The 117,863-nt window shown below is 43.5% G+C and overlaps 1 protein-coding gene across 3 annotated transcripts; it reads left to right on the top strand.

The window, feature by feature from the left end:
* The first annotated feature begins 21,520 nt into the window (after window positions 1–21,520).
* SHROOM1 (shroom family member 1) lies at window positions 21,521–101,619 on the top strand. Of its 3 annotated transcripts, XM_073651229.1 has the most exons (9): window positions 21,522–21,759; window positions 63,377–63,488; window positions 74,894–77,419; window positions 86,559–86,626; window positions 91,175–91,771; window positions 94,314–94,820; window positions 96,617–96,725; window positions 97,300–97,572; window positions 101,027–101,619. In XM_073651229.1, exons 3-9 carry the CDS (start codon window positions 74,990–74,992, stop codon window positions 101,279–101,281), a joined length of 4,239 nt encoding a protein of 1,412 aa, XP_073507330.1. In that variant the 5' UTR covers window positions 21,522–21,759; window positions 63,377–63,488; window positions 74,894–74,989; the 3' UTR covers window positions 101,282–101,619. The 3 variants fall into 3 exon arrangements, with proteins under 3 accessions (XP_073507331.1, XP_073507330.1, XP_073507329.1); XM_073651230.1 differs by lacking the exon at window positions 63,377–63,488 and having other exon boundaries at window positions 21,521–21,759; window positions 94,314–94,793; XM_073651228.1 differs by lacking the exon at window positions 63,377–63,488.
* Window positions 101,620–117,863: the final 16,244 nt, after the last annotated feature.

Genomic DNA, 117,863 nt, shown 5'->3' on the forward strand with positions numbered 1-117,863 from the left:
ATAACCCCCAACGGGAGGGGTATAGCCTCAGAGGGGACAGGTGCAGAGGATGGGGGTTGTGGTGGTGTAGTGCAGACGGCAGTGAAGACAGAGTCGGGTTGTGCAGTTAAGGGTGTTTACTTACTGCAGATGTTGTACTGGTCACTCCAGCTGCGAGTGACCACCCGAGCCGTGCTGCGTCCACCAGGTCCTGGATCCAGCCAACCCCCAAACAAGTCCGGAGCGTGGCCCTGAGCTCTCTTTCTGTCCCGTACTCTGGCCGTCCCCACCAGTAATCCACCTAGGTCCAGCTCCCTCGGGCCTTCTGTTGGGACACCCTTGGCCCTGGGTTCCCTGACCCTTCATGTGGTGTGCCTTCGGGGTGGATGTGATGGGTGACCGTGGCAAACGCTGCCCACGGTCTCCGGTCTCTGGCTGGGGAATGTTTTTACCCCCACCAGCTTGGGTTCCGGTACCCTGATGCCGACTCTTCACCCGGGGATTTTAGTTGGGATCTCAGAGTCCTTTTCTTCTTCTGTGCCTCTGGGTCTCTCTCTTTTCTCCTCTCTCACTCTGGGTCTTTCTTCTCTCCTCTGCTCCTGACTTGTTCTCTGCAACTGACTGACCCTGATCTAAGTTGGTGCCCACCTTATATACACCCTCTATGTGTGAGCTCAGGTGACCAGCACCCAATGAGCTCCTATCTTTACCCAGGCTGCTCCCCCTATCTGCCCCTACACTACATGGGATGTACCACCCCCCTCCCACTCCAGCCAGGAACAGACTCGGTCGTACCTGCACATTTCTAAGTGGGAGTACCGTCGGCCTGTTCCTCGGAAATGGGATGTGTGAAGTGCATGCAGCCTACCGAGCTCAGTTCCACACTCCATCCTTACCCGGGAGTGGAATATCACACCTCTGGGTTGAGGTGCAATACCCCTGTAGCAGCCGAATCCTCAGGGTGCTACACATGCACCGCCCCTTGGGAGTGATCATACCTTCACAATATTTCAATCTCCAAGACCTGCTCCTACGCCTGAGATCTCACGCAGACGCTATCATTCCTAGGGGTGGCGCATGTGCATATATATAATTTGACACTCACAACATCATCAAAATGTTACTTTGCATGCGTTGACAACGGAAAATACAGAATTTGAGTGAGATGTTTGACCAGGGGAGCAGGCCATAGAGAAGAGTGATCTGTCAATCACTAGTACAAGGTCAGCGCTGCGAGGAGAATGAGGAAAAGAGGCCGAAGAGCTGTAAATGTGAGCTCATTTGCATAAGATTCACCATTAGATTACGAGACAATGGAAACACAGACTTATAATATAAAGGTATTGAAGTAATCATAACTACAGGTACTTTACTGTAATGACGTTAGTCTGGGGGTGTAAAAAACTACTGACAGGTTCACTTTAAAGGGGTTGCTTAATAAAAAAAAAAAGGCTTCAAAAAGGTAAATAATATGCTATAAATTATATCTGTTCTAGCCCTGTAGTCTGTGTTGAGTTTGACACAGAGTAGTTTATCCAGGGCCATCATCAGTGCTGTGTGAAGGGGACTGGCTCACTGGTTTATTTCAATACCTATGCCTACCATACGTGTATTAACTGTAACAGAAGTAGGCTGGCTTAGCTATTGAATGAGCAGCCAGTCCCCTTTACACACCGTACTTAATGGACATTGTTATAACAGTCCCCATTGGGCCTCACGCTTTCTATGGGTATGTCTTTGAAGAAAAACAGAATACCGAGAGGAAACAAAAAGAAAATGTAGGAAGAACATATGAACTCCTTGCAGATGTTGCCCTTGCTGGGATTTGAACCCAGGATCTGAATTGCAAACTAATGAAGCACTAATACCAGTCTCCCTAAACTCCCTAAATACACCCTAAAAATTGATTATCAAATTGTAGAGACAGGCAGCATTAGAGGGATCAAGTTTCATGCACTTGGGGGTTGAGGAAGAAGCAGCATGCATTAGAGAGCTCGCCTTGACTTTGGAAGTAAGTCTAGGCATGTTTACTTGGACACATAGCTCAGCCAAATTTGGCACTGTGCACCTATGTCTCTCCTCCTTAGCCTGGAATTCCAAATATTTTTCATAGTTTTTAATAAGCAGTTATGGTGCTGTTTTTTATTGGATTACATTTGTAATAAGTGTTTTTGCAGCCTACAGAGAAGTCTAGAAAAAAAAAACAATGTCATGACCTATCCAAAGAGTGCAACTAGCCACCAAATAGCCAACCAAAAGTGTTGCATTTCACAAAAGTTCTATGGGTGAATCCAGCACCCTATAAATACTACATGCAATTTTCAAATGCAGTTGTCAACCACACCTCAACTGCCACATTGCCAAATGGGAATGTTCTGCTTGGCTGGGGTCACATAGAGTTTTTATTAGAAGTTTTTTGGAGTGAATCCACCACAAAAATATTCTTCCTATTTAATTCCACTTTGCTGTTCACAAAATTAGTTTTTTTTGTGCATTTTTTTCCTACAGAGGTTGGAAAAACAAATGGTGGTGTGACGCCTCTTCTCGGAAGCCCTTTTCTTTACCCTGGGAGATGGGGGACTCGGAGTCGGGTCCTATGATGAAGAGATGGGGTGCAGCCGTGGCCCGGACCCGACTCGTGCTCAGGGCCATCACAATTAAAAGGATGGTGTGGGCTTATCCGGGTTGAGTGGCTGGTTACGACTACGCCACCTGTGGCACCTGGTGAATGCCACCAGCGCTGCTGCAGTCCGCTGAGGCCTGGTGTTGGGGCAGCCATTGTTGTTACTACTCCCCACAGGCGGAGCAAGGCCTCAGGGCAGAGGGACAGGATGGAGGGGGTAGTAGTAGAGGAGACCGGGTGCTGCGTCGTGCGGTGTAGCGCAGAATAAACAGTCCGGAGGCCATAGGGGTGAACTTCCAAGGCTTTACTCACATAAGAGATGGCAGAAGGAAGGCGACTCCCTGCTCCCCACGGAGTCCTGCGGTCACCAGCGACGAGGGTCCGACAACCTCTGAGTAAGTCCAGCGTTCAATCAGGACCCCGCACCAGAGTGTTCCTGAACTACAGACCGTAACCTTTCCTGTCCGTGTGTGTGGATAGGCCGGGTCTCCCTCTGAACTCCTCTCAGAAAAAGGGCACGGGTGGCAGCTCCGCTCCTTCCGATACCCGGTGGGATCCTCAGGGCCTACCGGGCTTTCCCGACCAGGACATGGAGTAGCAAGGTCGGGTGTCGGGGGCCGGTACCCCTCTTGCAGCCGGACTCCCTCTGAATATATCAGGTTGGCGAGGACAGGCGGCGTATACCGCTCCGTCTGCATCCTCCCTGGGATCCATTTGCTGTGGAGCTCCTAAGCTCCGGGCCTTCTTGGTCGTGGTCCTTGACCGGGTTGAGACATTCCTTGTCTACAACCTGCCCCTCGCCCCAAGGCCAAGGTACGAGGGCTGTGACTTCATCCGCTGCAGGTCCACACAGGATCCACGTTCAGGGTGGGAGATCACAGTACTTCACAGTTCAAAGACTAAACTAACAAGGACCAAGAACCAAGATGGCTTTTTATTAAATATGAAATTTAAAGTGTCACTAAAATGTGAGTCCTCCACCCTCACCCACTAACTGGTTCCCCTAACTCTTGGTTCCCCAGTCTCCCTGTAACCAGGAGGGCAGCATCTAGTGCATTCTAGCCCCCCTCTGGTGGAGAAATGTGGTGTTGGATGTGGAGGTTGAGTCCTGACTATCACGCTGTTCTTACCTCAGAGGAGGAACACTACACTCCATTAAAGAAGTGCAGCATCCCTGTGGCGGTCGAACCCTCAGGGGCGCCACAGTGGAAAAAACAAAGTAACATATCCTATCGAAATCCACTCCATTCTTGACACATCAAGTCAAAAGGCTGTAATAATTCTTTATGAAAAAAATGTTTAACGAAACTGTCTAAATTGCAGCAAACACTTCAGGAAAAGAAATAACCTTCAAATAAATTCCCAAAGGGCGTCTTTTTCAGAAAGATATGCTCCCTTATCTGCCATAAAAAGCATTAAATAAGCACTAAAAAGAATGAACATATGCATTGTAATGTAAAAACCACTTGCTGTTCATACGTTCAGTCTCTTCGGCTTCTTTTAACCGCTTCAGGTTTCCAAAAAGGCAAAGCGGTTAAAAGAAGTGACTCGACCATTCTTCGGGTGCTCACTAATTTATTCAATACAAGTTGGAAAAAAGCGGGCTACTAAAGAATTTGTTAAAAAACATCAAAAACATGGCAAAGACGCTACAGGACAAAACACCTGAAAAATTCTAAAAGACGTTGTGTGCACTTACCCTAAAAAAAGGAGTGTTTTCAGCTAGAAAAACTTGTCAGTTTTGCTATTGTCCAAAAGTTGTTGCTGAATAGTCGCAGAACTACTAATACATAGACTTGGTTAAATCTAGATAAGTCTTGATTGCTCAGGGGCAAGATTATCTTTCTCAGTGGTTTCTGAATGTAACCCATTAACATTGGTCTCTGTAGTGTTGTAGCCATTAAGATACACAGAGTCCCTACATTTCTGTATGGACCTAAAATTATCTCAAGGTCTTCTGTATGGTATCTCCATGGTGCAAAATAGTCTCCACTAGAAGAAATTCTGCCATTCTTCCCTCTAAGGTAGGGGTGGGGAATCTTTTTTTCTGCCAATGGCCATTGTGATATTTATACCATCCTTCGGGGGCCGTACAAATCACGTGCTAACTCCGACCACAAAGTATGTCCTGATGCTGGTTCTGGTGTCAGGAAGCAATCTTTAATTGCTTGTGCCTGAGCATTCAGTAGTGAACACTGCGTGCGTGTGCTCATACAGCAAGAAGTTCAATAGGCCAGCGGCAGTCAAAATACAGCTGCCGGCCCAAGCACTGCGGTCCCTGGGAGCCTGCCCGGGGGCCAGATGAAAGGTCATCGAGGGCCGTAAACGGCCCACGTGACTGGAGTTCCCCATCCCCTGCTCTACGGGTATGTGCACATGATGTCTCTTAAACGCTGCAGAAGATGCTTTAAGAAATTGTTTTTCTTGAAGCATCATCTTTAGCGTCTCTTCTTTTTACATGGCATATACAAATTAGTGAGTGGCTTCTAAATGGAAGCACTAGGAAGAGTTGATAGGTAATTTTTCTGAGGTTAAGTTCACATGTCCAGTAATCATCTGTTAGAATGGATCCAGCAGCAAACTGCTGATAAAGTTGTACAGATACAACTTTTTTGTCCGGCTTTAAAAAAAAACTGATTTCAACTGCATCCGTTTTCTTGACATTGGAAAGGATCCATTTTTTGCTTACTGGATCTGTTTCAAATGGAAGAAAAAACACCAAGGTTACTTACTAATAGCCGGTTTTTCCTGAGCCCATGAAAGCACACCTTGAGAGAGGGATCCGCCTCATCAAGGACAGGAAACCATCTGAAATAAAAGGGCGGTACCTCTCCCTCGCTTCAGTTGATTACAGAGCATTGAGAGGACCTCCAGAAAAGATTAGACATATAATGTTTTATATACAGTACAGACCAAAAGTTTGGACACGCCTTCTCATTTAAAGATTTTTCTACATTTTCATGACTATGAAAATTAGACATTCACACTGAAGGCATCAAAACTATGAATTAACACATGTGGAATTATATACTTAACAAAAAAGTGTGAAACAACTGAAAATATGTCTTATATTCTAGGTTCTTCAAAGTAGCCACCTTTTGCTTTGATGACTGCTTTGCACACTCTTGGCATTCTCTTGATGAGCTTCAAGAGGTAGTCACCGGAAATGGTCTTCACTTCACAGGTGTGCCCTTGTCAGGTTTAATAAGTGGGATTTCTTGCCTTATAAATGGGGTTGGGACCATCAGTTGTGTTGTGCAGAAGTCAGGTGGATACACAGCTGATAGTCCTACTGAATAGACTGTTAGAATTTGTATTATGGCAATAAAAAAGCAGCTAAGTAAAGAAAAATCAGTGGCCATCATTACTTTAAGAAATGAAGGTCAGTCAGTCCGAAAAATTGGGCAAACTTTGAAAGTGTCCGCAAGTGCAGTTGCAAAAACCATCAAGCGCTACAAAGAAACTTGCTCACGTGAGGACCGCCCCAGGAAAGGAAGACCAAGAGTCACCTCTGCTTCTGAGGATAAGTTTATCCGAGTCACCAGCCTCAGAAATTGCAGGTTAACAGCAGCTCAGATTAGAGACCAGGTCAATGCCACACAGAGTTCTAGCAGCAGACACATCTCTACAACAACTGTTAAGAGGAGACTTTGTGCAGCAGGCCTTCATGGTAAAATAGCTGCTAGGAAACCACTGCTAAGGACAGGCAACAAGCAGAAGAGACTTGTTTGGGCTAAAGAACACAAGGAATGGACATTAGACCAGTGGAAATCTGTGCTTTGGTCTGATGAGTCCAAATTTGAGATCTTTGGTTCCAACGACCGTGTCTTTGTGCGACGCAGAAAAGGTGAACGGATGGATTCTACATGCCTGGTTCCCACCGTGAAGCATGGAGGAGGAGGTGTGATGGTGTGGGGGTGCTTTGCTGGTGACACTGTTGGGGATTTATTTAAAATTGAAGGCATACTGAACCAGCATGGCTACCACAGCATCTTGCAGCGGCATGCTATTACATCCGGTTTCCGTTTAGGTGGACCATCATTTATTTTTCAACACGACAATGACCCCAAACACACCTCCAGGCTGTGTAAGGGCTATTTGACCAAGAAGGAGAGTGATGGGGTGCTACGCCAGATGACTTGGCCTCCACAGTCACCAGACCTGAACCCAATTGAGATGGTTTGGGGTGAGCTGGACCGCAGAGTGAAGGCAAAGGGCCAACAAGTGCTAAGCATCTCTGGGAATTCCTTCAAGATTGTTGGAAGACCATTTCCGGTGACTACCTCTTGAAGCTCATCAAGAGAATGCCAAGAGTGTGCAAAGCAGTCATCAAAGCAAAAGGTGGCTACTTTGAAGAACCTAGAATATAAGACATATTTTCAGTTGTTTCACACTTTTTTGTTAAGTATATAATTCCACATGTGTTAATTCATAGTTTTGATGCCTTCAGTGTGAATGTACAATTTTCATAGTCATGAAAATACAGAAAAATCTTTGAATGAAAAGGTGTGTCCAAACTTTTGGTCTGTACTGTATATATATACACACACATATACTGTATATATATACAGTATATATGTATATATCACCCAAAAAAGTGCACACCAGGGTGAGAGAAATAAAAAACAGGGGGGGGGGGACTACAGTTGCTGTCATGGGTTCAGGAAAAGCCGGCTACCAGTAAGTAACCTTGGTGTATTCCCCTCACCCATGACAGCACACCTTGAGAAAATTTTGGAGAATTATGAGCACCCTAGGGAGGGACCACCGCCTGAAGTACCCTTCTCCCAAAGGTAAGGTCAGAGAAGGACAGATCCAACCGATAGTGCTTATAGAAGGTGGATGGTGTAGACCAAGTAGCAGCTCTACATATCTGACGAATTGAGACGTCTGCCCTCTCCGCCCAGGAGGCTGCTACGGCTCTGGTGGAATGAGCCTTGACATTGTCCGGGACCGGAACTCCTGTGGATGTATATGCTAGACAAATGGCCTCCCTAAGCCACCTGGAAATGGTACCCTTGGACACCCTATGACCTTTCCTACTTCCCTGAAAGGCCATGAACAAGGAATGGTCCTTCCTCCATTCATTAGTCATGTTAATGTTCTGTAGTAGGGATCTCCTAGCATCTAGGTTATGGAATCGAACTTCCCCGGGGTTTTTCGGATTGCTGCAAAACGAGGGTAATACAATCTCCTGGTTACAGTGGAATCTAGACACCACTTTGGGAAGATATAGCGGGTCCGGACGCAAGGTGACCCTATCATCTTGAATTTGTGTGTGTTGCGGGTCCGGGTGGTGGAACTGACTAGCCCAGGGGAATGGGGATGACTCGGGTACCCGGGCCTTTAGCCTTAAGGATGTCGCGGTGGTCGGCTCCCGGGCCCGTACCCTGGGGTCCCTCTTTAAAAGCGTTGATAGATGTTAATTTTATTAAAGTTCGTGACGCCACCTGTGGTTTCTGGTAAGAATCACCAGCGCTGCGGCAGTCCACTGAGGCCGGTGATAAGGCAGCTGGATGGTATAGCTCCCCACAGGTGGAGCTAGGCCTCAGGGCAGCGTACGGACGGGGAATGCAGGACAAACGAGACCCAGCCGGGTCCGAGCAAGAACAGGGACAGACACGATAGTCACTTCAGTACCTTTTACTGATGGAAATTCAGGCACGTCCCGGAGCACGGTAGGGTGAAGGGTGCATATCAGGATCCTCTCCAATGAGCGGGTTTTGGGTCTCCTGTTTCTTGCCTCCGCTTAGTAAGTTTCTGACCTGCCTGGAGCTAGGCCTAACTTTGTCTCTGTCCTGCGCTGGCTGACCTTGTGGTAGGGCCTTCTCTTGGAGTACACGCACCTCTGCTGCGGGCCTATGTGTCTCCTGACTCTGTTACGTATCAGCACTTTAGCGATCCTGGGACTTGTAGTTCCCCAGGGATTCCGGTTATGTCTTACTGGGTCATAGAGATCCCGGTAAACTTCGGACCCGGTGTCCGTTAACTGCTTCGGGGTGAGCTAGTTAAGCTCCTCTGCCCCCTATGTACTAACTCTCCACTCGCCTTCGGCCTACTCGGGCCCTCACTAGGCTACTCACACTAACGGCAGCTTGCCGCGCTTCACTGATCTTATGGCGCCGGCACACCTAAAGCTCACTCCTCTGAGCTACACTGAGTCTTGATCTGGATAAACTCCACTGCAGGATAGCAATTGCAGGAGCTGGAACAGGTTTTTGTCCTCTGAGGTAACTCTTCTCAGACTGCACTGGACTCACTGCTAAACCAGAATAAACTAGACTCTGACTCCAGACTGTAGTCTCAAGACTCAACTAACTGCTGCCTGGCTCCACCTTCCCTTTTATATCCCTAACGGGCTCCCTCTGGTGGTCTGAGGTGGAAGGTGGAGATGTGTGAATGGTTATGGGGGCCTCTTGTGGAGGAATCCTTCAATGCACACTTCCAGGATCTGTGATACCAAGCACAGCTGGGCGTCACATTCCCCCCTAGTTAAGCTCAGCACTCCCGGGCTGAAGTACATTTTATAAAACAGGAACAAAGGGAAACATAAGCAATACAAGAACAATCCTCCCTTTATGGGAGGCACCAATCTTAAATGTTGCGTAACAATAACAAATATGATGTGTCCTCAGAATCCAAGTCTCCTTTGGTGAGGTTCCCAAACGGGATGTCCATCTCACAAGGTAGAGTACTTGGTGGTTTTGCGGGACCTGCCCTAAACCCTCTACGTAGGCCCTGGGGTGGCTGCAGGGCATGAAGATCCCGCGTTGGACCTCCAACAGAGCCACTCCAGACAGGTTTTCCTTCTGAGGTCACCTAAAAGGGGCACTCCAAGGAGTGCAATTATATACACAAGCAGTTTTTGGGCTGCACACAGTCCTCAGCCACGAAGTTCTTAGGGAATAAGAAAGTAATTAATGAGGTAAAGCACAAACTAATAAAGACATACATTTAAGAAAGTACACAATAATACAGTACATTTCAATTTAATACACAATACCCCAGGGGTAACTATCTACATTTTCAGCAATTTTTTTTTTAACTATTTACTGAGTGTACCTAGCAGGGGGTTTACCTCTCGTGCTACGTATTGATCTACGTACTACGATGGTTGATGGGGTGTCAGTGTCTGTATTCTCAGTTACTCTACCAGTTCTACGTGTAACCATGTTGTAAAACTGCCTTAACCTCTCTCTTGGACTGGCAAGTCTACCATTGGCTGGGCCCTCTTGCTCTGGTCCTACCGGGGATCCTTCATCCGGGGATACTTCTTGAGCTGGCTCTTCTGCAGCACTTACAGGTTCAACTTGCTGTGGAGGGTTTTCTGGCTGCTCAGAGAATTGGAGTACTGGAATGATTACTGCACCTCCTATTTGAGGCCAATCCGCTGGGAAGTCTCCTAAGTCAGTGTCGATCACTGTTTCTTTAGATTCTTCCGGGACAGTAAAAGACACTTCTTCTTGAGTTTTTAGTAAGTCTGGACACAACTTTAGGTGGTCCCTGGATACTGTTGTAGACGTTTTTTCTCCATCTCGACTGATCATGCATGTCTTCTTGTTATCAAATCTTGACGGTAACACAGTGTAGGGTTCTTTTTCCCACTGGTCATCAAGTTTGTGGTTGCATCTTTTCCTTTTCAATACTGTTTCACCAGGTGTGAAGGGTTCTGCGGGTGCGTTTTTGTTGTAGTGCATTTCCTGCTTTTCTCTCACCCGAGTAAGACTGTCCTTGACACAAGCTTGTACTCTTCTGTACTGCTCTTGTCTGGTGGTGTCCCAGTCCTCAGTGGTCATATCAGCTTCAGGCTCAACAACACCAAGCTCCAGATCCATGGGCAGCTTTCCTGGCCTTGCCCGCATGAGATATGCCGGAGTGCAATTGGTGGAACTTACTGGTATATGATTATACAGATCCACTAGGTCTGGTAGTAGGTCTGGCCACTGGTTTCTCTCCTCAAGTGGTATGGTCTTTAGCAGGTCGATGATGATGTTGTTCATCTTTTCGCAGAGACCGTTGGTTTGTGGGTGGTACGGTGTAGTTCTGATCTTTTTACAACCGTATAGATGGCAAAACTCTTTGAACAATTCAGCGTCGAAGGCCGGGCCTTGGTCTGTCAGCACCTGCTCAGGATAACCATGGGGGTCTACAGAAATACGCTTGGAACGTCTTCGCTGCTGTCTCTGCCATCAGGTCTTTGACGGGGGCGACCACCAGGAAACGTGAGTAGTGATCCACCATGGTCAGAGCATAAGAGTCCCCTGTCCTGCTAGGGGACAGCTTGACATGGTCCAGGGCCACGATCTCCAGGGGACGAGTCGTCTTGATAGGTAGCCGGGGTGCCTTCTGGCTGCTGAAGTCTTTTCTTCTTAGGCCACAGGGTCCACAGTCCCGGCACCACCTCTCAGTGGAGCTGCGCATTCCTACCCAGTAGAATCGACACTTCAGCAGGGTCTCTAGCTTTTTCCGGCCAAAGTGCCCCGCCTGATCGTGATAAGCCTCTAATACCATCTGGATGTCTGTCTTCGGGACCACTATCTGCCATACCATCTCATGGGTTTTTGGATTAACGTACCTCCGGCACAGCTTCTCACGGTAGATAAACAGCCGGCTCCTCTCGTTCCACAGCTGCTTTGCTTGGAGAGACGCTTCCTTCTCCAGGGAGGCATCTTCATGGGTTATCAGCTCCTTAATACAGCTGACAACCGGGTCGCTGTCCTGGGTCTCTTTCCAGCTGTGGTGAGGCAGGGGGTTTAATGTTTTTCCACGCTGCTTCCTGGAGGCTCGTTGCTCATGGATCATCCCACTCCGATGAAAGGCAGGTAGCTCTATCTCTTCCAGGTCATCCACTTCTTCTTCTGTGTCTGACTGGTGAGGCATCCTAGACAGAGCATCGGCGTTGGCATTCTTACGGCTCGCCCGGTATTTAATTGTAAATTGGTAATTTGACAGCCGAGCCATCCATCGTTGTTCCAGTGCCCCCAACTTAGCTGTTTCAAGATGGGTCAAGGGGTTGTTATCAGTAAAGGCAGTGAACTTACTGGAGGCCAGATAGTGCTTGAACCTTTCAGTGATGGCCCAGACCAAGGCCAGGAACTCCAACTTAAAGCTGCTATAGTTCTCTGGGTTCCTCTCAGTAGGGCGGAGCTTCCTGCTTGCGTATGCGATCACTTTCTCTTGGCCATTCTGCTTCTGACTTAGAACAGCGCCCAGTCCTTCGTTGCTGGCATCTGTATACAGCAGGAACGGTTGGCTGTAGTCAGGGTGGGCTAGGATCTCATCACCTGTCAGGATCTCCTTCATCTCCTGAAACGACTCGGCTTGCTCCTTACCCCAGTGGAATGGGGTATTTCTGCCTTTGGGGGACTGTCCTACCAGGAGGTCTTGCAGAGGAGCTGCTTTCTTAGTGTAGTCTTTTACGAACCTCCGGTAGTATCCTACTAGTCCCAGGAACTGACACACCTCCTTGAGGGTTTTCGGCTCCGGCCACTTCTGGATGGCTGTGACCTTCTCCGGGTCTGGTGCTACCCCTTCCGGACTGACAATGTGCCCCAGGTACTGTGCCTTTCTCTTGAGCAGGTGGCACTTTGAGGGCTTCAACTTCATCCCGTACCGGGACAGTGACTCAAATACCTCTGCCAGGTATTTCAAGTGGTCCTCGTACGTTCTGGAGTACACTATCACATCGTCCAGGTAAAGTAACACAGTCTCGAAGTTGCGGTGTCCCAGGCAGCACTCCATCAATCTCTGGAACGTTCCGGAGGCATTGCAGAGTCCAAATGGCATACTGTTGAACTCGCAGAGTCCCATCGGGGTGGTGAAGGCCGTCTTCTCCCGATCCTCCTCAGCCACAGCTACTTGCCAGTACCCACTAGTGAGGTCAAGGGTGGAAAAGTAATTTGCAGACTTTAAGGCAGCTAGGGACTCCTCCATGCGTGGTAAAGGGTATGCATCTTTATGTGTAATGCGATTTACTTGACGGTAATCTATACACATTCTCATGCTCCCGTCCTTCTTCCTAACTAGTGTGGCGCCCCGAGGGTTCGGTTGCCACAGGGGTATTGCACCTCAACCAGAGGTGTGATATTCCACTCTCAGGTAAGGATGGAGTGTGGACCAGGGCTCAGTTAGCTGCATACATACACTTACACACTTCCCATTTCTGGGGGACAGCTCGACGGTGCTCCCATATAATTGCAGGCACAACTGACCATGTCCCTGGCTGGAGTGGGGAGGGGGGTGAGAACCCAGTGATGTAGGAGCAGTAGGGGACGGTTTCTGGAGCATAGGAAGGAGCTCATTGGGTGCAGGTCACCTGAGCTCAGACACAGTGAAGCAGATAAAAGGTGGGGGCCATCTTAGGAGAGAGGGCAGAGCAGCAGTGAGTCAGAGCAGAAGGGAGAGAGAGCTGACAGGCTCGGCCTGAGCTCAGCTCCATGAGACAGGCCTAGAGAGAAGGCCGAGGCCAGAAAGGAGAAGAGGAGAAGGAGAAGGAAGGAAAGAGGAGAGACAGAGGAGTAGAAAGGCTCCAGAAACAAGAAGGCAGAATGGACCCTAAGAGAGCAGAACGGACAGCAACCGTTGCAAGCCCGCGTGATAACGGGTGAAGGGTCAGGCCGCAGAAGGGTACGAGATTCCCAAGTTGGTGGAGGTAAATTATCCCTCAGCCAAAAACCAGAGGTCGTGATCATCTATTGGTGTGACCCCCTGCTACACCCACTAGGAAGGCACCACATAGGGTCAGGGAAACTGGCGCCAAGTTTCACCACAGAAGGCCCGAGGCAGCTGGACAGAAGTGTGGTCACTGGTGGGGCACGAGAGGCCAGAGAAAGGACAGAAGGGGGTCCTGTGCCATACTCCTGAATTGCCTGGGGGTTGACCGAGCCCCTCACCTGGTGGACGCAGCACGGCTTGGGCAGTCATTGCTGACAGAAGTGACTCGGATAACAACTGTGAGTAAAAGACCCTGGACTGCATTATTGGACTCTTTGTGATTTCTGCTGCGCCTGCACCATCACCCCCAGCATCCTATTACACTGCCCTGAGGCTACACTCTTCCCGTGAGGAGTTATCCCATCCCTGTGCTACACATCAACACCAGCCTCAGCGGTCTGCCCTGCTGCAGCGGTTATCTTTGACCGCAATCCACGGGTGGCGTAGTCAGACATCATAACTCTAAAAATAGACTGCCACACAATTTGGTCTGACCACCCTGAGCCATGGGATCGGGTTGCCACTACTATCCCCAGCATCGCACAGAAGCCCGGTTCCGGGTGCCCCACGGCCCAGGGGGCAAGTCACTAGCACTAGGGGAGCTGCCCAGGGACTACAACTATTTCTTATTACTCCCGCCTTCCTCGTGTCATGCAGCATTTCTTTTGCCTTCTGGTAGTGAGCTGGGGGTATAGGGCTATAACGTTCTTTGATTGGGGAATGGTTGCATGTGGGGATATGATGTTGAAACCCCTTAACCCTCCCGAAGTCAAGTGGATGTTTACTGAACACCTGCGAGTATTCTTGAACCACCCGGTGTACACCCTGTTTTTGATGGGCAGGAGTGGTGTCTGTCCCAACATGGAGCCAATCCTCCACCTGGGTTGCAGGGTCATTATCCTTCACTTCATCTGGTGAAGTTAAGGACTCCGCCTCGTGAATGCAATTGTTATTGACAGCATGTAATTTGGCAACAGTGGCATAACGTGGCAGTTTGACCTCATCTTCCCCTAAGTTGAGAAGACGGACGGGCACCCTCCCATTACGTACATCTACCACTCCCCTGGCGGTTAAGAGCGTGGGTCTGTGCTCGGAGCAAAGGGGTTCTACTACCGCCTGGTAGCTCTGTCCTCTAAGACCTATGGCAGCTCTACACCAGATGAGCATTTCACTCATTGGGGGGATGACAATGGGTATTGGGTCTGTTACCCGCACGTTACCGATGTCACCGTCTGTTAACCTTACTTGCTGTTGATACATTAGGACTCGGATCTCCCTCTGCAGTGCCCTCCTCTGTCTCGGTCTGGCAGTGTCGGCGATCTGTTGGAGCAAGAACACAACTTCTCCCAAACAGTTACCAACAATGTTAGTGCCTAATACCATATATGGATTGGTGTCATCAGGATTAGTCTCTACTACAATTAGTCCCTGGTCCTTCAGCTCCACTCTCCCCACTTTTACAGTCACATTCTTAACCCCGAGTAGGTTAAGGGGGAGTCCATTTTAAGCATATACAGTCAAATTTGGAGCTGGCGGACGTAGGTCGTCCATGGACCAGACCTCTTTTAGAGGACGTCAGGCATGATGGTTGCCTGAGATCCTGTGTCCAGCAGAGCGTGCGTCGGGATCCCGTCCAGTACAATGGACAGGAAAGGTCTTCCTCCGACGAACCTGTTGTACCAGTCTGATGGGCCTGGTGAGTTTACTCCTGGGTGTCAGCCCTCGGACCCAGGGTTTTCTCGTTTAAAGGACAATTCTGGGCGATGTGTCCGGTCTTGCGGCATCGGTAGCAGGTTGGGTCCCTCTGTGGACGGCGTTGGTCACTGGTCCTCGGCGAGGGTGGTGTTGGCCTCCTCCTCCTCCTCATCCAGGGTACATCCTCAGGGCTATCGGCTAACAGGATCTTCCCTCCTTCCTCGGGCTCCATCCGCAGCTGCAGAGCACTCAGCACGGTGGTCAGGGTTTTGCTCAACTGACGCCCTTCGGAGCGCAAACTGTCCAGTTCTTTAGGGGACGTTGCTGGGACCTTGGCTTCCGCAGCCACAGGGGAAAAGGTGGGTGTTGCAGGCTCTGGGGTAGCCCCACCCTGGTAACGTTGGATGGCATTTGTTTCCAGGGGCTGCAGTCCTTTTATAGCCATGTCCTTGAGATTGTCAAAGGTGGCATCTGGATGATCCAGGGACCACCAACACACAGTCCTGCTCTCCTCTGGAGACCTCAGTCCCCGGACAAACTGTTCCTTCAGCATTTTGTTCTCATTCTCGACGCTAGTTGGACTAACCTGGTTCAGAGCCTGCAGGGCCCCCTGTAGACGCCAGGTGTAGTCTCGAACATTGTCCTCCGGCTGTTGGGAGCAGCTGTAGAACCTCATCCGGAGGTCCCCCTCAGTAAGGTCCTCAAAGACAGTCTGTAGTTTTTGGAATATTGTGGACACTGACTCCTGGTCTGCGGCCGACCATGTTTCCACTTCCCGTTCCGCAGCACCAGTCAGTTGTCCTAAAACAACGGCGGCTCTTTGTTTGCCGGTCATAGAGTACATGTCCAAGATACCACATATCTTCCGTTTGAATCCAGACAGGGTATCTGGTTTGCCGTTGTACTGGGGGAGCCACTTTGCTCCAGGAATGTACGGTAAAGTCATAGGAATGACGGGTGTTACAAGCGCTGCTGGTGGAGCGGCGGCTTTGGCCTGCTCATCATCGGGCGCGGGCTGAACTTCAGGGACGTTAGCCGGCATGTCGGTGTTCTGCTGTTCGTCGGACATTGTGGCGCCCCCCTAGTTAACAGTGGCCTACCTTCTGTTTTTTCTTCCGGTAGGCCGCAGCTCCGCAGGTGATGGTCGTCTTCAGGACCTTGCGTCGCTTGTGTCCTACGTCAGCGCGTTCAGCGACGCTCTTTACAGGACCTGGCGCTTCCTGGATTGATGTCGAGGCGTGGGGCGTGTCCGAAGCTTCGCGCTCTTTTGCAGGTACGCCCCTAATTTTCCCGCGATTACGCCCTTCTTCTCGCTCAGCGGCCCAACAATGGCGGCAACCTTCACCACAACTTTACGTACACAGTTCAGAATAAAGGCGCACAGTACCCGGTGTCAACGGGCACAACACTTCGTCGTTGCAGCGGGCACGCAATCCTGTTCGTGACGCCAGGCGAGATGACTAGCCCAGGGGAATGGGGATGACTCGGGTACCCGGGCCTTTAGCCTTAAGGATGTTGCGGTGGTCGGCTCCCGGGCCCGTACCCTGGGGTCCCTCTTTAAAAGCGTTGATAGATGTTAATTTTATTAAAGTTCGTGACGCCACCTGTGGTTTCTGGTGAGAATCACCAGCGCTGTGGCAGTCCATTGAGGCCGGTGATAAGGCAGCTGGATGGTATAGCTCCCCACAGGTGGAGCTAGGCCTCAGTGCAGCGTACGGACGGGGAATGCAGGACAGACGAGACCCAGCCGGGTCCGAGCAAGAACAGGGACAGACACGATAGTCACTTCAGTACCTTTTACTGATGGAAATTTAGGCACGTCCCGGAGCTAGGTAGGGTGAAGGGTGCATATCAGGATCCTCCCCAATGAGCGGGTTTTGGGCCTCCTGTTTCTTGCCTCCGCGTAGTAAGTTTCTGACCTGCCTGGAGCTAGGCCTAACTTTGTCTCTGTCCTGCGCTGGCTGACCTTGTGGTAGGGCCTTCTCTTGGAGTACACGCACCTCTTCTATGGGCCTATGTGTCTCCTGGCTCTGTTACGTATCAGCACTTTAGCGATCCTGGGACTTGTAGTTCCCCAGGGATTCCCGTTATGTCTTACTGGGTCATAGAGATCCCGGTAAACTTCGGACCCGGTGTCCGTTAACTGCTTCGGGGTGAGCTAGTTAAGCTCCTCTGCCCCCTATGTACTAACTCTCCACTCGCCTTCGGCCTACTCGTGCCCTCACTAGGCTACTCACACTAACGGCAGCTTGCCGCGCTTCACCGATCTTATGGCGCCGGCACACCTAAAGCTCACTCCTCTGAGCTACACTGAGTCTTGATCTGGATAAGCTCCACTGCAGGATAGCAATTGCAGGAGCTGGAACAGGCTTTTGTCCTCTGAGGTAACTCTTCTCAGACTGCACTGGACTCACTGCTAAACCAGAATAAACTAGACTCTGACTCCAGACTGTAGTCTCAAGACTCAACTAACTGCTGCCTGGCTCCACCTTCCCTTTTATATCCCTAACGGGCTCCCTCTGGTGGTCTGAGGTGGAAGGTGGAGATGTGTGAATGGTTATGGGGGCCTCTTGTGGAGGAATCCTTCAATGCACACTTCCAGGATCTGTGATACCAAGCACAGCTGGGCGTCACAGAACCTCTGTACTTCGGTGCAAGGAGGGGCCCGAGGGGTGTAACTAAGTGCCTACTCGGACCAACCTAGGTCACACGGCGGCTTAGTCGACTCCGTGAACCAGGGAGGGACCAGGCAGGTGAACCAGGTGCCACTCTGGGACCGACCTTGTGTGAGAGCAGGTGACTCCCATGGGTCAGATGACAGGAGCTGACTGGTACAGCGGATGAGCATGGCAGGAAGGCTGACGGGTGGTCCGGGTAGATTAGCAGGCTGGTAAGGCAGATAGCCAGACAGGTGCTCCGGGTAGGCAAGCAGGCGGGTACTGTGGATAGCCAGACAGGTGGGCACGGCAGGTAACTGTCAGGCGCTCCGGGTAGGCAGGCTGGTTGGCACGGCAGGTTACTGACAGGTATTGGCAGGTGCTCTGGGTAGGCAGGCTGGCGGGCACGGCAGGTTACTGGCAGGTGCTCCAGGTAGGCAGGCTGGCGGGCATGGCAGGTTACTGGCAGGTGCTGCAGGTAAGCAGGCTGGCGGGCACGGCTGTAGACAGACTAGCGGGCAGAACTGTTAGACAGACTGGCGGGCTGGACTGACAGGCAGCAGGACCTGAGGGCTGAGGAAAGTGTTAGCACACAAACATCATCCTTGCACAGGCACTACCATTTTGGAGGAGGTGCCTTATATAGGAGAAGTCCTCAGGCCATTGGCCGGGGACTCTTTAGGACGGCACGCGGGGCACCTTTGAGAGGGAGGGACCGTGCGTGCACCCTAAGCACAGTGCCCGAGAAGCTGCCCTCGGTGTTCGCCACAGCAGCAGCAGGGGAGCATGAAGGCGCCGGACCGGGACCGCGGCGGTGAGGGGAACAGTGTGTATGGAGGATAGACCGAAAGGGCCTGCAGGTCACTCACTCTTGGGACTAATGTTACGGCCACTAAGAGGATAGTTTTAAGGGTTTGGATCTTTGGAGAGAATCCTGTAGGGGCTCGAACGGGTCACTGGTGAGTGCATTCAAGACCAGATTCAGGTCCCAGGAAGGAACTTTAAGAGACCGACCCGGTCTGGCTCTGGCACTAGACTTAATAAATCTAGAGACCTACCTGTTCCCTGCCAAGTTACAATTAGAGAGCGCCCCCAAGGCAAACACTTGAACTTTAAGAGTCCCCATGGCTAGACCCAGGTCACGCCCCTTTTGTAAAAACTCCAGGATTCCCTTGATTGGAGGCCTTTCTGATAATGGGGCATCTATAAAATCTAGGAACTTCCCTCAGATTCGGCTATAAATTTTAGTTGTTATTGATTTCCTACTACCCAATAGGGTAGAGACTAGACCTGGTGAAAACCCCTTGCTACTTAGTAGTGACCTCTCAAATTCCATGCCGCAAGATAGAATCCTCTGGCTTGGACGTGGAATACCAGTCCCTGAATGAGAAGGTCAGGCCTCTCTGGTAGGACCCAGGGATCTGAAACCAACATTAGACGAAGCAGGGAGAACTAGGGTCTCTTTGGCCAAAAAGGAGCTATAAGAATTATCCTTGCCTCATCCTCCCGAATCTTCCTCCCCACTGCAGGAACCATTACTAATGGGGGATAGGCTTTCCTGAACTTCCATGGAATCTGGAGGACATCTACAGCATAGGGTTTTTCTGTTGGGTTCAAGGAACAGAATCTTTCTATCTTCCTGTTTGCTCTTATGGCGAACAGGTCTATGTCTGGTTGCCCCCATAACTGGACAATCTGTCGGAAGACCGACTGGTTTAGGCTCCACTCCCCTTGTCTTAGGGTGTGGGGGCTGAGAAAATCTGCTCTTGAGTTTTCCACCCACCTTATGTGTAGTGCACTGAGGGATGGGAGATGTTGCTCTGCCAGATGTAGGATTCTGTCTGCCACTGTCATCAAGGAGCGTGACCTTGTTCCCACCTGATGATTTACATAGGCTACTGTTGTCTGATTGTCAGACCTGACCTGGACATGGTGACCCTGAATGTGAGGAAGGAAGCTTATCAGGGATTTCTCCACTGCCCAAAGTTCTTTTAAGTTTGAGGATGCCCCCATCTCGTGGTATGTCCAGTGACCCTGTACTGAGAGCTCTGCTAAATGACCCCCCCATCCAGAGCCGCTCGCATCGGTTGTAATCACCCGATCTACTGGTCTGGACCACTGTACGCCTCAGGTCATATTTTCCCTGTTTGTCCACCATGAAAGGGAATCTACAGCTTCTAGGGGAAGAGATAGCTTTCTTTCTAAATGCCCATTGAAGGATCTCTCCAGACAAGTTCCCATCAAGGACAGGAAACCAACTGAAGCGAGGTAGAGGTACCGCCCTTTTATTTCAGACGGTTTCCTGTCCTTGATGGGGCGGATCCCTCTCTCAAGGCGTGCTGTCATGGGTGAGGGGAAAATGGATATGTTAAAAAAACATGGATCCAGTTGAAATCAGTTTTATATAGCGGGACAACGGATTGATTGCTGCTGGATCCATTCTTTCTGATTATTACTGGACATGTGAACTTAGGCTTAGCTGCTTCATGGCTTTGGAAGCCTGATTCAGGTAAAAGAAGCTCAAAAAGACTGAACCTATGCACAGCAAGGCGTTTTGACATTATTATATATGCTAATTCTTTTTAGCATTTTTTAAGTGCTCTTTCAGGTGGAATTTGCCTGAAAAAGATGATAATTATTTCTATGAGCAAAACCACAAAATCACTATAAAATCATATACTATATTTAATTGTAATTGCTCTTTTATCCCACTTTTTTCTGCCTAAGGCCACGGCCCCACTATCAGTATTTGGTCAGTATTCGGTCAGTATTTTTTCTCAGGAGTGAGTGCCAAAACCAGGTGAGGAACAATCAGAGAAAATGTATAGAAACAAGTCACCAATTCTGCATTTATCACCCACTCCTGGTTTTGGCTCCCACTCCCGAGAAAAAATACTGACCGAATACTGATAGTGGGGCCATGGCCTTAGAGCTGTGTTCCCACAATGAGTTTTTGACGCTTATATTTTCACTGTGTCAAGAATGTAGCGTCTATGTTTCCAACAAAGCGGATGGGATTTATAGAGATCTCGTACCCACTGTTTTTTTTTCACTTGGTGTAAACTGACCTGCGGTGCGTGTTTCAAATTCACAACATGGCAATTTCCCTTGCAGATATGCTGAGTTTTATGTTTGCCATTTAGCCTTTAGAAATGCATTAGATGTGGAAAATCTGTTGGTAAAAAAACACATGCTTGATTTTAGTGCGTTTCCACAGCGAAAAACTCACTAGAAGCACATGTAATACGCACATGACTATCAGTGAAGTTTTGTCAAAGCCAAATATCAGGAAGTATCACAATCAGAGCAGCTTTATTTGAAGCTTGGCACACCAAAAAGAGACAAAAACACGAGCAAAACACGAGATTCTATAAATCCCATCCATTTTGCTGGCCACGTTCACACTATCAGTATTTGGTCAGTATTTTACATCAGTATGTGTAAGCCAAAACCAGGTGAGGAACAATCAGAGGAAAAGTATAATAGAAACAAATCACCACTTCTGTATTTATCACCCACTTCTGGTTTTGGCTTACAGATACTGAGGTAAAATACTGACAGTGTGAATGTAGCCGAAGACACTGCGCTTTTTTTCTCCTCAAAAATATGTAGCATCGAAAAACTCCTGGTGGGACCTTAACCTTAGGCTTTTTATTAACCTGTAAGGCGCCAGCTTGTAGCTTCCCTGTGCCATGTGCTCTCTGACAGTAAGGACACTGAGCAGTTATTGGCTGTGCTAGTTTCCTGGTCAGACAGAAGCATTGCTCCCTTTCTCCCCTGCCTCAGGTTAGTGTTTCCAGTGACATCAGAGTTTCAGGTTCACTCTCCCAGTCCCTCCCTCCTCTGTAATTGGATGGCAGCCCGAACCCTGCCAGTTACCTTTATGGTCAGAGCACAGTGTGGGGAGAAGAGGAGAAACTGAGGCAGGGACTGACTGCAACTGTTTAGTTTGGACTGAGCCCAGATGAAGCCATTCCTTCTAGGAGTCAGGGTGCATTGGAGTAAATGTGGCCACCTCTCCAGGCTGTGAACTGCTGCTGCTGCTTTTCCTGGGATTTCAGAGCTTCCAGATGGTGCTTTGCTCCACTACAGGTAAGGAAAGCTGTTGCTAAGATCTGCTGCAAAGGATTTCACTAGATGAGCACAACAAATGGCTGCTGCTTGGAGACAATGTGATTGACTGTGTGGCAGTGCTTTCAGGGGATCTCTCCTTTTGGGGTGGCAGTGCTTTCAGGGGATCTCTCCTTTTGGGGTGGCAGTGCTTTCAGGGGATCTCTCCTTTTGGGGTGGCAGTGCTTTCAGGGGATCTCTCCTTTTGGGGTGGCATTGCTTTCAGGGGATCTCTCCTTTTGGGGTGGCAGTGCTTTCAGGGGATCTCTCCTTTTGGGGTGACACTTTATTGCATGCTTTCTCTGTGATTGACCCTTTATCTGCTGTCTCACAGGCAGGATGGGGTTATAGAAGTGTAATTGATATATACAACATAGCAAACTTGCACCTACAAACTATAATAAAGTGACCCTAAAAGCTGGTCTTCAGGTTCTTTGTTGCCAATAAGTCCTTGTTTGTTTAAATGGTGACCCTGTGGATAAGACATGTATGTACTCATGTACATAGAGCACATATATAATCATGTGGTATGGAAAAGAAATCAGGGAAGGCGTATGGTACTGCATGTGCTTTTATATTTCTCCCAAATACTGTAAGATCCGGCTCCTAGGATATTGTATATTACCATGATGCCTAAAATAATGATAGTGCGCATATTATACCGTGTAATGGATCTATATAGGTAACAAACTGTACTGTAATGTATAGGCATGAAACATATGGAAAGTTTACTACGCTTCTTTTTGCTATTAAGGGGGTATCTATGTAGATAGACAGCAGAAGACATAAGCTGTGGCAGCTCAGGGCTCTTCATAAAGACGTCAATGTACGTTTATATTGGAAATCCTCCCTGATCTATATTGTTCAAAGGCCACAGTGATGTGTCATCTTGTGCCGTCATGTGAGATGACCTAAGTGTGTGACCTCATTAATCAGCACCATAGCCATATGGTATTTTATGTTGATATGTCACATAATCTTCATTCTAACAGAAGACACATGACCCCTTTTTCTGATGATTGGAGGGATCCCCATAAATCAGATATTTCCCATGTTAATAGGTTTTCCACTTTCAGGAAGGTGGACCGCAAACATTTTAAAATATCTAAAATAATGAAGCGAGCAGGTACTCGCCATCAACGGGTTCAGTGGCGACACTTCTAGGGTCACTTCTGTAGCCAATCACTGTGCTCGATGGCTCGTGCCGTATACCTCAGTACAACGATTGGCACATGACACTGCCAATGCAGCGAAAGCACCAAGACGTGACCAGCATCGGGAAGCTTGACCCAAGGAGAGTAAGTATCTGCTCTGTTTTTGTTTTTTTCTGGTTTATTATTTAGAGCGTTTATGGTCCATTTTCCTGAAAGTGGAAAATCCCTTTAAGGCTATGTGCCCACGATGCAGAAATGATGCAGAAAATTTCTGCAGCATTTCTGCATCTCCCTGGCAGAAAAAACGCATGCGGATTGTACATGCGTTTTTCCTGCCAAATATATGCGGATGTGAAGCGTTCTTCACATGCATTTCCGCATGCGGGTGTCAAGCGCTGTCCAAGCGATTTTAGCATCACTTGGAAAGTGCTTGTCAACTTGTTCACACTATATAAATCCATGCAACCGGCATGGATTTATGGTAGTGTGACCAAGTTAGTTAAAAAAAAGAATAAGAATGGTAAAAAATAAAAAAATAAAGATTATACTCACCTTCTGATGTCCTCCCGGTGTTCTCTCTGCCGCGTCCGGTGTGTTGCGCGGCTTGCGGTGGTGTGAAGGACCTGCGGTGACGTCATTGAGCCATAGGTCACATGACTCAGTGACGTCATGGCAGGTCCTTCACATCAGCGCGAGCATTGTAAGACACCGGACAAAACACCGGGAGAACATCAGAAGGGGAGTATAATCTTTTATTTTTTATTTTAAATTCTTTTTTTTTTTTTTTTACAGTTTCTATGGTACCCAGGTCTGGATGAGAGTCTCCTCTCCTCCACACCTGGGTACCATCCGCACATAGAAACGCATATTATCCGTGTGTGCAAATGTGCTGACACGGATAATATGCGTTTCAATGCAAGTCAATGGCGGCTAAAACGCTGCGTGTCCGCAAAATTAATGGACATGCTGCAGATTTTTGAGCGCAGCATAAACGCTGCGGAAAAATCCGCAGCATGGGCATTGACAGTGCGGCTTGTCATTGGGGACCATGGGGGGCGGATTACCAAGTGTTTATGCTGCGGAAAGTAGTAATTTTAGGTCAACTCCTTTGAGCATAAATACATATAGACCAATGAAAGGATGAATTTTGTTCAATATTTCATGCCAGGTTCATCTATCAGCATCTGAAACAGGTGTGCAATAAGTTTTTCATTCCATGAGTGTGTGAAGCATGACATGTGAGACTGCGGACTGACGGGGAATATATCACCGGTCCTCGGGTAGCACTAGGATGAAGCAGTATCTGCCATTACTCCTAGTGGTGTGAAATGGTGCCTAATTTGTAGATGCCAGCTGTCAAGTATGCATTTAGCAATGAGTAAAATCACTTTCGCAATAACTGACCAGCAATTACACAGCCCCAGCTGATACTTTGCAGGCTAATAGGCTTGCTTAAAGGGGTTTTCCCGATTCAGCAAACCCCTGTTCCCTGGAGCTGTTTGTGTAATAATAATCTACTTGCCCTCCCCAGATACAGCGCTGAGTCTCCACCGCTGCTCCCAGTGCCTGTGATTGTCTACAGCGTGGACATCATGGTGAGAGGACTGCAGCCAATAAGGGAGCTCAGTGCTTCTTGAGCCATCTCCTCGGGCCAAGACGCTGAGCTCCAGTTTTGGCTGCAGCGCTATCGATGTGACGTCCGTGCTACAGACCATCATAGACGGCAGTAGCAGGCATAGACTCCGCGCTGGATCCAGGGAGATTCTGTAAAATAAGTTGCGCCTGGGGACGAGTTTCTGAGACCTTAAAAACCCATTAAGGTGTGTTCACACTGATAATTTTGCTTGAAAGACAAGCTGGGCGACGAGTCTCAGTGGGCCCCTTTAACACATACCGCGATTCATTATGCACAGATACCACAGAGAAATATATATATATATATATATATATTATATATTAGTACAAGGCCAAGGATTTCACTTACTACATGACATGAGCGATATCTATTGTAAATTCTACAATAGCTCAGAAACCGGCGAATCCTCACAGCGCACAGTGCAGACCGGACAGTATAGTCCTCCATACAGTATTATGGGCACCACATAGTCCTCCATACAGGATACTGACCCCCTTATAACGCTCCATACAGGATACTGGTCCCCATATAACGCTCCATACAGGATACTGGTCCCCATATAACGCTCCATACAGGATACTGGTCCCCATATAACGCTCCATACAGGATACTGGTCCCCATATAACGCTCCATACAGGATACTGGTCCCCATATAACGCTGCATACAGAATACTGTCCCCCATATAACGCTCCATACAGAATATTGGCCCCCATATAACGCTCCATGCAGGCTGTCCCCCCTCCCCCCCCTTATAATGCCCCATTACACGAGCAATATCTATTGTAAATTCTACAATAGCTCAGAAACCGGCGAATCCTCACAGCGCACAGTGCAGACCGGACAGTATAGTCCTCCATACAGTATTATGAGCACCATATAATGCTCCATACAGGATACTGGTCCCCATATAATGCTCCATACAGGATACTGGTCCCCATATAACGCTCCATACAGAATACTGACCCCCATATAACACTCCATGCAGAATATTGCCCCCCCATGTAACGCTCCATACAGAATATTGCCCTCCATGCAGGCTGTTTCCCCCTTATAATGCCCCATGCAGGATGACACCCCCCTTTTAATGCCCAATGCAGGATGTCACCCCCCCCCCCCATATAATGCCCCTTGCAGGATGTCACTTCCCCCCTTTTCAATGCCCCATGCAGTATGTCAGACCACCCCCTCCCTTATAATGCCCCATGCAGTATGCCACACACCCACCCTCCTTATAATGCCCCATGCAGGATGTCAATTCCCCCCTTCCCCTCTTATAATGCCCCATGCAGTATGTCACCCCCCCCCCATATAATGCCCCATGCAGGATGTCACACCCACTCTCCCCCCACCATATAATGCCCCATGCCCCCATACATAAAAAAAAAAATAAAAAAAAAATCAAATACTCACCTCACTTCTCACCTGATGCTGATCCGGACTCCAGTATCGCCCGCGTCTTCGCGCTGTGACAGCTCAGGAGAGATCGCGCGCGGTGTAAACATGTCACCGCGCCCTCTGACCTGAGATGTCACAGTCAGAGGACGCTGCGGAGGCATGGGGAGGGGTAAGTATTGTGCCGTCGCCGTCACATGACCGGAGATGTCCCTGCGCTCAGCACGGGGCCGGGGGCACATGCTGAGCGCAGGGACATCTCCGGTCATGTGACGGCGGGGGGTCCTGCGGGGGGGCCCCATGAGGAGAAGCACAAGAGGGGGGCCCCGACCGGCCGGGCCCCATGCTGGAGTCAGGGCAGTCATGCCCTGATGGCGGCCCTGCTGGAAGCTGGAGGGGCCCCTTCTCCCTCGGGGGCCCCCGTTCAGTGAACCGGCTGCATCGGCGGTAGGTCCGCCCCTGAGTTACTTTTAGTAAGTTATCAGATACCAAGTGCACACATCTGTATACAGTTCTGGCAAAAGTGTACAATTGCCATGTAGTATACTGCAGAAGATCACATGAACATGCTTGCATAACAAAAGAAAGTCAAAAAGATGTTGCGGGGGAAGGAAAGGATAATGTTTGACCAAATATATTCCTAGCAGAGCTGTGATATTAGATGAGTTATTCACATGAATGGCTAATCATGTAACTAAAGGGTGGGCCAGGTTCACCAGAGCTAAAGTCTTTGTCAGCTGCTTTCCTCTCTCACATACAGGGAGTACTGAACTCAGGACCCTCCACTATACCCCGACACGCATTTTGGAGTCCCTTCATCTGGGGTGGGCAGGCAGGGGGGCGCAGTCGGGTCGCCTAATACGGCAGTCCGATGTATCTCCACCTGGCGGCTGCGTTCTGCCGCCCCCCCGGACCAGGATTCGGCAGTTCTCTGAGCCCGGGTGTCAAGCTGACACCCAACTCACAGAACGTGCAGCTGCTGGCTCCCAGTGTCTTTCAGACACGAGTACAATTGAAGCTCTGACCGGCCGCCGGGTCAGAGCGACTCCAGCAGCGTGATCCGGTCATGTGATCATGCTGTTGACGTCACTCCCTGGCGCTGCAGAGGCGCACATTGGTGGAAAGTGCTCCACACTGGAGCTGAAGACACTAAAGATGTAATGGCGGACACTACTTATGGTATGGCTGGGGGCTGATTTACTATGGGGGAGATTTATTGTATGGCTGGGGGGGGAGATTTAGTGTGGGGACACAGAATGTGGAGACTGGGTGAGTACGCAATATGGGGAGGCGAAGGAGGGGAATGTATGTGGACGCAGTATGGGGAGCGAGGGTGATGTGATGTGTGCAGACACAGTATAGGGAATTGGGGGTGGAGGGGATGTGCGAGGGTAAATATATGAGGAGACAGTATGGTTATCAGGGGGATGTGAGAGAAGACAGTATGAGGAGGGGAGGGGGAAATAATGGGGGGAGAAAAGTGTGAGTGGGCACAGAATAGAGACTGAGTAGTGTTGGGGGTGTAGTATGGGGAGACAGTGTAAGAGCACAGCCAGGAGGGGACAGTAAGCCAAGGAGGCGGAGTGTGATGAGCGGCCACACTGTAGAGACTGGGCCTTATAGGGGGAACACAGTGTGAGAGAACAGTGTGAAGAGGGGGCCCAGTAAGGTAAGGAGGTAGCAGTTTGGAGGGCATGTACCATAAGAGGGACAGCGTGGGATTCATATTTTGTGCAGGGAATATAGTGAGGGGCAATTATTTATTCAGGGACTCGGCATAGGGCAGACATTTTTATTCAGGAGCATCGTGTGGTGAGGTGCTGCAGAAGATGGAAGTCTGCAGAAACGAGCTGTGGATGAGAAAAGTTATCATGGCATCTGGGCAAGATGACTATGAAGAAGAAAAGAATGATGACGTTGTCTCTGGACTCGTTCTCTATCAGGTACCTGGATGTAAATGTTTTTTGTGATACTAATGCTCATATTTTTATTTGTTAGACGCATTACAGGGATTGTCCAAGTTTGTGATGAGTCTGCAGTCATTCTATGTGACTGCAGACTTCTGAATTCTCTCTGCGCACTGCACGCTGTCAGGATTCTCTGGTGCCAGTGATTTGTATACTTGCAATCACATGCTGACTAGACATGCGTGACCTCACTCAATGGCATTGAATTGAGCGAGGCTGGACGTGTCTAGTCTGAATGTGGCCTGAAGTATACAAATCACATACTTGTGCAAGGGCATTCCTAAAAGTGTGCATGTGCTGTGAGAATTCAGAAGCCTGAAGACACAGTGACTGCTGACTTTAATCTCAAACCTGGACGAGCCCTTTAATAATAAAATGAAGCCCTGTAGCAGGTCAATCCTAACAGCATGTAGTATCTTCGCTGTCAGGATTCAGCTCTGCTTGCTGGTTCCAGCAGTCCTCACATGGCCACTTCACTCATATGCTATTTTCATACTTGCGGTCACGTGATAACTAGCTTCTCTTCCTGCTTCTCTGTTTTTCACTGAACATTGAGAGAACTAGGGAGAGCAGCTCATCGGCAGGTGACTAAGGCCACGACCCCACTATCAGTCTTTGGTCAGTGTTTTTTTCTCAGGAGTGAGAGCCAAAACCAGGAGTGGGTGATAAATGCAGAATTGATGACTTGTTTCTATTATACCTTTTCTCTGGTTGTTCCTCACCTGGTTTCTGCTCCTACTCCTGAGAAAAAATACTAACCAAATACTGAGAGTGAGGCTGTGGCCTAAGTGTGCAAATTGCATATCTGCTGGGGGGGAGGGGGGGGGGGTTGGGGAGGCGACAAACTAAATTCTTGCCCCGGGTGCCAGAAAGTCTAGATACACCTCTGGCCTATAGTAAGTAGTGTGCGCTGCAACAGAAATGCTACTCTGATTTTGGACTGGAGTAGCATTTCTGGCATAGAAAACACCAGCAGATTTGACGGTTGGGGGCGTAGCCACGCCCACACAACGATTACTTCCAGCTTTACCCATTTCAGAGGGGTTGATCCAGAGTGACATAAAAATGCCAAAAGTTAATTTTTTTTATACTTTTGTGGCATAAAAGCTTTGATAAATTGGCCTCATAATCTGCAAGCCGTGCAGGCCACATGTAATCAATGATGTTGGTTTGCCAGAACCAGGTCTTGGACAATTCAATGAGGGAGACCACCATTCTTTTTACTGAACGGGAGCTTGATGGGGATTATATACAGTAGATGGCGGGTACACAACTTGATGAATGTTTCCTTTACAATACAGAGCATCTTCACACACAATTTCAATTCCTCTCTTTACTCTCTTAGTCTCTCTCTTCAACGTTCCTCTCCACTTCACCACAACCCAGCTCGCTACTACAGTCCACTTTGTAAGAGTCCTATGCGCAACACGTGGTTCCGCGTCCTTTTCTCCTTAGAGGAGCTACTTTTTCAGTATGGCCTACACTTGGCTATTCTGTCTGTGACGCTCTGGAACTCCTGGCCACGGCACTCTCTTCATCTTATGTACTCTGTCCCGTTTATAACTCCGAGGTAATGTGCCTGAACTCTAGGCTGTACTGCTATGCGTCTGGACCCAGGACCTGTGGCTGATCGATCACACTGTTTCTTCCTTCACTTCTATTCTACTTCTCTGCTCATGGTCTCACTATCCTCTGTCTCTGACTCCTCTCTCGTTAGGGACACCCACGACATGTGGCTCTGCTCACATTGGACCTTAGAGAAAAGTCTATGCACACCGGGCCTTTCCCTTTCTGACAGGAACTATCTCTTGTCCATTCAGCTTACCCCTCCCACTTTGGGCTAGTCCCAGCCATTTAACTCACTGTCCCTACGGTCAAACAACACACATAATCAGCATTACCAATGCAAATCACAATTCGCATTACACATCAAACATTTTTGCAACAATGCACATGTTCTTCAAGGGGGAAATGCGGGCAATATATCCATTTCCTTACAAATATTTGGTTGAACAGCATTGTCCAATAAATGCTATACTTTAACAGTGCACAGTTTATATTAAAGCTGCCCATACACTTTCAATAACTAGAATTTATCCTAACCCCCCCCCCCCCTATACATGCACCTTCAGCTTAACTAAGCATGGAGGAGAAGGTGGTTGCCAGATACCTCCAATACAGAAGGATCAGGCATTGAAACCCAACAGCGCCTTCTCACAAGAGCAGAAACGCCTCCGAGCATACTGTATAAGATAGTCGACTGGTCCTGACAAAATTCTGAGCCTCTACTGTGTACAGGAACCTAAAGACCTCTGATTCTCTCATCTTTCCTTCATAGGCTTCTTGGAATCCAGATTGGTTATATTCTTTGTAACGCTGCTACAATCTCAATACAATTAATCCCTGATTAATGATGCATGTTATCATATCTACCCATACCTATAGTGATCAGGAAATACTCTTTCAGTGCACCAGAGAATGACATGCAGCATAAAATATTTCTTCTCTATATTTTCCAAACTAGTCTGTATTCAAAGTCCACATTGCACAGCAATTCATGTATACATTAGACTAAGCTCACATCACATTGGATCCATACAGCTGAAATATACAGCATAAACAAGGGGACATCAACCTGTGACTTGGTGACCCATAATGTGTGGATTGCGGCTGTCTCCCAGGTTCGTTCATTAGCACCAGGTCTAGCAAAATAGTTCTGAAGAGCGAGTCTTCAGATGGTGATTTTTGTAAGTAGCCTGCAAAATACTGCATATATGGATGTGAGTATACTAGTGCAGGGGAAGAGGGGAAATGGAATGATACTGCCAGTTAGAGAGGTACTTGACGCTGAATAAAATGATACCTTGATATCTGTGATCCGATGTCTTATTCCTAAGAAATCCACGTTTTTCTTACATCTAAATGAGCTGTTCAGAGCTATGGGCCGGACACGAATCTGCATCCAGAGCTCATTATAAATAGAAGGGGAAGATACCAGTGTGATGTGTAATGGTCGCTCTCTGCTCTCCTGATCTCACTGCAGAGCTGTGTGTGATTATAACTAACACATCTGCAGCTTCCATCTCACAGGCAGACTGGGTTGTAATATTGTTACAATACAACAGAGCTGCAGCCTATTGATGGGCAGTCCGGCTCTTTTTGGTGATCTGGCTCCGCTCACCAAGAAGAGCTGGCTCTTTTGGATCCTAAATGGATTCTTATTATATATGTGTTCACCACAGGTGAACACACATTTAACATGACATAGATGATGCCGAAACTCCTCCCACTCGCGATTAGCCAATTAAATTGAAGAGTGGGCGGAGTTTGGCTTGGGTGGGCGGAGTTACGACCTCCGAACACTGAGTTATATGCCCAGTGAGAGCCATTTAGAGAAGTTAGTGGCGCTCTCGGGTGCCGACTCCTGTCAGTCACAGCAGGGAGCAGGCTCTGTATGTCGGATCGTTCGCGACCGACAGATCACTTGCAGCTGCTAACATTTTTGTTATGAGACAAAGTTCAGTTCTACTGTTCTGTGTTAATTACATGTCTCACTCTGATAAAAAAAAACCCATTTCATTTAAAATAAACCCTGGAGGGAGATTCTCAGAGAGATCAGTGTCCAGCACATATGTCTTAGTAGCTCATTTACATATAAGAAAAATGTGGATTTCTCTGCAATAATACAACAGATTACAGATATCAAGGTATTTTATTCAGCTTCCTATGACCTGCGTGCTCATGTAGACCACTTAGGAGGGTTAATCCTAATGACAGATTCAATTTAATATATCGTATCAGAGAAATTCTCTTCTTTCTCCTCCTGGACTGATATTTCACTCTCAATTAACCTGTAAAATATGTTGGTTACTTTTTAAACATCTGCCGTTGGCACATACAAAAAGGCAACCAAAACCAAAAGAGATGTGAATAGAGCATTATTGTGTCTCATCTTCAGACAATGTTGAAGTGAAAGTGGCGTTATAAGGAAGTTGTCTCCTCTCCCGGAGTTACCAGGCTAATGTCGCTCCTTCATTGTGGTAAATGCTGAGCTTTCATTTCTCATGATTTGTTTAAGCCTTCCATGGAATAAACCCTTCCACCTCCACCCCTACATTCCAACCATTGTGTTGACTGCATTGATTAGTCTGAATTATGTTATATGTGGCCAATAAATCTGTCATCTATTATCCAGAACTCTTCAGAAGTTCAACTCTTTGACCAAACAAACGCACACAGATGGCTACTAAAGCCAGTTATCTGGCCAGGAAGCTGCACATGGTTTTCATAGTCTTACAAAGGATACTATAAACCTGAAGATCCTTTACAGAGGTTTAAAAAGCAAAAAAGTAGCTTACACTCAGTGGTTTATAGGATGATCTTTTCTTGGTAGTGGTTGAGCTATAGTGCACTAAGAGTAGTAGTGGTGCCTTAGTTGGCCAAAGATCCTTCTGCCACACACACAAATAAAGGCCCATGGGCCGAAGATTCAATATATGTCCCCAATCAAAGGCCCATATAAACGTGATGGTGATCAGCAATGAATTAGCAAAATGTGTATCGATCGGATAATTTTTAGGCCTAAAAATAATCACTACACCATCTCATCTCCCTGTGTAAATAGGGAATGTGTTTCTTACAATATGCAAATTGTTTCTTCAGAGAGGAAGAGGACTAGAACTCTAATACCACCTATAGGAAGTAGCAATCCTAAAAGTCAATAGTGACCCTTAAATGAGCCTTGTCACATGATTTAGGATAAAAGCCAGAACCAGAAACTCAATTTGCAATTAGTGATCTATATGGGGACCAAGCAATCATGTTAATGATTATTTGTCCCTATACCACTTGAATTAGCCCTTGCGAAAAGGCCTGAATCAAGCACAGATCGACTTATCTCTCTGATTGGGGCTTGTTGTTGGCATAAACGTGCCCCAGGTAAATCCCACCTTTAAAAGGGAACCTGTTATGTTGATAATGTTATCTGATCTGCAGGCAGGATGTTATATAACGGGAGAAGCTAATCAGATTGTTATATATTTTTGTAGGAAAAGTTTTGGTATTTTCTTAATGGAAATCTGTGCTATTTATATGTATACGAGTCCAGTGGTTGACAGTCTTCCCTGTATGACTGTGCATACAAAGATAGCTGTCAATCACTGAGTAGGACCACCCACTGGACTCTTATTCATACAAACACCAAGGATTTTGAAGACTAAAATACAAGTTAAATAGAATATTTTCCAACAAACCTGTATACCATTTTGCTCAGCTTTGCTGTCTCTACACCGCTATGCACTTGTACAATGTGACAGGTTCCCTTTAACACGTGGCAGATAGGAACCCTTCCTCTATATTTTCATCATCTCTGTGCATGTGCTCTATATATTTCTTGCTTCCACCAGTACATTTAGTTTGATTGTACTTGCTTTTTGCTACTGAGTGGTTTGCTAGCTTATATTACATCTTCGGTCCGCTGCCACACATATGGATATAGTTATAATAAGAATTAGTAGCTGCCTTTCCCGTGCTGTGCATCCACTTGGATTTCACCGCACTATAGTCTGGCCTCCGCTTTCTAGCAGGTCTTCAGATTTCATACCCGCCCTGGTTTGGCATGCCTGCTCAACAAGTGTCCATGTGGTACCGCAAAGCTCCTACATTCTGATGTACTGATTAAGAATTCCAGGCTCTACAATAATGTGCCTTTTTATTATGCCTCAGCATAATGGCAAGTCCTCGGCATGCTTTAAATCACTGATAGATTTATAGGGCAAAGGCCTCTTTTATAAAACATTCACCGCCGAATTCCTGTGCTCCTGAATGCCTCTATAGTTTGCTATTGCACTGCTATTTTTAATGTAACTTCCTTTTTAGGAAGTTTTGAACTATATAAAGCGCTGGGTCAGCGCATCAATTGATACTGGTTGTGTATTTACCATTATTCACGTTTTATTTTTGTTATTGGAGTACTGAGAATCCTTGCACGTGTTTGCCATTTAGTGGATAATCTTCTTTTTTCCCCCCACTGGTGTTTTATTTTCTTGTGGTTTTTAATTATTCTGTTTGTACAGTAATTTAAAATACTGGCTTACTGTCAAGCTTGTGAGACACCTGTGCTGTACACTGCTGCAAATAACAATATATAGAGCTGTAATATAAAGGATGGAGGGTGGATGGTGAAAGAGAATGAGCCTTTGTTGTGGGTTGATTTCAGGCTACTTCACATCCCATTAGAAAATATAATTGCAGTCACTGAATAGCATGACTTCTATATAAGACCCTGTTCACACTGTGTTCATTCACCGCTTACAGAGGTTCCTTCTGAATTCCCATGAGAATAGAATTCAGACACTTTTTTTAATGAAAATAACTGAAGCGATTGTCAATTGGAGAGCACTGCAGCCAGTCACCGAGTTCAGCGGCTGATGTACCTTTAATTGACATTGTCAGAGCCTCTGTCAACGTGACATCACCACTGCAGCCAAATAACAGAGCGGGACTGCGTTGGACCTGGAAGGGCTCTTAAAAGTTCATCATTTTTTCTGTTTCTTTTTTTTTGCAACAACTTGAGCCAGCAGGGAAGATTTCTAGAAGGGAAAGACCCCTTTAAAGTCTAGGATACCATGCAACATTCTGTAGCTCTACTCAGGGTTGGACCGACCCACCAGAGAACCGGAGACTCCTCCGGTGGGCCCTGGCTTCTCCTTCAGGAGAGTTCATGGTGCAAACCTTGCAGGTGCTATGGGGCTCTTGAGTGGGAGAGAAAGGTGGGCCCTCAGACCAAATCCTCTGGTGGGCCCAATGTTCTTCAGTCTGACCCTGGCTTTACTAATTGATTTTTAACTATGTATTGGCAGCTGCACTCCCCCAAATTACATACAACGCTGTAGGAGTGCTTTGAATTGATGTTGTAGCTCAAAAAGTCACAATGTAGACGTCTCCCAAAGAGGTGGTACCATAAACCTTTATCACCTATCCAAAGAATAAATGGCACGTGTGTGATTACAGGGGGGTCTGGCTGGTGAGACCTCCCCAATCCCCATTATGGGGGTCCCAGTGTGTAAGCAGAGCAGTAGTGTATGGTGTTAGCTTTCAGTAGGGGGTACATAGCTCAAGAATAATGAGACTCCTTGTTCTAGAACATGTAAACATTGATGAAGCACAGACCCGATCTTCTTTAGATCCCTCATCATCCTTTACTATAACTATTTCTCTTTTACTAAAAGGGAGGAGATGCATCTGTGATTGAAGCGGAACATTAAAGGACAAGTGACAGGGAGTGCTCTCCTAGTATATAGTAATGAGTCTAAGGGACATGTTTATTGCCGGATGTGCTATATTACCTGGGGTGCAGCTGAGACTCATGTCATGAAATGTGTATATGACAATCACATGGGACAGGAGAGTCGCTCCCACATTGTATGTCTTCTGATATGGAAGCACTGAAATAGTGAATACAGATCACATAATAAACTTTACCAATAAATTTGTTATATATGTGTGACAGTAGGTCTATGAAAAATAAGATATGGTCACTAGCTGAGCAAACATCTGAGGATTGCTGGAGAACGTATCTTTACTATGTGTGCATGTTCATTTGCATTTAACTACGGTATATTTGTAGAATCTTGGAGAACTAAATTAAATGAGTTTTTCTGGACATTGATGGCCTATCCTGATTGCTCATCAATATCTCATTGTTGGGGGGTGCAACACTCGTCACCTCCACCGTTCTGCTGTTCCCGGTGTCGGCAGTGGCCAGAACTGCTCAGCTACGGAGCTTGCATAGCACTGCTCCTTCGACAGAATAGTGGCCGGCTACTGCACGTCCACCCCCTATTGATTAGAATAGGGGGCAGATGTGCAGTATCTGGTTGCGGCCATTATACAGTCTATGGAGCAGTGCTATGCAGCTCCGTAACTGAGCAGTTTTGTCCACCGTCGACAACAGGAACAGCTGGTTAGCGGGGATGCTGGGTGTCGCACCGCCGACGATCAGACCTTGATGACCTATACTAAGGATAGGCTCTCGATGTTGGTCCCGGACAACCCATTTTAAGGTCTTTTCTTCTAATTTGGCAGCAAGTACAAAGTAATAAAGTAGTATCTTTTCTGTTTTGGAAAACCCCTTTACCCGCCGCAGTTTTTTGTTTTGTTTTCTAAATCAAAACGCTTTGATTTACTCACCCTTTCCGGGTTCAGCGCTGAGTCTCTGACCGTGCTCCAGGTGTCTGTTATTGTCTGCAGCACTCACATCACATAGACAGCGCTGCAGCCAATAAGTGAGCTCAGAGTCTTGCGCTGTCAACTTGGACAGAGCCGCTGTGCTCTGTTATTGGCTGCAGCGCTGCTGTTGTCACGTCAGCGATGCAGACAACAGAAAGTGGAAACAACAGCCGAGACTCGGCGATGGACCTGGGGAGGGTGAATACAGCGTAGTTTGTTTCTAAACAAACTAACCAGAGTACAGTTTATCCTCTACTTTTATATTGATGACCTATCCTTGGCCTATCCTTCATGACCAAGACATCTAGTACAATTGGTCGTTTTTGGGGGGCAACACAACTCCATACTTTTATATGACATCTACATAGTTTAGACACAGCCTTATATGCCTGACCAGCAGAATTTAAGCAAAGTACAAAGCCAAAGTGTTTAGTGGCCACTCGGGGTACTGCAGCTGAGCTCTTATGTACAGTGAATCAAGTGAAGTGCTGGGAATACTGTTTACATCTGGCCACTGCTGGAGCTGATAACAGCTGATCAGTAGGGGTGTCGGCCCCCCACCTAATTGAGATTGATGACCAGTTCTTAGGATTGGTCATCAATATGTAAGCCACGTATGAATCTTAGGCTTCGTTCGTACAACCTTATAACAGATATTATATTTATTTATTTTTTCTTCTTTACGGGAGCACAACCGCAGGTCTCATGAATCAAGCTAATAGCATCCTACAGTGGCATGTAAAAGTTTGAGCACTACTGGTCAAAATTACTGCTATTGTGAATACCTAAGCAGGCTGAAGATGAAATGATCTCTAAAAGGCCTAAAGTTAAAGATGACACATTTCCTTTGTATTTTAGGGGGAAAAAAATATTTTCTTCTTTTACATTTTAATAATTACAAAAAAGGAAAATGGGCCGATGCAAAAGTTTGGGCACCCTTGGAGATTTGTGTGCTCAGATAACTTTGACCAAGGTATTGACCTTAATTGGCCTGTTATTATGGTTTGTTCACTATCATCTTTAGTAAAGGCTAGGTGATGCAAATTACCCAGCTTTATAAAAACCCAGCCTCCTCTAACCTTGTGTCAAAAACAGCAGCCATGGGTTCTTCTAAGCAGCTGCCTAGCACTCTAAAAATGGAAAAAATGAAAATGGTGGAGGCCCACAAAACAGGTAAAGGCTATAAAAAGGGAGCAACGTGTTCTCAAGTTTCCATTTCCTCAGTTTGAAATGTAATTAAGAAATGGCAGTTAACAGGAACAGTGGAGGTCAAGATAAGGTCTGGAAGATCAAGCAAAATTTCAGTGAGTGCTTGTAGGATTGCTAGAGAGGCAAACCAGAACCCCCGCTTGACTGCAAAAGATCTTCGGAAAGATTTAGCACTCTATAGTTGTGGTACATTGTTCTACTGTTCAGAGACACCTGCATAAATATGGCCTTCATAGAAGAGTCATCAGCAGAAAACCTTTCCTGTGTCCTTACCATAAAATTCAGCATCAGAAGTATGCAAAAGAACATCTAAACAAGTCTGATGCATTTTGGAAACAAGTCGTGTGGATTGAGTTTAAAATAGAACTCTTTGGCCACAATGATCAAAAGTATGTGTGTAGAAAAAAAGGGCTTAGAATTTCATGAAAAGAACATCTCACCAACCATTAAGGGGCATACATGTAGGTATAGATTCACATTTCTATCACCTGTATGCCCATATTAGAGGTCTGATAGGTCCCAGGGGGGTGACAGATTCCATCAGACCTCTACTATGGGCATACAGGTGATAGAAATCTGAATCTATACTTACCTGTATGTCCCATATTAGAGGTCTAGTTGCTTTGTAAGAGCTTTTTATTAAATTAGTTTTGGCAAGCTTCACGTCCGAGGGTCACAAAGAAATCCCCGCCTATTAGCTTCACTTCCATATCCCCCACCTTCCCCTGCACATCACAGGGCCCTAGCTAATAGGCGGGGATTTCTTTGCGACCCCCAGATGCGAAGCTTGCCAAAACGAATTTAATAAAAAGCTATTACAAAGTAAGTAGACCTCTTATATGGGACATACAGGTAAGTATAGATTCAGATTTCTATCACCTGTATGCCCATATTCGAGGTCTGATGGGTCCCAGGGGGTGACAGATTCCCTTTAAGCATTGGAGTGGATCAATCCTGCTTTGGAGTTGTCATAGCCAATGGCATGGGGAACATTTCACAAGTACAAGGAAGAATGGATTCAATGAAATTTCAACAATCTGTAAAAAAAAAAAACTGAGGTTGAAAAGTTGATGGCTTCTACAAATGGATAATGTTCCTAAACACACGTCAAAATCCACAATAGACTACCTCAAAAGGCACAAGCTGAAGGTTTTACAATGACCCTCACAGTTCACTGATTTGAAAATCATTCAAAATCTGTGGCTAGACTTCATAATAGCAGTGCATGCAAGATGACTACGGAATTTCACAGTTCTTCAATACAAAAAGTGAAACTCATATAGAGTCATTACAAACAGAGTGATATATTTCAATTGTTTATTTCCGTTAATGTTGATGATTATGGCTTACAACCAATGAAAACACAAAAGTCATTATCTCAGTAAATTAAAATCTATAATATAACGGAAGATGTGTGTCTGTCTGAAGCCTTTATAGACTGCGCAAGCGCGACGCGCCTGCGCAGTCTGGCTCCGGACTGAAGACCACATCCAGCCGCTGCAGGTAAGAGGAGTGTGTATAGCGCCGGAGATCGCGGTATGCGTAGACACTGAATGCATACCGCGATCTCCGGCGCCATACTTACTTGACCTTGAGAAGCGTTGCTGCGGCGCCTCTCTTCGTCGGAGACCGGGGCAGGAGTGAGGCGTCGGAATCGGTGCATGCGCATAGCGCTATCAGCCGCCATTTTACTGAAGACACATTTGCTGTGTCTCTTCAGCAAAATGGTGCCAGACAGTGCGGTATGGGCATGCGCGTACTCCGGCGCCGCACTCATCCCCCGGCCTCTGGCAGAACAGGACACAGCAGCGCTGGAGCACAGGGAATAAAGGTGAGTATAAGTGTTTATTTTTTTGTATGTGTGCAGCGTGAAAGGGATGATGGGTGCCATACATACCAGGATTTGGGGGGTGAGGGGACAATGCATACCAGGATGAGGAATGGGGTGCCATGCATACCAGGATGAGAAGTACCACACATACCAGGTTTGGGGGGGTGAGGGTACCATGCATACCAGGATTGGGGGGGGGGGGTGAGGGGACCACACATACTAGGATTTGGGGGGTGAGAAGTGCCATGCATACCAAATTTGGGATGAGAGGGCCATGCATGCAAGGATGAGGGATGCCATGCATTCCAGGATAGGATGTTGGGGACAGGATGGGGGCAGCACATAACCGACCATATACCAATAAAAATGCTCGCCACCCGGGCGTAGAACGGGTTCAATAGCTAGTATTTTATAACACCAGCTTGAAAAATGATTTTAAAATCCGAAATGTTGGCCTACTGAAAGGTATTTTCAGTAAATGCACTCAATACTTGGTCGGGGCTCCTTTTGCATCAATTACTGCATCAATGCTGCATGGCATGGAGGCGATCAGCCTGTGGCACTGCTGAGGTGTTATGGAAGCCCAGGTTGCTTTGATAGCAGCCTTCAGCTCATCTGCATTGTTGGGTCTGGTTTCTCTCATCTTCCTCTTGACAGTACCCCATAGATTCTCTATGGGGTTAAGGTCAGGCGAGTTTGCTGGCCAATCAAGCACAGTGATACTGTTGTTTTTAAACCAGGTATTGGTACTTTTGGCAGTGTGGACAGGTGCCAAGTCCTGCTGGAGAATGAAATTTCCATCTCCGAAAAGCTTGTCGGCAGAGAGAAGCATGAAGTGCTCTAAAATTTTCTAAAAGACCTGACTTTGGTCTTGATAAAACACAGTGGACCTACACCAGCAGATGACATGGCTCCCCAAACCATCACTGATTGTGGCAGGTCTGTGGAATCGGAGTTGGTATAAAAAGGACCGAGTCCAACTCCTAAAATATATAATAAACTGGGTACAGTAGTTCAATTCAGTTTGTGGGGAATATTTTTTTTTCATAGGAATTTGGGAAAGTTATGAAATGTCCTATTCCTGATCTAAGGGTCTAGACTTTTAGCTGAGATGAATGTGTGCTACTGTAAATTTATCACTTAAATATGAGCCATGTATGTCGGAGTCGGAGGTTTGGCTTACTGACTCTACATCCCTGGATTGTGGAAACTTCCCACTAGACCTCAAGCAGCTTGGATTGTGTGTCTCTCCACTCTTCCTCCAGACTCTGGGACCTTGATTTCCAAATGAAAATTGGAACTCTGGGACCTTGTGGAATGTGTCAATGACTGCCTTCTGGACATCTGTCAAGTCAGCAGTCTTCCCCATGATTGTGGAGCCTACTGAAACAGACTAAGATACATTTTTAAACGCTTAGGAAGCCTTTGCAGGTGTTTTTTGTTATTCTAATATACTTAGATAATGACTTTTGAGTTTTCATTGGCTGTAAACCACAATCATCAACATTAACAGAAATAAACACTTGAAATAGATCACTCTGTTTGTAATGACTCTATATAATGAGTTTCACTTTTTGTATTGATTAACTCGTTGATGATATTCTAATTTGGTGAGATGCACCTGTACCTTACGTTACTGTTAGTTTGGGCCTCAAGATCCATCGTCTGGATGATATTTGCTGTGTTAATGCAGATTAGAAGTTTTGGCTACTGTATGTTCGCATGAATTTTGGCCTTATACGTAGGACTCCTTCCTTATTTACCTAACCAACAATGTATCAATATTATATATGTTCAGTATTATAATATATAGCAGGTCAGAACTTTTCCAATGCCTACTGGCACCAAACATTGTGCTCCACAGGGACTCTTAAGGGTTAAATTAAAACAAACCTACTGGTTACAGTCTCACATTGTGGACTTGGGTCTAATGGTTACACAACACCCTAAGTACAGTTCATGGTAATTACATTTCAGTACTGAGAGACATTTCTTTGTAGTTACACAATAACAAGAAAAGTCTCTAAGCTTGTTGTTTTACTCCACTAGGAGGCACAGAACTTGGCAGTTACACTACCGTAAACTCTAAGCATGGCTGTTGTAGTAGCAACAGGAATTGTCCCTTTAAATGCATTAATGAGAAAATCCATGAGAGGTTCAAGTCTGTGGTGTCAAGATAAGGGAATACTTGTAATAGAAGGGAGTGAATGAAAATATTAAAGGCTGAGGCAGGGCAAAAAGGAAATAAAAGGTTGTTTCAGTACAATTGTAGGGTCAAAAGCCTGATTATAGGTGGCTAAAAAACCCCGAATGATTTCAACGCCTGGGAAGAAATAGAAGCCTTGGTTTGTTCACATGCGTACATATGGACACCTGGGGGCTTCATTTAACTGACCCCAAAAAAATCATACTAAGGCTATGTGCCCACCATGCTGAAATGCTCCGGATTTTTCCTGAGCGTTTCTGCATCTCCCTGGCAGAAAAAACACATGCGGATTGTACATGCGTTTTCCTGCAGGGACATGCGGATGTGAAGCAACCGGCATGGATTTATATAGTGTGACCCGAGAGAATGTAAAAAAAAAAAAATCTATACTTACCTTCCGATGGCCCCCAGAGTCTTGCTTCGCTCGGTGCTGACTGCCGGCAGATCGTTGTACACTGAAGGACCTGCCGTCACATGACTATGACGTCAGCGCAGGTCCTTCAGTCCACCGCGAGCTGCCGGTAAGGGAGGACGAGCGCAGCGCGGGCCGTCAGAAGGTAAGTATCATATTTATTTTTTATTTTATTCTTTTTTTTAGTTTCTATGGTACTTGTGTACGGAGGAGAGTCTCCTGTCCTCTAGACCTGGGTACCATCCGCACATTGGAACGCATGGAATGCGCATCTACATATGCAGTGATGCGTAATCCATGCGTTCTAATGCAAGTCAATGGCGACGAAAATGCAGAACTTCCACAAAATAATTGGTAGTGCTGCGGATAATCATTGGGGAACATGGCAGGCCTTCTACCATGCGTTTTTTTAAGCATTTCTGCAGCGTTTTTGCCGCTGCAGAAACGCTTAAAAAACGCATCGTGGGCACACAGCCTAAGGGCATGTGCAGATGAGCATATTTTCGGTCCGAGTGCGATCCGATAAAACATGGGATCGCACTCACACCAATGCTAGTCTATGGGGCCGTGCATATGTCAGATTTTTCCCTTCCACCCTGTCGGTCTAAGGAAAAAATCTCTGAATACCCAATTTGATTCAATAATCGGATGGCACTCGGTCATGCAAGTCAATAGGTCTATAGAAACCACTGGACTGCACTCGAATGAAATCTGAATGCAGTCTGATTTCCACAAACTGACAAAATGGAGAAGATGGAGAAATGTTTTTTTTTCTACATCTACTCATCCGAGAGAAGCATAATCGATCTGATTCTCTCAGATGAGAGAATACACGGTCGTCTGCACCTGTCCTAAGAAGAATTCTTTCAGAACAGATTCCATCCATAATGAGGGGGGGGGATTAAAAATAACAAAACTAAAGTATAATTGCATAAGTGTGAACACCCTATTATAATCGGGGATGTGGTTGTGTTCAGAATTAGTCAATCACATTTACACTTATGTTAAATAGTAGTCAGTATACGGCTGTCATCATTTAAAGTGATTGTGATCAACCCCATATCAAGTTTAGCTGTTCTAGTAGGAATTTCTTGACATTTTCTTAGTTGCATTTTACAGCAAAAGTAATGGTCTCATTGTTGAAAGTCAGGAGAAGGGTACAAAAAAATTCCAAGGCATTAGATATACCATGTCACGCTGTGAAGACCGTCATCAAGAAGTAGCTTAAATTTGGCACAACAGTGATATTAACTAGAAACTGTATGGTCATCATATTTGATGGAAAATTACAAGAAGGATATTGGTCCAGGAGACTGTCAAGAGGCCTATAGCAACAATAAAGGAGCTTCAGGTCAACATTCTGTGGGTTGACCTGAAGTGGAGATGCCTTCTCTATCCGAGCGATCTACTGCGAAGAAGAGTGGGCAAAGATTGCCAAATCTAGATGTTCCATGCTGATAGATTCAAATCCAAAAAGAATCAATGCTGTCAAAAATTCAACAAAGTATTAGTTTAAGGGTATGTGCACACGATGCAGAAATGAAGCAGAAAATTTCTGCATCATTTCTGCATCTCCCTGGCAGAAAAAACGCATGCAGATTGTGCATGCGTTTTTCCTGCAGAATACATGCGGATCCACATGCAGATTCACATGCGTTTCCGCATGCAGATTGACAAGCGCTTTCCAGGCGATGTTAGCATCACCTGGAAAGTGCTTGATAACTAGGTCACACTATATAAATCCATGCAAACAGCATGGATTTATACAGTGTGAACCGAGAGAGTGTATATACTTACCTCCGATGGCCCGCGCTGTCCTGCTCACTCCGTTCTCCCGGCTGCCGGCAACTTTGAATTGAAAGACCTGCCGACGTCAGCGTCACGTGACCCGTCACATGACTCTGACGTCACCGCAGGTCCTACAACTCACTGCAAGTGCCGGGAACCAAGCGGGAGCGCTGCGCGGGCCGACAGAAGGTAAGAATACATTTATTTTTTATTTTATTCTTCTTTTACAGCTTTTTTAATGGTACCTGGGTGTGGATGAGACTCTCCTCTCCTCCACACTCGGGTACCATCCGCACATTAGAACGCACCAATTACGCAAGTACAAATGCTGTCTTGCGGAATTGGCGCGTTCTAATGCAAGTCAATGGCGGCGAAATCGCCGCGTTTCCGCAAAATTAATTGACATGCTGCGGATTTTTGACCGCAGCGTTAACGCTGCGGAAAAATCCGCATCATGGGCACAGCACATGCGGATTTCCATTGGGGAACATTGCTGCCCTTCTACCATGCGTTTTTCATGCGTTTCCGCGGTGTTTACGCAACTGCAAAAACGCCGCGGAAACGCATGAAATACGCATCGTGTGAACACAGCCTCATTGTGTGCAGGTTTATGCAACCACATTATTTTAGTTACATTTTTTCAAGTGGAAAAAAAAAAGAATATAAGTTTATTTTTCATTTGAATTGTACAGATTCTTTTTTGTATGATTTTTTTTTTACACTACATAAATATGGCATTTTATCATGGGTGTGTATACTTTTATACCCACTGTAAGCCTTGAAAAATGTAAGCATTTAACTTCAGTTTATTATATTTCTGAAATTTGAGCAGAAAATGTCTGATCCCCATAGGAATATCTGTTATGGTTTCACATTTAAAGCGCACCTGTCAGCAGGATTGTGCTCAGTAAATTATGTACACCGTCAGGTGGGCGACATTACACTGATTAAAATGATACCTTTGTTGATGAAATCCGTCCAGTGGTTCTTTTATAATCTTTTTCATTTCTAACATAATGATATGCCCGTGCTTCGGGGCGGGACTTTGGGGAGGGGCTGTAACTGGTGCTCTCAGTATGTATTCATATGTCTACCTTCTGACAGGGCACTGTGCCTTCACTGTCCTTCCTCCTATTTTAAATACTGCCTGTGTAATCGAGGTAGAAATCAAGAAATTTGCCTGCAGCAAAATGACCCCGCTGTCCACGCATGCGCAGTAACATGTCTAGCCCTGCTATGTGTAGCAAAGGAGATCAGAAGATCGCAGCTTCTAGTCTCCCATGGAGACTATTGAAGCAAGTGAAAAAATGTTTTTAAAAATATATGAAAAAAATATAAAAGTTCAAATCACCCCCCTTTTGCCCCATTCAAATGAAAACAATTACAAAATATGTGCATTATTTTTTTTTATCGCCGCTATAAGAATCGCCCGATCAATGAATATATAAAAATAATTAATTTGATTGGTAAACGGTGTAAGAAGAAAATAAATCAAAACATCAAAATTGTTTTTTTTTTGGTCGCTGCAACATTGCAATAACAGACAATACAAAACATCGTATCTACCCCAAAATGGTGTCAATAAAAACATCAGCTCGGCGCGCAAAAAATAAGTTCTCTCCCAGCCCTAGTTCCCTTTGGAGACGCTACGGGTCTCGGAAAATGGCAGCTTTTTTATTTATTTTTTTTTTAGCAAACTTTTTGGATTTTTTTTCACCTCTTAAATAAAAAAGAACCTATACATGTTTTGGTATCTACGAACTCCTAATGACCTGGAGAGTCATAGTGGCAGGTCAGTTTTAGCATTTAGTGAACATGGTGAAAAAAAAAAAAACAATTGTGGAATTGCACTTTTTTTACAATTTCACGGCACTTTGAATTTTTCCAGTACACAATATGGTAAAACGAATGGTGTTGTTAAAAAGTACAATTTGCCCCGCAAAAAACAAGGCCTTAGACTGGCATATTGACCAAAAAATAAAAAAGTTATGGCTTTGGGAAGAAGGGGAGCAAAAAACGAAGGCGCAAAAATGGAAAATGGCTGCTGTGTGAAGGAGTTAAGTGATGGGGAAAAAAAAAATCAGAAAATTGTAAGACACACAATTTTTTTGTTTGTGTCGCTATTTTTGAGACCCGCAACGGTTTAATTTTTGGTTGATGTGGCAGTGTGAGAGCTTATTTTTTGCGCCCCCGAGCAGACCTTTTTGCTGATACCATTTTGGGGTAGATACGATGTTTTGATTGCCTGTTATTGCAATGTTGTGGCAGCCAAAGAAAGTAATTCTGGCAGTTAGATTTTTTTTATCTTTTTTTTTGGGTTACACCGTTTGATTGGATTTTTTTTTATATTATGATTGGACTTTACGAACAAAGCGATACACACACTTGGTAATCTTTTTTGTTTGTTTGTTTTTTTAATTGTTTTATTTTCAGTGGTGCAAGAAGGTGGTGATTTGAACTTTTGTGGATTTTCTTTTTCATATATTAGGGTATGTGCACACGATGCAGAAATGAAGCAGAAAATTTCTGCATCATTTCTGCATCTCCCTGGCAGAAAAAACGCATGCAGATTGTGCATGCGTTTTTCCTGCAGAATACATGCGGATCCACATGCAGATTCACATGCGTTTCCGCATGCAGATTGACAAGCGCTTTCCAGGCGATGTTAGCATCACCTGGAAAGTGCTTGATAACTAGGTCACACTATATAAATCCATGCAAACAGCATGGATTTATACAGTGTGAACCGAGAGAGTGTATATACTTACCTCCGATGGCCCGCGCTGTCCTGCTCACTCCGTTCTCCCGGCTGCCAGCAACTTTGAATTGAAAGACCTGCCGACGTCAGCGTCACGTGACCCGTCACATGACTCTGACGTCACCGCAGGTCCTACAACTCACTGCAAGTGCCGGGAACCAAGCGGGAGCGCTGCGCGGGCCGACAGAAGGTAAGAATACATTTATTTTTTATTTTATTCTTCTTTTACAGCTTTTTTAATGGTACCTGGGTGTGGATGAGACTCTCCTCTCCTCCACACTCGGGTACCATCCGCACATTAGAACGCACCAATTACGCAAGTACAAATGCTGTCTTGCGGAATTGGCGCGTTCTAATGCAAGTCAATGGCGGCGAAATCGCCGCGTTTCCGCAAAATTAATTGACATGCTGCGGATTTTTGACCGCAGCGTTAACGCTGCGGAAAAATCCGCATCATGGGCACAGCACATGCGGATTTCCATTGGGGAACATTGCTGCCCTTCTACCATGCGTTTTTCATGCGTTTCCGCGGCGTTTACGCAACTGCAAAAACGCCGCGGAAACGCATGAAATACGCATCGTGTGAACACAGCCTTAAAAGCATTTTTTTACCTACTGTATTTAATAGTCCACTTAGGGGACTTGAAGTGTCTGATCGCTTGTGGTATGCATAGCATTAGCACTGCTATTAATAGAGAGAACCACAATCTCTTTTGAAGGCCAGCTAAACTCTGGCTTTCACAGGAGTATTGTAATGACAGGTACCGGGGTCTTCAGCTGACCACCGGCTGTTATAGCACCCCATGAGCGCTTCACGATCATATCGCGGGCACGCCAATGGTAGCAGAGAATGACGTGCCCCATGCCAGTTCGTGTTAAATGCCACTGTCAGAGATTGACAGCAGCATTTAAGAGGTTAACAGCCGCGGGCAGCACTCTGCACTAGTGTTGAGCGAATTTGTTCGGCATTTCAAATTCGGGTTCCAGCTTGTTCGCACCAAAAAATCGGCTCCGCCCACGAACATTCCTGATGTGCCACGCTGTCACACATAACTCCGCATGACTGCTTGGCAAATCAGGGATGTTTGTGGGCGGAGCCGTTTTTTTTTGGCGCGAACAAGCCGGAACCACGAACCCGAATTTGAAATGCAGAACAAATTCGCTCAACACTACTCTGCACCAACCACGGCTGTTTGAAGCACATGATGGCTGATTAAATCAGCCATCATCTGCCAAGAAAGATGCGAGCTCTGCATTCAAGGACCCAAGATATGACATGACATAAATGTACGTCATATGTCTTGTAGGGGTAAATGTGTTATGTGTTACTATAATTTTGTATTGATCAAAACAATGCTTTGGAGTGTGTAGCCCCTGCAGGAGCTGTATGGGCTCAATATTAATAGTATGACAATGCACCCGTATACTGCTCAGAGACTCGTAGGCTTACAATTGAACCGATGCAGTGTGCACAACTCATGCAGGAACTAAGCACTTCAGCGCAGCATTTTTACCGGTGGGGGTTCAGTACCATAGACCCCCACCAATCGGCAACAATATACAGTACCTATAATATATAAAAAGTTTTACCCTTCAAGTGTAACTAAAATTTTGTATGTGTTTTACAGCTGTGTTTTTTGTAAAACATCTTTTTCCAGGACGTCCCTCCTGACAGCACCATCAGGAGGTCTTCCTTCATATCCTTGATAGGGACAGGAAACACACGAGATTAAAAGGCCCCTCCCTCCACCCCAACTCCAGTGTTTTTCCTGTCCCTATTAGGGACGGACACAGAAGAGGATTACGTTACTGGAATCAGGAGTTCCTGAAGCCGGGCGCAGGAGGATCGGGCCGGGGTCCTAGCACTCCTCCCCTCCCTCCTGCCAGGGAGCGGAGGCAGACACCCCGCTGAAACCAGGGGTCCCTCAGCCTTTGTCCGGTAGGAGTGGAACTGTCTCCCCCGCAAAGGGGGCTCTGGGTTCCGGCGGCTGCAGCCCTGCGCACAGCTTCAGCGTGCGCCGCAAGATGGTGGAAACAGCACTTCCGGTTACAGAGGGAGCGATACTTGAACCTCTAGTAGCCAGCGTACGTTCCACAGTGGAACGCACTTCCGGAAATTTTGAAAAAAATGGCGCCAAACTGAAAATTAAAGGGGAAACGCCTTTTTTTCTGACAATTCAGATGGAAGACAGGTGAGAAAACCTTAGTCCCATCCCCCTTAAATAGTTTATCAGTCAACCAGCTCACCAGTAATAGCAGATCAAACCACTGGTTGTTCTGATACTCCACTGAACCTCCAGTCCAAGTAAGTTACTGAGTACTTCCCCTCTTCTCACCACATTCCTATTTGTCTAAGGTAATAAAGAGTCTTGTGCTCCTTGTCATTTTAGGACAACAAAACACCCAAAAAAGACACGATGACATCGGCTCCTAAGAAAATGAGATGCGCCATCTGTAACAAGAAACTACCAGACACATACGGGAAACAGTTATGCTCTACATGTATTGCAAAAGTTGTCAAAGAACATTCCTCCTTCATGTCAGACTTAAGAGCCATAGTAAGAGAGGAAGTGCAGAGTACTGTCACAGACTTAGTCGCTCCTCAGGGTGCACCCCGTCTCAAGAGGCCACTTTAGGAGATAGAGTCCAGTTCTGGGGAAGAAGAGTTGTCGGATTTTTCTGCCCCGATCAGGAGTGGGAAGACTCTATCACTAACCCCCCAGAAGAGAAGAAAAAATATCTCTTCTCCTGGGAGGATACCGATACGCTGTTAACTGCAGTAAGTAACACTATGCAGATAGAAGACACTTATCAACCATCATCAGTGCAGGGTGAGATGTTTGGGGGGTTGAGAACCCGCAGGAATAAGGTTTTTCCCGTGAATAATCACATTAAGGCAATGATCCTGGAAGAGTGGGAGGACACACAGAAGAAGCTAGTAATTCCCAGAAGCTTCAGAACTTGCCTACCATTCGAACCAGAAGATATAAAGTTATGGGACGAAGCCCCAAAAATTGATATACCGATTGCCAAGGTAGCGAAAAAAACATCCATCCCGTTTGAGTATTCGTCATCTCTAATGGATGCAATGGATAGGAAGGCGGACAATCTCCTTAAAAAGACCTGGGAAACATCTGCGGCGATAATAAAAGCCAATATTGCGTCCACTTCAGTGGCAAGATCCTTGAGCATATGGCTGGAACAGCTGGAAGACCACCTGAGGAGGAAGACATCCAGAGAAGAGATCCTCGACTCAATTCCGCTACTTAAGATGGCAACAGGGTTTGTCGACGACGCTTCGGCAGAATCAATAAGGGTATGTGCCCATGAAGCAGAAAATTTCTGCCTTTTCTTGGCAGTAAAAACACTTGCGGATTTTACACGCGTTTTTACATGCGGATTTGACTTGCGTTTTTCAAATGCATTGACCTCAAATCCGCATGCAGAAATGCACAAATAATGGACATGCTGCGAAAATTCCGCTGCATGGGCACAGAGCATGCAGATTTTCATTGGCGATTATGGGGCACGGATTACCTAGCGTTTTCGCTGCGGAAATTCCGCAGCAAAAACGCTTGAAAAACGCATAGTGGGCACACAGCCTAAGACTTGCTGCTCGGAATGGGGCCCTTTCTACTGCATCCAGAAGAGCAATATGGCTGAAAACCTGGTCAGGAGACAGTCATTCTAAAAGTAAATTGTGTGCCATTCCCATTTCAGGCCTCCGGGTGTTTGGTCCAGTATTGGATGAAATACTGGAGAAAGCCTCAGATGAAAAAAGAGATTTCCGGAGGAGAAACCTAAGAAAGTGACCTCCTTTCAGAAACTTCGTTACAAGCAAAAGCCAGAATATTCCGGAAAAGGGAAGTCAGGTAGATGGAGCTACCAGAAGGGAGGTATCTCGAGGAATCCCCTTCCCCACTACTTGTGCTAACACACGTAGAAGATGACGCCAGGAAAGTAGGAAGAAGACTCCAACTTTTCCACGGAGCATGGATGAAGATTACCAACAGCCCATGGATTCTCCAATCTATCGCACAGGGCTACAAGATAGAATTCGGACAGATCCCACAAGGAAGGTTTCACCTGACAACAACCCAGTCCACCCAGGTCTCCAAAAGACTGCTAACAGACCTGAGAAAACTGATAAACTCAGGAGCAGTGGTACCAGTGCCAGAAGCAGAACAGTTCATGGGCTTTTACTCGGGTCTTTTTTCAATAAAAAAAAACCCGGAGGCAATTATCGCACCATAATAAATCTGAAGTCTCTAAACAAATCAGTCGTTTACAAAAAATTCAAAATGGAATCAATCGGGTTGACAATTCCCTTAATCGGACACAACATGGTGATGTGTACAACAGATCTCAGAGGCCTATTATCATGTCCCAATTCACCGTCACAGTCAAAAGTTTCTACAGTTTGCACTAAAAGAAGGAGACACCATTGTACATTACCAGTTCACTTGTCTTCCATTTGGCCTATCTTCAGCTCCATTTATCTTTACCAAACTGATGGCCGAAGTTATGGCGTTCCTCAGGGAACAAGGAGTTTTTAATTATTCAATATCTGGATAACTTCCTGGTATTGGCAGACTCTCCACAGCAGCTGAAAACCAACCTAACATCAATCATCCTGACCCTAAGAAATTTAGGATGGATTATAAACTGGGAAAAATCACATCTTGTTCCAGAAAGAAGGAAGATTTTTTTGGGAATCCTCCTAGACTCAGAACAACAAATGTCGTTTCTGCTGGAAAAGAAACAGACAGCTCACGGCCAAGATCAAGAAATTCAGGAGGAGGACGAAAGTTGCCATTCGAGAATGTATGAAAATCCTGGGTCTCGTGACAGCTTCCATACCGGGAGTCAGGTGGAGCCAATTCCATTCGAGACAATTGCAGCAACAAATTCTATCAACCTGGAATCGGAAAATGGTCGATCTGGAAAAAAGGGTTTCCTTATCGAAGGTAACCAAAAGATCATTGACTTGGTGGACCTCCAAGGCCAACCTACAGGAAGGAGTCATGTGGAAATTAACCCCATTCGTGACTCTCAGTACCGATGCGAGCAGCAGAGGCTGGGGGGCTCACATAAACAGTCAATACCTGCAAGGTACCTGGGGGACGCAGGATCGTCCCAGATCATCAAATCTGAGAGAGCTTCAGGCCGTCTGGGAGGCGTTGAAAAGGTGTCAAAAACCTCTAAAAGGTTAACATGTCAGAGTTTTAGCGGACAATATGACATCAGTGGCTTTCCTCAAACATCAGGGCGGTCCAAGTCACCACCTTCTACAATCCTTGGCGGGAAAAATCCTCCAGTGGGCAGAAAGATCGGTCCTTTCAATATCTACAGTGCATCTAAAAGATTCCCACAATACAGTAGCAGACTTCTTCAGTCGAGAAACCGTTCTACAGTCAGAATGGGAGTTGAACTGGGAGGTGTTTCGTCACGTAACACATCGAAGGGGCATTCCCCAATGGGATCTCTTTGCCACACGGAAAAACGCAAAGGCAGAAAAATTCTTCTCCCTCAATCCAGAAGACCAGTAGGGATAGATGCTTTATCTCAAAGATGGAACATGAATCTAGCATATGCATTCCTTCCTTTACCCTTGATACCGTGGGTACTAAAGAAGATTCAGGAAGACCGAGCCAGGTTGATAATAATCCTACCTTTCTGGCCCAAGAGAAGTTGGTTCCCCTTACTGAAGAAAATGTCCCTGGAGGATCCAATAGTCCTTCCGTAGAGGCAGGACTTGCTGTTTCAGGGCCCGATATTCCATCCCGATGTGAAGTTTCTCAAGTTTCTTCAGCTTTCGGCATGAACCCTGAAAGGCAGATCCTGAGATCTAGGGGCCTATCAGACGCAGTAATCTCAACCATGCAAAATTGTAGGAAACCTGTAACATTGGCCATCTATACAAAAATCTGGAAGAGATTCTATTACGTTCCAGAGTTCCCTAAAATACTAGATTTCTTGCAGACCGGGTTTGAAATGGTCTAAGATCCAGCACATTGAAAGTACAGATTGCTGCATTGAGCGCTTTCATGTATTATCTGCTAGCTCACCATCCATGGGTAGAAAGATTCATTAAGGCTACAACAAGGTTAAGACCAACAATTAAATCCCACATCCCACCATGGGACTTAAACATGGTCCTAAAGAGCCTATGCAACAAGCCCTTCGAGCCTCTCATAGAGTCGAACATAAAATTCCTCTCACTTAAGACATTGTTGCTAGTTGCAATAACCACAGCGAGAAGGATAGGGGAGATTCAAGCATTCTTAATCAGAGACCCATACCTGAAATGCCTAAACTATTGTATTATCCTCAGGTCAGACCCATCTTTTTTACCAAAAGTAGTTAAACCTTTCCATATGAATCAGGAGGTGGTCCTACCCTCTTTTTGTCAGGACTATAAGAATGATCAGGAACTAGCCTTCCACTCACTTGATGTCAGGAGAGTAGTTCTACAATACCTAGAGGTCACAAAGGACTGGCGCATAGATTCCAACCTATTCATACAGTTTGGGGGAAAAAGCAACAAAATATACATTAGCATGATGGGTCAGATCAGTAATTATTCTAGCTTATTTAGCTGAGGGAAAGTCCCCTCCAGAAAATATTTAGAGCCCATTCTACCAGGGCTATGTCCGCATCATGGGCAGAAAGAGCAGGGGCATCTGTGGACCAAATCTGCAAAGCGGCAACTTGGACAAATCTGAACACCTTCTGTAAACATTATAAATTGGACATTCTATCAGGCCAAAAGATGGCCTTCTGAAGGAAGGTCCTCCAGGCAGTGGTCCCCCCCTAAAATGTATACTCTGGTATTCTTCTGATGGTGCTGTCAGGAGGGACGTCCTGGAAAGTATTCATTAGACCTATTGGTAATAAGGTTTGCAGGAGTCCCTCATGACAGCACCCATTATATTCCCTCCCTAAATATTCCTGAAACGGCTATGTGAAATTAACATAGATTGTTGAAAGGCAAATAAAATAGAGTTGCATCCATCCTGGTGTGGTACTTGGAAAATCACTGGAGTTGGGGTGGAGGGAGGGGCCTTTTAACCTCTTATGTGTTTCCTGTCCCTATCGAGGATATGAAGGACGACCTCCTGATGGTGCTGTCATGAGGGACTCCTGGAAACCCTATTACCGGTAGGTCTAATGCCTACTTTTATGTCTTTACTGATGTGTTTTGTGGCTTTTCAACTGGTGTGTTTTTGGTTTTTTTTAAACTTTAGTGAGTGGCTTCCAAGCAGAACCATCAGAGGAATGGTCAGATCACTTATTTTAACTGCTTTACAACTTTGAATGCCTGATTTGATTAAAAGAGTTTAAAAAGACTGAACATCTGCACAGCAAGTAATATTTACATTGCTCTGTATATCATTCTTTTTGGCTCTCTTTTTAGCCCTTTTTCAGGCGGGTTCCAGGTGGAACTGTTGTGTGCAAATGCCTTTTAGGCAACAGCCAAATATCTTTTAGGTTTTTATACTGGCCTAACCCTTTATTATTAAAGTATCACTCCCATCAAAATGTTTAACCTTTTAATATATTGCAATCATCACATTATATTTCACTGTGTAATTACAATTGCTCATTTCCCTTTTTACCCAGCTAATTCTTGTATTTTCTCTGCCCTATGTAGAAACAGGAAGTCTCTTTACCTGCATGAGTCATCCCCACCTTCAACTACTTTCCCAGCTGTCCTGCTCCCCCCCCCCCCTCCCCTCTCAAAAGGACTTTGCAGTGATAACTCCTCCAGGGAAAAGAGACTTCCTGGTTCTACATAGAGCTTAGAAGGATTCAGCTAGCCTGTTTTTAATCACATGATGTGATATGAACTCTGCTCACCTTTTTTAGCTCAGTGTCTCTGCTGGATGGCAGGCTGTATAGTTGCATGAGATAGATCCTTTACTTTGTATAGTTGCATGATGCTGCACTTCTGCCTGCTATCTAGATGTAGCAGAGCTAGACGAGTCGCAGAACACATGGATTATTATCAGCTCGTCGGAGAGGTGAGGAACATGGTTGTTTATTATTTTACTTCTTTTACAGGGGACATGGGCTTCAATGGATTGGGTGTTACGATGAGTAGAATTCTTTTTGGTAAATTGAGATTCAATGAAGGAATTTGTGTCATTATTTCAAATAAAGGACTTTTATTCTGGGTGTGTTTGTGTTTTTTTAAGCAATTTTACTATTGCGGTAGTAATGGGGGGCGTCTTATAGCCTCTCCATTACTAAACCCTGGGCTTGATGTCAGCAGCCAATGCAAAGCTGACATGAACCCCAACCTTATTACCCCACTTGTCACTGCACCAGGGTAAGTGGGAAGAGCTGAGGCTAAGTGCCGGAATTGCCGCATCTAATGGATGCGCCATTTCTGGGTTGACTGAGAGCTGATGTTTTTAGTCTGGGAGGGGACCAATATTCATGGCCCCTTCCTAACCTATTAATATCAGTCCGCAGCTGTCTGCCTAGCCTTTGCTGGTTATTAATTATATGAGGGCCCCACGTCATCTTTTTTTTTTGGGGGGGGTCCCCCATTTTAATAACTAGTAAAGGCTAAGTATACAGCTGTGAACTGATATCAATAACCTGGGAATTGACATGGATATTACACCCTTCCCAGGCTATAAACATCTGCCCACAGCTGTTTGATTTCCCTCTGCTTGTTAATAACATTTTGGGGGATCCCATGCCATTTTTTTTTTTCAGAAAATTATTTATTTTGGAATAAAATACATGTATAGTAAGCTACACATGCAGAGCACTAATTATATTTCTCAATCACATACATAAATATATATATATATATATATATATATATATATATATATATATATATATATATATATATATATATATATATATATATATATATATATTATATGGTGAATCTCATCCAGTATACAGGGACAATTGCAGCATGCTGCGATTTTTTTTTTTTTTTTTATTGATTTTTTTTCTTTGGCCGATCTGAGCTGAGAAAAAAATCGCAGATGAGCATTGACTCATAAGATTGGTCAGAGCGCAACCCGATTTTTTTATTTGAATGCACTCGTCCGATTTTCCTGCAGATGAGTATGAGCCTAAGAAATAGATCATGCAGAGGGGTAAACTGGTGAAAATGCAAGATATGAGTCAAATAATGGCCAAAAATAGTGTTATTCCTGATGTATATACAGAACAGTGTATTCTGAAAGTTACTTAAAAGTACAGTCAGCCTTTAATAAATGGTTTCCACAATCTTCAGACCAAGGGAAACAAAATTACTATGTCTTATATATCTGTTCTGAAACCAAGCGTCACTTGGCATTTCCGTGTTCCTGCTATGCTGACTTTGCTCGGTAATTTAACTCTGCATCTCTTGTATAATTTATTTAAGGTAAGATCACAAAGGCTCTTTTGTCCCAGTGTTATTTGCAACCAGATCTTCACTTGCTCTCTGGCTAGGAAATTTTACCAGCCAGTCCTCTAAGTTAGAAATGAGAGCTGAAGATACTATCAGATGAGGTGGTTTCTGCTTTCAGTATGGCTCCTTACAGTATATTACATATAACAGCTGTGTGTGTTTTTAATGTACAGTTCACATTTAGTGTATGATGACTATAATAAACATATATCTGCTGAAGACCTGAATTTACGCAATTATAAGCAGTGAATAATTAGAGCTAATTATTACCCGTCCACCCATGCTTCTAGTGTAAGTTTGTTTTTGTTTTTTTAATACACATTATAATACAAAGGTCTTATTATGTGCGGGTATAACTTTTACAGGTTCATAGTAACTGCAAGGGACTCTTAATACTGTTGGTATCTGTTTGAATCTGAGACTTGTGTGTGCAGTAATTTAAAGGAAATTTGTCAGTAAGTTCAACTGTATGCAGAACTTTCAAATGTAAATCCATGGACACCTTTATATCTTTGATCTGTTGCTGCATTCCCCCAAAAAATTGTTTGAAATCATATGCAATGGCTGTTAGGTGCCCTGGTCTTGAAAGAGCACTTAAAGAAGCAATCATATCAAATTTTTTATCCTCTTAATATATTGCAATCATCATATTATATAGCGCTGTGTGCCTAAAATTGCTTGTTATGCCTTCCTACCCAGCTAGTTAATTATTCTCTTCTCTCTGCTCTTTGTAGAAACAGGAAGTCTCTCGTCCTTGCATTTATTCATCCCCCTCTTCAACCCCTGACCCAGCTGCACAGCTCTTCCACCCCTCCCCCCCCCCCTTACCGGCACTATAGACTTTTGTAGTGACTCATAATTTGTGCAGTGAAAGTTGACCTCCTGCTTCTACATAGAGCTAAGAAGTATTCAGCTAGTCAGTTTCCAATCATGTGATGTCATAGACCTAATGAAAAGAGAAGAATTAACTAGGTTGAAGGACAAAATGAGCAATTGTAAGTACAAAGTGCTGTATAATGTGATGACTCCAATATATTAAGAGGATAATTTTTTTTTCTATTGGACTGCTTCCTTAAGGAGCCAATGCCTCCCCAGGTTGTTTCCCAGCCCAGCATTAGCCTGTTTAGATTGATTGATAGCTCACTGTTTGATTTCCTGACATTGCACAGGCAGTTTCCACATGCAGAACCAGCCTTTTTAGCTCACTGATAGCTCACTATCTGGGAAGGAAGTGGCTCCTTAAGTTATAGGTCAATCAAAGTACTCAACACTTCATTTGCACATTAATTTAGACGCTAATTACTCAGGAACGCAGCAACAAATAGAAGATCTAAAGGTGTCAATGGAGAACATTAAATGAGCTTCAATTGGCATTCATTATGGCCAGAAATCTCTATAAATATTCTTCCTATGGACTTCACTTGTCAAAGTGACAAAATATGCACTTGGCAGAAGTTGCGATCAAATTGACTCTTTAATAACTTGATAATCATCTCGTAGTATCCCTGTACAGCCAAGTTGTTTCCACCTTGTCTTCTTATTATATTATTTAAGAGAGCAAGGCCTTTGGTTCTGTTTTGCAAGTCACTGGTATGTGAAGAATTTTGCCCAGTATTTACCTGTGTTGTTTGCACTTTGATAAAGGATAAGTTACTCATGACCATGACATGCTGTTCCTGAGCATGTAACACTATTTGCTTTGTTCTTCACACCATTATACATAAATGCCATTTACCAATTTAAGAAAGATCTGGATGCACAGAGACCACTGCTATTACTCTAATCAGCCAGTTGTTTTTTTACATCAATGTATCTTTTTCGTGCTGACCATACTATAGTTACTGTTTTGAATTGGATTTAACCTCTTAAAAACCGCCAATACGCATTCCCATTTTAGAAGGGTGATCGGGTGCCCTCCAGAGTCGGAAAATCTCCGGGGTTTCTGCTACCTGGGGTAGCTGAGACCCCGGAGAACATGATCAGGGATGGTTATTCCAGTCCCCAATCACATAAGAAAAAAAAAGTGAGATCTGGTGTAAAAATCATTTCTCTCTCTCTCTTTTGACATGATATAAAATGTCAGAAGAAAGAGAAATGGTGTCCCAAATCCCCCACGGTCCCTTTGTACCAGATATGCCATCCCCCGGCCCTCTTCATGAAGCAAAATGGTAGGCGCATGCGCAGTGCACCCACCGACATCTGCCGGCCTGCATCCAGCGACCGCAGGAATTCTTCCTATTGGTTGCTGACTTTTGATCACTGTGATAGACCCCATTGTAGTGATCAAAAGCCTAATAATTAGTAAATACTACATCACTTGGGATGTGACTCGCTGTGCACCCCCTTTATCATCCGCCCCCGTGTCATCTCCTTTGTCAGATTACTTTTTTTATTTATTTTATAATTCTTATTTCTTTCATTCTTTGCCTATAGGGATAGGCTTAGGGCTTTTTCACAAGTTACAAAAAAAATGATGATGGTATGACGACCTAATGTTATCAAGTTCTGTGCTGTACCTGTGGTTTCAAAATCCTCACTATACCCCTGGATAAAATCCTTGAGGGGTCTAGTTTCCAAAATGGGGTCACTTGTGGGGGGTTTCTTCTTTTTAGGCACCTTAGGGGCCCTCCAAATATGACATGGCGCCTGCAATCTTTCAGCCAAATTTGTGTTCCAAAATTCAAATGGTGCTCCTTCCATTCCGAGCCCTGCCGTTTGTCCAAACAGAACTTTTTGTCTACATGCGGAGTATCGTTGCACTCGTAAGAAAGTGGGTAACAAACCGTGGGGTCCACTTTTTGGTGTTACCTCTTGCAAAAGTGAAAAAGTTGGTGCTAAAGCAACATTTTAGAGGTAAAAAAGAAAAATTTATTTTTTTTTCCATTTCACTTTGCATTAAATCCTGTGTAGCACCCGAAGCGTTAAAAAATTTCCTGACAAAAGTTTTGAGGGGTGCTATTTTCAAAATGGACTCATTTTTGGGGAGTTTCCAATATATAGAACCCTCAAAGCCCATTGAAATCTGAATAGGTCCATAAAGAAAGAGATTTTGTAAATTTGTTGAAAAAATGAGAAATTGCTGCTAAACTTTTAACCCTTCTAACATCCTAATAAAATAGAATGACGTTTGAGAAATGATTACGATTTAAAGTAGACATATGGGAAATGTTATTTAGTAATTATTTTTGTACAGCACGACTTCCTGGTTTAAGGATTAAAGATTGAAAGTTTGAAAATTGCAATTTACATTTTTTTTTATTTTTTCAAAATTTTCACCAAAATTGCGATATTTTCACAAATAAACACAAGTTATATTGAACAAATTTTACCACTATAATGAAGTACAATATGTCACAAAAAAACAACCTCAGAATCACGTGGATTCGTTGAAGTGTTCCAGAGTTACTACAAGGGCTGTGAAGTCAGTAAGCCAAACCATCCACTCATACTCCTCAATTTCCCTCCACAGCACTGCCTCACTACTGAACGTGTACATAAAGGGCAGCACAGATTCATCTCCACTAAAAGCCTACATCCTTAGATCAGGAATAGAACAGACATCTATAAGACATTACTTTCCCAAATTCCTATGAAAACATTTACAGCACATCCTGCAATGAACTACTGTACCCAATTTCTTATATATTTTCAGAGTCGGTCCATTTTATACCGACTCCGACTCCACCAAAATAGACTCCCAACTCCACAACTCGGACTCCACAGCCCTTGTTACTACCACATGAAGTGACAAAATTAGCTTGGTCACTAAGAGTTTAAAGGGGTTATTCAGTAGTTTAAGTTGATAGTATTTAACTTTCTTTAGGATAGGATAGGTTATTAATATGAGATAGTGGGTATTCAACACCCTCACTGATCAGCTGTTTGCCACTGTGGCAATATGTATGCTGCAGGGCTGTGGAGTCGGTAAGCCAAACCTTCGACTCCGACTCCTCAATTTCCATGACACCGACTCCCTCATACATGGCTCATCTTTAAGCGATAAATTTACTGTAGCACAGATTAATCTCAGCTAAAAGTCTAGACCCTTAGATCAGGAATAGGACAGACATTTATAGGACATTTCATAACTTTCCCAAATTCCTATGAAAAAATATTCCCCACAAACTGCATTGAACTACTGTACCCAATTTATTATATATTTTATACCGACTCCACCAAAATGGGCTCCGACTCTGACTCCTCAACCCTGGTATGCTGTATTATTATTTACATTTTTTTTTCTAAATTTTAGCAGCCTTCGGTTCAATCTCAAGCCATAACAACTTGATGGATGACAGGTCTGTAGAAAGATCGATCTTGTGCAAGCCTAGATAGTTCCGCTAGGTCTTCTATGCAGTTATCTTGATTGTATCAAGCCATCAGGTTGCTGGTCTTCCTCTTCACCTTGTTCCTTCTATTCTTCCAACCATGATGTCCTTCTCCAGTGATTGTTCTCTTCGTATGAGGTGTCAAGAAGGCAAGTCGTAACTTTGTGATCCTTGTTTTGAGTGACATGTATGGCTTGACTTGTCCCAAAACTGATTTGTTTGTTCTTCTTTCCATGCATGGTACTGATAACATCCTTCCCCAGCACCACATTTGGAAGGCATTGATTCTTCTTCTGTCTTGTTTCTTTCTCCAGTTTTCGCATCCATATGTTACGAAAGAAAAGACCAATCTATGTATGAATTGTCTTAGTTGCCAGTGAAATATGACATGTGATGTCAGGTGCACTGGTGGATATCCCGCACCTGTGCTTTCCGACTGCCGTCTCTCCTCTTCTTTGTTCCACCCTTCTTTGGGCATTGGCTTCATGTTTGTTTTGTGCAGGCCCTGGAGAGTCACTGTAACTTCTGTTCCCGGTGTTCTTAAGCTCCCAGAAAAAGTGCACTCTCAACTTCCTTCCTCCCTCCTCTGCATAGTAAGAATGTTATTTTTATACCATTTCTGCGCTCCAGAGAACACCGGGACCGGAAGTTACAGTGACTCTCTGGCACCTGCACAAAACAAAAATAAAGCCAATGCCCGTAGAAGAGCGGAACGGTGAAGAGGAGCGACGGCAGTCGGAAGGCGCAGGGGCGGGATTTCCAGACGTGCACCTGACGTCACAGGGACACAGTGAAGAGAGGGGAGGAGAAATATAGAAAGAGAAAGCGAGGAGGCAGCATATGACCCATAGCCTGGAAGAACTAATTAACATAAAGCGATAAAAGATGATTTTTACAGAACACTGCATTATCCATAAGGCATACAGGTATGACTAGTTTCAGCAGTCTATAACCTACGGTATATGCCCATATTATTGGGTAAAATTGCTCAAATGTGGTGGCAGCTTTCCTATAAATTTTTTCAATTAAATGTATTATCTATCAGTACTCACATTCATGTGGGATCAACCTAGACAATAAAACCTATCCTAATCAATACTAAAGCTAGATTCCAACCCAGTTACTCCCACTAATCATCAGAACAGGAGACTTGTATCTTTTATTGGTGAGGGCTTCAATCTAGCGGTGTAGTGTCTAGAATTATTTAGTTTAGAATAGTTACGGTGCCGTTGTGCTTTTGGGTTAAGGTGCTGTGCTAAAAATTGTGTTCCCATATTAGATGTATGTTCATATGGTTAAGTTTCCATACATACCACAATGTGCCAGTCATAGGAACTTTGTGGGCCATTTTTGTGAGGTTTCTGATAATCTGTCATGAGAATTCATAGATTGGCCCTTTTACAAAGGTAATTCTAACCATCTGGGGCACATCAGGTGGTTAGAGGTCTTTACAGCACAAACAGTGAGCTGCTAGAATAAAGCCAGAGGACAGATTATAAGTGCATATCATACCAAACAGAAGTGTGCTCTGGACAAGCAATTGGCGTGCAGGATACCCAGTGTGAGATGTCTGTCAGGTAGTAAGGAGTCTCCATGTACATGAGGCTTGGTGGGTCGGAGAAGAGACCATTGTCAGGAGAGAGGCCTGGAAAATTGATACATAAGAGACTGCTCTAAAATGGATTGGGACCGCCAAGAACCTGAGGGTTATTGAAGAGAAGGCACCAGCCACATGGTTATTTTACTGTATTGTGCATCTACATTTTGTGTGGTTCTGAGTGAGTAGCAATTTTAGCTTTTTTTATACCCCCTTTTATGTGGATGTATTCACCTGTTTATGCCAAAAGTTAAAATGAGCATTGTTTTCCAGTTTGCATTCAGTGTCAGGTTCTGCTACATTGCATCTCCATACTGTTACTTATTCCATCCACACTGCTCCCCATAGCAAGCATAAAAGTTACTGTTGACAATCACAATGTACACACTGCACCCCAAAAAAATCAGTTGGGCCATGTCTCAGTTCCCTGCATGCTACCAGCAGGATGCTGTGGGGGGAACCATCAAGGAGCAGCAGCGAGGGTTTAGTGCTGCAGACCCATCATTCTCAGGATACTAGCAATATGCCATCACACATCAGATGGCAATATCCCTTTATTAGTCTCCTATGTGTAATTACCCACTATCAGGATGTGATCAATAGAAACGTTCATTGGACAAAGATCCTTTCATTTCATGTGATGGACGCACAGTTCCAGGGCTGGTTACAGTTCCAGTATAGGTACCAGAACTGGGTCTTGTAACAAGTTATGCAGCTGTGTGTCCATCACATGACCAGGACACAATTTTAGCTCTTGGGAGTACTTTTCATGGACTTTAAACATGAAAAGTCCTATTCAATGCAAGTGGAGATCTTGAAACTAGGTAGGGATTATGCAACTGATACAGAAAGGAACATTGTATATGTTTTTATTACACTAAAAACATGTCCTGGCTGGAGACATGATACCCCTTGTGTATAAAAATAATTTATTAATATAGAAGTTATGGCTCAGAACGCAGAAAGCCAAAAACAGTAAAATATGATGTGTCCTAAAGTCCACGGTATGTTATGTATTCAAAGGGGCTAAGGCAATGTACACTGGATCCAGTAAGCAAAAAACTGATCAGTTACAAATGAAATAAAAACAGGTGGCTGATTAACGGATCTTTTTTCCATAGATTTTAATGTTAAAAAACCAGATCCAGCAGAGATCAGTTATTCAAAATGGACTAAAGTTGTATCTGCGCAACTTTTTTGCCAACAGATTGCTGTTGGACCCTTTCTGACGGATCACTACTGCACATGTGAACATAGCCTAAGTTGTAATATCAGTTACCGCCCATGAAAGTCGTTTTTTGTTTTGTTTTTTCTTGTGCAAACCCTGCAAATACCATGCTACAGTTTTATTGGCTACATTCTACTAGTGTGTAGATAGAAACAGCTTTTTTGACTACAAATTACCTGTACGTACTAGATCTATTTGGAGATGAGCTGACAAGATTGTTTTGGGGATATTGGCTGGTTACCCCGAGCATTATCTGAACTAATAATAAAAGCCATCAGGATCCAGTCAGTGCTACTTTACCATGAATAGCAATGCTTGTTTTAGGAAGATCCTAGTGTTTACTTCCCAAAGTCTGTGTTTACCAGAAACCATATAATGCACTTGTTAATCTTTACTGAAAAACAAATGCATTCCTTTTATTTCTCCTTCCCTAAACCAGTAAGAAGTTATATTGGGACTCGGACTATCCCCCTGTTTGCACACCCACTCCCTCTTGTTGGCCAGATGGATTAAAGCAATTGGGGAAATAAACCTAAAACCATGAAAACCAGGTGAGAATTTTGAACAAAGTGGCACAAGACACCTCCGTTAAACCATGTAAAACTTGGAAATGTTTGCTACTTACACATACTCTTCCAGTTATAATCAGCCACCTATTAATCTTGGAAGCATCTTTCTCAAATATTATGCATTAAAGTAGCTGTCTATTTTTTTCCACTCCACAGGGGTTGACATAAATTTCTATTACAGTTACTGATGATGACTGCACAGGTCCTATCACACAGGAGTGATCTAGAACCCAAGAGTTCAAACTCTTGACAGGTTATACTTATAATATTAGTTAATTGAGAAAAATATAGAGGGTAGGATAATCGCATTGTTACTACTGGCTCATGTAATGCTTGTGCTGATGCATTATGGGATTGATAGAAGAGCATACAGGAAAATAATGTAGTGTAAAATCTTGGAATCAAGATGGAAGCTGAAGAGAAGAAAATAAGTCTAAACTACTTGGAAGTAAGTACACCATGTATAAGAAGTGCAGAATGCAACAGACTGTCAGGGTGGTGGTGCGAGTATGGAAAAAAATTGCTAGATGGTTTCTTAAAGTGCATAAGAAATTTTTAGAGAAAATTGTAATCTGCCTTTCTCTATGATTTAAATATGATTTAAAGTGAGTGGGCAATTTATGTTCTTTAAGCCATATTACAACAGTTTGTAAAGAATGGCAATGAGTTGGTAAGAAGTTACGTTAATAATGGATTACAAGGATTAGAAAATTGGGGGTGTGTTCTTTTGTTATCAAATCTCCACCAAATGTCCTCTTTTCACCCTCACTCCCAGCAGCTCTGGCCTGGTGCTTGACGTTGATTTACATCATCAGAGGTGTATGAAAGAGGCTGGCTGACTGCTCATTTTAATAGCTACCCAGGCCCTTTTTTTTCAAAGCCGATTCATAGACCGAGAAGGAGATCGGCTTAAAGGGGTATTCCCATCTCCAAGGTCCTATCCCAATATGTACTAGGTGTAATAGTAAGGATATTAGCAAATACCTCCAATAAGAAATTTAGTGTAGTTCTTCTGATTCGCTATATCGCTTACCTCATGCGCAGCGCATTGCAGTAGCTTAGGTATCCCTGGTTATGACCACGCATATAGTGAAAGCTAGTTGTGAGTGGTCGTAACCATGGACACCTAAGCTACTGCAATGCGCTGCGCATGAGGTAAGCAACGTAGCGAATCAGAAGAACTACACTACATTTCTAATTGGAAGTATTTGCTAATATTATTATTATTAGTGTTACACCTACTACATATTGGGATGGGATCTTGGAAATGGGAATACCCCTTTTAACTATTGAAATTAGCTATCAGCCAGCCCAACATCTCTGATGATGTGCCGACACCAGAAGTGGAGCTGCCGTGAGCGAGGGTAAAGGGAATACCATAAATGGGTAGCATTTGATGGCTACAGATGTACATTGGTAAATTGTATAGAATTGAAAAACGCATCTGATGACTCGTACGGCAGGGCGTCCTGTAGTCAAAATGTAACATAGTAACGTAGGTTGAATAAAGACCTAGGTCCATCAAGTTCAGCCATCCTCCCCCAATTGTCCTCCCCATACCAACAGTACACTAACTTACTGGAACTAGGCCTCACAAATAAATTACCATTTTTATTATTACAGCACTATCCAGTTTATATTTTTTTAATTAGTTTTATTTTTGTATTTCTGTTAATGGTATTACTAAAATCCCTGTACCTAAATCTGTTGATCCAGAAGAAGGTGAAAACCCCAGGATACATTCAGCCAATTTACATCATGAGGAAAATTCCTTCTTGACCCCAAGAAAGGCGATCAGTACAAGAACCCTGGGTCAAAAATACTACTTACTATAGGTGTAACATTTTATCTAATTTAACTGTAGCCCACAATGTTATGTGTATCGAGGAAATCATCCAGCCCTTTTTTGAAAGCTGTTATAGTGTCTGCCATTACTACCGCTTGTGGTAGGGAATTCCACAGTCTGACTGCTCTAACTGTAAAGAAATCTTTCCTGTTTAGGTGCTGGAATCGCCTTTCTTCCACCCGTAATGAGTGCCCCCTGGTCCTTAGTATAGTCTGTGGAAGGAATAAGTCATGTGCCAGTCTTTTGTACTGACCACACATATATTTATACATATAAATGAGATCCCCTCTGAGGCGTCGTTTTTCAAAGCTAAACAAGCTCCACTTTTTCAACCTCTCCTCATATGAGAGGCTTTCCATCCCTTGTAATAATCTAGTTGCCCGCCTTTGAATTGACGCTAACTTCTGAATATCTTTTTTTAAATATGGAGCCCAAAACTGGATTCCATATTCCAGATGTGGCCTCACCAGTGATTTATAGAGGGGTAACAATATGTTGGGATCACGAGATTTTATTTCTCTTTTTATACACCCTAAAATCTTGTTTGCTTTTGCAGCTGCTGCTTGACATTGAGTACTGCTCTACAGCTTACTTGTAACCAGAATACCCACGTCCTTCTCCTGTTCTGTAGTCCCGAATATACTCCCATTTAATGTGTATGCAGCAATAGGATTACTCCGTCCTAAGTGCATTACTCTACATTTATCTACATTAAACCTCATCGGCCAAGTGTGTGCCCATTCAGTCATCTTATCCAGATCGTTCTGCAATATCGTAATATCAAGATCAGATTTTAATATTCTACATAGTTTGGTATCGTCAGCAAAAACTGACACTTTACTCACAATCCCATAACCAGGTCATTAATAAAGAGGTTAAAGAGAATTGGTCCTAGCACAGATCCCTGCGGTACCCCACTGCTGACTACAGCTCTGGCAAAAAATTTAAGAGACCACTGCAAAATTTTCAGTTTCTCAGATTTTTCTCTTTATAGGTATATTTTTGAGTAAAATGTACATTGTTGTTTTAGTCTATAAACTACTGACAACAGGTCTCCGAAATTCAAAGCTAAAAATTTTGTATTTACAGTGGGTACGGAAAGTATTCAGACCCCTTTAAATTTTTCACTCTTTGTTTCATTGCAGCCATTTGGTAATTTCTAAAAAGTTAATTTTTTCCTCATTAAAGTACACTCTGCACCCCATCTTGACTGAAAAAAAAAACAGAAATGTAGATTTTTTTTCAAATTTATTAAACAAGAAAAACTGAAATATCACATGGTCATAAGTATTCAGACCCTTTGCTCAGTATTGAGTAGAAGCCCCCTTTTGAGCTAGTACAGCCATGAGTCTTGTTGGGAATGATGCAACAAGTTTTTCACACCTGGATTTGGGGATCCTCTGCCATTCTTCCTTGCAGATGCTCTCCAGTTCCGTCAGGTTGGATGGTGAACGTTGGTGGGCAGCCATTTTCAGGTCTGTCCAGAGATGCTCAATTGGGTTAAGGTCAGGGCTCTGGCTGGGCCAGTCAAGAATGGTCACAGAGTTGTTCTGAAGCCACTTCTTTGTTATTTTAGCTGTGTGCTTAAGGTCATTGTCTTGTTGGAAGGTGAACCTTTGGCCAAGTCTGAGGTCCAGAGCACTCTGGAAGAGGTTTTCATCCAGGATATCTCTGTACTTGGCCGCATTCATGTTTCCTTCAGTTGCAACCAGTCGTCCTGTCCCTGCAGCTGAAAAACACCCCCATATCATGATGCTGCCACTCCAAGTTTCACTGTTGGGATTGTATTGGGCAGGTGATGAGCAGTGCCTGGTTTTCTCCACACATACCACTTAGAATTATCACCAAAAAGTTCTATCTTCGTCTCATCAGACCAGAGAATTTTATTTCTCATAGTCTGGGAGTCCTTCATGTGTTTTTGAGCAAACTGTATGTGGGCTTTCATATATCTTGCACTGAGGAGAGGCTTCCATTGGGCCACTCTGCCATAAAGGCCCGCCTGGTGGAGGGCTGCAGTGATAGTTGACTTTGTGGAACTTTCACTCATCTCCCTACTGCATCTCTGGAGCTCAGCCACAGTGATCTTGGGGTTCTTCTTTACCTCTCTCACCAAGGCTCTTCTCCCACGACTGCTCAGTTTGGCTGCATGGCCAGGTCTAGGAAGACTTCTGGTGGTCCCATGCTTCTTCCATTTAAGGATTATGGAGGCCACTGTGCTCTTAGGAACCTTGAGTAATGCAGAAATTCTTTTGTAACCTTGGCCAGATCTGTGCCTTGCCACAATTCTGTCTCTGAGCTCCTTGGGCAGTTCCTTTTGAGCTCATAATTCTCATTTGGTCTGACATGCACTGTGAGCTGTGAGGTCTTATATAGACAGGTGTGTGCCCTTCCAAATCAAATCCTATCAGTTTAATTAAACACAGCTGGATGCCAATGAAGGAGTAGAACCATATCAAGGAGGATCACAAGGAAATGGACAGCATGTGACTTAAATATAAGTGTCTGAGCAAAGGGTCTGAATACTTATGACCATGTGATATTTCAGTTTTTCTTTTTTAATAAATTTGCAAAAATTTCTACATTTCTGTTTTTTTTTTTTCAGTCAAGATGGGGTGCAGAGTGTACTTTAATGAGAAAAAATGAACTTTTCAGAATTTACCAAATGGCTGCAATGAAACAAAGAGTGAAAAATTTAAAGGGGTCTGAATACTTTCCGTACCCACTGTATTTGCAGCAAATGATAAAGCGTCAAAATACTAAAAAAGAAACAGTGCTTTCAGACCTCAAATTACTCATGTTTTAACTCAGGAAGAGTTCAGAAATCTATATTTGGTGGAATAACCATGATTTTTAATCACAGCTTTCATTCGTCTTTGCATGCTTTCCACCAGTCTTTCCATGCTTTCCAATAGAAAACTGTTCAGTGGTCTCTAAATTTTTGCCCGAGCTGTATGTCCCATTTAGAGAATGTACCATTTATGACGACCCTTTGTTTCCTATCATTTAGCCAATTCCTTACCCGTCTACATATAGGTCCCCCAAGTCCTTGCTTCTGTAGCTTCAGTATAAGGCTGTTATGTGGTACAGTATCAAATGCCTTGGCAAAGTCCAGATAAATCACATCAGCCGCATTACCAACATTCAGATTTGCACTTGCCTCCTCATAGAACCCCAACATGTTGGTTAGACACTACCTATTTTTCATGAATCCAAGCTAATTATCATTTATTATATTATTCTCTGCGATATAACGCTGCAGGTCATCTCTTATGATGCCCTCAAAAACTTTGCACCCTACTGATGTCAGACTTACCGGACGGTAGTCACCTGGATTTACCTTCTTACCTTTCTTAAAAATCGGTACCACATTGGCCATCCTCCAATTCTGTGGCACTACCCCTGTTACAAGAGAGTCTAAGCATACGAGATACAGCGGTTTATCAATTACTGAGCCCAATTCCCTCAGTATCCGTGGATGAATACCATCTGGGCCGGGGGATTTGTCAACGTTTAATTTGTTCAAACGCAGGCGTACTTCTTTTTGTGTTAAACTAGTTATATATATCAGGTGGTGAACTTTGATTTTTGCCCTGTTGAAAGATCCCTAGAACAGACTGTTGGTGAACACCGATGAAAACAGTCTGTTTAATATCTCAGCCTTTTCTTTGCCTTCTATAATTATCTTATTATTATCGTCTTTTAAGGGGCCATACCATCTGATTTTCTCTTATTGGCATTGATGTATGTATAAAATTTTTGGGGATTTATTTTAATGTCCCTGGTGATTTGTTGCTCTGTAGATATTTTGCTAGCTTGATTTCTTTTTTACATTTCTTATTTAGGTCTTTATACTCCTGAAATGCTATTTCTGTATTCTCGGCCTTCAAGATTTTGAATGCCCTTTGTTTTTATCTAATTTATCCATAATGGTTTCTTTTTATTCCTGGACATTTTATTACCAAAGGGTATACATTGTCTACAGGATTATAGTAGTATTTCCTTAAGCATGCACTATTTACGTTCGTTATCCCCAGTTACCATGACATGGTCCCAGTCTACACGATTAAGCTCTTCCCTTAATTTGCTTAAATCAGCTTTCCTAAAGTTCCAGTTTTTTGCATTTCCTTGGAAGGTTTTATTAAATATTACATTGAAACTTACCATATTATGGTCGCTGTTTCCCAAATGCTCCCGGACCTGTAGATCTGAAATTGTATCTGGTCTATTTGACAGCACCAGATCCAGCAGATTATCTCCCCTGGTTGGATCATCTACCGGCTGAGAGCGGTAATTGTCCTGAACTGTAGATAAAAACTTGTAGCTTTTAGCACAACTGGAAGATTCTATGTCCCATTAAATATCTGGATAGTTAAAATCCCCCATAATAAGGACCTTATTATTCTTTGCTGCATTTTTAATTTGTTGCAGCATTTCATCCTCTACCAGTTCAGCCATATTAGAAGGCTTGTAACAAACTCCAATTAAAAGTTTCCATTATGGCCATCCCCATGTACATTAACCCACACTGACTCTACATGGTCACAGCTCCCCCCAATGTTGTCAATGAGCACAGGTTTTAAGTTGGATCTTACGAAAATACACACCCCTCCATCTTTTTTGCCTTTCCTGTCTTTTCTAAATCTAGTGTATCCCTCCATGTTTGTCACCCAGTCATGGCTTTCATCCAGCCAGGTTTAAGTAATACCTATCATATTCCGTGGCCAACATAAGAGTCTCCAGTTCAGCCATTTTGTTTGCAAGACTTCTTGCATTTGCCAGCAAACATTTAATACAATTAGCACATTTGCTACTCCTACTCAGCTCCCTACTTTACTTGCGTATCCCAGCCCCCCCGAGATCCTCTATAACCCCTGCTGTCCCACTCTCTGTCTACTCTATCTATCCCCTTATTAGCACGAATACCCTCCCTCCCCCCAGATCCTAGTTTAAAAGCTCCTCCATCCGTCTGACCATTTTTTCCTCCAGCATAGCTGTACCCTCCCCATTGAGATGCAGCCCGTCCCTACAGTAGAGCTTGTAGCCGACAGCAAAGTCAGCCCAGTTCTCCATGAACCCAAACGCTTCCTTCCTGCACCAATTTCTGAGCCACTTATTTACGTCACTAAGCTCCCGCTGTCTATCTAGTACATTTACCGTTTTTCATTTGTAGAATAACTTGTATGGATTGTACTTCATTGCCATGCATTGCACCAAGAGCTGATATTTGAAGAGCTATACAGCAGGTGTGGAGCCTCTGAATTACACATTCACATAAAAACAAGGCCAATAATAATTTCAAGGATGTTAAAGCTGATAAATGTGTTTGGAGTTTATTTCCTGGTAGAAATGCATTATCCCACGTAGGTTAAGGACTGGTCTGGAATGTATAAATGGCCCTGGATCTGATCTGTGACCAATGACACAGCCCCTGCATTTTTGACATTTTTAGTGATGGATATTTGCAGGTTTACCAAATCACTCAGCAGATTAAGATAACAATGCCATCATTTTATATAACTGAGTCTGGGAGGAAACAGCTAAGAAATCCTCCATCTTGGCACAGGATTCTAGGTTGTACACGTTGTACCAACAGAATAAAATGAATCTGAGCTGTGTCGGAGTACATATAAAATTTAAAGTTCTCCCTACATGTACAGGTTGCCTCCTGAGAAACAGCACAACAGTCATCTAAAGCAAAGGTGATAAATGTTAGATAATTGCCGGGCTGTGGGGTTGGTCTGTACCAGGGTTGTGGGGTTGGTCTGTAACAGGGCTGTGGAGTCGGTATAAAATGGACCGACTCAACTCCTAAAATATATAATAAATTGGGTGCAGTAGATCAATGCAGTTTGTGGGGAATATTTTTTCATAAGAATTTGGGAAAGTTATGAAATGTCCTATAAATGTCTGTCCTATTCCTGAGATGAATCTGTGCTGCAGTAAATTTATCATTTAAACATCAGCCATGTATGAGGGGGTCATGGAGTCGGAGTCATGGAAATTGAGGAGTCGGAGGTTGGGCTTACCGACTCCACAGCCCTGGTCTGCACTCAGCTGTTTCTAGATCTCCCATAGGCAGATCAGCAACATTTCTCATCAGTTGCTTATTCCTTGCATATCGCTATGAAATGAGTCAAATCTGTATATTCATACTATGCATGCAAATTTACTTGCGATGTGGAAAGAATCTGCAGGGTGTGAACATGGCCTTAGAGTCTTATTTACAAGCATGTATTTGATCTGTATGTGGAAAATTCTAGTGTTAGTCAGTACAACAAAAGCAAAAAGCCCAATTACCAAGTCAATGGGCCTTATTCATCAAAGCTTTCACGCTAGAATTCTGGCGTAAAAGCTACAAAAAGTCTCAAAATCTAGGTGCAACTCATAGCAACTTGCGACTTCTGGCATCTTTATGCCAGTTTCTCCCAGCTCTGCCAAAATGGGTAGAGCTGGAATGAGGGCATGGCAACCCGCCACTCATCAAATTCACGACAAGTGGCGACGTTATCTATGCCCTCAATATTACTCCAGCAGGGGCTGGAGTAAAATTTGAGGCGAGGCGCACACACAGGTGTGCTCTACTAATCTGGCACAACTGATTCATGAAAAGGCATATGTACACCGTGCATCAAGACCAGTGTGAACAATACTGGTGTTAATTAGTCTGGCTTTATGCATTAAATATTCAGAAATGCACAAAAGCATGGTTATAGATGGTTAACCCACGTGTTTGCATATGTGTGAAAGACCAGGCAGAGGCCAGACAGTGTCCACAATGACTCCATCCACTCCATTCAAGTGAATGGCTCTATTGGGGGGTTCCATCTGAATAAAGTTTTTTTGGTGATTTCGACATAAACCCCATTGTAGCGCTTTGCGCAGAGCACTGTAGGACTGTGAACCTAGCATGGGTCGATGGATTGATCCTGGGCGCATTCCCAGGTGGTTGAAAGCTTTCTAGTTAGCACACCTCTTGAAGAACAATAAAGACTAATACAAAGAAGACTTGTTATATATAACTTTATATGGAAGAATATGGACATTAAAATTTACTCTCAATTGAGGACGCCGGAGGAATGATGCTATCAAATTTTTATTTATATTTTGTGGCTGCCCAGCTGTGATATCTCAAATTCTGCATGGATCTACTTTCCCCAGCAAACCTGACTACTATTTGGCACACTATCTCCAAACCATTTCATTTTGGCCCATACTTGAACACCCAGTCTTTTTCTCTTACAAACTTCTCATACTTCATAAGCTAGCGATCCAAGTATGGCAGGCAGCCAAGAGCTTAGGTTGTCATAAGGGCCTACCACCTATGGTTCCATTATTAGGCAATCCCATGTTTCATCATCCATCTGTATTAGAAGATATTAGACATAAGCATTTACCCAAATCATATATGTGGTCCAAAATGTACACAATAAAAGATAAAAAAAAAAAAAAAAACACTCCAAAAAAGCATAGTAAGACAGTAACTTGGAGTTTGGTTAAAAGAGCATTTTTAATATGTTACAAAACTGGTAATAGAATAATTCATTACATAGTGCAAAAAATACAGACTAGTAACAGTTGCTGGTAAAGAATAGATATATAAGGTAGTTGGCATAGTATACCAACTGGGCAAGCGTGGAATCTCCCAAAGTGGTGACACAATGGTCAGAAATACCCACAATGTTAATAACATTTAAATAGTATTTATAATTTAAGGAGAGACCACCTTACTCATTAGTTTGGTTAGTCTGACTTGTTAGGAGTGCCCAATTTGCATTATATGACCCGCTTTCTCAGGGGTTGAGAAAGCAGGTCATGTAACTACCGAAATGCACGTTGGGGACTCCTATTTGTATTTGGTAATAAGACAAGCTGACCAAACTAATGGGTAAGGTGGTCTCTCCTTAACACTTAAATAGTATTTAGAATTTATTAACATTGTGGGTATTTCTGACTATTGTGTCACCACTTTGGGAGATTCCACGCCTGCCCAGTTGGTATACTATGCCAACTACCTTATATATGTCTATTCATTACCAGCAACTGTTACCTGTCTGTCTTTTTTGTACTAAGTTATAAATTATTCTATTACCAGTTTTTGTAAGAAATAAAATATGCTCTTTTAACCATTCACACTCCATGTTTTCCTCCTGTCTTATTGTGTTAGGAGATGCAATATTTTGGAAATATTTTAATGTTACTTTAGGTGATCTCTAGCTAGAAAACTCATTAAATCATTCTCCCAATTGCAAGAACATAATTCTCTATAACCAGTAGCCCTATATCAAACTCTCCTGTGGTAGGTATTCTCATGACCCCAGAAATGTTATATACACACACTTGATAAACATGAAGGTAGCCTCAAAACAACTGTCGAAGAGAGGTGGAGAACTAGGATTCCACATAGAACTGGAACATTGGAAGGAGGCGCTGGAGTCTCCAATTCATGTGTCTCCTGCAATCAATAACAAAGTGATACAGCTATACTTCTTACACCAATCTTATAACACCAATCTTGTATATCTCCTAAAAGGCTTCAGAAAATGGTTAAGCAGTGCCACTCTGTCATCGGTGCCGAATGTCTGGCGCCGACTTTTTGCGCATGGCATGGGAATGCCCTTGCATCTTCTTTGTTCTGAAAAGAGGTGTTGGAATTACTGGAAGACATCTTGGGAATAGGAATCCCACATACACCAGAGATCTGTTTATTGGGTATCTTACAATAGTCCTTATGGACCCATCATAATCGTATCTTTATACTAGAAGCTCTCTTCCTGACCAGGAAAGCATTAGTCCTCAAGTGGATGGGGATAGACCCCTTTTCTCAATGGAAGAATTTAATTAATATGACAATTTCTTATGAAAGTTTTGGTATACAAAAATAGAGGATGTCCTCAAAAATTTACTAAAGTGTAGGAGCGTTGGTGTGTATTTCCTACGTCCTCCTATTCTTCTAATACCCTCAGGTCCCACCTGCCTTCTGACCTTGGTAGAGTGATCTTAGCCAATATGTTTCCAAATTTCTGATCTCTAATGCTGGAGAGAAGTTTGGTCGCGAGCTGGGGATATATTACAATATTGATTTTTGTAATTGTATTAATGTTATTTGTTTATGGTTTTATATTCAATACATGTGTCCTGTATATGTTGACTTTACAATAATGTACACCATGAAAAACCTCTCTGTATTTGATTTGTTGTATACTTTTGAGCTGAGAATTCAATAAAAAGAGTTTAAAAAAAAAATTGAGGACTCCAATGCACATTGCATTACATAAGTGGTTCAGGCACAAGTAGTGGATTATGTAATATTGCGTTGATGTGTTCCAGATCACTTGAGCTGCATGAAGAGGGGAGTATATTCTATTTTGAATGCAGTGGCAGTTATGCATGTGTGGTGGGACCTTCAACAATAAGATACTTATTACCTAGCCTGAGGATACTTAAGTTGTGATCTTGGGAATACCCACTAAAGTACATTATGTAAAATAGTTTTTGATTTGTTTTCTCAATTGATTATTTTTTCTTTATTTTTCCTTTTTAGGACAATACATTGGAACATGAAAGTTAAAGAAAATGACTGTTGACTGAATCTTCAGTATTTTAACCTTGCAAAAATCCCACCCTCCTTCCCTTAGTGATGTCTTCATTTGGAAATGCAATAGAAAACTGGAGTATAAGAAGTACAAGTGATATTTCAGATCTTCAGCATAAACTGATCTCAGATGGCTGTGCTCGGAGTTCCTCACCTATAAAAACTATGGCTACTGTAGTGGACTCGGCCTACAGTTCATTTTCCGGTAGTTCCTATGTTACAGACTATCAGCCATTCCAACATGGAAATTGTCACTTGAATGACGAACAGATTTCTTATCTTGACTCAGACTATGTCAAAGCTATTTATAATCCAAGTGCAGCAGACCAAAGAAATTTTCAACAGAATATGGGTTATGAAGATTGTTCATCCAAAAATTATCCATCCAGTAGAACCACTAGGTTAAGCAATAGCTCCCTGTTACCTCTAATGAAAATAAATAATTGTTCCACCACTATACAGCACTTTGAACAGTCCGATAAAAATAGGGAATTTGAAGATCATTTCAGCCACAAGAGTAAAAGAAGTCCTACAAGCACTAGTGACCTTTCTTCTCCTGAACACAAATTTAGTCGCCATTATATTGAAGATCACAGCCCTACGTGGGTAAGAGACTCTATACAGGGAGAATGGGACCAGTCATGTGTTACATCCTGCAGTCTGTCAAAAAAGGATTATCCTCATTTTACATCTAATTTGTCCTCTGTCGCTAATTTGGCTAAATCGCGTAATGCTAATTGTATTGTCAATGAAAATATTTCCCTTTGCGTGTTAAATACAGACTGTGAACAAAAAGATTTACAGACATGCCAATCGAACTATGTGAAAAGAGAAGAACATAGTCACAGCAATATGTTGAATTTACAAACTGATTGCCCGAGTGAAGCAATAGCCACCAAAAGCACAAGACGTTCACTCAATGAACTTGAATTAGAAAAACATGAAGTTAGGAGTGGTTCTTGGAAGGTAACTCAAGAAACCGATTGTTATAATGATGAAGGAACAAACCGTGAAGAAGTCGAGGATCTGGCACATTATCAAGTGTGCAAAGAACAATATCGACCACAATTCCAGAACATGAAGGACCTAGAATGTGACAGCATTGGACAATGGGACATGAGATGCAAAGATTTGCAGGCAAAAAACTGCCAAACACTTTACAGCAGGCCCAGTAAAGAGTTGTTTGAACAACCTTCAAAATCACTGAATCGTGATGATCTACAAAAGATCTCGAAAACACATGTCCAAAAAGATGCAACAATAAAATCAATCCCTTTGCTTTCCCAAGAACAAGAGGTAACTATGCCTTTAACGTCTAGCTTAAGTGAATTAGCCAGCGAGAAGATTACTAAGGCATCAACCCCGATGCTGTATCATCTTGCTGGCGGAAGAAATAGTTCTTTAGCTATGCTAAACTTTAAACATCAGCCTAAGATTGTAGATGCAAATAAAGAACCAAAGAACCATCAGGTAATGGGCAACTCGACTACAACTCAGGTAGCTGAGCCAGAAAGACCTCTCCCTAAAACTAAAAGTCACTCACAACTTGTAGATAATTCTGTTATAGACTGTAGTGAATGTGAGAGCGCTGATGGTTTAACTTCATCAGAAGAGAGTTTTATGTATGACTATAGGGAACAACTTAAGATTGCCCAGAAAAAGGTCTTGAGAGAAACATCTTTTAAAAGAAAAGACCTGCAGATGAGTTTGCCTGTAAGGCTAAAATGGAATGCTCCCAAAAGACCTTCCATAGATCATGTACGATCTTATTCATTATCTGGCTCAAATGAAGCAAAATTGGTTGAGCCAAAAACTGTGGTGGACAACAATCACAAAAAAGAGGAGCCAGAAAAGTCCATTATCTCACGAATTGGAGGAAGAAAACGACTCACAAAGGAGCAAAGAAAGTTATGTTACTCTGAGCCTGAAAAACTTGACCATCTCGGTGTACATAACCCTTTCCCAGTATGGGATAATGAGGTATCCAGTCAAGCCAAATTAGGTGAACATAGGATGAAGTCTACAGACAAAGAACGAACACTTTCATCTTCAAATCTTTCAAAGACAGAGCTAAAGCAAATCCAGCACAATGCTCTTGTAGAGTATATGGAGCGAAAAGCAAATCAAAGGCCAAGCAGTATTCTCCAGTTTCAAATTCAGAAACCATCAGGAATAAAGTCTTCATCAGAATGGAAATATTTAACAAATGAGATGTCAAGTAATGATCTTCCATTACCATATTACCATACAAGATCTACTGGAGCCTCATCTTCCTATGATGCTACAGTCACATGGAATAATAGACTCCTAAAGATGTCTCAAGGAGATCCTGTAAAGGATATCCTGTCGGTAGATAAAGCTGAGAATGTCAAAGATAAAAATTACCTCGCTCAATCTCCTTTACATGATAACAAATGTTATTTTGAAGATTCTTCAGCAGCCGATTCCCAGAAATACTCAAAGTCCATTAATCAGGTACTTTTGTTACATATCTTTAAGTTAATCTGTCATGTTGAATTTGCTGTTAGATCTTCCGGTAACATGCTATGGAGCAAGAGGACTTGAATACACTGATGTAATGGGTTTCTGGGAAAAGATTCCGTATACTTGATATCATTAGTCATTTAAATCTATGCAAACTAAGGGTTTGTGAGTCCAGTGGATGGTCTTACCAAGTGGTTGACGGCTTTCTGTGTATGCACTCTTTTATAGGAAAGGTTGTCAATCATTTAATGATCTGCCCATTGGGCTCCTATTCTGCCTTCACTTTGGAAGTTGTGAGTAGCAATGAATGGAGAAATGTGGTATTACATAACCAAAAAAACAAAAAAGGATGCACAACTTCAATCATGGATTAGGGTGCGTCATAATGTACCCAGATACTACAATGTCAAAACAAGAAGGTACACTGATAAAATGCACACATCTCAATACAATTGATAGTAAAGATCACAAGCTTTATTAACCTCATTTAAAAATACATAAAAAACACACATAAATACCAACACCTAAGATCCACAAGTGATGATTAGCCATATCAAAATTCATCTGTAATAAATACAATATATAATATAATAGATCCTTATGTTGTCATCATATAGGTACAATATATACGGTTACTACAAGGATAGCACAAAAACATGTGTATTTCATACCACACAACTGAATAATATCACCAGTACTTAATTACATATATTAAGCTCTCTATGCACTTCATATGCTAATATACAGCTAGATCTCAAAGTCTATTGTGCATTCTTAGTCAAATATAGCTATTAAATAACACACACATATATATATATATATATATATATATATATATATATATATATATATATATATATATATACAGTACAGACCAAAAGTTTGGACACACCTTCTCATTTAAAGATTTTTCTGTATTTTCATGACTATGAAAATTGTACATTCACACTGAAGGCATCAAAACTATGAATTAACACATGTGGAATTATATACTTAACAAAAAAGTGTGAAACAACTGAAAATATGTCTTATATTCTAGGTTCTTCAAAGTAGCCACCTTTTGCTTTGATGACTGCTTTGCACACTCTTGGCATTCTCTTGATGAGCTTCAAGAGGTAGTCACCGGAAATGGTTTTCACTTCACAGGTGTGCCCTGTCAGGTTTAATAAGTGGGATTTATTGCCTTATAAATGGGGTTGGGACCATCAGTTGTGTTGTGCAGAAGTCTGGTGGAAACACAGCTGATAGTCCTACTGAATAGACTGTTAGCTGCTTTTTTCTTGCCATAATACAAATTCTAAGTAAAGAAAAATAAGTGGCCATCAATACTTTAAGAAATGAAGGTCAGTCAGTGCGAAAATTTGGGAAAACTTTGAAAGTGTCCCCAAGTGCAGTTGCAAAAACCATCAAGCACTACAAAGAAACTGGCTCACATGAGGACCGCCCCAGGAAAGGAAGACCAAGAGTCACCTCTGCTTCTGAGGATAAGTTTATCCGAGTCACCAGCCTCAGAAATCGCAGGTTAACAGCAGCTCAGATTAGAGACCAGGTCAATGCCACACAGAGTTCTAGCAGCAGACACATCTCTTCAACAACTGTTAAGAGGAGACTTTGTGCAGCAGGCCTTCATGGTAAAATAGCTGCTAGGAAACCACTGCTAAGGACAGGCAACAAGCAGAAGAGACTTGTTTGGGCTAAAGAACACAAGGAATGGACATTGGACCAGTGGAAATCTGTGCTTTGGTCTGATGAGTCCAAATTTGAGATCTTTGGTTCCAACCACCGTGCCTTTGTGCGACGCAGAAAAGGTGAATGGATGGACTCTACATGCCTGGTTCCCACCGTGAAGCATGGAGGAGGAGGTGTGATGGTGTGGGGGTGCTTTGCTGGTGACACTGTTGGAGATTCATTCAAAATTGAAGGCATACTGAACCAGCATGGCTACCACAGCATCTTGCAGCGGCATGCTATTCCATCCGGTTTGCGTTTAGTTGGACCATCATTTATTTTTCAACAGGACAATGACCCCAAACACACCTCCAGGCTGTGTAAGGGCTATTTGACCAAGAAGGAGAGTGATGGGGTGCTACGCCAGATGACCTGGCCTCCACGGTCATCAGACCTGAACCCAATCGAGATGGTTTGGGGTGAGCTGGACCGCAGAGTGAAAGCAAAAGGGCCAACAAGTGCTAAGCATCTCTGGGAACTCCTTCAAGATTGTTGGAAGACCATTTCCAGTGACTACCTCTTGAGAACGCCAAGAGTATGCAAAGCAGTCATCAAAGCAAAAGGTGGCTACTTTGAAGAACCTAGAATATAAGACATATTTTCAGTTGTTTCACACTTTTTTGTTAATTATATAATTCCACATGTGTTAATTCATAGTTTGATGCCTTCAGTGTGAATGTACAATTTTCATAGCTATGAAAATACAGAAAAATCTTTAAATGAGAAGGTGTGTCCAAAGTTTTGGTCTGTACTGTAATATATATATATATATATATATATATATATATATAATATATATATATATATATATATATATATACATATATACACGTACAGCTCTGGCTCTCTTTATAGGTATATTTTTGAGTAAAATGTACATTGTTGTTTTAGTCTATAAACTAATGACAATATGGATCTGAAATTCAAAGCTAAAAATCTTGTATTTATTTGCAGCAAATGATAAAGCGTCAAAATACTAAAAAAAAACCCATTGCTTTCAGACCTCAAATTACTCATGTTTTAACTCGGGAACAGTTCAGAAATCAATATTTGGTGGACTAACCATGATTTTTAATCACAGCTTTCATGTGTCTTGGCTGCTTTCCACCAGTCTTTTCTAATGCATCGGGTATTCTAGAATAGGTATGCGGCCGACCGGGCGCAATTAGCAGAGCGGTGTTTAAATTTTGCGCCAAAATCACTGATTGGTCGCGTTCGGCAACCGCGACCAATCAGCAAAGCGGTGTTTAAATTTGGCGGCAATATTGGTGATTGGTCGCGGCTGGCGTCCGCGACAAATTAGCACAGCAGTGTTTAAATGTCGCTGCAAGATCGGTGATTGGTCGCTGCCGCTATTTAAATGTGGCGCCCAAATCGGTGATTGGTCGCTGGTAGCGGCCGCGACCAATCAGCGAGCCGTGTTAGTGAGGACTGGAGAGCGTGTTTGAATTTGGCACCAAAATCGCTGATTAGTCACGACCAATCAGCAGAGTGGGGTTTAAATTTTGCACCAATACTGCTGATTGATCTCGACCAGCGACCGCGATCAATCAGCAGAACGTTGTTTAAATTTGGCGCCAAGCTCGCTGATTGGTCGCGGCTGGCGTCCGCGACCAATTAGCACAGCAGTGTTTAAATGTCGCTGCAAGATCGGTGATTGGTCGCTGCCGCTATTTAAATGTGGCGCCCAAATCGGTGATTGGTCGCGGGTAGCGCCAGCGACCAATCACCCATCTTGGCTCCACATTTAAACACCGCTGTGCTGATTGGTCTCGGCCGATATTTGAATTTGGCGCATAAATCGGTGATTGGTCGCGGGCGGCGCCAGCGACCAATCAGCGATTTTTAACACAAATGTCCGGACCTTTGTAACACCATGCGGATACTGTGGGGACATCAGCGGCTAGGGTGTGAAGGGAGGACCGGGGAGCGGCGCTGCGGGTCGGGATACTTCTGCTGCGAGCAGTCGCTCATGTCCCGGCTTCTCGGAGTGGAAGTATCCGCACAAGCAGCGGCGCTCCCCGGTCCTCACTAATATGATTCCGCTCCCCGCTCCTCACCAATACGATTTGCTGATTGGTCGCACTCTCCGCACGAGACCAATCAGTGATCTTGGCGCTAAAGTTAAACACCGCTGTGCTAATTGGTCGCCGACGCTGTGCGCGACCAATCACCGATTTGGGCGGCACATTTAAATAGCGTCCGCGACCAATCAGTACAGCGGTGTTTAAATGTGGAGCCAAGATCGGTGATTGGTCGCAGCCGATATTTGAATTTGGCGCCCAAATCGGTGATTGGTCGTGGGCAGCGCCAGCGACCAATCAGCGTTTTTTAACACAAATGTCCGGACCTTTGTAACACCATGCAGATACTGTGGGGACATCAGCGGCTAGGGTGTGAAGGGAGGACCGGGGAGCGGCGCTGCGGGTCCGGATACTTCTGCTCCGAGCGCCCGCTCATGTCCCGGGTTCTCGCAGCGGAAGTACCCGCACAGGCAGCGCCGCTGACATCCATGCGGCTAGGGTGTGAATGGAGGACCGGGGAGCGGCGCTGCGGGTCCAATTGGTCACGGCCGCTATTTAAATGTGCCGCACAAATCGTTGATTGGTCGCGGACTTGGCCCGCGACCAATCACTGATCTTGCGGCCAAAGTTAAACACTACTGTGCTGATTGGTCGCGGACGCTGCCCGATTTGGGCGCCAAATTTAAATATCGGCGGCGACCAATCACGGATCTTGGCTCCACATTTAAACACCGCTGTGCTGATTGGTCGCCAACGCTGGGCGCCACCAATCACCGATTTTGGCGCCACATTTGAATAGCGTCCGCGACCAATCAGTACAGCGGTGTTGAAATGTGGAGCCAAGATCGGTGATTGGTCGCGGCCGATATTTAAATTTGGCGCCCAAATCGGTGATTGGTCGCGGGCAGCGCCAGCGACCAATTAGCGCTTTTTAACACAAATGTCCAGACCTTTGTAACACCATGCGGATACTATGGGGACATCAGCGGCTAGGGTGTGAAGGGAGGACCGGGGAGCGGCGCTGCGGGTCAGGATACTTCTGCTGCGAGCAGTCGCTCATGTTCCTGGTTCTCGCAGCAGAAGTATCCGCACAGGCAGCGCCGCTCCCCGGTCCTCCCTTCACACCCTAGCCGCTGATGTCCCCACAGTATCCGCATGGTGTTACAAAGGTCCGGACATTTGTGTTAAAAATCGCTGATTGGTCGCTGGCGCTGCCGGCGACCAATCACCGATTTGGGCGTCAAATTTAAATATCTGCAGCAACCAATCACCGATCTTGGCTCCAGATTTAAACACCGCTGTGCTGATTGGTCGCGGCCGATATTTTAATTTGGCGCCCAAATCGGTGATTGGTTGCGGGCAGCGCCAGCGACCAATCAGCGATTTTTAACACAAATGTCCGGATCTTTGTAACACCATGCGGATACTGTGGGGACATCAGCGGCTAGGGTGTGAAGGGAGGACCGGGGAGCGGCGCTGCGGGTCCGGATACTTCTGCTGCGAGCGCCCGCTCATGTCCCGGGTTCTCGCAGCGGAAGTATCCGCACAGGCAGCGCCGCTGACATCCATGCGGCTAGGGTGTGAAGGGAGGACCGGGGAGCGGCGCTGACATCCAATTGGTCGCGTCCGCTATTTAAATGTGCCGCACAAATCGGTGATTGGTCGCGGTCTTGGCCCGCGACCAATCACCGATTTGGGCGCCAAATTTAAATATCGGCCGCGACCAATCACCGATCTTGATTCCACATTTAAACACCGCTGTGCTGATTGGTCGCGGCCGATATTTAAATGTGGCGCCCAAATCGGTGATTGGTCGCGGGCAGCGTCCGCGACCAATCAGCACAGCGGTATTTAACTTTTGCGCTAAGATCAGTGATTGGTCGCGGTCTTTGGACCTGACCACTCATCGAATCGTCTTGGTGAGGACCGGGGAGCGGCGCTGCCTGTGCGGCTACTTCGGCTGCGAGAACCCGGGACATAGCGGGCCCTCGCGGCGATCATCTCCCGGCTGCATCACCGCTGAGCTCCGTCCCGCAGATGAGCCGCTAACGGCCGCCATCTTTTTTCAGAAATCCCGCGGCGCTGATTGGCCGCTGCCGGACCAATGAGCGACGCGGGATTTCCTAGACAGACAGACAGACAGACAGACAGGATAAGACAATTTTATATATAGATGTGGGGTTTGTCCTCTGATCCACACGTGATCTTTAGGGGGTGACATACACATATATATATATATATATATATATATATATATATATATATATATATATATATATATATATATATATATATATATATATATATATATATATATGTATATGTGTGCATGCATGTCACCCCCTAAAGATCACGTGTGGAACAAGATGACAAACCTCTCATCCAGCACCATGATAGACGCCCGGGCAGGCACATTTCACATAGGAAGTGATATCATAGCCCGACAGGAGACTGTAACCACGGACGCGAGATTACAGCGGTGGATCCTGTGTAACTAATTTCTTTTGATTATGTGGGCTTATAGAGTGGTGGCCAAAAGTATTGGCACCCCTGCAATTCTGTCAGATAATACTCAGTTTCTTCCTGAAAATGATTGCAATCACAAATTCTTTGGTATTATTCTCTTCATTTAATTTGCTTGCAAGGAAAAAACACAAAAGAGAATGAAGCAAAAATCAAATCATTGATCATTTCACACAAAACTCCAAAAATGGGCCAGACAAAAGTATTGGCACCCTCAGCCTAATACTTGGTTGCACAACCTTTAGCCAAAATAACTGCGAACAACCGCTTCCGGTAACCATCAATGAGTTTCTTACAATGCTCTGCTGGAATTGTAGACCATTCTTCTTTGGCAAACTGCTCCAGGTCCCTGATATTTGAAGGGTGCCTTCTCCAAACTGCCATTTTGAGGTCTCTCCACAGGTGTTCTATGGGATTCAGGTCTGGACTCATTGCTGGCCACCTTAGAAGTCTCCAGTGCTTTCTCTCAAACCATTTTATAGTGCTTTTGGAAGTGTGTTTTGGGTCATTGTCCTGCTGGAAGACCCATGACCTCTGAGGGAGACCCAGCTTTCTCACACTGGGCCCTACATTATGCTGCAAAATTTGTTGGTAGTCTTCAGACTTCATAATGCCATGCACACGGTCAAGCAGTCCAGTGCCAGAGGTAGCAAATCAACCCCAAAACATCAGGGAACCTCCGCCATGTTTGACTGTAGGGAACGTGTTCTTTTCTTTGAATGCCTCTTTTTTTTTTCCTGTACACTCTATGTTGATGCTTTTTGCCAAAAAGCTCTACTTTTGTCTCATCTGACCAGAGAACATTCTTCCAAAACGTTTTAGGCTTTCTCAGGTAAGTTTTGGCAAACTCCAGCCTGGCTTTTTTATGTCTCTGGGTAAGAAGTGGGGTCTTCCTGGGTATCCTACCATACAGTCCCTTTTCATTCAGACGCCGACGGATAGTACGGGTTGACACTGTTGTACCCTCGGACTGTAGGGAAGCTTGAACTTGTTTGGATGTTAGTCGAGGTTCTTTATCCACCATTACGCACAATCTTGCGTTGAAATCTCTCGTCAATTTTTCTTTTCCGTCCACATCTAGGGAGGTTAGCCACAGTGCCATGGGCTTTAAACTTCTTGATTTCACTGCGCACGGAAGACACAGGAACATTCAGGTCTTTGGAGATGGACTTGTAGCCTTGAGATTGATCATGCTTCCTCACAATTTGGTTTCTCAAGTCCTCAGACAGTTCTTTGGTCTTCTGTCTTTTCTCCATGCTCAATGTGGTACACACAAGGACACAGGACAGAGGTTGAGTCAACTTTAATCCATGTTAACTGGCTGCAAGTGTGATTTAGTTATTGCCAACACCTGTTAGGTGCCACAGGTAAGTCACAGGTGCTGTTAATTACACCAATTAGAGAAGCATCACATTATTTTTCAAACCGTGCCAATACTTTTGTCCACCCCCTTTTTTAGGTTTGGTGTGGAATTATATCCAATTTGGCTTTAGGACAATTCTTTTTATGTTTTTTTCATTGAAGACAAATTAAATGAAGATAATAAGACCAAAGAATTTGTGATTGCAATCATTTTCAGGAAGAAACTGAGTATTATCTGACAGAATTGCAGGGGTGCCAATACTTTTGGCCACCACTGTATACCTCTTGCTTCTCCCACTCTACACATGCCTTCCCTGATGAAGCTGTGTTTTCACAGTGATATGTAGCTTCACAGTCCTTGAACTCCCCTAGCAAGTCACCAGCTGCCAAACCCCTGCGCTGCAACTCTGGCCTCTCTGCTGCCCAGATCAGATAGCTCATCACAAATCTCCAACAATACAGTAAACTGTGATTAACCCTTACATTTACATTGCGGATTTATTATGTAATTGAGGCTCCCTGCCTGCACTGTAGAGCTGATCTGCATCTTCATCTCCTGCTCCTTCACAGCACCCAATGATCACGTCAGTAGGACAGGAAGAAGTGCTGTTCATGCTCCATAAACTATATACCCAGAGCTTGTTCAGCACACTGTGTATGCAGCAATCCGTAAAGGTGGAGATGGTAATAAACCCTTATCTGTTTTCTCTATGTGCAATCTGGCTTTCTCTGATAGTCGGCTCCCCGATCACCGTACAAGCCCAACATTTTAAGACGTTGGGTGGTCTGGAAGTACTTGATAAGTTTTTTTGTGACACTAGTTCAAAAATTTGCTATCCGATGATGTTTGGTGAACAAACATTCGTTATCACTTTGAGTAAGAAGTTTACGTATATTAGTTATTTCTTTTTTCGTGATGACCCATTTGCAGATTACATTTTTGAGCATATTTGCCGTCTTATGGAAGGCATTATGTATAGCTTTTGGCATACTCGATGTATAGAATCGGCTGTAAAGTTTGTTGACCCAGTACTCCCTAGATTGTACATATTGTAGAAGGGTTGCATGTTTTTCTGATGAACTGCTCTGCCGGTCACAATATCACATGGCACAGCTGAAGAAAAGAGACACCGTGGAACGCTAGTGTCAAGAATTTGCCAGGTGAAGCAGAACTGTACATGCCTGCGTCTCAATGAAGTCCTACAAACGCATAATATACAGAATTCAAAATGAGTAATCCCATAAATTAGATATTTTAGGACTTTAGCTTCACATCTGAATGACTAAGAGTAGATGAAATAAGGGTCACTAACTTACTTTAGCGTTATTGCATGATATGCTACATTTGTTTACTACATTGCTTTTTTTTTTTTTAACAGAGTAAAAGACTTGAATATGTACTTAGACTACACCTTACGGTGGTGAATAAGCGCTTTTGGGGCTTTTTTTACAGCAATAATTGTGTAATCAGTAATTGTTTTGCCTCCCTTTAGGTACCAGTTTGGCACTTGTCTTCTTCCACATCATCACTTTCAAGCAATAACCATGTATATGACCACAGGTACGAAAAATATTGTTTTGACTATGTAACATAATGGAATAATGTACAGCATACACTGAACACCAAGCAAAATCCTGCATCAAATAAACACAGTGGAAGAGTCACTGAAAAATCTACATAACAGCTGAGTATTGTTGTAAATGCATTGCATTACTTACCAGAGGTAACATTTCCAAAGAGGTCTCGTGTATCTACAAGCAATGACACAGCTGTGGATGTGAAATGTCTCACCTCCCCAGACACTGCCCTTAATGTCAAAATGATTGGCATCTTAAAGTGCTGTTTTTTCTTAGAGTTTCGCAGCGAATAGCCATCTGAAGCAGCTTATGCAGAGCGCAGCAGCCAAGATTGCCATGAGCTGTTGTGCTCTGCCTAGGCAGCAAATGAAATGACAAAGCTACAATGAAGTGAGCTTTGACATCTTGATCACTGTCTATGCAGAGCTCAGTAGCCTATGACAGTCCTCTCAAATAATGCTCTGCATTAACAGCGACCGATATGACAGAAGATAGGCAGCTAATAAATGAAGACTTTGTCATGTCTAGTGCACATAATTCAATACTACCTTTGTTCATTGATTATAGCTGCATTTATGTTACACTTTTTTTTTAACCCCAACTAGTTGTGGTTAGGATTAGATCAAGGGTAATACAATTGTTGCACAACCAAAAATGTAATAAAATAAAAAGTAGTCAAGTGGAAATACAACAATGTGCAACTATTTAGTAAAATGTTATGTTTGTTTTCAGCAAAAAGCATAAAAATCTCAGAGGTCAAAGCACAAACTGTAGTGACAACACAAGTTTAATACATTTGTTTGAGGAATAAGGGGTCCAGTACTGGACCGGTGGACTCAAGGAGTGCTAATGGTTCACGGGTTGGTTGGCACATGTGGCCTGTCTTGGAGCCATTCAAGAATTTCCTGATTCGATTACATTTTGGATTTAACTGTATCCTATGACTGAGCAAGTCATAGGATACAGTTAAATCCAAGGTAATTGAATCAGGAAATGGTGGTTCTCAATATACATTGCAAAATCAAGAATGTTTTATTGGGTGATCAGCATGTGTCAAGTATCTACAGCATCATTGATGGCCAGCGTTTCGAGTCCACATTGGACCTTTTTCATAGCCTGTGTCATGTAACGTCCGTGTATGTTTCTGCCTCCATTAGAGACCAATTCTTATACCTCACAGGCTGATTTCCCAATAAAAAACACGTCGATTTTGTACGGCATATTGAGTTCAGTTCTCTAGAATATGATACAAAACGATAAATGACAACAATGGAGACCAGTTTCATTCCCCATAGTGAATGAGAGCCATTTAAAGTGAATGTGACATCAGAAAAAGATTTGTTCTTTAAATTAGGGCTTATGTTGAATGTATTTTTTACATTTGTCTTCCCCATATTGCAATATATGACATAATATTCATATTTCACTCTGGTGTCGAAGTCTTATACTAGACACTCTTACTTTTCTTTTTGGAATAGTTTTCAGCAGTCTCATTATCATGACAGACAGGATTACAATGAAAGGTGATCCTTCTATACACAGTAGATAACACAGGATCCGTCATTCACAGTGGGTGATGTAACTGCTGGTTACCTGATTGGCAATTTGTTTGGACGGACTGATAATCACCCAATGGACAGGCAAAATCCCCATTTATTGGGTGAAATTATTTTGGAGCTTGCTTAAGAATCCTAATTCTCTGCAGCACATTGTCTTTTGTACAATGTGCTGTTGGGAACAATGCTATTCTATGAGTACAGAACGATCATGTTAATAATTGTTCTGTGCGCATGGAACTGTGGCAGTCTGTCTAAATAGGATATTAAATGACCAGCGATCAATTTGCATTTAGCCAATTTGTGGTCCTTTTAACGGCTACGATCAGCCAGTGTACACACCAAGTGGTCAAACACCGAAATAATCTACTTATATAACCTACACACAATTGATTGACAGGTTATAGAAGCAACAAAAAGAGGTTGTCGCAGAAATCCACAATAAAACTCAAACCCATCAAATAGGAGTAGGACTGTAAGCCTGGTATTTGTTTGACCGACTAAACAAGAAATGGATCCTTTCAGCCTGTTTTTGCAACTGCTGATACAAACATTCGTTTTTTCTTTTTCATTTAGCACCATCTACTGTATAAAGTGTAATAATTCAAAATAGTTTAAAAGTCCATATTCTATTAAATGCTAATTTGCAATGGATTTCAATGAAATTATTGAAATCCTCTTAAAAAAAAAATGCAAGACATCAGCGACCTATAACGTATGATATAAAATTTAAGTGGATTTTTTTCTGTCTTATTTGAATATGGTTTTTTCAATATGCTGAAAGTTTTCAGAATTAGAATATAATCTTAATACTTTTCTTTTAACTTGTAACTTTTATAAAGTACCAGTAAAATGGACACCTCTGTTCATGAAACGCACATGAAAACAAGGAATAAAGAAACACTTGTGAAAGTAAACACTATATTTGTTAAATCTTAGTCTCGTTAAAGTATCCCCCTTTTTCTCAGATGTGACCGATTGGCATTCTCTCAAGCAGCTTCATTAGATGGTCACCTGGAATTGCTTCTAATGAACAGGTATTGACTTGTCAAGAGTTCATTATGGAATCGCCAGCCTTCAGAAAGTGTTTGTGACCATCAGGTCTGTTTTGCAGAGGCAGTGTTAGTACACAGTTCATACAATATTGAGCCCTATTCTACAACTATTGTAAGCTAGAATATGAGAAGAATCTTCAACTGAGTAAAGAGAAAAGACATTCCATCACTACATTTAAGACATGAAGGATCAGTCACTCCAGAAAATTGCTAGAACCTTGAAGGTATTCTCAAGTACAGTAATGAAAACCATCAATTGCCATAATCAAATTTGCTCTCTTGAGTACCTAACCAGCAAAAAAGCAAAAATTACCTCTGCTGCAGAGGATAAGTTGTTCAAAGTTACCATCCTCAGCAAACACATATTGACTGTACCTCAGGTAACAGCCCTGGTAAATGATGCAGAGACCTCCAAGTAGTGGACACATCTCAACATCAACTGTCCAGAGGGGACTGTGAAAAGTGGCCCTTTATGGTTGAATTGCTGCAAAGAAACCAATACTGACGTCTGCAAACAAAAGAGACTTGTTCATTTTTTTGGGAAAAGCAACAAAATGACTGGACTTTGAATCAGTGAAAACCTGTACTGTGGTGTGATGAGCCAAAATTTGAGGTTTTTGGTATTGTCCACCATGTGTTTGTGAGCTGCAGATTATACCATCATACGTGGTGCACACTGTGAGACATGGGAGGAAGTGTGATGGTGCTTTGCTGGTGTTACTGTTGGCGATTTATTCCAAATTCAAGCCTCACTTATCCAGCATGGCTACCACTGCATTCTGCAAAGACATGACATCACATCTGGTTTGCACTTGGGGACGATCATTTTGTGTTTCAACAGAACGATGACCCAAAACACACCTACAGGCTATGTAAGTACTTTGTGACCAAGAAGAAGGATGCTGTGCTGCCTCAGATTACATGGCCTCCAAAATCACCTGATCTTGACCCAATTGGCATGGTTTGGGGTGAGTTCGACCACCAAGTGTTCAGTGGGAATGCTTACAGCGGTGTTACAAAGTCATTCCACTTGACTACTTGATAAAGCTGCTTGAGAGAATGTCAAGGAGGCGTAACCTTGTCATCAAAATAAAAAAGGGGTACTTTGAGGAATCTAAGGTTTAACACATACTCTGGTTTGTCATGCACATGTGTCTATACTCCTTGATTCCATATATGTCCCTTTGTGAAATTTCTGCCTTCAGGCTGAATCTACAGTGTGCACATTCCAATAAGAACAAGGAGAACTATTGCATGAACAGATGTGTCCAATTTTTTCAACAGTACCGCATAATATGCTAGAGGGATTATTACATGTACTAGACTTGGATTTGTGCCAATGTGAGAATTGCTGGATATATTAGACCGCATCTGTTTGAAGAGGTAACTGCAATACTTTGCAATTAAAACTGCGGCAGGAACAAATATTGTCCGAAACGCGTTGTTTTTTTACTGAATATTGATAAGTGATCTATATTATACTAAAAAGCTATCCCAGAAATTTTTTTGACAGTTGCAAAAAAAAAAAATCATGTTTTCTCCCCTTCTGTATGATGGATACCAGAGAAGCTAGACTGCTGCTGTGTTATGGATGACTGAAAAGGACCTAACACTGATATGTTAAAGTTTGTTTGGTACTGTTACTCGAATCCAGATCAGCCCCAGTCGCTTGAATAGGGTTGATCTGCCGTTTCCTGTCCAGCCCTACTGACATGGATGGCGCTGTGCCGGTCACGGTAGTAAACTTATGTTGTCTTTACTTTCTGCTGATCATGGGGTCGGAACCTTTACCAATTACACACTGAAGGCCATCAATGTTTCCAAGAAAATTAGTTTTAGGAATATTCTTTTTCACAGATTTGTGTCCGGTTTACCAAATGTAAAGACAGTATTCTAATCAATTGCTACTTTTTATCATAGATTGTCTGCTACATTGGATAGCACTGCACACGAGATGGAGAAAGTTTGCACAGCCAGAGGCCGCGGAAAGTCCATGGAAGAATTAGGAACCTCAGACAGAATAAGGCTTTCGGTGCTGAGTCAAAGCTCGGAGCAGCTTTACCACATTAAAGGCCCTGCGCTCGGCCCACAGGCAGGAAATGTGAGCAGCACAGCTGTGGTCCATCAAGACGAGCAGAAGTCCAGTCCTGAGCCAGGAAGCCAGCCCAGACAAACAAGTAAAGCAGATTTGCTGGGGATTCACAGATCTGATATTACAAAGCCGGCACATGAGAGACATTCCAGATCCCAGAGAGCAAATGGTGCTTCTCCGGGCATAGAGCGTGCCAGCACGTCGTCATTGCAGTCTCACGCTGAGACTACAGTGCAATCACTCTCTCTAAAAACAGACATTGAGGTTATATCCCATCCCATCGGTATGGATGATGCTTGTAGCCTTCCTAATATTTCATTGGAGAAGACTAGACAGAAATGTCATTCAGAGGAGGTTCTACAAGCTCACAACCCCGTACCCATACCTTCTCCAATACAACAAGCAATGACTATACACACACCAAGGTAACAACTGTTACTATAAAAGCTTGAATGCAAAAATATATATGTGTATATGACAGAGTTGAGGGTCAGGCATGCATATGTGTTAGTAAAAAGGAATAAACCCGAGCAATTTTTGTGGGAACAAAGGTCAGGCATGTTGAAATCCAACATGTCTAATGCTTGTTTCCCATGACATCTCCCTAACACATTAAATGTCTACTGATCTTGAAATTGACAGGTTAAAACTATACTTCAGATGTCTGGCCAGCGCTTAAAGGTTATGGACAACTCTTAGGGCATTGTTTTTATTAAATACATGCTTAAAACTGTATTTTCAATTGGATTTTTTCAAAAAGTTTTGCACCATTTGCCTTTTATAGCCTCTATATTGCCTATATATTGCTGGCTGCAGTGAGTTAACGGAGAATCCATAAGTAAGCTCCTCTCAGATGATTTGTGACTTCAAAATGAAGCTCAAATTTCAGGTCATAAATCTGAGAGGACTTGATGGATTTTCTCAACTCATTCTGCAGGCAGAAATATGCATTGTAAAACAAAGCCTATTTGAAGGCAAATAGTGCAGTTTTTTAATGAAACCCAATTGAAAAATTATTTTTAGTCCAAAATACATGTTCTTAAAGGGAACTTGTCACCAGTTTTTTTCCAATATAAACTAAAAGCATCTCCTTTTAAGCCCTCTTGCACAGCAATCCAGCAACATGTGTATAAGCTCCCAGCTCCCCTGTTGACTAGACAAAATATTTTGTATAATTCTCCCTTGCCATATGCTAATCGCCGTAGTCCGGTCTGATGCATGTCACTGGTGTGTGCTCGGCGCCTCCTCTCTCCCCTCAGTAGCTGGCCTTCTTGCTTTGATGGACATGGATAACATCTCCAGCTTAATCCACCTAGCACTTTGCAGTTGAAGTACAAACTTGCGCAGGTTCATCCCATCGTTCTGTAATGCGCATGCGCCAGCCTCACTTTCAGGTCATCGGCTCCCTCTGTGCAGAGCAAAGCGCAGCTGCGCCGGTCTGTGCTTTAACTGCGCAGGTCTGTGCTTTAACTGCGCAGGTCTGTGCTTTAACTGCGCAGGTCTGTGCTTTAACTGCGCAGGTCTGTGCTTTAATTGCACACTCAGATTTGCAGGCTGAGTGGATGATGTAGAAGACATCATGGACAACCAGGTCCATCAGAGCAGAAAGGCCAGGAAGAGAGGAGGTGCCGAGCACACACCAGTGACACCCAGCGGACCAAGCTGTAGTGATTATCATAAGGCACAGGAGAATTTTATATACGGTGTTTTCTTTGATCTGCAGAGGAGTAGGGGCTTATACACATGTTTTTGGACTGGTGGGTCTAGTTTATATGGGGAACACCTGGTGATAGGTCTCTTTTTTTTGCAGTATAACAAAATTGCCCCCAGAAGAATACTTTTTTTTAAAACATTTTTTTACAATTTTTGGGCGTCTGTGTTTCTAGTAAGGAGGGGAGAGTAAGCTGCTGCCAAACACCAGACCATTGAAATTCAGTATGTCTGATCTTGTATGCCCAAACTTTTTTTTTTTAGCCAGCAATATCTGTCAGGGAGCCAACGAACACAAGACAGTCCCCCAGTCCTGTCAAAATCCGCAGTATTTTCCAAGTAGTTTGTTATTATCCAAAGAAATGTATTAAATTCTGAAAACCGCCAATGGCTAATATACAGCTGTTTAATGGCTAATAATGTATTTTTTTATGTATGTGTTCTGTAGCACAATATAATGTACATCATATTTTAGGACTGTTCTTAAAGTGACCCTCCAGTCCACATAAAAAATTTGCTTATACGAAGGCATAGACCCCATACATGCGCTCTCTACTGCTCCCAAATGCTGGGGCCACTTTTATCTGTTTAAAAAAATGGCCTTTGCAGTTGGAGGTCTGAAATGTGCCTCCGCGCACTACGAATACCATGGGATGGACAAGCTCTGATGACGCAGGTACTGGGTTCATCCCTGCTATCAATGACAGTGGAGGGGCAGAGATTGCCGCCAAATTTAAACAACGCTCTGCTGATTGGTCGCCGACTCCAGCCGCGACCATTCAGCGAGATTGCCGCCAAATTTAAACAACGCTCGGCTGATTGGTCGCGGTTGCCGGCCGTGACCAATCGTCGATATTGGTGCCAAATTTAAACACCACTTCGCTGATTGGCGGTGGCCGGCCGCGACCAAGCAGCGATATTGGCGCCAAATTTAAACACCGCTCTGCTGATTGGTCGCGACCGCCGGCCATGACCAATCTGCGATATAGCCGCCAAATTTTAACACCGCTTTGGTGACTGGTCGAGGCCGGCAACCGTGACAAATCAGCGATTTTGGCGCCAAATTTAAACACCGCTCTGCTGATTGCGCCCTATCGGCCGCATACCTATTCTAGAATACCCGATGCATTAGAATCGGGCCACCATCTAGTCAAATAATATTTATTGTGAAATGTATCTGCCTTTCATGTAATATTGAGTAGTATATTTTTTCTTTTAATATTGGCCTTTTTACTCACTTGTGGTTATATCTTTAAGATTGGAAGCCAAAGAAAAAAATATTCCATGGTATGAAAATGAAATGAGACCTGAAGCAAATGACCTTTGTAAAAGTTCAGCAATTTTAGAGCCAAGTGTCTCCGGAGCTGAAAAGCAGGATTCGGTCGCAGTGAATGAAGACTCAAAATCCACAAATGTTCAGTTTGGAAGTAGTTTGCAGCAGATCAATTTTGACCATACTTCTTCTAACCACGAGAATCCAACAGAAATAGCCAGTACTTCTATCCTTTATAAGAGCAATGTGAATGATGAGGATTGTGGACAGGAGTCCTGCATGGTGGGACTGGGTGATGCATCTCGGGAAAACAGGATTGCTGAAGAAAGGTACACAGAACTGGTAAAGGAGATTACTGCAAAAGACAAGAGTCTTCTTGATGTTCTCAAACCTCTTCCTGTAAGGGAATCTGCCATCAACCTCATGAGAAGCCTCTTCCCTATAGATATTTCAACAAGAGAGAGGTATAAGAACAGAGAATTGAAGAACAGGTAAATGTTTTACATTTCAGCCTACATAATAAATTGCATAATGTCTTTTTTCAGGACCTACATATGAAAATACTGTAGATGCAGTCTGTAGAATGCATCATATTCACAGCTGATGTGTTTAAAGGGAATCTGTCACAAGGATTTTGATATCCCATCTGGGAGCAGCGTGATGTAGGAAAAAGATCCTGATTCCAGTGATGTGTCACTTACTGTGCTGCTGTAGTTTTGATAAAATCATTGTTATATCAGCCGATCACTAAAGGACTAGTAAACCTGCTGCCATGTAGTCCTTCATATTGAGCTCTGTATAACCCCTCTCCACCACTGATTGGCAACTTTGTGCCTATGCACAGTGTACACAGAAAGCTGCCAATCAGTGGTGTGTGGGGTTATACAGAGCTCAGCATTCAGAGAACTGGTAGTTCTGCAGCAGATAACAAAAGATCACAGTTTTTTCTGCTGCAGATCTATCAGTCCTCAGAATACTGAGCTCTGTATAACCCCGCCCACACCAGTGATTGACAGCTTTCTGTGTACACTGAGCATAAGTAGAAATCTGCCAATCTGAAGTGGGGGTGGGGTTATATGGGGCTCATAAATATGGAGAACTATATATTAGCTGGTTTACTAGTCCTTTAGTGACCGCCTGCTGAAACAGTGGTTTTATCAAAACTACAGCAAGCAGCCCAGCAAGTGGCAACTCACTGAAAACAGGGTCTCCCAGATTAGGTGGCAAAAACCTGGTGACTGATTCCCTTTAAATACAACATGCATCTAAAGAGGAAAGACCCCTCAATATTTATAGAAGATCTCACATCTCCTCACTGGCCACTTTTGTGAACCTGCTGCCAAGTATTATGTTACAAGTTTATTAAAACAAATAAATCTAACTTTGCCCTGGAACTCTGGAGCCCCACCAAGACTTTACTTACCTTCAGGAAATATTCAGGCTGTCTTACATTTTATCATGATCGTTGCGTGTAGCATTTTTTATTGCTTATTTATTGTTTGGATATTAGTCTACTTCCATAGTTTCATTCAAACCCGAAAAATTCATTTACATCCCAGGCAAGACTCCTAAATTAATTAATTAATTTCCCACACCAGACACCTAAACTAATAAGATCCCAAACCCCTAAAAAATTAAGACCACAGACTGACCCAAAAAAGATCAGACCTAAATATAGTGTGTATTTCATTGCAACTCATCACACCATCTAGCCCTGTGATCACTGCAGCCAGTCACTGGTTGGCTGCAGCAGTCATGTCTCTAGACAACACCAGGATATAAGGAGACTTCATGTGCCGCCGAGCCCCATGATGAGTTACTACTAAGTGCGGAGAACGGACGGTGCCAGAAGCAGAGTGGCTGGGACTGGTAATAATCTTATTTATATTGCGCCACTTAAGGGGAGTATTTACTTTTTTTCTATTTTATGCAATTCTTAGCTGTTTTAAGATCTTCTTTCCATGGCTAGACAACCCATTTAAATGGAGAAGTCATGGTGCCAGATTGTTTTACATGGAAGCATAATCTGATGTCTTTTTCTGTCATTCTATCATAAGAAGAATGTTTGAAGAGAAGCACACCCAAGTATAAATTACTAGGGCAAATTAAGTTTTTTCAAGTGGTGCAGCCAATTAAGTGTCGTGGGGAAGGCTTTTTTTATATGAATGTTTTATTTATTTTGTACTTGTGACTTTTTTAAAAAATAAAGTAGAATTATGAATTTTAAAAATAAAAAAAAATCAGAAATATTCGCGCTTTAAATACAAATTTGTTTTGCTTAAAATAGGATGAATAATGAAGGTGTATCAAAATCCCAATCAAAAACACTGGTGCCTGAAAAGACCTGTAGCCAGAGACCAGATGTGGAGGGCCTAGATGACATCTCCTTGCTGAAGGTTAGTTAATGATTTATATTGTCAATTTCTGATATTATTGACCCCGTACAGTACAATCTGTAGGAAAAAAAATACATAAATATTTGAATTGATTAAAAAGTTCTCAAATTGGTGCGAACTAAAAAAAACAAAAATCTCACAAAAAAAACAAAGCCTTCATACAGCTCTACTGATGAAAAAAATAAAAATTGTTATGGGTTTATCAATGGAATGGCACAAATGATTATTTTTTTGTGTAATTGTGAAAACTAAAAAAAAATCTATATAAATTTTGCTGTGATTGGACTGACCCTTGTCGTTTATGCCACATTGTCCTGTGAAAAAAACAATGGCGGAATTCCTGTTTTTTTTTTTTTGTTGTTGTTTTTTTTTTTTAGGACATAAAAAATATTAATAAAAATTATAAAATTTTAATGATTCAATTCAGAATGAAATTAAGAAAAAAAAAAACAATCTGTGTACTTCATGGGGTTATAAGCATAGCATTTCTTACCGTAATTACCGATCGGTTGATATGTGAGCTACAATAAAATTTGACTTCAAATATTCCTGTTCCTTTTTTATTCACTCACAGGTAGAACTTATTTCTAGGATCGGTTCACAGCTGGAACAACTTTGTGGTGAAAAGGAGCTTCTGCTTTCTGAAATCGGGGAAAATACAAACCATGGCGCCAGAATGGAGGCAGTCGTGAAGGAAGTCTGTAAGCCCAATGAATATGAGCGCTACATGATGTTTATTGGAGACCTGGAGAAAGTGGTCAGCCTCTTGTTCTGCCTGTCAATGAGGCTCGCCCGAGTAGAAAATGCACTCAGCAGAATTGATAAGAATACAGATGCAGAAGAAATGGTAAGTTGTCTTCTATCATAAATATTAGCCAGGTATTCTGGTTATATACATAAACTCATATCCACAGCATTACTGGCTGTGGGACATGGCTTAGTTGGAATAATCGTTACGAAATATGGCTGCATGTCACTAAAGCTTCTTTTTGTTAAAGGAATGTGTCAGCAGGTTTTTGCTACTTAATCATATAGCAGCATAGGGTAGGGACAGAGACCCTGATTCCATTGATGTATCACTTAGTTTACTTTGTGCAGCAGTTGTGATGCAATCAGTTTTCTCTGCAGAGCTCAGAATGCAGAGCTGTGTATAACCCAGCCTACTCACCACTGATTGTAGCTTTCTGTGAGACCCGTAACGTTTTCATTTTTCGGGATCTGGGGCTGGGTATTTTTTGCTCCCTGAGCTGACGTTTCTACTGATACCATTTTGGTGTAGATATGATGTTTTGATCATTGTTTACCAATTGGATTAATTTATTTTATATTTTGATAGATCGGAGATTTCTGAACGCGGCGATACCAAATATTTTTTATTGTTTTATTAATGGGGCAAAAAAGGGGTGACCTTTTGAACGTTTTATTTTTTAAGACATTTTTTTTTTTTTTACTGTATTTAAGTAGTCCCCTTAGGTGACTTGAAACTGCTATCATCTGACCATCTGTGCTATACATAGCAGTACTTCAGCATTGCTAGGTGTAGCAGAACTCACGATGTCCTATGGACGCCGGCCACGAGCGTACACAGGAGGATCATGATGACAGGCACAGGGGTCTTCAGCAAACCCCGGCTGTCATAACAACCCATTACTGCCCCGTGATCACGTGATGGGGGCAGCGATGGACGGGATTAAGGACACGCTTCCTGTCTATGCTTGTTAAATGCCGCAGCCAGTGATTGACAGCGGCATTCAATTGGTTTACTGCTGCAGGTGGATCTCTGATCAGCCCACGGCTGTTAGAGGCACTTGATGGCTAATTAAATTAGCCATCAAGTGCAGGGAATCTTTTTTTTTTTTTTTTCTTTTCAGTGAATGATGCAGGTACAGTGTGTGAGCCCGCATCAAAGGCAGGGACACGGCGATGACGTACATATACGTCAGCACAGTTTTGGAATGTGAATAATGTAATACTGATTACATTGATACCTTTGGGGAAGAAATCCTCTTTGTTATTTTTCTTTAATCACCATTTGAAGTTTTCTCCTAATTAGATTTCGGTGCACAGGGTCTTCTCCTGTCTGTGATTCCCCGGCCCCTCTGTCTGCCTCCATTCTGTGAATGACAGGTCACTGCTGAGATTCCAAACAGAGGAGGCAGATCATTCATAGACCGGATGCATCAGAGGGGCCGGGGAATCACACACAGGAAGGAGAAGACCCCGTGTACAGTCTGGCCCCTGCACACTGAAATCTAAGTAGCAGAAAATTTTCAAGTGGTGGTTAAAGAAGAACAACAAAGTGTATTTCTTTACCAAAGGTATTAATGTAATCTGTATTACAGGCAGCGCCATTAATCATCGCTTTACTCTATATTACAGAATTGTGCTGATAGGTTCTCTTTAATGTACAGAGTGGTTGACAAAGGATGGTGCAAAATTATAGCCTCGGTATCCATAACTGAGAGAACATAACACAAATTTTTTATCCATACACATAACTCTGAGGATAAGCTACTGCGGGAGACTGTAGTGATGAGCACAATTCAGAGGGGACACAGGCGCTGACCCTTTTTCCGCCATTGTCTCTACTCTAAAGGAGTACATACTGATATTAGTTCAATTAAAGGCAGGCAAATAGACGGGGGGATCAGGGGTTTTCAGGCCACTTCCACTCTATTTTTTTACAGGAATGGAGACAAGTTCCAAAACTTTCCATACTGGACAAAATTACAAAAAAAATAAACAAAAAGCTTAGTTTCTCTGTAATAACAGAATGTGGTTCTACTTCAGCCCAAATAGATATAGTTTTCTCCATATATCAGCAGTGTGTAAAATCTTATTAGTTGCAGTTATACATTCATACACTAGTGGGCGATGTTCAACCATAACATGACTGCTTTTCGGAAGGAGAACCTGATATACAAGGTTAACATAACCAGACATCTGCACTAAGGCATTAGCAGTCATTCATGGAAAATGTAGACAATCCCTGAATCACATTTAATGTTTGGCAGGAGAAAACAGGGGCAATTACTTGAAAACTACTTCATGACATTCCAACCAATTTTCCCTACTTTAATTGTAAGTTACTTGTGACAGATACTGAGAAGAGGACCAGTAAAGACCCTATTTATCTCATTTGAGGGGATTGACATGTTAAAACTTTTTTTCAATAAATTTCCAAATTCTTTATTTAGCTAGTATTAATAATTGCACGCCCTGCTACCTGCCTTTTGAAATGTAAATAATAGTAAAACTGAAGTTAGATTTAAAGGGGTTGTCCATGCTCTAATAGTGGTCCAATATGGGACACCATGTACCAAAAGAAAGCACCAAAATTTATCTTCAAATATGTAGCCCAATGTAAGCCAATTAATAGTTGGTATTAACTAAAGATGCCCCAAATTTATCAAACCTTTTATCTATTATACGCCATTTGGCGGATTTAGAATGGTCTATTAAAAAGACCCATATACACATTAGATGGCTGATGGCTTGGCTGGAGCCATTTGAGCCCTCTCTTATACACAGGAGTGCTTGCCCTTCCAAACAATTCTGTGTGTTCTATCATTGAGCTGCTGCCATGTCTGATGGCTTATCTCACGGAGAGCAAAAGTTCCTCAGACATTTATTCTGCCACACTGATTGCAAATTTGTTAGTTTTATCGATTGATCTTGCTTATAAAATCATTTTATGACATTCCCAGTCATATACATTTATAAATATAAATCGGTGATATCTTTATTTAGAATGTAAGGCCCCAATTCATCAAGACCGTCAATTTTCATGCCGATTTTGATGGCTTGGTTGGGTGGAGTCCGTCACTGAATCAGGAGTGTTTAACAAGTGACGTGCGCCTCTTTGCGCCTTTCCAGAAATCTTACTCCAGTCAGGGATTGGAGTAATTTTGGAAATGCTGCAGCACGTCCTGAATTAGACGAGCTGTGGTATCACGTCCCCGTACCGCCCCAGCTCTGTCCATTTTGGTGAAGCTGGACAAAAGTGTCGTGAAGACGCTAAAAGTTGCAACATTTTTGCGTAACTCCGAGTTATGCAAAGAATTTTTAGATTTTTCAAAGCTTTTCATTCTAGAATTCTGAAGAAAAAGCTTTGAATCTGCACCAGTGTGTTGTCTTCGTAATGCAGAACATGACAGGCCTTCTATGGTCAAGAGATGATGATCCCAAACGAAGGACTCTATTGACTCCCATTTCCTTAACGGCATAAATAATAAAGATAGCCGTCTCATTTAATTTGACATTAGTCTATTTTAACCCTTTATATCAATTGTACTTTTCAGCATTCCCTGAAGGAACGTCACAGTCTTCTGTCCAGGCAGAGAGAGGATGCCAAAGATTTAAAGGACAACCTGGACCGCAGAGAACAAGTGGTTACAGGGATCCTAGCCAAATACCTAAGCGAGACTCAGCTCCAGGACTACAAACATTTTGTGCGGCTGAAGACCACGTATTTGATTGAGCAGAAAGACCTGGATGAGAAGATTAAATTTCACGAGGATCAGTTGGAAAGTCTTCATACCAGCATTCCCCCTTAATTAGTCTGTGGAAGCCAAAGCCACATTCTTGTTGGCATTCCTTGTCATGACGGCAGAGTCCTTTGGGCTTTGAGATAATAAAGTGTATTGGTGTTGATTAAGCTGCTGCTAAGACATAACAGAATTAATTCTCATAACCCCCGTATGTAGGTGGGATTTGCTGAAAGCAATTGTCAGTGTTAATCAGGCCTGAAAATAAAGCCCTCGGTTGACATAGAAGAAGGTTGAAATTAGCATTAATAATACTGTGTGCCTTTTTTGCATAAGTTATCAATGTTTTTGTCTTTTTCAGTGTTGTTACAAATAGTGTCCATGTTATGTGGTTTCTTGATTGAGGCGGTCATTTCAATAAAATGTATACATATTCCTCAATGTGTTGTCATGCTACTGCTTTGTAAAGTCTGATTGAGCCGTTTAATTTTAAAGGGATTGTCCTAGACTCATAATAACCTATTCACTGATCATGAGAACGGAGATCCTGTGTCCCCCGTTTGGAGCGGCAGCACTCGTGCTCAGCCACCGCTGGTGATCGGTGAGGGTCATAATGGTGGAACTCCAAGTGCAAAAAAAAAATGTATCGCATATACTATAGGTAGGTGATAAGTTGGGATATGGAGAATAATTGTGATTTTAAGGATTTCTGTTCTCTAGATGGCTACAGATGTCTGCCTTCTAAACATTTGTAAATTTGAGTAATAACTCCAGAATATTGAAGGGGGATTACCTGCAGAAAACCCTTGCATTTAGGCCATGTTCACACGTTCAGTATTTGGGCAGTATTTTGCATCAGTATTTGTAAGCCAAAACCAGGAATGGGGGAAAAATGCAGAAGTTTTGACGTGTTTCTAATGGGGCTCACTCGCATGAGTGTGTATACATAGGGTGCGTGCTATCCGATGTCTTATCAGATAGCACTCAGACCCACTGTTATTCTATGGGGAAGTGCAGTCCAATTTCTGCTTGCTCACTTAATGGAGACGCTGGAGAAATCTTGTTCTCCATCTTCTTGTCACCTGTGATACGATTCCCTCATCTGAGCGAATCTGATCACGCTAAGCTGACACTCTATCAAACTCTGCTCAAAATTTGAGTGTCATTTGCATAATCAATCTTACCCATGAGAGAACCAACGCTCGTGTGACCCCCAGTCTTATGCTTTTCCTCTGATCGTTCCACTCCGGATTTTGGCTTACAAATACTGACCAAATACTGAATGTGTGAACATTGCCTCAAGGATCTTAATAGAGTTATACTACAGAGGGTTTTATTAGACCACAGCCCCACTATCAGTATTTGGTCAGTATTTTTTCTCAGGAGTGGGAGCCAAAACCAGGAGTGGGTGATAAATGCAGAATTGGTGACTTGTTTCTATTATACCTTTTCTCTGATTGTTCCTCACCTGGTTTTGTCTCCCACTCCTGAGAGAGAAATACTGACCAAATACTGAATGTGTGAACATTGCCTCAAGGATCTTAATAGAGTTAGACTACAAAGGGTTTTATTAGACCACAGCCCCACTATCAGTATTTGGTCAGTATTTTTTCTCGGGAGTGGGAGCCAAAACCAGGAGTGGGTGATAAATGCAGAATTGGTGACTTGTTTCTATTATACCTTTTCTCTGATTGTTCCTCACCTGGTTTTGGCTCCCGCTCCTGAGAAAAAATACTGACCAAATACTGATAGTGGGGCCGTGGCCTAAGGCATGGCAACCCCTTGGTAGAAAACAAGTCCATAGTAATCATTAGGAGGTCTAACTGTGAAAGCTGTCTTGAACAGGTCATCCATGCAATGCACAAAGATGCCTGATACTCGGTAGGGAGAGCTGCATTTTGGAGGTACTCTGTTAGTAGGTAAGATATTTTTATATTTCTGTTGGTTACACAACTCCAGCATGCTTTGCAGGGATGTACAATGGGTGTCATCATTTTTTCAGTACCTGTGAAAGGTCAGCACAAAATGATCGTTCAAACCAAACACAGGCGCTCGATGCCCTTTGACTTTGCTGAGCAGTTCAGAACTGCAAGGTAGCAATGGTAACGACTGGGCTATCCTAGTTCTGTCTCAAAGTCCCCCCCCAAATAACGGATTTATATGAAAGCATCATGGTATACCTTAACTTGATGGGAAAATAGATCAGATGTTCCTCAGTAGATCTAGTGGGGTAAGTAAAAGATCCAGAGTGCTCCATTCAGCGGCTTCCAACTGGATCTCTTATGTTTATCTCGATTTTTTTTTTTCTTCTTCTTCTTCTGAGGAACCCCAGATCTGTGAAGGGGAAATGCTTTGACAGAGTATATTATACTAGTTGCATGTAACCCATTAATTGGGGCACTTTGAGGAAGCACCTTCATTAGGGGCTAGTTTATCTGTTGTTGCTTACATTATCTAGCATTTTACATTGTGTAGTAGCATCTGAGTGGATTTTACTGTGCATGTATGGCCAGTATAAGGCGACATTAAGTAAATTATGACACCAACCTCCACAGCCAAGTAGAGCCAGCAAAATGGCATAGTAGGGTTATTAGTTTTTATCGGTCGACCATGACAGCATGGGGTGTTGTCCCCATCGACACCCGGCGGAGGTCGGCGCGCCAGGTCTGAGGCCGTCTGCAAACCTCCGCCCCGACCAGGAGCGGGCCGCGGCAGAGCGGGGCCCCATCCAGAGGTAGCAGGCCATCGCTATGGGCAGGGCCTACCTGGGAACGGCGGCGGTGTATGAGGCATCCTCGCGCGAGGCTCGTGCGGGCGCGCACTTCCGTCCTCCTGTAAGTCGCTTCCTGATGACGTCACCACGCCTCGAGGACATCATGTGACCGGAACCCGGAAGTCGGGTTAGCGGCATCTGTTTGTTAGTGCGGTATTAACCGCGATGCATGTGTCCCTGAAAAGAGAAAAAAAAAAGTCGACAGCTCCAGTTCCGTGCATAAGTGGAGAAGCTGCTGTGGACCGGCGCCCCTGTCTGGGGTCGACAGCTCCAGTTCCATGCATCAGTGGAGAAGCTGCTATGGACCTGCGCCCCTGTCTGGGGTCGACAGCTCCAGTTCCGTGCATCAGTGGAGAAGCTGCTGTGGACCTGCGCCCCGGTCTGGGGTCGACAGCTCCAGTTCCATGCAGCAGTGGAGAAGCTGCTGTGGACCTGTGCCCCTGTCTGGGGTCGACAGCTCCAGTTCCGTGCATCAGTGGAGAAGCCCTGCCTGGGATTGACCACCCCAGTATTGCTCTGGCATGGACGGATGGAGAGGAACAGGCCTGTGACTCGATCCTGCCTCCGAATCCTTACAGCTGGTGGTGAGTGATCTTCGTGAATGTTTACCTTCATTATGGGGCCCTTTCCTTGTTATGGATACTAGGAAAGGCTGAAGGATGTTTGTGCAAAACTCAAAAATGGGTGTGTGTGCGCTCTGTAAGACCCCATCTGGGCCAAGGGCATCGTGCTTTAAAATTGGCTTCAGGATGGAAGCTGGACCTTAGACCTCTAGGCTAAAGTGAGCCACATGTCTGGGCCGCACAGAGCCTCATGATTGGCCTTCAGAATTTATCACAAAAATGAGCCTCAATCTGCTCAGTAAATGTTAAACTAACACTGAGGGTTTTACTGTTGTCCTCCAGTCTGTTTACTCCATCCATAGGACGGCACATGGTGTTAATACAGCACATGGTCTCTGTGAAGGTCTGCTGTCCAACTGCGTCTCATCAGTTGGCTCCTTCGGGTGGGGCTAGTCTGACAATTGAGATTTACCACCCAAAGGAAAGGTTTATCCTTCATTCAGATGGATTACTCTTTTAAATATAAATCTGAGCACAGTGCCTTATAAAGCCTCTTTGCGCTTCACAAAGAGCACATCATAGCTCTTTATATCACATCATAGTGCCTCATGCCACATCTTATTGCCTCATAGCATAGCGCTTTATAGCACATCATAGTGCCTCATGGCACATCATAGTGCATCATAGCATAGCGCTTCATAGCACATCATAGTGCCTCACCTCATGGCACATCATAGTGCGTCATGGCATAGCGCTTTATAGCACATCATAGTGCATCACAGCGCCTCATAGCACATCATAGTGCCTCATAGCATAGCGCCTAATGGCACATCATAGTGCATCATAGCATAGCTCTTCATAGCACATCATAGTGCCTCGCCTCATGGCACACACAGTGCTTCATAGCACATCTTGGTACATCATAGCATGGTGCCTCACGGCGCATCATGGCATGGTGCCTCACGGCGCATCATGGCATGGTGCCTCACGGCGCATCATGGCATGGTGCCTCACGGCACATTATAGCATGGTGCCTCATGGCATAGCTTTTCATGTCACTTAATAGTGCCTCATGGCACATAGCGCTTCACAGTGCCTCATAGCGCTTCACAGTGCCTCATAACGCATGTTAGTGTCTCAAAGCACATCATAGTGCTGTATAGCGTCTCATAGTGCTTTATAGTGCCTCATGGCATAGTGCCTCATAGCACTTCATAGCGCCTTATGGCTCTTCATAGCATAACGTATCATAGTGACTCATAGCATACCATAGTGCCTTATGGTGCATTCATAGTGCCGTATAGCGCCTGTTAGTACCTCATAGCAATTCACAGTGCCTTTTAGTACCTAATGGGGCCTCATAGTATCTCTGTGCTTCAGGGTGCTCCTGTGCCTAGTAGTGCTTTTATAGGGTGTCTGTACCTCATAGTCCCTCTTTGTAAAGGTGCTGGGGGAAGAAGAAAAAAAAAAAAAGAGGAATTTGATTGAAATCTGGTGGCGGAGGGGTGGATCAAGGCCTATTTAACTGGCCAGGCACCACTGTTCAGGGCTTCCCAGCTTCATTCTCCCTATCATGGAGTTTGATAGTGAACAGCAGCAGCAGCTACTGCAGCAGCAAGTTGAGCAGCCGCCATCTCCACAATCTCAGCGGCGGTTTGGGGAGCCCCAAAAGGTGCATCGCCCGTGAGTTTCCGGTAATGCCCGGTCCTCAGGAAAACGAGGTTTGGCGTCTAAGTCCAGTCATCACGGCTCCAGCAGAATGGACGAATCTGCAGCCTCCAGGGATGATCCCCCGGCTGAGAAGGGTCCTTACTCCAAATCGGTGCCAGCCTTTTGAGCCACCTGGATTTCGGAATGCCATCTCCTTTCCTTAACGGCCCTCTTCATCAAAGGAAAAGAAAACAAATGGGGTCTTCCGGTGGTAGATCTCTTTGCCACAAGGCTAAATCGAAAGACAAAGCCCTTTTGCTCCCTAAATCCCAGAGAAAACCCCCTGGCAGTAGCCTCTCTCCAAATAGCTTGGGATTTCAGTCTGGCCTACGCCTTCCCCCCCATTCAATCTCCTTCCCATGGTTCTAAGAAAGATCAGAGAGGACAAGGCGAGGGTCCTTCTGGTCGCCCCCTTTTGGCCCAGCAGGCCCTGGTTCTCATGCCTGAGGAACATGTCCATCTCCGATCCTTGGGTCCTACCAGAAATCCCGGATCTCCTCAGCCAGGGTCCGATACTCCATCCTCAAGCTCCTGGCCTCCACTTGACGGTGGGGAACTTGAGAGGTCCCTGTTAGAACGCAAAGGATTCTCCCGAGATCTAGTGACTACACTAATGCATAGTAGAAAACCTGTCACGACCAGGATTTACGCTAGAACTTTGAAAAAATTTTTTAATCTTTCTCTGGTTCTACAGTTGGTACGGGAGCTCCAATTAGTAAAATTTTAGAATTTTTACAGAAGGGCCTCGAGATGGGGTTGGCGACAAGCACCCTTAAAGTCCAAGTCTCTGCCTTAGGTGCTCTATATAACTGTGACTTGGCAGGGAATTACTGGATTTCTCGCTTTATCAGAGCTGTGTTTAGATCCAGACCGGTTATCAAAAGCAATTTGGTACCCTGGGATCTAAATTTAGTTCTAAAAGCAATAACCGGTTCACCTTTTGAACCAATAGAGTCGGCATCTCTTAAGTCCATCTCCCTTAAAACAGCGCTTCTAATAGCTCTAACATCAGCTAGAAGGGTTAGTGATATCCAGGCTCTGTCTTCAGCCCCACCTTTCACTCAAATCCTGGACGATAGAATAATTCTTAGAACGGACTCGGCATATCTCCCTAAAGTAGTTTCCTGTTTCCATAGACTCCAGGAAATAATACTTCCCTCGTTCTGTCCTAATCCAAGTAACCAAAAAGAAGCAGAGTTCCATACCTTAGAGGTTAGAAGATGTGTGATTAAGTACCTGTCGGTCACCCAGGCCTTCAGGAAAGATAGTTCCTTATTTACCTCCTTCCAAGGGGTGAGGAAGGGGCTTAAGGTTACTAAATCCACCATAGCTAGGTGGATCAGGGAGGCTATTACTCTAGCCTATGTCTCCAGCGGTGAGGAAGCGCCACAGGGGTTGAAGGCTCACTCTACCCGGGCGGTGGCAACCTCATGGGCGGAGAAGAGTGGTGTCTCGATGGAAGATATATGTAAGGCTGCTACCTGGTCTTCTCCATCTACCTTCTATAGGCACTATAGACTGGATTTGGGTGTTTCGTCCAACCTCACATTTGGGAGAAGGGTGCTCCAGGTTGTAGTCCCTCCCTAGACTTTTTCATCTCTGCAATTCTCTCGTGGTGCTGTCATGGTCGACCGATAAAGTCATAAGTTACTTACCGGTAACAGGATTTTTCGGAGACCATGACAGCACCCTTATATTCCCTCCCTTCACCTTATGGGAGCACTTCTCATCTATTAATTACAACCTTTTCTCACTTAGTGGTGTTGTATAAAAATGTTATTTTTATGATTGTTTTGCTATGTCTACTAACCTGGCGGTCCTCTCAATGCTCTGTAATCCAAACTGAGGCGAGAGGGAGGGCCGCCCCCTTTTAAGCCTGTAGGTTTCCTGTCCTTGGTGGGCGGATCCCCTCTCTCGTGGTGCTGTCATGGTCTCCGAAAAATCCCATTACCGGTAAGTAACTTATGACTTTCTGTGCAGGATTAGGAATTTCTTGTGATATATTGACCAAACATTAAACAGACTTTACCATTTAGACAAATGTACACTCGTGGTGTCCTAGCACTATTCTAATTGTTAGGCCGGGGCTCCACTATCAGTAATTTTTCTCAGGAGTGGAAGACAAAACCAAAAGTCGGTGATAAATGCAGAATTGGTGACTTGTTTCTATTATACCTTTTCTCTGATTGTTGCTCATCTGGTTTTGGCTCCGACTCCTGAGAAAAAATACTGATCGAATACTGACCAAATACTGATAGTGGGGCCATGGCCTTAAAGAGGTTGTCCAGTTTTAAGGTAGAAATCGTCTGCCACTCTATGTGAATCTTCACAGCGCGTATCTTTGCACAAGTTAACAGGTGCCAGTGGCGGTCGCGTGACCGCAAGTATGCGATTTGCAGACTTTTACTGCAAACCTGTACCCTCAGGCCGGAGAACCCCTTGAGCCAGATTTATAGACAACTGCTCTTGGGGCACTTTCACATTTTTCTGTGAACGTCTCTTTATGGCATTGCCCAAGTGGTCTCTAGACCAATTTGCAGCTATCAATATGTCCAAGACAAATCGGGTCTCCTCACTAAAGAGGATAGACCTCCGCTCCATCCGCCATTGCTGTTTTGCTCTGCGATCATGATGGGCTTTGAGAGTGGTGTTGTGAGGTCAATGGAACATCTGTAGCTGGACATCTGACTATTATCGTGCAATTGCCTTCTGTTGGTTTGTGTAGACGTTGTTTGAGGCCTTAAGCTTGGTATGTGATGTCTAATTTCACCTGTAGTACAGTATAAATTACTACAAGCCATTCTTCAAATCTGACAAAACCATTTGGGCAAAGCCGTGAGGAGGTCTTCACGAGGGATTATGGTGTGGAGTGGCATAATGTATGGTAGATGGAATGAAGATCAAGTCTTCATTCTGGGTACACTAACAACTCGGTATACAAATGAGAATACAGCAGAATTCTGTAAGCACTAGGATGTATGCAAACATTGAATATATGAAATTTGAACTTCATTACTACTATATAGAATATACTTCTAAAGATGTACTTGGCACATAAATTGTTCCTCTCCTGAGTTGGGGGAAGTCTGAAGCCAAACGGAACCACGTTCCTCCAGCACAGGGATCAACTGTATCTGTATCTTTTAGCCTGTGTGACAGAGACTAAGAGAAGCAGGCACAATGACTTCACTAGATCACGCCTGCTGTGAGGAGCTTCAGTCCACATGCTACACAGATAGACGCAAAGAAGGAAAAAGTAAGTCCAGCCTACCTAAGAAAGAAGACTGCATGTTTGTGAAGCTGGTCTCATCTTTTCCTTCTTTGATTTACCCATATCCGGAAAAAGATGTTCTCCGTGCTCCAGACTGCAGAGGGATGTCACAATGGTGAGCTGGATTTTATATAACTTAAAGCTAGTTTACAAAACAAATAAAACAATCTTGAATAAAGATATAGATACAGTAGATATTAGATACATAATATAGATATCCTGCAGATATATAATTTCACAAGCCCCCTACATATTATAAACTTGCACCCTTTAGTGCCTTTCATGTGGAGTTTATTGTACAGGGTTTTAGGCTTGTTTAACCTAATAAATATATAAATAAATGAAAAAAATTACATGGGGTCCCCCCTATTTTTGGGAACCAGCAAAGGTAAAACAGACAGCTGCAAGCTAATATTATCAGGCTGGGAAGGTCCATGGTTATTGGGCCCTTCTTAGCCTAAAAATACCAGCCGGCAGCAGCTCCAGAATTGGCGCATCACATTAGATGCGCCAATCCTGGCACTTTGCCTTCGCTCTTCCAAATTGCCCTGATGCGTTGGCAATCAAAGTAATGGGACTTGGGGTTGATGTCAAAGCTGGCATCAAGCCCTTGTGTTCGGAATGGAAAAGTGTCTATCAGACTCCCCCCATTACTGACCCAGTATTAAAGTATTGGTGTGTTTTTTTTTGTTTTTTTTATTTGAATAAACACTCCCCGACACTTTCCATGATACACCAATTTATTAAAAAAACAAAACAATGCAGGTCCAACATAGTCCAGGCAATCCGAGGTTGTCCACAATTGGAAACCTGAAAACCATAAAAACAAGACACGGTCCTTCGTTCCCCAATTTCTTAGAAAATAAGGGTCCCACGCATGTCTGACATAGTCCAGCACTTCCACGACGTTCCCCAATTCCATCAATAAAAACCTAAGGAAACTCGTTCTGAGTCTCCATAGGCTTTTAGCAGCAGCCACTCCCGGCTCACACTGGGCTCCGCGAGACTTGGCGGCTCTGAGGAGCAGTGACGTCAGTAACTACAGTGGTATGTAAAAGTTTGGGCACCCCTGGACAAAATTACTGTTGTTATGAACAGTTAGGCAAGTTGAATATGAAATGATCTCTAAAAGGCCTAAAGTTAAAGATGACACATTATCTTTGTATTTTAGGCAAAAAATATATATTTATATTTTCATCTTTTACATTTTAAAAATTACAAAACGGGAAATGGCTGATGCAAAAGTTTGGGCACCCTGCATGGTTAGTACCTAGTAGCGCCCCCTTTTGAAAGTATCACAGCTTGCAAACGCTTTTTGTAGCCAGACAAGAGTCTTTCAATCCTTGTTTGAGGGATTTTCATCCATTCTTCCTTGGAAAATTCTTCCAGTTCTGTAAGATTCCTCGGTTGTCTTGCATGCACTGCTATTTTGAGGTCTAGCCACAGATTTTCAATGATGTTTCAGTGGACTGTCAGGGCTATGGTAAAACCTTCAGCTTGCACCTTTTGAGGTCGTCTTTTGTGGATTTTGACGTGTGTTTAGAGTCATCATCCATTTGTAGAAGCCATCCTCTTTTCAACTTCAGCTTTTTTACAGATGGTGTTATGTTTGCATCAAGAATTTGTTGAAATTTCATTGAATCCATTCTTCCCTCTACCCGTGAAATGTTCCTGATGCCATTGAAGCAACACAACCCCAAAGCATGATTGATCCACCCCCATGCTTAATGTTTGGTGAGATGTTCTTTTCCTGAAATTCTGTGCCCTTTTTTCTCCACAAATACCTTTGATCATTGTGGCCATAGAGTTCTATTTTAGCCTCATCGGTCCACAGGACTTGTTTCCAAAATGCATCAGGCTTGTTTAGATGTTTTTTTTGCATACTTCTGACGCTTAATCTGATGGTGAGGAGCCAGGAGAGATTTTCTTCTCATGATTCTTCCATGAAGCCCATATTTGTGCAGGTGTCTCTGAACAGTAGAACAATGTACCACAACTCCAGAGTCTGCTAAATCTTTCTGAAGGTCTTTTGCAGTCAAGCGGGGAGGGGATGGTTCCAAGCAGCTATCAATGAAATTTTGCTTGGTTTTCCAGACCTTATCTTGACCTCCACTGTTCCTGTTAACTTCCATTTCTTAATTACATTTCAAACTGAGGAAAGGGCAACTTGAAAACGCTTTGCTATCTTCTTATAGCCTTCTCCTGTTTTCTGGGCCTCCACCATTTTCAGAGTGCTAGGCAGCTGCTTAGAAGGACCTATGGCTGCTGTTTTTTGGCACAAGGTTAGAGGAGGCTGGGTTCTTATAAAGCTGGGAAATTTTTATCACATGGCCTTTCCTAATGATGATAGTGAACAAGCAATAACAGGCTAATTAAAGTCTGAAGCCTTGGTCAAAGTTATCTGAGCACACGAATCTCCATGGGTGCCCAAACTTTTGCATCAGCCCATTTTCTGTTTTGTAATTTTTAAAATGTAAAAGATGAAAATATTTGGGGTTTTTTTGCCTAAAATTCAAAGGAAATGTGTCATCTTTAACTTTAGGCCTTTTAGAGATCATTTCATCTTCAGCTTGCTTAACTGTTCACAATAACAGTAATTTTGACCAGGGGTGCCCAAACTTTTACATGCCACTGTATACCACTCATCAGAGTCACGCTGCCCTCAGACCCGCGAGCATTACTGACGTCACCACTCTTCAGAGCCACCGTGTCTCGCATGAACAGGGAGTGGCTGCTGCTAAAAGCCTATGTAGATTCAGAACGAGTCTCCGTAGGTTTTCATCAACGGAATCAGGGAGCGTCATGGGAAATGCTGGACTACGTCGGAACCTGCATGGGAGCCTTATTTTTTTTGTAATAAATTGGTGAACGAGGTACAATGTCTCGTTTTTATTTTTCTCTTTTTGTTTTTCATGTTTCAAATTGTGGACTATGTTGTGCACTACGTCAGACATGCATGGCTTTTTTGGTATTTTTTAATAAATTGGTGAACCAATTTTTGTGTTGTTTTTTTTTTTTATTACTGGGTTAGTAATGGGGTTATCTAATAGACACCTCTCCATTACTAACACCGTAGCTTGATGCCAGCTGTGAGTTTTGTATTTATATGTATTTGCAGCAGTTTATTGAGCACTTATTGAATATTTACGTTGACCACCATAACTTAGTTATTGATTATAACAAAATTATAGAAGAAAACAAATAACCTTTTTTTTCATGACCTCAAGGTCTAAAAAGGTCTGCTTTTTAAGGGGTTAAAGAAATCTTTATTACATGACCTATCTTGGGGTTACCTGTTTTATGTGAAAAATAAAAACTGCTCATTCTGTTTTAACATATTTTGTAGGGAAATGTATCTACAAAAGGAATTAAATAGGAAATGGGCATATATGGTAGAAATCTGTGCATTTCCATAGGAATTATGTCATTGCCTCAACAATGGTCAGTGCTAATGGAATGCAGCTGCACTGTAACCTTGTTCCCACGGCCTGGCCGCCTTACTTCAGTCCCAACCTCCTGGCTCATTGAAACATATTCCACTAACAATTACTCAGGCCTGGATGAGCTATTTTGAGTTTTGCCTCTGTACTTGTCATAGTGGTCCAATTAACTCCTTCAGCTTTGGATGAGGATGGTGTCGTGGAAAAAAAGCCAGGCTACTAGGCTCCTATTATGAATCTGGAATTATTACCTATTTGGCTTTCTGCAGAACATATCCAGGAATCCAAATATAATATATATTTTTAGAATGTATGTGTAAAATGTAACAATGCTTTTAGTGTGGAATCACACATGAAGCTTTGTGAGCCAAAGCTAGAAGTAAATTCAAAAGGAATAGGAAACAAACCGGAAGTATGTATACATTTATCTTCTGCTTGGCACACTTCTGGCTTGGACTAAAAAATTGCAATAAACCTTGTGTATTTCCATCCTTAGACTATATTCACACATGCAGTTTTTCTAACTAAAGCTTGGAATGGAACGGTCTGCTGGAGTATGATGCGCCAAATTCATTAAGAAACAAACTCCTCAATGAATTTGGCGCATGCTTCAGCTGTCCGTGCACTGATGTCCAATAACGTATTCTAGCCATGAGCTGGTGTACATTTCTGCTAGGATTTAATGATAGTGAATCTGTTGGGTTGTGCTTGGACCATGCCCTCCTGCTAAGCGACATCCACTTTTCAAAAAGTTCTTAAGTGCATGTAAAAATGCCTAAAGTCTTATTTTATTTTTTAGAAACGGTATTGCTCAAAAATTTGCAACTTATTAACACCCATTTTCTGATGTAAAGTGTTTCATAAATCCCACTTTTATGTCTCCTGTGTTTGCAGTCATAGACATGCTGACTGTGCAGATGGTTCAGTTGCACAGGGACCAGAGGGGAGGTGGCCATCCTAAACTTGTGATTGTGGGCTATGTGAGACTGCAGTAATCATAGCTATGATTAACAAAGTTTACTTCCAAAACGCATCAGTGTTTGAGGATCTCTGGTCAATGGTTATAACACGTATGGAATAAAGTTACAATGAACACTGAATTTTCCCAAGGATGGAGTGTGGGCTTTTCTCTATAAAAATGAATGTTATGTTGAAATTCACCTATATGCAGGAGTGGGATTCAAATTTTTAACAGGTTCCCTGTTTGTGTGAGGGAAGCCACAGCACTCTTTTTCAGGGCACACCCCTTTTTGCAGACCACATCCAGTTACAGATGTCCAGACCTTCTCTCTCCCATGAAATAAAAGTAATAGTAACCAAAATGAAATGCATGCTTTCTTGCCGGTAATGCAGTAGATGTTTCTTGCAGTCCTATGTAAGACCACAATTAAGGATGCGTGCCCACGTTGCGTATTACAAGCGTATATGCTGCGGAATTTCCGCAGCGTAAACGCTTGTAAAACGCATGTATATCCGCACCCCATGGTCCCCAATGGCATTCCGCAATGTCAATGCCCATGCTGCGGTCAAAAATCCGCAGCATGTTCATTAATTTTGCGTTTCCGCATGCGGATGGTACGCAAGTCTGGAGGAGAGGAGACTCTCCTCCAGACCTGGGTACCAAAGAATCTGTAAAAAAAGAATAAAATAAAGTTTATACTTATCTTCTGAAGTTTTCCCTCCGTCGCGCTGTTGTGTGAAGGACCTGCCACGTCATTGAGTCATGTGACCCATCACATGACTCAATGACGTCACCGCAGGTCCTGCACACAACAGCGTGAGCCGCTCAAGACTCCGGACGGGGCCGAGAATGCATCAGAAGGTGAGTATAAACTTTCTTTTTTTATTTTTTACCATTCTGATTCTTTTTTTTAACTATTACTTGGTCACACTATATAAATCCATGCCGGTTGCATGGATTTACATAGTGTGAACAAGTTGTCAAGCACTTTTCCAAGTGATGCTTAAATCACTTGGAGAAGTGCTTGATAACCTGCATGCGGAAATGCATGCAAAGACGCCTCACAAACGCTTCTACCTGGCGGGAAAACCGCATGTAAAATCCGCATGCTATTTTCCCGCCAGGGAGAAGCGTAAAAAATATGCTTCAGTTCCGCAACGTGGGCACTTAGCCTAAGGCTGAGTTCACACGATGCGTATTTAATGCGTTTCCGTGGCGTTTTTGCAGTTGCGTAAACGCCGCGGAAACGCATTAAAAACGCATGGTAGAATGGCAGCAATGTTCCCCAATTGAAATCCGCATGTGCTGTGCCCATGATGCGGATTTTTCTGCAGCGTAAACGCTGCGCTCAAAAATCCGCAGCATGTCAATTAATTTTGCGTAAACGCGGCGTTTTCGCCGCCATTGACTTGCATTAGAACGCGCCAATTCCGCAAGACTCCATTTGTACTTGCGCTATTGGCACGTTCTAATGTGCGGATGGTACCCGGGTGTAGAGGAGAGGAGAGTCTCCTCCACACCCAGGTACCATTAAAAAAGCTGTAAAACAAGAATAAAATAAAAAATAAATGTATACTTACCTTCTTTCGGCCCGCGCAGCGCTCCTGCTTGGTTCCCGGCACTTTGCAGTGAGTTGAAGGACCTGCGCTGACGTCAGAGTCATGTGACGGGTCACGTGACGCTGACGTCGGCAGGTCTTTCAATTCAAAGTTGCCGGCGAGGGAGAACGGATTGAGCAGGACAACGCGGGCCATCGGAGGTAAGTATATACACTCTCTCGGGTCACACTATATAAATCCATGCTGTTTGCATGGCTTTATATAGTGTGACCTAGTTGTCAAGCACTTTCCAGGTGATGCTAAAATCGCCTGGAAAGCGCTTGTCAATCCACATGCGGAAACGCATGTGGAAACGCATATGAATCCGCATGTATTCCGCAGGAAAAACGCATGCACAATCTGCATGCGTTTTTTCTGCCAGGGAGATGCAGAAATGATGCAGAAATTTTCTGCTTCATTTCTGCATCGTGTGCACATACCCTAACACACAGTAAAACCTTTTTGAGTACAACAATGTAGTGGGTGTTACTTGCAGTCCTATGTAACACCATAGACAACACAGTCAGAACTCTTTGAGTACAGATAATGTAGTAGGTCTTGTACAAGTAAGTCATGAAACTACAGAATTTACACATTTGTATAAGAAACTTGCACAGAATCTACACAGATTACTCAGCACACCGAAGTAGAGCTTCCATCTGTCTCCAACCACAAATACAAAGGTTTAATGCTCCTAATAAAAATACAGATGCAGTAATCCTTAAGTAATCTGACAAGTTATGTATTGCTTAATCTGTAAGGTATCAGAGCCAATATCATTATGTATATACATAACCAGAACATCATCATTACTTAAATACAGCATCAACCACAATCCATGCATGGATACAGTACCACAACCACCAACAGTACATGAATGCAGCACCAGAACCACCATCAGTAGATGGATACATCACCAGAACTATGATCTGTACATGTATAAAGTACCAAACCATTATCAGTACAGATGTATAGCACCTGAACCATCAGTACAGGAATACATTACCAGAACCACCATAAATACACTAATACATCACCAGAATCAGTACATAAACACAACACTCAAGCCATCATCAGTACAGGAATCCAACACCAGAACCATCATCGGTACAAGGATATAGCACCAGAACAATGAACTGTTAATAATACAGTACCAAAACCAACATCAGTACATGTATACATCACCAGAACCATCATCAGTACAAGTATACAGTACCAGAACCAAAATCAATACAAGAATACAGCTCCAAACTTAGTACAGTGATTAACTGAAATATCAGGTCAGCCCCTACTATATACATTTGTATTGCATAAACTTACAACTACCAGTGTATCATTACCAATGGTACGAGTTGCTACCAGGATCAGACTGTGAACCATACAGGAGACAAAGCAATGATTAGATGTACAAGGGGTAGTGGGCATAAAGTCTACTGGATGTTTCTTTTACAAAAGACAAAAGACAAAAATATATCTCATACCCTACCATCATTATATATAAATGTAAAGCAAAGTTGCATAATAAATATAGGGTACTTAGTGAACTATTTTTGATCAAAAAAAGTATACAAGCCGTCCTACCAGTGGCAAGGTGACCCTAAATTGGGACGGTACCTATACTGCCTATATTAAAAACCTTACTGTATATCAAAGTTGAAGCAATGCATATAAAAGGGTAGACAAATAGGACCGGGTCCCAACTCCAGACCACCCAGGCCCGTGGTAAGCTACATATATACCAGTCAGCTCAACAAAGGGGATGCCACACCCTTAAATTGCACAGAATGCAAACAAGACAAAAAACCAGGCAATGTGAACTGAGGTCTAAGATGGTAGACATGCAAGGAATAGGAGCATGTTCACACTAGCAAAAAAGAAACAAAACCTACAAAAGACAAAAGACAAAAATATATCTCATACCCTACCATCATTATATATAAATGTAAAGCAAAGTTGCATAATAAATATAGGGTACTTAGTGAACTATTTTTGATCAAAAAAAGTATACAAGCCGTCCCACCAGCGGCAAGGTGACCCTAAATTGGGACGGTACCTATACTGCCTATATTAAAAACCTTACTGTATATCAAAGTTGAAGCAATGCATATAAAAGGGTAGACAAATAGGACCGGGTCCCAACTCCAGACCACCCAGGCCCGTGGTAAGCTACATATATACCAGTCAGCTCAACAAAGGGGATGCCACACCCTTAAATTGCACAGAATGCAAACAAGACAAAAAACCAGGCAATGTGAACTGAGGTCTAAGATGGTAGACATGCAAGGAATAGGAGCATGTTCACACTAGCAAAAAAGAAACAAAACCTACAAAAGAC

The sequence above is a fragment of the Phyllobates terribilis genome, unplaced genomic scaffold (genome assembly GCF_046119375.1).
Source record: "Phyllobates terribilis strain yellow unplaced genomic scaffold, ASM4611937v1 Scaffold_11__3_contigs__length_659146591, whole genome shotgun sequence".
NCBI lineage: Eukaryota > Metazoa > Chordata > Amphibia > Anura > Dendrobatidae > Phyllobates > Phyllobates terribilis.

Excerpts from the sequence above, each read along its gene's own strand:
- SHROOM1 (XM_073651229.1), top strand. The coding sequence starts at position 74,990 with ATGTCTTCATTTGGAAATGCAATAGAAAACTGGAGTATAAGAAGTACA. Across the intron at positions 91,772-94,313 it reads ATGACTATACACACACCAAG|ATTGGAAGCCAAAGAAAAAA; the intron begins GTAACAACTGTT and ends TATATCTTTAAG. Across the intron at positions 94,821-96,616 it reads AACAGAGAATTGAAGAACAG|GATGAATAATGAAGGTGTAT; the intron begins GTAAATGTTTTA and ends TGCTTAAAATAG.